Consider the following 144,179-nt stretch of genomic DNA (forward strand, 5'->3'; position numbering starts at 1 on the left):
GACTTCCTTACTGCTCCATGTATCCCCACTGCTACATTTACTTTATTATTTGCACCCTTCTCCCTTGATTGCTTTCAGTTTGTTTTGAGTTTTTTTGACTGTGCTTTTGAGTCATATTAAATACCTATTGTACCCTCTGACAAATTTTACCCACAGACACCACTTTTATCACTTTGAACTGAAGAAGTGGCATTTTAAAGCTACAAAACGTGTTAGTCAGTGAAATAAAGTACTTGAATGTTTTAGTAAAGCAGACGACTTGCGCCGTCCTTTGAATCCCTACTCCGAGCGCCTCTGCCAATTGAACTACCGACAGGCTTTTTTTGCACTGACTCTTCTTACCATCACACTTGATCAAAGGCCAGGGGCGGACTGACAACTCATGGGGCCCCCGGGCAATAGGGGATCATGGGGCCCCTGTGTCCTTGCCCAAACTCAAAAAAGCCTATGAAAAACGTACCAGGGGCATCTCATGGGGCCCCCTACTGACCCCGGGCCCTCGGGCAGTGCCTGAGTTTCCAAATGGTCAGTCCACCCCTGTCAGAGGCGTTTATTGTTGCCAGGTTACTTAGGATGATATTTGATGAGTTGATGTGGGTCACTGAATTTAGTCCACGATTATTGTCGTTTGTTTTGGACTGCGACTATGTGCTATATGACTGACTCTTATAATGAATGGAAGAAGGGCATGCAGCTCCCTAGAGCTGTACACATGATGGGGGCACGATCCTTCACTTTGGTGCCACAGCAAAAAAACTGCATTTAGGTGTATGGAGCCACGCCGCAACCTGCAGCATGGTGGTTTAGCTTCTTGTGTTATAACAGGCGGTGAGGAGGTGACATATCGCCTCCTCACCACCTGTCAAACGCCCTCTGATATCTAATCCACGTGGGTCGCTCTTCATAGGGGCTGCAAGAGCATCCGCACTTGAGAAGGAACCCTAAGCCTGGGTTCACATATATGTGGCGCGGTATATCGCATACGATTCGATCAGGAACCGCACCGCATTCTTGTGCAAATCACATGCGATTTGTGTGCGGTGCGATTGGTGCGCAACGTACCCGCACCAAAAAGGTGCAGTACCCTTTTTTGGGTCCGCACTAGAATCGGATCACATGGGTATTCGTACGTATGAGATCCGATTCTGCACATCACACCGCGTTTTATGGACCGCTTTCGTGGTGTTGTTAACATACACACCCGCAGCGGTTTGCATGAACGGGGTGCGATTCTGATGCAGTGCGGAATTCTTGTGAACCAGGGCTTAAATGTTAAAGGTTATGTGAGATTTTAGTGATTTATTTACAGAAGATTGGGAGGTGACACACTGGGATTAATTTACTAAAACTGGAGAGTGCAACATCTGGTGCAGATCTGCATAGAATCCAATCAGCTTCCAGGTTTTATTGTCAAAGCTTCATTGAAGAAGCTGAAGTTAGAAGCTGATTGGTTTCTAGGCAGAAGTGAGCCTGATTTTGCACTCTCCAGTTTTAGTAAATCTCCCCCAGTGTACAAGTCTTAGTCAATCTCCCCCAGTGTACAAGTCTTCGTCAATCTCCCCCAGTGTACAAGTCTTCGGCAATCTCCCCCCTGTGTACCCATGCTGTCCTCATTTGTTCAGTAGAACAGGTGCAGCATCTTTTATTCTGTTAGCAGCAGATCCCTGTACTAAATGATACATCCCAGGGAAAGTATTCCTAGTGAGTGATGAGCAGCCATGTAGCTGTGATCTCCTCTCTGCCCTCCATGGACTGCGCTCCTTTCACAACTTGTGGATGCAGGCATGCTGTCAGCGCTCTCCTCCAATCACAGCGCTGGTCCTCGCTGCTCGGCCAGCTAGTGGCAGCATCTGTTTTTCTTGTCCTCCGACAATAAGTAGCTCATCACAGCATCGCCTTTAAGGCTGGGCCACTCCTCCCAGATTGGTGCAGAGACAGTGCCTGGACGGGTGTATCGGGTGTGGGAATTCCATCACCTTCCTCCCCTGCCCATCACTGGCCCATCAGAGGGACAGGCAGGATGGTGTCCTGGATCATCTCCAGACTGGTGGTGTGAGTATGGCAGAGGGACATGCTGCTGCTCTGTGCAGGTGATGGACATGTGGCTGTGTGTGTGTCTGGGGCTCCTCCATCCTGGTCTGCATGAAGGAGGAGGATGATGATGATGGAAAGTACATGGAGGATCCCGGATGACCTGTCACTCATCAGATGCTGGACACGGGGCTGTCTAGTGATGTAAACAAATAGATCGGGCCTCAGGAGCGTGGAGGGCCCTTTACTTATGAAATCGTATCACTAAGGCAAGGCTGGGACATCCAGGGACACAACCCGGCTCTGCTCTGCACATGGATGTAGTCGGGGGATATGATGATGAGTGATCATGTCATACCTAATAATAATGAGAATGGAACTACTAATTAATTAGAGGATCCCTGGGGGTTGTCCATGTTTTCATTACTTACTGATCCAGTGAGCCATTTGTCGTATTAAATGACAATGCTGCACCCCTGTCTATGCTGGGATCATGACCAGGAGCCCATCACACTAGATCAGAGTGAGCCATTTGTCATATTCAATTCCAATGCTGCACCCCTGTCTATGCCGGGATCATGACCAGGAGCCCATCACACTAGATAGGAGTGAGCCATTTGGCGTATTAAATGACAATGCTGCACCCCTGTCTATGCTGGGATCATGACCAGGAGCCCATCACACTAGATCAGAGTGAGCCATTTGTCGTATTAAATGACAATACTGCACCCCTGTCTATGCTGGGATCATGACCAGGAGCCCATCACACTAGATCAGAGGTGTTTACTGTTGCCAGGCTACTTAGGATGTCTTTTGATTGGTTGCCATGAGTTACCTATGTATACATGATTTTGCACAGCCCTGCCGCCCTGTAGCAGTATTTCTGCTATAGGGCAGCGGGGAAGCGATTAATAGATATGCATTGCGTTGATGTGCGTTTACACAAAATTGCATGCATTGCATTGTATTAAATTTCATATATGTAGCATTTTAACGCAACACAATACACGTGACACCAGCATTGGAGACAAAGAAAACAATTGTTACCTGTGTCCTTGCAGTGACCTCGCAGGTTACTGCAATATGTGTGAACAGGACTGAACCATTGTGCTGCAATTTACAGCTTGGCCCCATACACTCAAAGCTGGTTCAGTTTTTGCAGCGAAGTAAAGCATTGTGCCCCTCCTAATATGAGCCCCATCACGATCCAGCAATATACACGAGAGCCTCAGCTCTCCCAGGACTCTTTTTCCTCACTGGCTTACACTGCTGTCAATCACAGCCAGTGAGGCAATGAGGAGAGAGTGGGAGCAGGGCCGAGCTACAGCTCTGTGTGTGAATGGACACACAGAACAGTGGGGCTTGGGAGCGAATCTGCTTGGGTGCCCCCATAGCAAGCCGCTTGCTCTGGCGGCAGGAGGGATAGGCCAGGAGCTCCAGTGGGGGACCCAAGAAGAGGAGTATCAGGGCTGCGCTTTGCAAAACCATTGTACAATGCAGGTAAATATGATGTGTTTATTATGTAAAAAGAAAAAATAGATTAGAACCACTTTCAGGCAGCCTTTCTCAACATTTTTACCTCTTTGGCTCCCACTGCTGTAAATCACAGTCAGTGAGGAGGGAGTGGGGAGCCAGACTGAGCCACACTCCCATAGACACACATAGGTGGCACGGGAGCACACGAGTCCAGACGGCAGACAGGCGACAGCCACAGGTAGAGTGATATACCAGTACATCGCTCTGGTTGTACTAATACCCGGGGGGTGTTGCATCTCCCCCCACCCCCCGCGACACAGTGGGACCCGGTGGTCATGTGAATCCATCTGATTCATAACAGCTTTGATTCCCTTCCTAGTGAGCTGTGATTGGGCTACAGGTCTCACATGGTACATGGCCAATCCCAGGTCACTAGTATTTTGAACTGTCATGAACTTAACCCATGACAGTTCGAAACAAGCATTGGATTGCTCCTGCACAGCAAAGTGTAAAAAAAAAATTCCTGATCACCCCCCCAGAGTAGTACAGTGTTACTATGGTAACATTAAACTACTCTGATGAAAGTTTTTTTTTTTAATAATAAAAAAATAATGTTAAACATATTAGCCAATCAGGAGTGAGAGACCCCAGAGAACCAAGCCTCTCGTGAACATCCCTAAATCAGGATGGGGCTCAGGTAAGTGTTGGGGGGCTGCTGTGCACAGAAGGTTTTTTATCTTCATGCATGGAATGTATTAAGGTAAAAAAACAAAAATTTGAGCCTTTAGAACTAGGAGTAGATACCCCCCTTTCTGCTGCTCGTATTGCTGAACACTAATCTGTTTAAGACAGGTAGCCACCTCAGATTTGTGCAGAAATCAACACTCCCAGGATCAGAAGATTTGTAAGGATACAAAAGGCTGCATTTTTCTAATACACTGGAAATATGGGGCATGCTTAACTAAAGTGGTTGTGAAGGCTCATGGTTTTTTACCTTTATGCATTCTATGCATGAGGTTAAAAAACATTTGATGTGCAGCATTGCCACCCCCCCCCCCCCAATACTTACCTGAGCCCGATCTTGTTTCAGTGATGTGCACAACAACGGTTGTTCTCCCGGGTTTCTTCCTCCTCATTGGCTGAGACAGCAACTGCAGCCATTGGGTTGTGATACTGTCAGCCACAGCCAGTGAGCCAATGAGGAGAGTGGGGGGGCGGGCCATACAGAGCAGTGGCTCAGGAGTGAGCCTGTTCAAGTGCCCCCACAGCAGGAGGCTTGCTCTGGGGGCACTCAGCAGGTGGGAGACCCCGAAAAGAAGAGGATCGGGGCTGTTCTGTGTAAAACCAATGCACAGAGCAGGTACGTATTGTGATGAACGTGGTGCCTGACCCCTGCCCGTCTCACCAACTCGTGAAAAAGGACTGAGCAATCTCACACCACGCTGTCACCTAACAATGCCACTCTCAGCTGCACCCTGCACAAAGATTTTCCAGCTTCCACAATCTAAGTGCCAGCAGCCTGAGAGCGATTGTCACTGGGTTAAGTTAATTAAGTGATTAACCCTTTAAATGCCACCACTGCCTTTTTACCGAGAAGGAGGAAACTCACAATCTTAGCAATAACAACTATGATTTTAGAATAAACGTCTGTACACACACTCACCACAGACAGGTATATTCAGAGATTTGTCATATACAGTAGCACTCTTCAAGAGACAGGAATTCTTTAGTTTACATTAAAAGCTTTAGAGACAGTTTTAACACTTCAAAATAGGTTTCTTTACAGTAAGAGCTGTGAAAATGTGGAATAGACTCCCTCAAGAGTTGGTTCTGGCCAGCTCAGTGGATTGCTTCAAAAAAGGCCTGGATTATTTCTTAGATACACAGAATATAACTGGATATTAACATTTATAGGTAAAGCTGATCCAGGGAATATCCGATTGCCTCTCGGGGGATCAGGAAGGAATTTTTTTCCCTTCAGGAGAAAATTGGATCGTGCTTTGCTGGTTTTTTTTGCCTTCCTCTGGATCAACTGAGGGTGTAGGATTATCATTTTTTTTTTTTAATGGCTGAACTGAATGGACTTTTGTATTTTTTCAGCCAGACTAACTATGTAAATAGGGTTTATTAATGAAAAGGTCAAAATGGTGCAAATAAAATATTTACAGAAAAAAAAGGTGCTATAAAGAGATAAAAAGACAATAAATCAACAGATAGATAAAAAAGGAGACGAAAATGAAGAATACTTGCAAATCCTTTGGTTTTAGCAGAGTTCAGTCAATAAGCAAGGTGTTATCGGCTCTCATAACTTGACAGATGTCCCTTTGTTGATGGTACACGAAAGCTGTCAAAACAGAGCCAGATCTAGCCTGTCTGATGTGGGGGCGCAGTAAAAAAATGTCGGGGGCAGAGGATAGGGGGTCAGCTGGGCAGAGAATAGGGTCAGTAGTTTGCAGAGCAGTGTATAAGGGTCAGCAGGGTGGGGGACAGGAGTCAGAAGGGAGGAGGACAAGGGTCAGCAGGGCAGTTTACAGGGGATAAGGGTCAGTAGGGTGAAGGACATGGCTCGACAGAGCTCCTCCCATTCCTGCACACTGCGCAGATTGAGGTTGTGTGTAAAAGAATCCAAGCTCAGCTACTGTATGCATTGTGTGTGAAGGAGGAGCTCTGCTGCCTGTGCCCAGGCTGTGTGCAGTGCAGGGATGGGAGAAGGCACTCGTTGGCGGGGTGCATGGGATTTCACTCGCAAATTATTGCACATATGTGTATGCATGTAGGACCCAGCCTAAGAAAAGCTAGAGGCATTTTTATGCGTGAACAAATGCATTTTTTATGCAGCCTATTACAAGAATTTTGTTGCATTTTCAGAAAGCGCACCAAACTCGTGGGACACAATATAACTCTCGGAAAGCGCAGCTAACTTGCTGTAAACACGCGGGACAAACCGCACCACAGAAGTGTGAAAGGCGCCATACAGATCTGCATGTTTACGCACCCGTGTAAATGTATCCATTGGAAACATTGCGGCTACTTTCAGATCTGTAAATAAAAACTGCTTGTAAATGTGGTTTTTTTTTTTAACCACTTCCCATCCGCCCCATAACAGAAATACTGCTACAGGGCAAAATCACGTATATATACATATGATTTTGCACTTCCGGGTAGGGGGCGCGTGCGAGCCTGGTGGGTGCCCCACCTGCGCCACCATTCGTGGCCGCTGCTGTCAATCATAGGTTCCCGACCAATAACTCGCCGGCGTTTGCTGATTTCTGAAGATCTCAGACAGGGAGGAGAACTGTTTTGTTTACTAACAGTTCTCCTCCCTGTCAGCTCGGGCACATTGCTTTGTATGTCTGTGCACAGCACAGCCATCCAGAGCAGTGTGATTACAGTGAAGCACACCGCCCCCTAGTAAAACGCTCCCTGCACACAGTTAACCCTTTGATCGCCCCTCATGTTAACCCCTTCCTGCCCAGTGCCATAAGTACAGTGCCAGTGCTTTTTTTTAGCACTGATCACTGTATTGGTGTCACTGTGGATGTCAGTGACACCAAGTCAGTTCCCCCCAGTGTCAGAATGTCCGACACAGTCCCGCTATAAGTCGCTGATTGCCGCCATTACAAGTAAAAAAAAAAATCCCAGTATATATATCGCCATTTGTAAACGCTATAACTTTCACGTAACCCAATTAATTTACACGTATTGGGAGTTTTTTTAGCAAAGACATGTCACAGAATACATTTTGGTGCAAATTTATGAGGAAATTTCATTATTTTACTGGACATGATTAATAGCAAAAAGTCAAAATACTGTTTATTTCTCAAAATTGTCGCTCTTTTTTTTTATAGCGCAAAACAATAAAAACCGCACGGGTGATCAAATACCACCAAAAGAAAGCTCTATTTGTGGGAAAAATGGACGTAAATTTAATTTGGGTGCAGTGTTGCATGACCGCGCAATTGTCAGTCAAAGTAACGCAGTGCCGTAATGCAAAAAATGGCCTGGTCAGGAAGGGGGGTAATTCTTAGGAGGGCAAGTGGTTAAGCCATGTGAATAAAGCCTATAAAAGAGCCACCCCAGCACCCTCCTAGACCTGGCCATGTGTCTAAAGGTCCTGACATTCCCTATTTCTGTGGTATCAAAAGGGTATTGACAGAGACCATCTGACCAATCATCTGGTTTAAGGGGTGGTGGCTGGGAGGTCATCACATTGATGACCAAGTCCTAAATATAGTTTCCTATAAGTATTCATAGTTTTAAATATGTAAATTTACGGTCTGCTAGCATAAAGATTATTGTCCAGCATTATATTTTGCATCCAGGGATACCAAACACAGAGTATTTTGGATGGGCCTGTAACTTAGGAGAGATGAGACTGCCATCTCACCCTCTGTATGTGCTAGGTTAGCCATGTATGATCTTCATTTGTATTATATTCCCCATTCAAATATATACTTATTATTAATGTGTCTTGGTCCTGTTTAATCTTATGAATTGTGTGTGGATTTTGTGATTGTTTTGATTTTGGCAGAGGTCTCAGAGAGGTAGCCCCACACCTGTCTGCTTTCTGTGTAGACATTTAATGACACGCTATGTGTTCCTAGTGCTTTAATTGCCCTACACATCATGTGTGGCAGAACTGAAGGATTTTGTCATAGTTTTAGGAAAGGTCAGAGGGGTGTTTTAATATGTAGAGTTTGTTTTTTTTTTATTTATGGTCAGCAGACATCCTGCCAGGACTTAACTAGCTATTTACAGCTCTGTAAAGGCCTGTGTGCTGGTGTCTGCTGTCACTAAGTTGAGATAATAGGCTCTTTTGAAGTTTGTTAAAAGTTAAGGCTATTAATTCCATGAACTGCAGGAGGAGGGAGGGGGTAAGGTCACTTGGGTCATGACAAAAATGGCTGAGACCTGAACAAGCCTGCAGCTTCCATCTGCCTAATATGCACAACCATTATAAGTATGACATGTTTGTTTGTTATTTAAAAAAAAAAAAATTGCCTTTAATATCACTTTAAGATGGCCATACATACATTTTTTCAGTTTCCAGTTACTGATTTCTCCTAAATTAGACCCAAATTACAACATATCACTGCCAGAATACATTCCCAAGCCGTCAGCCTTTGACTATGGCATTCCAAAATTCATGAACAATGCACCGGAATCCAGACATTAACAATATATTGGAAGTTCAAGGATGAAGTTGTGAAAATAATACTGTCTAGTGTCCTTAATCACGTATTGTATCTGTCCTGGATTAATGGTCTGCTTTGTTGGTTAAATAGAATTTGCTGAGTTGAAGGCAGCTGATATTACATCTGTTTTATTTTTCAATACAAGCTGTCAAGAAAAATCAACTGTTTTTCCAAATCCGAAATAAGGACCCAGGCGGGGTTGTCTAGTAAATAACTCTAGACTGACGTATCGAGAATACATTATAGTAGAATATTATATACTGATTTTTCATGAACTGTAGCATTTAGTATAATTGGTTTTATCTTTATGCACTCATTTCTGTAGTTTTTTTCTGCATTAGTAGATGCCGTGTTCATCCTGTTTTACTTCCACTGTATGTATTATACATACAGTATAAAGGAGTTAATCTGACGTGTTAAAAGCGATTGTCTAGTCAGCAGAAATATTTGCCTAATCCGGGAAGCTAATCTATTTATTTTTCACTGACAGAAGAAATGACTAAAGTGTAACTTCACTCTCTCAAACAATGACTATTTGTAATCCTCATGTTGCTAGCATTATTAAATAGATAGGAAAGTATATCCTATTTACTTGTTTTCAACTGTTCTTTTACATTTTTACTTTAGTTACTTCCTAGTTTCTATGCCTAGGCAAATGACAACATACATCCTAGGAGTCTTCAGGATGGAAGGAAGGATTTTCTCAGCTAAGCACACCTTCCTGCCTGCATGCCTAATCTAAGGGCAGATGGATTCCAGGAAGTACATTGTACATGAATCATCTGCTCTTATTTAGGGTAGCCACTGCCAGAAATGCTAGTGGTGTCTTTGAAAGTGATTTCTCAGCAAAATAAAGCAAGGAGACATGGATAGTTGGGTAAGTTTGCTTTGAATATAAAAAATGAATTAAATAGCGTTTTTGATTTGTGGTGCTCAGAGGCAGTGTAGTTCCTCTTTGAGGCTGACACTTCTCGTCTAAAACATACGCTGTTTATTAACCAGTACATGCCCGGCCAATAGCCAAAAGGCGGCCGGCAAAATGTACTGCATTTCTGGGTTGGACGCCAAATGGCGTCCTCCTGCACACACGCAGTTTGCGCTCCTGCAGAGCCGCACAGCGGCGCGATCTGTCACCGGCCGTGTACCTCGGACACGGCCGATGACAGACCTGAGTATCGGCCCCGTTGCCGGTACCATGTGACCTGCTGATCAATCACAGCAGGTCACATGACAGTTGTATACAATGGATGACTTCATTCATGCCATCCATTGTATACTACTGTCTATCTGTGAATGGTCACAGCTAATCACATGCACATGTCACGTGATTAGCTGTGGCCAAATCACAGCTAAGCACAAAAAAAAAACAAACAAAAACCCTGAATGAATCGATGTCATTCAGGTAAATGCTTGCTTATAGCAAAGTAATTCTTTGCTATAAGCAAATTGTGTAAAAAAAAATAAAAAATACTGATCACTTCCCCAAAGTAGTACAATGTTACTATGGTAACATTGTACTACTTTGGTCATAATGAAATATGAAAAAAAAATCTTAAAAAAAAAAGTAATAAAAAATTAAAAAAAAAAAAAATTAAAAAAAAAAAAATATATATTTTTTTTCATACTGTCACTGGTCAGTGTCCCTGATCATCGCCATGCCAGTTATATGAAGACGCTGTACTGCACTGGTGACAGTATGTAAAAAAAAATAGTGAAAATAATTTTTTGCATTTTTTCATTTTCCAAAAAATTTTGACAAAAAAATACAACTTCAAAAAACTCGCCATGCCTCTTATGAAGTACGTCGGACTGTCTACTCTGCAAAAAGGGGTCATCTGGGGGATATCTGTACTATTCTGACATTCTTGGACCTCAAGAAATTAGATTGGCCGCCAGTACTTCAGGATTGATCAATATTCAGATATGTACCATAGTTTGTGAACTCTATAACTTTCCTACAAACTAAAAAATACATCCTAATTTGGGTTATTTTTCACCAGACACGTAGTAGAATACATCTCGGCCTAAATTTATTTGCAAACTTTTATACCAGAAACAAAGAAAAAGGTGTTTTTTTTCAAAATGTTCGGTCTTTTTTTGATAATTTAGCAAAAAATAAAAACCCCAGTGGTGATTAAATACCACCAAAAGAAAGCTCTAGTTGTGTGAAGAAAATTATAAAATTTTAGTTTGGGTACAATGTTGTATGACCGCGCAATTGTCATTCAAAGTGTGAGAGCGCTGAAACCTGAAAAATGGCCTGGGCAGGAAGGGGGTAAAATTGCCCGGTATTCAAATGGTTAAAGTGGACCTGAATTCAAAATGTGAAAATTTGCTATGTTATAGGGAACTTCTAGAAAGGTTAAAAGAGAAATGTAGGAATATAAAATAACAAACACACGTCCTCTGCTAGATGGCTGCAATATTGATTCAATGTCCCCCACCAGCTTTACACTGAAAACTGAGCGATCAAAGTCCAGTGATTGCTCAGTTCTTGGGTCTGCTCTGAGCAAAGGGCAGGGATTGTCAGTTGCTGACTCTCTGCTCTGCCCCTCCAGTGCTCACTGGAGTGCCAGGCTGTGGAGGGTGCAGAATGTCCAGGCTCCCAGAAGTGCACTGAGAGGCTAATCCAGCTACTGATTAGGCATCTGGGCGGATCCTGACATTATTGTCTGGATCCCTGCAGAGTCTAGAGTGGCTCTGTGATGTCAGCTGATGGCAGACTTTTTCCCGCTGTCGGCTGAATCTGGTTCATATGACGTCCTCCCATTCTAACTGCACACGTGCGCAGATTAGTAGTGCACTGTGTTTCTGGGACACAGCGTATCACCAATCACAGTAAAGAGCTGATGACACAGACTTAGTCATGTGATCAGCTATGTCCAATCACACCTGATCGCATGTAAACAGGAAATGCCAGTTATCGGCAGTCCTCACCTCACACTGACAGCGTGTGAGGAAAGGAGAGCTGATAAGCGTCATTCCTCAGAGGGGAGATCTGCACTGATCATTAGGTTACTGATGATCAGTGCCCTGATGATCAATGTAGCCCCACCGGTGTCAGCTATCAATGCCACATACCAGTGCCCATGAGTGCCACATATCAGTGCGTACCAGTGCACATCAGTGCCACATATCAGTGCCCGTCAAAACTGCCTTTCAGTTCTATCAGTGCCAGTCAATGACACCTATCAGTGCCAGTCAATGACTCCTATCAGTGTCACCTATCAGTGCCTGTCAGTGCTGCCTATCAGTGCCATATATGAGTGGTGCCTTTCAGTGCCCATCAGTGATGCCTGTCAGTGCCTGCCAGTGATGCCTGTCAATGCCCATCAGTGCCACCTATCAGTGCCTCCTCATCAGTGACGCCTATCAGTGCCCATCACTGCAGCCTCATTAGCGCACATCAGTGAAGGAGAAAAATTACTTATTTACAAAATTTAACAGAGAAACTAATAAAAAACTTTTATTTTTCAAAATTTTCAGTCTTTTTTTAGTTTGTTTAGCAAAAAATAAAAAACCCAGAGGTGATTAAATGCCACCAAAAGAAAGCTCAATATGTCTCAAAAAAAGGATACAAATTTAGTTAGGGTACAGTGTTGCATGACTGCGCAATTGTCATTCAAAGTGCGACAGTGCTGAAAGCTGAAAATTGGCCTGGGCAGGAAGGGGGTAAAAGTGCCCGGTAGGCAAGGGGTTAAAGAAGCCTATCCTTCTTCTAACTAACAAACTGCATTTTTACTTTCTCCATCAGCTCATCTCCCACAGCAATTATCTTTTGTTTCATTCAACCCTCCCTCTTAGATTGTAAGCTCTAATGAGCAGGGCCCTCTGATTCCTCTTGTACCAAATTGTATTGTAACTGTAATGTCTACCTTCATTTTGTAAAGCGCTGCGCAAACTGTTGGCGCTATATAAATATTGTATAATAATAATAATGCACTGCGCAAACTGGCGCTATATAAATCCTGTATAATAATAAGAATAAAAAAGCACTGCACAAACTGTTGGCGCTATATAAATCCTGTATAATAATAATAATAATAATAAAGCACTGTGCAAACTATTGGCACTGTATAAATCTTGTATAATAATAAAGCACTGCACAAACTGTTGGCACTATATAAATATTGTATAATAATACTAATAATAATAAAGCACTGTGCAAACTGTTGGCACTGTATAAATCCTGTATAATAATAATAATAAAAAAGCACTGTGCAAACTGGCGCTATATAAATACTGTATAATAATAATAAAGCACTGCACAAACTGTTGGCACTATATAAATACTGTATAATAATAATAATAATCCTAATAATAAAAAAGCACTGTGCAAACTGTTGGAGCTATATAAATACTGTATAATAATAATATAATAATAATAATAAAGCACTGCACAAATTGTTGGCACTATATAAATCCTGTATAATAATAATCATAATAATAATAAAAAAAGCACTGTGCAAACTGTTGGCACTATATAAATCCTGTATAATAATACTAATAATAATGAATCCTGTATTATAATAATAATAATAATAAAGCATTGTGCAAACTGTTGGCACTATATAAATCCTGTATTATAATAATAATAAAAAATATAAAGCACTGTGCAAACTGTTGGCAATATATAAAACCTGTATATTTATTTATTTATTTCAGGTACTTATATAGCGCTGTCAATTTCCGCAGCGCTTTACATACATATATTGTACATTCACATCAGTCCCTAACCCTCAAGGGGCATACAATCTAAGATCCCTAACTCCCATTGATACATACACATACTATGGCCAATTTGGACAGAATCCAATTCACCTACCAGCATGCCTTTGGAGTGTGGGAGGAAACCAGAGTACCTGGAGGAAACCCACGCAAGCACAGGGAGAATATGCAAACTCCATGCAGGAGATGCCATGGTCGGGAATCGAACCCATGACCCATTTACTGCAAGGCAGACGTGCTAACCATTAAGCCACTGTGCCACCCAATATAATAATAATAATTATTATTATTTTATAGGTGACGTGATATGTATTTATATCAATTTTTTGTGAGTACAATAGAATAATAAAGTTTTTTTGAGGATCTTATGTTGTGTTGGTGCGCTGTCTTTTTATTTCACTTTGCAATCTAGCAACTTTGTATTGTAACCTACCTTCCATTCACACTGGTTTTGCATGACCCTCTTAGACTTTACAGGTTTGGGACAACTATGGACATCTCCCTCCATCTTGTACATTGCAGGGTTTGTAGCCTGATGCTTCTTCCTAGGTCAAATGCTGTCTCATGGGGTAATAGTAACAGTAAGCTGTGAGCATATAGTGACTTTACGAAAGCATATATGTGGAAAGTATTGGGGGGGGCTACAGTGGAAGATCAGGGGAGTGGGATACAGTGAAGCAAAGACCAGGCACTTCTTGGTCCTTGCTGTACATTGTATGAGTTTGTCAGTGCAGAATACAGGATTTCTTTCTATCGAGGTTTACACACTACATGTGTAGTTGTGTTAGTTCAGCAAGAAAGGCGGATATTCTCTTAGTAAACATTGACTTTTCCAGGTTCTAATTTTTTTGCAGTAAATGCAGTGAAAGGTGATTACATGTTAAGGTGTTATGAATTATATTTGTGAGTATTGTTACTGTTACGCTGTTAAACACTATAAATAAAACCCCCCAGACTCAGACTTCTACCCCACTAATAAAGCCTAAATTATCATGACATGACAGATAAGGCAACCTAAAATCATGCATTGTATTACAAAACCATTAAGCTATACAAGGAATAATAGTAAACTACATATAGATGTCAGATTGTTTCAGCAGATTTACTGTTTAGCCCATTATATTATTTGATAGTGCTATATATGAGGCATTGTGGCACCAGTTTGTTACTATTATTCTTTGGCCAAGGATTTGGAATCTTAATTGTTTTGTAATAAAATATATGATTTTAGGTTGCCTTATATGACGTGTCACGATAATTTAGGCTTTATTAGCGGATAAAGTCTGAGTCTGGGGGGTTTTATTCATAGCATTTAGCTATATGAATGATCACATATCTAAAACTGTGAATAAAACCCCCCAGACTCAGACTTTACCCCGCTAATAAAGCCTAAATTATCGTGACGCGTCCGATAAGGCAACCTAAAAAAAACCAAAGCTATAATATAATTTTGGGGGAGTTATTTGTATGAACAAAGACCTCCCCCCAAATTATATTATAGCTTTGTTTTTTGTTTTGTTGGATTCTATGGATTCTTGCACTAACTTACAATAAGGACTTGGTTTGAGAAAAATCTTTTTTTTTTATTTCATGAACTATTATTACGCTGTGTTTTGATTATCTGATTCATTAGAATTTTTTTTTTTCTTAGGCTGCTGTTCGGTACTTTATATCCAGCGTATTCATCATACAAAGCTGTCAAGACAAAAAATGTGAAAGAATATGTAAGTAGCAAAAAATATTACTCAGTTCCTTTTTTCTTTCTTGGCAAAAATAAATGACAATGACAAGATAACATTATGTGTGTGTATACAGTATATATATTTATTGGGATCTATTTTTTAGAGATGCACTTGGAAATTTATTGACATTCGCCCAAGTGAATTTGAACAGCATTTTCCCTGTGTTCCATGGTCACATATATCCTGTTAATGATAGGATGAATATGTGCCAGGCAATCGCAGCAGTTCGCTGTCAATATCACTCTGTGGTGCTTTACAGTTTCTGCACCAGGAGAGGTAAATTTTAATTTTTTCAAATCATAAACAGAACAGCGTGTTCCCCCAGAACTAACCAGCCCAGCATACCAGGCATTCTGGCCAGTATTCCCATAGAAAGGGAACAGCTATTGTTCAGCAGCCCTAATATTTTAAATGAGTGAGTAAGAAGAGGGATTCCCTTAAAATGCGGTGGCCAGAAGGGCGTGCTGGAAGGTGGGGAAGCTTTCGTACCACCTACTTGCTCACTGTCCATGTGGCTAAGCAGTTAAAGTGAATGTTGCACTTAAAGCAAGTTCTTGTGATTAAATATATACACACTGTATACATTTTTCCACAATGGACCTGATCTGTGCTGAAATCTCTGTTTGCTTGTCCATTTTCACACACCTCAGCTGATCTACAGTGCAAAGAAAACCGTGTCCTGTGTTGTAAAACTAACATCCTCCCCCCAAAAGCCAGAAAACAATAGCAGATTATTTTCTTGTGCAGCTAAACTCAGTTTGAACATTAAGGAAGTTCCCACCACTGTCATAGTTTGAAGTGCCTAGGGAACTCTGGGGAAGGAGTTCCCTATGACCTCATTACCCATATACAGTATCTCACAGAAGTGAGTACACCCCTCACATTTTGTAAATATTTTATCACATCTGTATTATAATCTTCTTATAGCCTAGGCCATCTTTATGTAGAGCAACAATTCTTTTTTTTCAGATCCTCAGAGAGTTCTTTGCCATGAGGTGCCATGTTGAACTTCCAGTGACCACTATGAGAGCGTGAGAGAGATAACACCAAATTTAACACACCTGTTCCCCATTCACACCTGAGACCTTGTAACACTAACGAGTCACGTGACACCAGGGAGGGAAAATGGCTAATTGGGCCCAATTTGCACATTTTCATTTAGGGGTGTACTCACTTTTGTTGCCAGCGGTTTAGACATTAATGGCTGTGTGTTATTTTGAGGGGACAGCAAATTTACACTGTTATACAAGCTGTACACTCACTACTTTACATTGTACGAAGTGTCATTTCTTCAGTGTTGTCACATGAAAAGATAGAATCAAATATTTACAAAATTGTTACCAGTCCATGTGCCTGGTGTAACAGGCTGGTTAGTTCTGGTAGGGGGGTAGCATGTTGTTTTTTCTGTATTATTTTTTTTGTTAACATGATTCACTGTAATTTTATATACAGAAATATGTCTCAAAGCTTTGAAGTATTATACCTACACACCTGTTACAGGCAGGAATTTTAAATGAATGAATCTGAATAAAGCGTTTCACATACATAAAATATTTTTGCATTATATGTAAAGAGTCGTGTTTCAGGCCTCAACACTAAATGGATTACGAAGTCTCCTATGTATTACAGAAAATATGATATAAACCTATAACAATGTAGCATATATTTATGTCATGGTAGTACTTCAGTTGCACCTTTAAAGTGTTACTAAACCCACAACAGTAAAATCAGTCTGTATATGCAGTAAAGCATGCTCGTTATACTCACTGTGGAACCTAAGGGGTTAATCCTCTGTATTGTGTAAAAAGGCTGTTTGATCCTGTCTTGTCTGATCCTCCCCTTCTTCCACGTACCCCATTTCATCTGCTGAAAGAACACAGCCTCGGGGACACTCTGCACATGCTCAGTTTGGTGTGTAGTGCCAGAGAGTTTTTTCATGGGGGAATGCATGTGATCAACACAGGGCCAATCAGCACTGTCCAGACAGAGGGCCAGGGGTTATGCAATCTGATAGGGTAGTGAGAGGGGAATGAAAACTCCTTCTACAAGCTTGAACCAGTGCTCTGTTGGACACCAATAGAAGTCACAAGACTGCTATAACTGCTGATGAAAAAAGGTATTTAGCAGTTTATATTTACTACAATAATTGCATTTCCAAGTTCCGTGTACTGTGGGAGACCATGTACAGTGAATGCAGGGTCCTGGGTTTAGTAACACTTAAAAGCACACCTGTCTGAATAAAAAAAATTTCCAGCCCACCCGGTCTGATGGCTTGCCACTCTGAACCCAGCGTTGCTCCTGCCAGCAGACGCACACAAGGACTGAGACTTGGCAGCTGGCCATTCATTACCCAAGTACTGTATTGAAGGCCAATGCCAAGGGCTGCATTTTGGGGATCTGTGAGAGTTACAACAAAATGGGTAGGAGACCAAGCTACATATATAGTTACATAGTTAGTCTGGCTGAAAAAAAGACAAAAGTCCAGCCAGTTCAACCATTACAAAAAAAAAGTTATAATCTTATACCCACAGTTGATCCAGAGGAAGGTAAAAAAGCCAGCACAGCATGATCCGATTTGCTCCTGCAGGGAAATAAATTCCTTCCTGATCCCCCGAGAGCCAATTGGATATTCCCTGGATCAAATTTACCTATAAATGTTAGTAACCAGTTATATTCTGTGTATCTAAGAAAGAATCCAGGCCTTTTTTAAAGCAATCCACTGAGCTGGCCAGAACCAACTCTTGAGGGAGTCTATTCCACATTGTCACAGCTCTTACTGTGAAGAAACATTTCAGTGTTTGGAGATTAAATCTCTTTTCCTCCAGACGTAAAGAGTGCCCCCTTGTCCTCTGTGATGACCTCAGGGTGAATAGCTCTACACCGAGTTCACTATATGAACCACTGATATATTTATACATGTTGATCATATCCCCCCTTAATCTCCTCTTCTCAAGAGAGAATAAATTCAGTTCCTCTAATCTTTCCTCATAGCTGAGCTCCTCCATGCCTCGTATCAGTTTGGTTGCCCTTCTCTGTACTTTCTCCAGTTCCCCAATGTTCTTTTTGTGAATTGGTGCCCAAAACTGAACTGCATATTCCAGATGAGGTCTTACTAATGATTTGTACTGGGGTAATATGATATCTCTCTCTCTGGAGTCTATACCTCTTTTAATACAGGAGAAGACTTTGCTAACTTTAGAAACTGCAGCTTGGCATTGCATGCCATTATTAAGCTTGTGATCTACCTGAACCCCCAGATCCTTCTCCACCATTGATTCCACATCCACTGCCACCCCTCTGTCCAAGTGTACCACATCCACCGCCACCCTTCTGTCCAAGTATACCACATCCACCGCCACCCCTCTGTCCAAGTATACCACGTCCACCGCCACCCCTCTGTCCAAGTATACCACGTCCACCGCCAACCCCTCTGTCCAAGTATACCACATCCACCGCCACCCCTCTGTCCAAGTATACCACATTCACAGCCACCCCTCTGTCCAAGTATACCACATTCACAGCCACCCCTCTGTCCTAGTATACCACATTCACAGCCACCCCTCTTTCCAAGGTTTTGCTCACCTCCTCATACAAAGAAATCAGATTTGTTTGACAACTTCTGTTTTTCATGAATCCATGCTGTCTGTTGCTTAAAGCTGAAGCCATTTTTTAGCTCACTATATGGAGCTCACTATATGCTGTGGCATTGTGTGGATGGATGCCAATTTGTTGTATTCCTTGATGTGTCTGACTAGCCAGTATTCAACCCGACCAGCACCTTCAAAACTGTGACCAGTCAGCTGGGACAACAGATCGGGGCATTTGAGCGTTTTTTTGGCTACGGACTTATGAGAGTATCTTAACTGTACATGTTTATCATCAAAATGGTAATAAACTCAAAACCAAAAATGTAATATATTGTGACCTACCAACCATTAGATGTAGTGACTGCATTAGTTTTCTTTTTTTAGGCTTTTTCCTCTGTTTTCCCCTGGTGATCTGGCCAGTAACACACCTCCTGTATCTGAGTGTCCCCACTCTGGATGAAGGAGCACAGGGGACTGGCTGCATTGCCAGTCTGGGGAGGGAGGGCAGTATTAGAAGTACTAGCAGATTTAAATACAATACTAAATTGCAGTTGAACTCCAGTCAATATTGTATAATCCGTTACAGCAAAGAGGTTTAATTTTTTAATTTAACCCCTTCACGCCTAGTGGTAAAACAAATCTTAATGCCTAAGCACAATTTTGCAACGTTGACGTGTTAGTACAACCGTACATATCATCACAACTACTTTGTACATCCAGGTGAATTATATCTTGTTTTTTTTAGGACAAATTGGACTTTCATTTGGTGGTAAATGGTAATGGATATCTCCTCTCAGTGATACCGCGGTCTTTGTGCTGGTAGCGTGCCATGCGGCGCGCTTCCAGCAGAAAGACAGGTACGCAAATATGCGGCCCCACGGAAAAAAGCCCAGTTCTGTGAGGCCACATATTTGTGTTACGTCGGCATCAAGGGGTTGATTTTAAGCACCCCTGCCAGGGTTAAATGGTTTGTCTCATCCCTGTAACTGCAAGAGAGCTTATGGATCAACAGTTGAAAATAGAAGAAAGAAAGCCTAAAAAATAAAACTAATGCAGCCATTATGTCCAAGAATTGGTAGGCTTCAATATAATAAATGTTTGCTTTTGGGTTTAATACTGCTTCAAAGATATTTTATTTTTATATGACAGGTTTGCTTCAAAGTGTAAGTGTATGCAGACATGAAAGTCCCCCATCTAATTCAGTTAGGAATGCATTTAAAACAGTGATATGATGTATTTTTCATAGTGCCTCAATCTATCTTTCCATTTACCTTCTGCAGTCCCAGAAACAGTGCACAGCAACATTCAGCATGGGAAAGTGAGGGGAGCCACACTGGCTTTATACATTACACAGTTCTGGGAATGAAATGAAAACAAATATTCATCTGTAGATATGTCACTTAATTATATCTGGAAACTGACAGCAAATGTATGTTTTACAGGTAAAATGGATGATGTATTGGATCGTATTTGCCTTTTTCACAACTGCAGAAACTTTAACTGATATTATCCTTTCTTGGTGAGTACTTGAATACTTTGGAAATATTAATAGATTGTCAGATCGATAAATGCATGTACAAGTATAATGTGTTTAATATTATAGTATTTATGATGGAACATTTCTTGGCACAGAGTCAGTCAGTCTGTCAGGTCAAGTCAACTAACTGGTTTCCATTCAACTTTTCGAGTTATCCATTAGTGTAGTTTATGGGAATTAAGCAAATCAATGAAGTACATTATTTCCACAGACAAATTGGCAATTAGGCAAGTGTGCTGTTTTCTATAGAATGATGGAATATATATATACTGTATGTAAAAAGTTTTCCTTTTCCCTTTTTCCTCTTGAGATTGTCACATGCAGTCCTTAAATAGCTACAGCATTGATGTCAATCCAGCCATGAATCTGTGTTTTACACTAAAAGGTGCTAACTGGTTTTTCACTTGTGCTAGGTGTGACCTGTACTGTGCCGCAGTCAGCCAGAACCAGCACTGTTGTTACAGCATTAATGTGATTTGTAGCACATTGACCGTGCATTCTATAGCATTCATGTTTGTATAATTAGTTTTGTCTTTGACAGGCTTGAAGTATCCATCTTTATGCAGTAAAATAAGTAAGATTCATTGTTTAGAGCATTAAAGGGAATGATCCCAAACATGCAATAGGCTTTTATCACTTAAAGTGTTACCAAACACAGGACCCTGCATTCACTATATCTGGTCTCCCACAGTACACAGAACATGGAAATGCAATCATTTTAGTAAATATAAACTGCTAAATACCTTTTCTCATCAGCAGTTAGAGCAGTCTTGTGACTTCTATCAGTGTCCAGCTGAGCACTGGTTAAGCTTGTAGGAGAAGTTTTCATTCTGCTCTGTCCTATGAGGCTGCATAACCTCTGACCCTCTGTCTGGACAGTGCTGATTGGCCCTGTGCTGATCACATGCACCCTCGCAATGAAAAAAACCTCCCTAGCCATACACATTAAACTGAGAATGTGCAGCGTGACTCCTAGAGCTCTTACATCAGCAAATAGAAGAAGGGGCGGATCAGAAAAGACAGGATCAGACATCCTTTTTACACAATGTGGAGGATTAACCCCTTAGGTTCCACAGTGAGTATAACAAGCATGCTTTACTGCATATACAGACTGTTGTGGGTTTAGTAACACTTTAAAGGAATTGCCAGATTTGACAAATCCTGACATTTAGTCAAACTTAGTCAAAACTTTTTTTTACCTTAATCCATTCTCTGCAGTAAGTTAAAAATGTCCCACTACTTGTTGTGCCTCCCCCACCCCCTCCACCCCTCTAATCATTTACCTGACTCCTCTCACTGATCTAGCACTGCTGTCCCAGTTGCAGCACAGCTCCTCCACTTCCTGGTATTACAGGAGACATTGGGAGCAGCGGGAGCCATAGGATGTTGTCAGTCAAATCCTGTAAAGGAGTGGGAGACATGACTGAGTCACGCTGTTTGTGTCTATGGATGCACACAGCCAGGCTTGAGAGTGTGACTGCATGAGTGGTGCCCCTTAGCACATGGCTTCGTGAAGGGGCACCTGCAGGAAGTAGGAATGGGCAGAGTTAACATGGGACTGCCAAAATGGAAGTAAGGGACACAATATCTATGCACAGAGCAGATAAAGTCCATCTCCAGGCAAAAAAAAAAGTTCTCCCATGCAGTGGGGCTGCGCCTGCAGCGTATTGGTCAAATGCTAATTTGAGAGGTGAAAGGAGATACACATCTCGATTCCCCCAGCATAAGACTGGTCCCTGTGGTTCCTACCCCCCCCCCCCCCCCCATGGTCTAGCAGTCTTTTACGATGGACTGTTCCTGATGTCATCAAGCCCAGAGCAGGCTCCATAGGCGAGGAACAGTCCACCTCTGGACAGTGGGCAAGCACTGTTTTCTGGTGGAACGAAGGATCGGGTGAGTATAAGCTTTCTCCTTACCCTTAGACATAGCGAACTGTTGACCCGTGTAGTGTAGGTACAGCCCAACTGCACGGGAAAACGTCTTTTTATGGAAGTTAAGAAAAATGGTGCTGCACTACCGCAAACAGGGTCTAAAAGGCCTAAATATATATATATATATATATATATATCTCCTACAAACTCCACTGTCTTGGATTTGTAAAGACATCTAATATAGACAATAACATTCAATGCTGTGCAAAAATTACAGGCATATATAAAAACAGAAAAATAAATAAATGTCTGAGACTAACAAAAAAAGCTGCAAAACCACACATACGTCCCTTAACCACTAGCCTACCGGGCACTTATACCCCCTTCCTGCCCAGGCCAATTTCCAGCTTTCAGCGCTGTCACATTTTGAGTGACAATTGCGCGGTCATGCAACACTGTACCCATATGAAATTTTTATAATTTTTTTTGTGACAGATAGAGCTTTCTTTTGGTGGTATTTAATCACCTCTGGGTTTTTAATTTTTTCTTAAACAAACCAAAAACCACAGAAAATTTTGAAAAAAAAACATTTTTTCTTAGTTTTTGTTATAAAATTTTGTAAATAAGTGATTTTTCTCCATCACTGATGTGCGCTAATGAGGCTGCAGTGATGGGCACTGATAAGATGCACTGATGGACACTGATAGGTGGCACTGATGAGGAGGCACTGGTAGGTGACACTGATGGCCATTGACAGGCATCACTGATGGGCACTGATATATGGCACCACTGATATATGGCACTGATAGGCACTGATAGGCGGCACTGACTGGCACTGTTAGGTGGCACTGATAGGCGGCACTGATAGGCGGCACTGACTGGCACTGATAGGCGGCACTGACTGGCACTGATAGGTGGCACTGATTGGCAGCACTGATAGGCATTGATGGGTGACACTGAAAGGCAGCTCAGATGGGCACTGATATGTGGCATTGATGTGCACTGGTAGGCACTGATATGTGGCATTGATGTGGCACTGATGGGCACTGGCAGGTGGCACTGTTCAGCACTGACAGCTGGCACTGATGGACACTGACAGGTGGCACTTCTGGGGCCACGCTGATCATCATTGCACACTGATCATCAGTGCTCTGATGATCAGTGTACATGTCCCCTCCGCGGAATGCCGATTACCAGCTCTCCTCTCCTCTCGAGCTGTCAGCGTGACAGCTCGAGAGGAGAGAAATGCCGATAACTGGCATTTCCCTGTTTACATGTGATCAGCTGTGATTGGACACAGCTGATCACATGACCGAGCCGACACCTTCGGCTCTTTCCGTGGATCGGTGATCCGCTGTGTCTGAGGGACACAGCGCACCGCCGATTGCCGTGCTGCGCACTCCCTGAGCCGCGCATGCGCGGTGAGAATAGAAGGACGTCATATGACATCCTATCAGAACGAGAGAACCACCTTGCACCCGTCATTGGACTATATGGGGGAGGTGGTTAAACAAGGGCATAAGTGACACAGATCACAAAATAAGGACGTGATAGACACATGGCATAAATATTGCCTAAAATCTGTGCAGTTAGAAAAGACTGACAACTGGCATAAATGTTGCCTATAAAGATACACGATGAGAAGATCAGGATAAACCTGATTAAAAACAAACAACAGGACCAGAAAAGTGTCCTTCCACATATAAGTGTCTCAAAGAAGTGATGGTGACCACAGAAAAAATAAACAATAACGTGCTCGGGTCCCTAAATTTGGGACTTAATGTGCTATATAAATAAACCTCAAACTACGACAACAAAGGAATATTAAAAAGTGACACAATGTGCTAAATAAATAAATAAATGTAATACTATGCAAAAATTCCAAAAAAATGTGCCACCAATAGTGACAATATTAAACAAATGTCCACGTGTGAAGTCCACAAACAACTGGATATAGTAAAATTTCCAGCAAGATATAAGTGGTGCAGGTTCAGGGAAGTGAGACCTGTCACCGGCTGGATTGCCCCCTCACTTTCATGTAGCGACCCCAAGGGACCAATATGCCTTCAAATATCAAAAACAGCTATGTGACCAATCAGAGGGTACGGATCCGGATTAGCAATGATGGTGGTATCCCCCTTACGACACTGTAGATATGGCCAATCCTGGCATCTGGGTCTCTTTCGTATACGACAGTAAACAGTAAGCTGCTCCATTATCTTAAGTTATATGTAAATTTTGGGTAGTGCAGGTGGTTCATATACAATCTGTTTGGGTAATTTTTATGGGGCTCCAGCAGAAACTGGGGTGGCAGGCAGAAGTGGTGAGTTCAAGCATCGGAGTGTACTGTTACACAGCAGATGGGGTAGGGAGTGGAGGGATGGGTTTGCTCTTCTTTCATCACAGGTTGACATTATCTTGCTGGTTACAATGGAAGTTGGTGTATAATGGTTCCAATAACAGCAAGCTGTGGTTTTTCTAGAAAAAAATATAGAAGGATGAGATTGTGAACTCAGTATGTCCCATACACTTGTTAGTTCTTTGTTACGTCTAAAATGACCTAGCCTGGCTAGTAATTCCACTGTAGAGTTTACTTTATGAATGCCTTTTGGTGACCTGATGCACAACGCAATGAAGCTGAACCTGGGGATGAGCAAATATTGGCTAAATACAATACATCTTACTTAAATTGGGAGTGCTTCTTCCAGATTTGTGCAAGTAATTCAGTGTGAAACCTTGTGCAAGAGCTTCTTTTATTAAAGTGTTACTAAACCCACAACAGTAAAATCAGTCTGTATATGCAGTAAAGCATACTCACTGTGGAACCTAAGGGGTTAATCCTCTGCATTGTGTAAAAAGGCTGTTTGATCCTGTCTTCTCTGCCCCTCCTCTTGTTCAAGTGTCTATGCTGATAAGACAGACTGAACCCGTAGCCCTTCTGCACATACCTAGTTTATTGTATATTGCTAGAGAGGTTTTTTTTTTCTTGGGAGAATGCATGTGATCAGCACAGGGCCAATCAGCACTGTCTAGACAGAGGTCAGGGGTCCTGCATCCTCCTAGAGCAGAAAGAAAACTCCTCCTACAAGCTTTAACCAGTGCTCAGCTGAAGTCACAAGACTGCTCTAACTGCTGATGAGAAAAGGTATTTAGCATTTTATATTTACTAAAATAATTGCATTTCCATGTTCTGTGTACTGTGGGAGACCAGATATAGTGAATGCAGGGTCCTGGGTTTAGACCAATCATTAACATTCTCTCCTTCTGCAGGATGACTGATCTTGTCTCCACCTCCTCCTGTGGTTTTCGACAAGAAGCCTGAAGTGGGTGGAGCCTACTAGCTCCCTCTTATAGCTCTGATGTCTGCGCAGGCTATGTACAGCACAGTGATGATGTCTCTATTACTTTTATAAAGTAACATCAGGGTTTTCAAAGGCATTTGGTTCACATAAAGTGGAATTATATACTTTGTGGCTGTTGAGAAATAGGTTGAAATGAAAGTGTTTGTGTCTGAAGTTCAGCTTTAACCACTTCGGACACTTTTACCCCTGTCCTGTCCAGGCCAATTTTCAGCTTTCAGCGCTATCACACTTTGAATGACAATTGCGCGGTCATGCAACACTGTACCCATATGAATTTTTTAGCATTTTTTTGAGACAGATAAAACTTTATTTTGGTGGTATTTATTCACCACTGGGATTTTTTTTATTTTTTTTGCTATATAAATGAAAAAGTTCAAAAATGTTGAAAAAAGTGTTTTTCTTATAAAATTTTCTTCATAAATCTTGGACAAAATATATTCAGTTATCTTTTTAGTAAAAAAAATAACCCAAATTAGTTTATAACCAAAAATGATAATTTTTCACTTTTTTTTCTTTACATTTTTCTTTAATTTTTTTATATCATTATTTATGTTTTTTTTAACATACTGTCACCCTAGCAGTACAGTGTCACCATAGTAACACTGTACTTGTGGGGGGTGATAAAGATTTTTTTTCTTTTCTTACACTGATTGTTTTTACGCCCATAAAGGCTGTAAAAGCAATCATTTCTCCTCTCTGGCTGCCATTGAGAAATACTGTGCAAGCTGTGATTGGTCACAGCTTGTCACATGGTATAAGGCTGTTGTGAATAGACTTGTACCATGTGACCTCTGTGATCATTCACAGATTTCACACGTAGTAAGCAATGATGTCAGGAAGTGACATCTTGCTTACTACTATTCATGTGATCACTGATTAGCCAATCAGTGATCACATGATCGGGAACTCACACAGAGGTCCCATACAGCGATTGGTGTTCCACTGTGTCCTCCGGACACAGCGGGCACCGGATCGTGGTGAGCATGCTCCCAGGGAGCACGCACAGGCTGTAAATGCGGGCGCCGTTTATGAACGGCAACCCGCTCCAGCACTGCTCCCGTCCAGCCATTTATGTACATGGACTGGACGGGAAGTGGTTAAACAGCAACTTAGCTCTGGAAGTTTTCCTCAAGAAAAGTCAGGCAGAGGACAAAGGAATAGTCATCAGTATTACCTGCAGTCTCCCTGACTTACCATGCCTTGTTATGGACTGAATCTTTGTGTGGAGGCAGCCATCTTTGTTGGAGGCAGGGCTTTGATTTCCAGTGTCAGAGCCCCCAGCATTAACAGTTCAATATTGACATCACCATGCCTCTCTTTCCAGATCTCCTAAAACGTTCAGTCAGAGACAGCAGTGCCTTAGATCTCACACTGCAGATATTCCTATTATATATGAGGGTGTATGCTCAGAAGTGCCTAGGAAAAAAGTACCATAATTAAGGTTACTATTTAGGTAGAATTAAAGTTTCTAAATATTTCCTAAAACATAGGAAATATTCACTTTTTGAGTGCAGGTCTACTTTAAACAGAACTATTTTTTTATATCTTTTGTTCCTACTTTACATACAATACAAGATTGTTTTAGCCAAGTTCAGTGCACAGTCTTTTTGGAAGGAGTGCATCAGGGATTGTGCTCACTTTCTGTTTCCCCAGTACTGCGTGGGAGGGTATCTTGCTATAGTCACATGTTCGGTTCTAGTGTTGTAATAGGAGAACAGCAATGAGCAATCACATGAGCAGAAGTATCATTTCTGGGGAGTTCTGTGCACCCACAGTGTACAGAATTCTCCCATTCAGGCGGCCATGTTTTCATTTTTTTATGCAAACTTCAGAATCATAGCTGGTTCCAGATTGAACTGGAACTGTATATTTTATGAACTGTAAATGACAAAAAAGGCCTGTTAAGCAACTTTATATGGTATATCAATGTAACACGTGGCTAAACTGAGACAAATGTAATACATTGCTGTGATGGCTGCCTTAGTTTTCTTTCTTCAGCCATTTCCCCCTTTGTTTTCACCTTGTAATGCTGTGTGGCAACACACTTCCTGTGCCTTCAGTTCTACGCTTACTTATCTGTAGAAGCCACACATACTGAACTCTAAACCATTGGTGTACTTAGGTTTTATTCTGCCCTAGGCAACACAAAATCCCCCCCCCACCCCCAAGAGAGCCTGAAATTGACCAACAACACCCCTGGACCCCCACCCACCTGAGAGAGCCTTCCACTACCATCGCCCCCATACACCAGCCACTCCCCTCCCAGTGAGAGAGAAAGACACTCACCTTCACAGCTATGGACATCCCCGGGAACGAGTGTCAAGCAGCCTGCAGCCTCTCTCAGTTCCCACCTGGTCCCCAAGCCGCATGTGTCCTCTCTTCCATCTTCCTTCTGCTGCCCCCCTGAAAAATGCCGCCCTAGGCAAATGCCTTGTTTGCCTTGTGGTAAATACGATTCTGCTTCAAACATGTCTGCCATTGTTCACCTGTATTACATGGTGGGTTGATGAGACTAGTAATTTAAAAATATAGCGAAATAACATTGTTTATTTTGTCACTTAAAGAGAGAAGGACACTGAATGTTTGGCAAGATAAACAGGTATTTTCTGTACTTGCTAAAAATGTCCTTAGCCTAATAAAAGAAAATAAATGCAGCCACCACATCTAAGGACTGGTAAGCAATATGATACCTTTTTTGTTTTTTGGTTTAGATACACGTTAATAAAAGTGCAGTTAACCTTTAGGCCCCTTTCACAAGGGTGATCCGATCAGAATCTAGTGTATTCTTGCGGCTGGGTTCACAGGTAGATGCAAATAGTTGCAGCTGCTTAGCCTGTACAAAGCAATGACAGGTTGACAGCAGCCACAGCTGTCCACGGTTGTTCCCATGTAATCATACATCAAGCAGTTGGCTGTGGTTTGGGACAGGTGATTGTTTCTGGACACCACAGCTTGCACTCCATTTGCGATTACATACTGAAAGCTGCTCCTGCCGTCAGCCTGTCATTCCTTTGCACAAAATGAGCGGCCACAGCTATCTGCATTCACTTGCCACAGAAATACAATGGATTACTTGCTGCAGCTGACACTTATAACACATCAACAAGGACTTATGCAGGCCATACATGGGTTGAATTACGAACAATATTTCATCCGAAAATCACACATGTTGTTCACTCGGTACTCCGATGGTGCCATCAATAATTTAAAAAATTGGCCCGACCAAGTCATAAAGTTCACCTTATATAACAGGCAAAACTTCTGTTCCTTCCAGATCAAGGCTCATGTGCATATTCTTTTTGGAAAAACGATTGTACGATTTGACTATCATTGAGTCGAAAATCGGTCGTTTTTCACAAATTTTTCAACATACCTGATCACTGAAAAGGGGAGGAACCACAAAAATTGGCCAGTACCATTGACCCACTAACAGAGTGAAAATCGGCTGATTATTCTTAGGTTCGATTTTCGGACCAAAAATCGGTTGAATTTCGACCCATGTATGGCCAGTATTAGGTTCACGATAGACTTTTGGAGTAATATAGGAACTACATCAAACACTACTGAGCAGCGAGGGAATCTTATATTGTATATATAGAAGTGGTGTATATACGAGGGCTGTAATGCAAAAGTAATCCATAACTTTTTATTAACTTACATATTGGTAACTCTTCCTCTATAGAAAGGTACTATTCAACATAGTCTCCATTGCAATTTATTTCTATAGCTGAACCCAACTCTTGAATCCTCTTTGAAAAAATTCAGGTGTGCACTGTTGTACCCACTTCTTCAAGTGCCACTTTCATGTCATCTGTGTCATCAAATCATTGTTCCCAAAGACTGTCCTTCATTGGACAAGTAGAAGTGGGAGGGCTGTATGGAGATGGAGGGCTGGGCTGTAAGGTGGATAGGGAACCACTGACCAGCTATATTAGCTTATCGCCGGATTTGTTGACAAAGATGTGTGTGGTTGCACATTGTCATGTTGAATGTGGATCGATTTTAGGTTCACTTCCTCCTAATGGATTCCCTAAGCTTAAGTACCTCAAACTGTTTCCTGGTCACGTTATGGCCATGTTCCAGAAAATCATGGAGAATGTCACCCTTGCCATCCCAAAAAAAAGTCATGATGACTTTCTGTGCGGACTTCTGGCTCCTGAACTTGGGGAAGAGGTGTGACGTTATTCCACCGACTGATTCTTCATTTCCAGATCATAAAGATATGCCCTTGTTTCATCCCCTGTCTCCAGATCAGCAAAAAAACTTGACTTCATTGGCTTCAAACCCTTCCAGGAGAACAGAGCAGACTTCCACCCTTCTTTCTTTCAACTCTGGTGTCAGTTGCCCAGGTATCCACTTTGCACACACTTTCCATTACCCTAAGGCCCTTTTCACTCCATTTTGCTTAGCATGGGATTTGTCCACTGATACCCTGTTGACCTGAGTGGAGCGGCTGGATGAGAGGTCTGTGTCTGCTCCACTTATGCAGAGCGGATACAGACACAGTCTGCTTTGCTCTATGGTCAGCCAGATATAAACGGACTAGCTGTCCGTGTACAACTGACTGCACTCCGATCCGATTTGGCCAGATGGAGGGGAAGGGATCCTCCTTCCATTTGATTTTGCTGGATAAGATCGGATTGGAGGTAGGTGGGCGTAAACGGACACGAGTCCTGTTTACACCTGACTGCCAATGGAGGGTCCAGTCAGGTCCTCCTGAAAAACAGACAGGTGGACCCGATTGGAACGCTCATGTGAAAGGGGTCTAAGTCGTCCACCATCTTCCATATGGCATTGTGACCACAGTCCCTTTGTTTAACTAGTTCACAAATTCTGGTTCATCTATTTGCGCGTTTGTCCACTCGCTGACCATTCGTGTCAGTGGTTGCAGTTGATGGTCTCTCACTGTGTGGTTTGTCTTCAGTGCTTGTTTCTCCATCTTTAAATTTTGTTATCCATCTATGCACATTGCTCTTGTCAGTGGTATCATCTATGTAAACATTCTGAAGCCTTCTGTGGATTTCGGACAGCCTGCACCTCTCCTTGGTCAAGAACTCAATGATGGCATGTTGCTTTTGCTTGGAATCCATTTTTTACCTGCTAGGAAAAAGAAAAGTTACCATAGAGAAAGGGTTAAACTACCAGCATGTGAAAGTTTAACAAATTATGTAAATAATAAAAATGTGATGCCCACTTTTGCATTACTTTCCGTTCAGCCCTTGTATACACAGTGGGGAAAATAATTATTTGATCCCCTGCAGATTTTGTAAGTTTGCTCACTTACAAAGTACTGACGGGTCTAAAATTCTATCATAGGTGTATTGTAAATGAGAGAGACAGAATATCAACCAAATATCCAAAAAAATACAGGATACAGATGTTATAAATTGAGTTTCAGTTCAGTGAGTAAAATAAGTATTTGATCTCCACTTACTACTTGGTGGAGAGACCTTTCTTGGCAAGTACATAGGTAAGACGTTTCTTGTAGTTGGTTACCAGGTTTGCACACATCTCAGGAGGGATTTTGGTCCACTCTTCTTTATAGATCTTCTCTAAAACCTTAAGGTTTCTTGGCTGTCGCTTGGCAACTCAAAGTTTCAGCTCCCTTCATACATTTTCTATAGGATTAAGGTCTGGGTAGGCCACTCCTTTGTTGCCTTGGCGGTATGTATTGAGTCATTGTCATGCTGGAAGACCCATCCACTGCCCATCTTCGGTGTTCTGGCTGAGGGAAGAAGGTTCTCATCCAAGATTTTACAGTACATAGCCCTGTCAATTGGCCCCTCAATGCAGCAAAGTCAGCCTGTACCTTTAGCAGAAAAAAAGCCCCAAAGCATAATGTTTCCACCTCCGTGCTTGACTGTAGGGATGGTGTTCTTAGGGTCATAACAGCATTTTTCTTCCTTCAAACACAGCTAGTCGAGTTAATGTCAAAGAGCTCAATTTTGGTCTGATCTGATGACAGCGCTTTCTCCCAATCCTTCGCTGAATCATTTAGATATTCAATGGCAAACTTCAGATAGGCCTATACATGTGCCCTCTTGAGGAAGGGGACCTTGTGGGCACTGCAGGATTTCAATCCATGGCAGCGTATTGTGTTACCAATGGTTTGTTTGGTGACTATGGTCCCAACTGCCTTGAGATCATTCACAAACACCTCCTGTGTAATTCTGGGCTGATCTCTCACTTTTCTCATGATCATCTTTACTTCATGAGGCGGAATCTTGCACTGAGCTCCAGACCGAGGGAAATTGATGGGTGTTTTGTATTTCTTCCATTTGCGAATTATCGCTCCAACAGTTGTCTCCTTCTCACCAAGCTTCTTGCTGATAGTCTTGTAGCCCATTCCAGCCTTGTGCAGGTCTACAATCTTGTTCCTGATGTCCTTTAACAGCTCTTTGGTCATTTGCCCATGGTAGTGAGGTTTTAATGAAAGAAAGAGATTCTGTGGACAGGTGTCTTTTATACACATAATGAGTTGTCGTTAGGAGCACCTTCTTAAATTGACAGGACTAATTTGTGTACCACATGAGCACATAGCCAGTCAATGGGAGCCAGAATTATTGTTGGTTGGTAGGGGATCAAATACTTATTTTACTCACTGAACTGCAATTCAATTTATTTCGTGTTTTTCTGGATTTCTGGTTGATATTCTGTCTCTATCATTTAAAATTTACCTATGATAAAAATGATAGACCCTTAATTTCTTTGTAAGTGGGCAAACGTATAAAATCTGCAGGGGATCAAATAATTATTTTACCCACTGTATAGAGGTAGTGTAAGGAATTATTTCCCTGTCTGACAAGTTCACACTACAGGTGTCAGGCTGTTTATTTTTTCTACTTGGTTTTACTTTTGTGCCATTGTAAAACATGTTCTTACTGTAGCTAACTTTAAGCTTTCTTTCCTTTTTTGTCTTCCAGGTTTCCTTTTTATTTTGAGTTAAAGATTGCTTTTGTTATTTGGCTTCTATCACCTTATACTAAAGGCTCTAGTGTGCTGTATAGGAAATTTGTCCATCCAACGCTTTCTAGTAAGGAGAAGGTAGGTCACTAAGTTCCCAAAGACACACCATAAAGTCTTGAGGAAAGCCTTCCCAAAAGAGGGAAGGTCATAATAGCCCCATAGGGGAGTGTGTGTGTGTGTTCCATAGTTTTGAAATTAAATGCCCAACAAGTTCATATGGGTGAGATGGCCAGGTGTTTATAAGCCTTAGGTCATGTGGTGAATATAAAGAGGAGTGCTCAGTTATCACACTATTTTGTGTTAAAAAGTTGCACACTTGAAAGTTTAAGTCACTATGGAGGAGATCTACTAAAACAGGAGAGTGCAAAATCTGGTGCAGCTCTGTAAAGAAACCAGTTGGTTTACAGGTTTTATTTTCAAAGCTGAATTGAACAAGCTGACTTTGGAAGCTGAGTGGCTACCATGCACAGCTGCACCAAATTCTGAGTGCTCCAGTTTTAGTAAATCATTCCCATTGTGTTGTCCAGGCAGTTCTGAATATTGCTATTTGAATTTTAATACAGGCGTACCTCGGTTTACGAATTTAATGTGTTCTGTGGGACTTTCCATATTGCTAAAAATTTGTATACCGAAACACGGTTTCCCATAAGAATGCATTGAAAGCCAATTAATCCATTCCAGAGGTCAGAAAAAAGTTAAAAAAAAAGTCTTTTATCTGTTCAAAACTCTTTATAAAGTGCACTTTAGAGGCATAACTACTGTACAGGGACATGATTAAAAATGAATTTGTAAATGCATTGAAAACCAATTAATCCGTTCTGGAGGTCAGAAAAAAGTACAAAAAAAGTCTTATCTGTTCAAAACTCTGTAAAGTTCACTTTAACCTCCCTGCAGGTATTCCCGAGTCAGGGGCGGACTGACCATTTGGAAACTCGGGCACTGCCCGGGGTCAGTAGGGGGCCCCATGAGATGCCCCTGGTACCTTTTTCATAGGCTTTTTTGAGTTTGGGCAAGGACACAGGGGCCCCTATTGTCCGGGGGCTCCATGAGTTGTCAGTCTGCCCCTGTCCCGAGTGTAGTTCGGGGTAAAGTTTCAGCACCACAAGAGGTAACCCCGAGCTACACTTGGGAATACCCTGCAGTGCTGCTCTGGGATCTCTTCTTCACTTACCTTGTCCTGCGCTTCTGCGATGTCCCTCCTGCAGTGTCCCCTGCAATGTCCTCCGGCCGATGCCGGCATCTGTCTTCTGGGTTCCGTTCCCTGTGACGCCAGGACGTACGGGGACGGAACGGTGGGAAATTTAAAAATGTGAAAAAGTGACATTCACTAAATACACTAAAATCACATAGTAAAACATTACTGTATCAAACCATTTCACATACATTTTGTCCCTAGTGCTTTGTCCTGTGCCCTGCCTGCATTTTTACCTTTTTTTCTGCCTGGAAACTGAGAAATGTCCATGGCGTCCAAAAAGCGTCCCTTTTGGTCAAAAGCGGTTTCAGACCAGCTAGAGAACAGCGATAGTAAATTAGAACCACTTGCAGAATTTAGTGATAATGATTCGTGGGGGAAATTCCTCATCAGACACTGAAAACGATTTTGCGACTTTGCTCAGTGATGTGCGAACTTGGCGCTATATTTAAAATTTCATTGTTTTTAGTTTGATTATATTATTGAATTAAATTTATTATTATATTATTATTTTTTATGATTATTTATTAAATTATAATTTATGATTTAGTTTTTCAAATTTTACCATACCCGGGATGTTTACTAGACTCTTGTTTGGACAGATTTCAGTGAATTATTCCTACAAATTACAGGCCTACAATAAATATACATATTTCCATGCAAAACAATGTACTGCTTTGAGCACAGAAATACTGACATAATCAGACCGCTGGGGAGGTTAAAGGCATAAATATTGTACAGGGACATGATTAAAAAAAGGTTTGTAAATGCATTGAAAACCAATTAATCTGTTCCGGAGGTCAGAAAAAAGTAAAACAAAAGTCTTATCTGTTCAAAACTCGTTAAAAAGTGCACTTTAAAGGCATAGTACTGTACAGGGACATGATTTAAAAAAAAAAAAATAGTAAATTCATTGAAAACCAATTAATCCGTTTGTATTGCAAAATAGTTTGCAAACCGAGGAATTATTTTCAATGGATTTTCATTCAGAAACTGAAAATTATGTTAACCGAGGCGTTCGTAAGCCGGGGTACGCCTGTAGTTGCATATTTGGGAAAATGTGCCACGATACACAACCTGCTTGCCTGTCAACTTCCCCCAGCGAGCAGGGAGATTAATGCTGCTGCCAAAGGTGAGGACCCTATTGTTGCTAAGATGAGGCCACATCCTACAATGCATGCCTTGCCCCATGGTAAAGCTAGCCCTGTTTATCAATATTTTATTACTTTTTTAATATCAATGTATTGCTTGTTTGACCTTTGTTGTCTGTTAACAACAACCTTTAAGCCGGCCATAGATGGAGACATTTATTTTCCCTGCAGTTGCAGGAAAGAAGAGTGTTCGATTTCCCCCTATCAGTACAGTCATTGTGTTCTCCTAGCAGGTTGGAGCTGTCCCCGCCGGGAGAACACAGTGATTACAGTCATTGTGTTCGCCTAGAAGGTTGGAGCTGTGCCCGCCGGGAGAACACAGTGATTACAGTCATTGTGTTCTCCTAGCAGGTTGGAGCTGTCCCCGCCGGGAGAACACAGTGATTACGGTCATTGCGTTCTCCTAGCAGGTTGGAGCTGTCCTCGCCGGGAGAACACAGTGATTACGGTCATTGCGTTCTCCTAGCAGGTTGGAGCTGTCCCCGCCGGGAGAACACAGTGATTACGGTCATTGCGTTCTCCTAGCAGGTTGGAGCTGTCCCCGCCGGGAGAACACAGTGATTACGGTCATTGCGTTCTCCTAGCAGGTTGGAGCTGTCCCCGCCGGGAGAACACAGTGATTACTGCTAACGGCTATATTATCTGCTAGCGGTAATTGCATGTAAAATCCCACAGGCTGGTTGTACCTCCAGCCTGACCTTACATGGTTTGAATCTTGGTCAGTTCCTGCTGAACTGACTGAGATTTGAACCATCTGTGGCCGGCTTTAGTCTTGCAGTTGTACAGGATACTCTCCCTTGACTGAAAATGCTTACTCTTATTTCACTTCACACTGTGAGCTTCTCACAGTGTGCATTAGAAGCTGCAGCACGTCAGGTAGAGCCTGCTTTATTTCTAGGCTGGAGGATGTACATTATAATTTCCTCCCCAGCTTTATTGTCCCTGGTCCATCCCTATTATTCATTGGATTTCAGTTATTTTAATAATGGAAGCTTAGCATCACATGTGGACATTGCCTAGGAAGGTCTGCATTCAGATGTAGCCTACATAAGAATGCCCACTCCTTCAAAGTGACACCTACCCATCAAGGCATATTGATATTTGCATAACCCCTCCAGGGAGCCTAACCACAGCTTTCAGCAGGGCTGAGGGCATGTGAGTGAAGTACTGAGGCAAGGTGCTATGATGTTTTTTTTAGAAAGCTGTGTACCGAACCCTGTGGGCCCCTCCCAACCATGATCTGCCTGCACTGCATAGAGAAGCACAAGGGATGAGGGTACTGGGTCTAAAATAAGGTATGTAATGAAAACAGGTTTTATTTAAAAAATGTAATTAGTGTGTTGATTAAGAGACGAGGGAGTTACCAGGCAAAGCAAAATATAAGCAGATAAAACTTCAGCTATAAATACCAAATGTCACATTTTCATGCATATGTCTTCTCTGAAAAAACATAAGAGAACAAGCCACCATACCATCCTCTGATAGCAGTATCAGATTCAGTACTGCAGTTTAGTAAATCAGTACTGGAAAAAGCTGTTAACTGCTGTTCCTGGAAATAAGACCGTATTCATTGCCAGTCTGGTCATTTAATAAATATACAGCAGAGATCATGATATATGTGAAAGTACTAGCATTTATGGTTCCACAAGTCAAACGTTAAATGCCTGCTTTTATGACCTTACAGGAAATTGATGAGTACATTGCTCAGGCGAGGGACAAGAGCTATGAAACGATGATGCGTGTTGGTAAAAGAGGCTTGAACATTGCTGCTAGTGCTGCTGTCACTGCTGCTACCAAGGTAATGATAAGCTCAAGTCCGTGTTACTCTATGCTGAAAGTTAGAATGGAATGTAAACATTTTATTTTACTGTATGTGTTATCCTTCTCTAACCTCGGTATAGCCCCATGATTGCAGTTTTATTTGACACTGCAGGACTGGTTTAAATAGTTTTCCGAACGTCTGCTTTTGCTCCATGTGTGTCCAGTGTCCTCTGACTGTGTTCTCATGGTTAGTAAAATCGTGATCAGTCATGTTGTAAGCAAAATATGTTGTAATAATATTATATTCTACCCTGTATGTAGCTCAGTAGGACACGGATTCTCTGCTGTTCTTGGCGGGCTCACTCTGGTGGGTTCGGACTAGGATCCGAACATGCCTGAGCTCATCTCCATTCTTTCTTAAACCACTTTCTTGCGGTCATACGCATATACACAGTACGCATATATACGACCTCTTGGCAGGTGGGATATAACACCGAGTGGCTGAGTATATGCATCCCTATGTCAACTCTTTACTGTGCTGAGAGCGCGCTCCCTGCAGGTTCACAGCACAGTAACTGGCTTGTACTTCTTGAGATTGGGAGCTTTCCAATCATGTGACAGCTGTGACTGTCAATCACCGCAGTCACATGATCGGAATGCCCGCCTCTGCATCGCGGCATTTAAAACCTGTTAAAGGGCTGGGAGGCGGCACTGGGAAGTGGTCAATAATGAGATCACATACCCAAGTCATTGGTGTAATGTAGACCACTTAACCTTCTTACATTTGTAGTGCTTGGATTGTGGGCATTTATTTTATTTTTGCACACCTTGGGTTAAAAGAAAAGCAGGGTAGTGCGAGAAGGTGGGTGATCTTAAATGGTTCACGTACTGTATATAGTTGAAAACTTACAGCAATTTCTTTAGAGAAAAAAAGGTAATGATTGTGTTTCACTCCTTTTGTGTTGAGATCATATACTTATTTGAAAGGTTAAGTTCACCTGTTGAAAAAATAATCAATAATAAGTAAAAAAACTTGATTTTTCATTTTTTTTTACTTTGCTGCCTGTAGAGCATTGCACCCACGATCATCATATTGCAGGTGCAATGCCAGGATCCTGCAGATTCTGAGTCAGCTGTCTGTCCGTACCTCCCATACGGGTAGACAGTTACTGAATGGCAGGAAGAATAAATTAATTTGTAGAGTGCTCACCAGCGTCCTCACAGTTCATTGAGAACTACAGGCCATCTGACGTGGTGGCAGACAGTACTTTTAGTTAATTTATTTACAAATCTCTACGAATGAATGACAAGGCGGTGTGGGTGGAGCCCCACACATCCACGCCGTTTTCAATTTGTGACAGTGAGTGTAGGGAGAGGATCCGTCGCCCGCTGTCACAATGAGGAATCGGGGGTGTTGGCAGGTGCATGATTGCAGCATGTACCATGTTACACCCTGAATACTGGTTTAATGTAACATCAAGGTGAAATTGTCCTTTACGTTTGTAGGTGACCCCATAGAACAGAGGATCAAAAAAGTTTTATAAAAATTTAATTTTTCAAAATATCATATGCTCATTTAATGTATCTTCTCTCTCAGGGCCAAGGAGTGTTGTCGGAGAAGTTGCGAAGTTTCAGCATGCAGGATTTAACTCTCATACAAGACGACGATGCAGTGCATCTGCAGAGTCCTGAGCCTCGACTACGCAGTGCTTCCAGTGGGCTGGTGGAAAGCATTGTAGATCCAGGTAGAGATATATAAATGTTGCAAACCTGTCATAACTCTTCTATGTCTTTCTATGCATTGTCACATTCCATAGCCTTCCATAGCATTTGTGACTTGATGGAGGCATCATCTGTGAATTACCATTAGGATAGCATGAGGGCAGTGTGCTGGAACTGCAGTTTGCAGAACTTAATTTTTAGAGCAGTTTTGAAATGTGAATGGTGCCAACACAAATGAGGTCTTAAACTAGAATAGCTGCGTTTTAATGCAAGGTCCACTATAAAGGGTAGAGCCATGTTCCGCAGGACTGCCAAAGACCGACATAAGAATGGCTCCCTATGGAAATGAATAAGGGTTACAACATGTACACACAGGAAGAAAGTTGCCAGCAGAAACACTTTCAGAATAGGGACAGAGTTAATTATTGGACCAGAGAGGTGGAGGTATGCCTTAAAGGACAAGTTGTAGCACAGGTACAGTTGTCTCTTAGGATGTCATTTTAGGGGTTAGGTGTTAAGTATTTAGGTAAGGGAGGGTTATGTTGTAGAGGCTGCTTTTGTTGTCTGATAAGGGAAAGGAACACTAGAAGACTCGTGCCACAAACCACCAGCTGAGTTGCTGTATATGCAGGCTGATGCAATATTCTGTTCTTAGGAACCTTACCATAAAAACAATTACTGTAAGTGATCATCTTGTACGGCACTGAACTGCATTCAATGGGAGTTCTTGAAGTAATGTCACTGTATATAGTATTATGTTATACTTGTGTATATGAGTGGTAAATCTTGGGCAAACCACCCTGCATTCCAAGGACTTGCTTTTTTTAGATGTGAAATCCAGGACAGAGAACAATTCCAGATTAGGAAAGCGCGTTTTAAAATAACACACCATATATAGAACATTGCTTCTGGAATGACATTCATTATTGATTGTTAAAACTTTCTGTTGTTCAGTATTCTCTACTTTGATATTAATAATGTGATGTTTTAAACTGTCAGACTCAAATAGCATTATGTGAATGCTTTATTGGCTTCACGTCGGTGTGTATCCAACCTAATTGTCCTGATACTCCTCAGCCCGTGTCTCATAGGGAGCCAGGTTAGCACACAGTTGCAGAAGTGGGGCAAGCAAAGGGCTATACAGTGTATCTATCTGTAATTTACCCCTATGAGCCCGAAGGGTCATTTAAAGGAGAAGTACAGCCAAAGATCTTTTGCAGTACTTCTCATGTGGATCACAGGAGTGCAGTCGCTTTGCACTCCTGTGACCCATTCTCAGCAGACAGTGGACTGAAGTCTGTTGCCAGCTGACGTCACTCAGCCAGTCCAGCCTGGGGAAAGATGCCGACTTCACAGTCGGTATCCACCCCAAAGTCTGGAGTGGCACCCGGCTCTGCCTCTCAGCAAAGCACTGAGAGCCTAAGCCAGCTGTTCCCTCCCCCTTCAAAGCCCAGCTGGGGGGGCTGAGCAGCTAGCAGTGACTGACAGTCACTACTCTCTGCTCAAAGTGGAGAGGAGAACTGAGCGATCAGCGGTCATGTGATCGCTGAGTTCTCAGCCTTAGAGCCGGCAGGGGACAGATGAAGCACTGATGCTTCATCCACTTAGGTAAGTATAATGGGGGGAAAAAAACAACCTCATGCTTCTTTTTTAATATGTTTTAAAAAAAGTATAAATGTAAAAAGTGTCAATTTGCACCTACATTCATGGCCAAAAATATTGGCACCCCTGCATTTCTGTCAGACAAGGCACCACTTCGCCCAGAAAATTGTTGCAATTACAAATGTTTAGGCATTGCCATGTTTATTTCTTTTGTTTGTATTGGTACGACACAAAAAAGTGGAGAAACAAAAAGCCAAATCTGACACTTTCCACATAAAAGCCCAAAAATGGACTGGACAAAATTATTGGTACCTTCTCAAAATTGTAAGAAATAATTGCATTCCAAGTTTGTGATGCTCCTGTAATTTGTAATTAAACTCACCCGTATCAGTTAACAGGTGCTGACAATATAGAAATCACACCGGCAACCAGTTGAAATGGTGAAATATTGACTCACACTTTCTGTTGTGTGTCTCTGTGTGCCACAAGGAGTATGGAGAAGAGAAAGAGCAGCAAAGAATAGTCTGAGGATTTGAGAACAAAAATTGTGGAACAGCATGGACAATCTCCCTATTTAAGGTTTAGTTTACACTTGCAGTTGGGGAAAGTAAAAACAGGAGGTTGAGCCACGTTTTTACCAACACCACCCCCGCCCAAGGCAGCTGGGGTACAGGGGTATACACATGCTTTGCATTGTGCTGTGGCAAAAATGATGCCCCTGTTGTATTTGGTGTGCAGTTCTACCTGCTGAACACAACCAATTCAAGTGACTGGGGCTGTGCCAAAAGCACCCCCCATAAATGTGTGCAATGCACGTGGTTGCGGTGGTGTGGGCTTTTAGGAAGTTTAGGAGTTAGTCTTGTGTAAGGAGCCCTAAAAGTCTGCAGAATTGTGATATGCCTCCCACACTGATCCATGTGTAATGCAGGTGCTCAGAGTGCAATTTAGGCAATGAAAGGACTGCTGTCTTGTTTCTTTACTTATTTTCTAGTTACATAGGTCACTGTTTCTCAACCTTTTTGCATTCAAACCACTCTTTTGAAATTATTATTCTCGAGGCAACCCATTCTAAAATGTAAAAAGCTAAACTAATAGTTTTACATGACACAGCAGCATCCACACACATAGGACACCCAACTGAAAGGAATTGAATCTCGTTCCCTTCTGCACTGACTTCCGCTAGCCCCTGGCATCGACCAAAAATTACCTCGGATCCGGAGTTCACCTGAGACACAAAGGAATGGCAGACAGACACAAAGTAGTATCTCAGAATGAACTGAATTTATTCTTCCGTGTTTAAACTTATATATGAAACTTAAAACAAAGCATAGAAATATAAGAGCCAATCAATTGACAGGTATGCATTTAACCAATTAGAATATTACATACGTCACTCATGCCCAATCAGTTGGCATATATGTTAATTATTAGTATATGCGTCAATGCTTGAACTTTCAGACACCTTCAGAAAGCAGACAGTTCCTTTTTACCGTTGGCCTAAAATTATTAATACACTTTCAACAGGATGTAGCTCACCGCAGACTTTCAGTCTTAGGCTTAGTTAAGGGAAAAAGAGGAAGTTGCACCTGGACAAGGAAAAAAAGAGGAACTTCCTAACTCCTGACAAAATACCGTTTAAAACAAGAAAATCAATTCTTTTAAAATACAGGCTTGAAATGGATGCTGATTCTTAAAATGGACGGGCTTTGGCTAAGAGAAACAAGATGGTGGAACATCAAACTTAGGGGCTAATCCCTTCAAACCCCCTCTTAGGTCACACACGTGACCTTACACCTTAGTCACAGGTTGGTACCTGGGGCCCTTAGTAGGTAATCAGGGTTCCCCATATACCAAACCAGGTTTCAAATAAACTGACCAGTGGATTTTCTACTCCTGAGCTTTCAGCTAATTCTTCAAACAATATTTGGAGGTTGTGAAGGGCTCTAATAATACTTCCATCAGAAACAGTGTTATGGGGAATAAGAGTACAACCGCAGGAGTTAAACATTTTACATACTTTCCCTTTATCAGCTAATAACATATCAAAACAGTATGGTTCTACCAAACTTTTGTTAACCATAGCCAATGTAGTTAACCCAATTTACATTCCCGCTAAACTGTACCCATATAATACAAATTCTGTAACAACATTACTATGTTCAAATCAGGCAAAATTTCCTGATACTGGTTTAGAGACTTAAAAGTAAATTATATAATCTGGTAACAGGGAATTTTCTTAACCAAATCAGTACATTCCTTCTCAGTGATATTATCTTTGTACACTCTAATTAGACAGAACATATTAGTTTCTTTTTCCTGAAAAAAGAAAGGAACCAGTCTCAATGCCCAATCCATCTTTTGATTGCATCATTACTCCTGTATTCTCCTAGCCACCAGGGCGAGCTGCCTACGGCAGGGGCAGGGACTGTTAAAAGGAACTGGTGGCGGTTGTTCTCTGAAAATACTATTCCTAGCGGATTGGAAATGGCTAGTAACAAAACAATAAACAATGGGATCCATACAACTATTAAAACTACTCAAAGTTACTGTGACATGGTACACAATGAGGATGACATCCCGAGACACCTCACTGCGGACACAGAAAACCACTTGACTAACATGAATGGGAGTGAAACAGACTGTGAAGATGACCAGCACCATTATGAGGAGCTGTACCGCCTTCACCCGTCTCTCTCGGCTTTGGTTCATTTGTATTGACTTGGACAAAGTCCACATGATCCGCAGGGTGTAGAAAACAACAATCACCAAGGGAACAAAATACTCAAAACCTGTCAGCATAAGTAGCTGGAAAAAACAACAATGTTTGTGGTTAATCGTTGTGGTCAGTATGATGAAAGTTACAATTACAGCAAATATCCAAATCAAAACACAGATGCATTTGGCATAACTGGGATTTCTCCATCTGCATGAGGCTCTGGCTTGCACAATGGCCAGGTAGCGATCAACACAGATGCAGGTCAGGAAAAGAATACTACAGTACATGTTCACAGAATACGTAAAACTGTGAACATAATAGCAGATATAACAGGTCTCTACATTACGGTAATACATAACAATTCGCGCTGGTAGAGAGAGACCCACTAAGAGGTCTGTCACTACCAAGTTAATGGTGTAAATAACAGAGGGTGTCCTTACTTTGGTCTGAAAACAGAACACATAAAGGGCCAAACTGTTCAGTATTATGCCCATCAAAAAAATAAAAGAGTTAATAATTAGCAACGCCACCCAAAGGCCATAGAACCTTTGATGCAAGGTTTCACCTGGGTTGGCTTGTTGAGGGATTTGGAATTGTTTGTCATTTGCTATAGATTCATTCAGTTCAAGTTCTTTGGATGGGTTGAAGTTTCCAGGGCTGACGAAGCACTCCATGTAGTTCAGATCAATCTCTCAGGACTTCTCTGGCTGCTTCTTCTGTATCTGTGTCTTTGCCTTTGTCTTGCTTCTTAGGGGCTTGGTTCACCCTTTTTACACGGCTGGCATGGATCCAGGCCTTGGAATCCTCAGTCAGAACAGCGGTCCTAGTGACAGCGATCACGGAAACAAGTTGGTTCCTGTGAAAAAAAAGAAAAAAAGTGCCAGCAACATTTCCTTCAACTTTGTCCAAAGTTTCAATAAACGTTCTCACATATTCTTCCTGAATCAATCCTAAATCCCCTCTTTCTACCATGAGTGGCTGTCTGGCCCAGGGAGTGGGAAAAAACCTATCCATTAAAACCTAAAAAGGGGGGTAACCTGTCTTCTTAGAAGGAATCATCCTTATCTTTATACCTGAACTCTGAGGGACATTTCCACCTAGCGGCTAAACATATCCACAATTACCCAAAAATATTCCTGTCCTTTTCCTACTTCTGGCATGTGTGTAAAATCTACCTGTGAGCGGATAAAAAATGTTAATGTCTTGTCTTGTGAGGATTGTTCCTAATATATGTAATGCATCTAGACACATATGATTTTACCATAAAAGGGGGGGCCAGGGATGAAAAAAAAATCCAGCAGTTCACATGTAACCTGCCATCCCCTGTGACCTATCCCATAATACTGTGAGCTGTGACCTACCCCATGATACTGTAAGATGAACAGAGGTGCACTAGCTTCTAGAATACATGGTCTCCCCTCTTGTGACACAAAGTCCAGTTAGTGGAACTTTGGTCACACTAACTACATTCCACTTAATATCTTTAGAAGTAGCAAATGTACTGCAATATTTGATCTAACAGTGACATTTAAAATTGGAGCAGGATCTAAAGTGGGAGGAATATATTTTATTCTCAACTTGGGGTTTAACAACAGTATAACCTCATATTCACTAAGTGGTGGTGTGTAAGGTGGTCTCATGTCCAAGAGTAAATGACATAGCCATTTGAATCACCATCACAAATAATAGCAAACTTCTTGAGACACACAGGCATGCCTTGAACCTGTACCAGAACCATCTTTGAGAAAAAACAAAACAAAAGGGCGGAGTATACCTCCATGCTCCCCAAGCCAGGATTCCCGACATAGTTTTACAATTTTCCCTAGCATACAGATAAAACATTTGATCATATGCGGGCAGACCAAGACCAGGGGCTATTACCATAGCATGTTTCAAATACACAAAAACATTACACATTTCAATTAACCATTTCTCAAGATCTGACATTTCTAAACCTGTGGTTTGTCTCAAAATACTGTCATAGTAGGAACAGTCAGGTATCCATTGGCGGCAGCAACCAATCATATCAAGAAAGGTAAGCATGTCTTTCTTGGTCAATGGGCGGGGCAGACCCACAAGAGCCGCAGCTCTCTTTGTGACTGAATTTCCTATCACCTTTTGTGAGGACAAAACCAAGGTATTCAACAGTTTCTTAACACCATTATAACTTTGCTTAGACACTTTATGATCACATATAAGATACACACTCCACCTGGCTGGCTGTCCGCACTGAAACCAACTAAACCATGGCTAGGAGTTCATGGCCTGGGGACCTGGAGGACTACAGTATAATCCTGGAGAAATTCATTCCAGATAAAACTTTTACCTCTAAAGTTAAAGGCAAAAATTAGCCATGTCTCCTTAACAACAGGAATTTGCTAAAAAAAACAATTTGTCAAATCAATCTCTTGTAAAAAAAACAACTCGGCATCAGGTGGGATGGAGGAAATGAGTATTGGTACGTCAGGTACTATTGGGACAATGAGAAGAACATTTATAGCACTCAGGTCCTGCACAAATCTGTAAGAACCGTCTGGCTTCTCAACTAGATTTATTGGGCTGTTGTATGGTGAAATCATCTTTCCAAGGATTCTTGCCTTGAAACAAATTCTCCACCACGGACACTATTCTTACCTCCTGTATTTTAAACAAAAGGGCCTTATCTATGAAACACAGTGTGGCCTTGTATTGGAATGCAGGAAATGAATCCCACATCCAAGGAACTGTCCGCTCAAACTTTTATATTGTTTTCAGCAGAGAGTGAGGGGTCATATTTCAATAAACACTGTCATAACAGGGACAGTTGGTATCCCGGCAGATTAAGCTACAATACCTCCTTTCCCAGAGTTTTAGATTAACACTAAGCTTTCCCAAGAGAACAAATCAACTGGACAATTGGGTATGATTTTGAATAAATGCTCTAGCAGCAAAACAAAAAAACTGAAAAAGATGGTGCTTTAAAAATGTCGGTGGGTTTCCCACCTGTTCTTATAGAGAGTTTTCCACTTTTTCAGCGAATCCTCTCCACATACTGTTTCAGGTGGTGAACTCGGGATGTCTGTTACATCCAGACTATCACTCTCCCTTAATACCAGGGAACCTGAACCAGAGGATTCTTCAAAAAATAAATCCTCCTCAGTAATTGGAGTGAGAACAATTCTCCCTTCGGCTTCATGTGTGGCAGAAGTCTGAACTACACTCTGAGAATCCTCGGGAGCCTGAACTGTAGAAGGCTGTGTGGCAGGAATTTGGACTGCACTAGGTATTTGGTGTGTCTGTGCAGATATTAATACTGGTGATATAGGGGGTGCAGTGGGGATGGGATTTGGAATTACATAATGGTTGGTTAGGAAATCAACAATTTCCTCTGTAAGGGTGGGATAACCGTATGGTGGAGGGAGTAACATGAGAGGGTGTGTGGATCTGTCTATTTCTGACTCTAATAAATGTATTCTCGCTGCATCATCATTCCTCACCTCCGCCTTCTTTTGCCGCTTATTTTTCCTATAAAACCAAAGCGGAGCAAACGTCACCCAATTCTGTCCACCCCTGGCCATATACCTTGGGTCCCACATGGGGTCTCCTTCGTACCACGGAAATGACTGTTTTTCTCCCAGACAGAGTCCCCTAACCATGTCCATGTGAAAAATACTATTGCTTCCACTATAGGGAAATGGATCCACACTGCCCATTACTTCACTCCATTCTGCTAATCTATCTACCCAGGGGTGAATTAAAGAATAATCTGTCCCACAGATACGGGCTACATAATCTATACATGATTCACCAACTTTTGGGAGAGGGGGCCTATTCCTACTCTGACTTCTCCCCATATCTTACACTTGAATATATCTGTATCACAAATCTGTCCTATAGGCTGTAATGACAATTTATCCTATAAAAATGCCTGGACCTAAGATACTTTCTCTAGTCTTTCTCTAGTGACTGATAAAAGTGAAGATTATAACCTGGGTGTACAATACTTTCTAATAATATTCTGCCAATCTTTTCTAGCTTACAACACAATTTAAACAAAACATTTACATAGGCACCCAACTCGGCGTTACCACGCAATCACCTCACCCAGATCATCAACCAATAAGGCTTATCTGTGTGGGGTGGGGCATGTCACACGGAAATTGACAATACCTTCAGTGACCACTGGCCCATACACTTTACCACCTGGGCACTTGTGTCACACAAACAAATTATCTTATACTTCTATGCGATAGGAAGAAAAGCAAAGGTTTGCAGGTGAATTATTGGTCAACCCCGGGCTTTTCCTGGTTTCTTCTCAGAGAAACTCTTTTCCAATCTCTTCTTATAAGAAATTGTGCAGTTCCCAAAACTGCCTCTAGTCTTTTCCAAAAGACCTTTGTGCTCCCCACAGCACTTTTTTTTTGCGCCTGGCCACTGACGTCTTAAGACGCGAAGCCCAGTGCTTACCTTAGGGCATGAGATTTCAATCAGAGCTTTTCTGGCAAGAGACTATCTGGCAAAATGACAAAAAATCTTACTTACCAAAAAAGATGATTATCTCATCCCGGACACGAGCCCCCAATTGAAAGGAATTGAATCTCGTTCCCTTCTGCACTGACTTCCGTTAGCCCCTGGCATCGACCAAAAATTACCTCGGATCCGGAGTTCACCTGAGACACAAAGGAATGGCAGACAGACACAAAGTAGTATCTCAGAATGAACTGAATTTATTCTTCCGTGTTTAAACTTATATATGAAACTTAAAACAAAGCATAGAAATATAAGAGCCAATCAATTGACAGGTATGCATTTAACCAATTAGAATATTACATACGTCACTCATGCCCAATCAGTTGGCATATATGTTAATTATTAGTATATGCGTCAATGCTTGAACTTTCAGACACCTTCAGAAAGCAGACAGTTCCTTTTTACCGTTGGCCTAAAATTATTAATACACTTTCAACAGGATGTAGCTCACCGCAGACTTTCAGTCTTAGGCTTAGTTAAGGGAAAAAGAGGAAGTTGCACCTGGACAAGGAAAAAAAGAGGAACTTCCTAACTCCTGACAAAATACCGTTTAAAACAAGAAAATCAATTCTTTTAAAATACAGGCTTGAAATGGATGCTGATTCTTAAAATGGACGGGCTTTGGCTAAGAGAAACAAGATGGTGGAACATCAAACTTAGGGGCTAATCCCTTCACCAACGTTAGGGGTGATTTATTCTTATAATGCAAATATATCATTTCATATGGTACTGACTAGTGCTCCAGCTTTTTTCTTCTTCCTCCTTATCTCTCCTTTAGGCAGCTAACATGTCCCTGGTGCTGACAGAAAGGAGCAGAGCTGGGGCAAACAAGGATGCAGTGTTGGTGCCCGACATGCTCCTTAGCAACCAATTACATCATCAGTTGTTAGGATGCCAGCGGCTAGGCTGCACAGTGCCAATTTTTGGACAATTTTGGGTCAGTATTAGGTATTTTGCCACCTCACCTTGGTTGAAAAAGGCTGGTGTAGGAGCGCACATAACCAATGTAATAAATACACAGAAAATTATACATTATTGTGCAGTTAAAGTGGTTCTTCAGACTTCTGAAAACAATTAAAAGTCAGCAGCTACAAATACTGGAGCTGCTGACTTTTAATAATAGGACACTCACCTGTCCATGGGTCAAGCACCGTCCTCACCTGAACCGCTTCCTCACCAGTCAAGCAACGTCCTCACCTGAACCGCTTCCTCACCAGTCTTCAGTCCCCAGTTCCGGCATTTTCATTTTGTGGCTATGATTCTTGTGGCTATGATTCTTTGAGGCTTCACAGCCAGCTGCCCACTGCACATGAGCGAGCCACGCTACACTTTTTTGGATGAACCTGCAGCTTTCTGGGACCTTTGATGTGCCCCAGAAGGTTGCGGCGGGGGGAGGAGAACTTCTGGTGGATCACTGCAGCGATCCGACCAGACGTGGGAGCGGGTACCTGTCAAAACCAGGTACTTGCTCCCCCCCTAAAAAAATGGAGGAAGGCATAAAACGGAACTTCCCCTTTAGGGTGAAGTTCCGCTTCAATAAAGACGGCCTGCATAACCATTGTTTGTGGTAATACAACAGACAATAAATATGTTGAAGTGGAGCATCTCATACCAAGTGGATCATTAAAAAGAAAAAGATAACAAATGACTGATTTCCATTGGTTAATGTGCTCAGACTTACTTTTTGCACCTGCTTAGTAAATTGAAATCTTAAGGCTCAGCAAGCTCTCTCATAGTCGGCAGTAAACCAGAATTAGATGAAATTGTTACAGTGGCAGAATTTAGTAGTATGTTAGACTGTATAATAACACCTTCTGTATTTGTCAACGTCGTTATTTAGTTTTATGCAGTTCTAACAATACTTTTTTTTCTCCTTTTATGCTTTCATGAATTCTGAGTAAGTTCATAATGTGTGTTGTTTTTGTTGAATAATGTTGCCTTTTATCAATTTTGGACTATCAAAAAATATTTTACAGTCACCCTTTAAAGTATTATATAATTATCACGGGTATACTGTATACAGCAATGCCCATTTAAGAACACCAGGAAATATAAAGGTAAAGTGTTGCGGGAAAATACAATGTATAGTTTAGCTGTGTCCTAGAGTGGAGAGAACACCTTTCCTCTGTTTATTGGTTTTCCAATAGTTCTATACAGATTATGCATTATATTTGTCTGAAGCATTGTAATAAACCAACAGTAGTCCAGTAAATGTGAAATAACATCCAAACAGTTAAGAGCTACTGACCTTTATTCTGTATCTGTAGCTAATCAATACCGGCCTGTTTTGGTCATTCATTAAAGCTGGCCATAGATGGATCAAAATTCAGCTGGTTTAGCATGGACCAAACAAATTGAAATCCCTGTGTTGCGCCCCTGCTCGACAGAAGTCAAACGTTGGCTTCTGTCAAACGGGAATGTTGGAAAACTTTTCTCGATTGGCGGCTGCAACCGCTGATCAATGTATTCTGATAACGGAAAGTCCTGCTTGTTTGGATGGAGGGATCTGTTTGTTTTATAGCCAGCTTAAGTGGTGTTTGCACATGAATGTACTGTAAATGTGTTATTTACCGACCCCTCCCTTTCCTGAATGAACACAGTGAGTAATTGTTACTGATCACTTACTGTTCATTCATTACTGAAGCTGTGTTTACTATGCTTCAGTTTGTGAATGAACAGGGAGACTGTGCAGTCTTGTTCATTCATTCTGTGCAACTGAGGCTGCAGAGATGGAGATTAAGGGCTGGACCTCAATCTCTTTTCTCTGTCTTAAAAGTGAGATATCTGGGGTCTGTTTAGATCCCTGATATTTCACCAAAGCCCCCAATAGGGCTGCTAAATAAATTGTAAAAAATAATTTATAAAATTGTAAGCAATAATAAAAAATAAAATCATAAAAATTAAAAACTACTGACACCATCCACTGCCCTACTGACCACCGTTCTCTGCTCTACTAGCAATGTCCATTGCCATACTGACACCGTTCACTGCTCTGCTGACCCCATCATCTGCCCTACTGACACGGTCCAGTACTCTATTGGCTGACACCATCCACTGCGCTACTGACACAACCACTGCTTTACTGACACTGTCCACTGCCCTACTGACACCATCCACTGCCCTATGGTCACTGTCCACGCATCATCCACTACCTTACTGACTGACACTGTCCACTTTAAAGGTAGGCTATGTTTATATTTTTACAGTGACATTTGTTTTATTATATTTTTCTAAGTTTTCCTTACTATTTAGTTAGGCCTTGCAAGTTCATTTCTTTAAAAAAAGGCCACCAACCCCCCGGTTATCTTTGATATCTTTAATGTTGTTCAGGGAGATCTCCACCTCTCAAAGGTTGCCTACCCTGATCTATAGGATGCAACTAATGTAAGTGTATAAATGACACTTTTCTGGCACTATGCTTTTACTTTATACCTCCTGGTGTTCAAAATCCTTGTAAATGTGTTACTACACCTCCAGTAAGAACTAATAGGGGTTAGCTGTAAGAGTTGACAGTAGCATGTAAACATTCCTGTTTGCCCATCCTGCCTGTGTAATGGTGTGATCCCAAACACTTGCTGGACCCACTGGCCCCCATGAGACTGGATGTTTTTTCATTTTACTTCTGTGAATCCACCAAGTAGTAACACTAGATTAACATGGTTTGATTGTGTTCAAGCATGTACTGGAAATGTAGCTATACACAAAACAATGTTAGCATTTGGAAATGTCTGTGCCTGTTGTAGGTGTGTGTCTTTCCCATTCACTTTAGTGAAAAATCTTTAATACTGACAGGTACAATGGTAGGGTTCTATTTAGTGGCTGAATTTTAGTTACAGTGGTTGGACAAAAATATGGAAGCACTACATGATTTGCATATGTGCAAGTGACTAAATGTTTTTTGTTGAAAGCGGAAGTGATGTAACATTCTTTTGCTTCCGCTGTGTGATGAGACACCTAGCTAACAGGTTGGAAGCCTCACTATTGTGCACTGGTAGTAATACGGAGTCATGTCAGAGCTTACTGAGCTTCAAAGAGGGAAAATTATTGGTGTCCGCTTAGCTGGTACCTCTGTGAGTGAAGTTGCCAATTTATTTGCCATGTTGCGAGTTACAGTATCAAAGGTTATGACGGCATATACAGTTTCGAGGAAAACATTGTCGATAAGCAAAAGTGTGGTCAGCATGGTCAGCTGACCAAAAGAGACAAAAGGACATTGCTCAGGATTGTGACCCAGAATAAGAAAAAAACAACTGCTGTGAAAGTGACTGCAGAGCTCAATCTCAGTCGTCCATAGCCGTGCCCTCAAAATCTGTGTGGCGGGAACTCCATAAGCAAAACATTCACAGGTGAGTCTCAATTGCCAAACCACTGGTGACCAATATTAATGCTCAGACGAGGAGAGAGTGGTGCAACACCCATAAATTGTGAGCTATCAATCAATAGAAGACTGCAATATGGTTCGATGAATCTAGCTTCACACTGTTCCCAACATGTGCCAAACACCGTCCCAAGCTCATAGCCAGGACTGTCTTGTACCAACGGCAAAGCATGGTGGTGGCGCAGTCATGGTTTGGGCAGCCATATTTTGGTATTCTGCAGGACCCATCATCACCTTGAAAGCTAATGTCACTGCCAGCCACGATGTACAAATTTTGGCCGACTATGTGCATGCCATGGTGCAGATATTGTTTCCCAAAGACATAGCCATTTACCAAAACGATAATGCTCCGATTCACACAGCTGGTGCTGTAAAATTGTGGTTTGATAAGCATGCAGACAAAGTCGTGCACCTTCCCTGGGCTCTGCACCTCAGTATCATAGAGCTACTAATGTCAGTTTTGGAAAACAAGGTTTGGACTAGTTTTCCACCTTCTGCATCTCTGCGAGAACTGAAATGATTTTTTCATGAAGAGTATATGAATAGAATATCAGATTCTATTATCCACCATCCAAGACTTATATGTGTCAATTCCCAGGAGAATTCAGGCCGCCCTGGATGCCAAAGGTGGCCCAACATCATATTAAGTAATGATTTTGTTCTTTTACCTGGTGTTTCCATAATTTTGTCCAACCCCTGTATATGTTGTAACTATTACATATTATTCTATTTTCAGTCAGGTTGTCGGGTGTGAACTCTAGAATTAATCTGTCACATATACCAGTATAGCCAAAAATAGCAAAATAGCTAGAAAATCTGCGTAAGTGTGGTACGTATTTAAAAATACATGACAGGTAACTAACTGAATTTTTAAAACATTGTATCATTAATAAACCTCCTCTAACCAGTAAACAACCACTGAAATAAAGCTAGAAGTTGGCATTTCTCTCTCTTGATTTGTTTGCAGTGGGGTTTATACAGCTAGACATGTTGATCAATTTGGATAAACATGGCTAGTAGATTTTTGTTGTAGCCTAATCTGGGTAGAAAAAAGCCAGACTGACATCTCGGCCTTACAGTAAGGAAGTGCACATAGCAGCTGTGTCCAAAGCTCAGGATCCTAAACAATCAGAATGATTCCTAGTAATCTGATTTAATAACCTGAAATGTGATTGGTTGATAAGCAATACTGTATGTTGCTTTTTAGTTTTAAATCTTTCTTAATAAATGCATTAACAGGGTAAATGGGCTCTTTTATATCTGCTTAAAGTGTTACTAAACCCACAACAGTAAAAATCAGTCTGTATATGCAGTAATGCATGCTTGTTATACTCACTGTAGAACCTAAGGGGTTAATCCTCTGCATTGTGTAAAAAGGCTGTTTGATCCTGACTTCTCTGCACCTCCTCTCGTTCAAATGTCTACGCTGATAAGGCAGACTGAACCCGTAGCCCTTCTGCACATGCTCAGTTTAGTGTGTATTGCTAGAGAGGGTTTTTTTTTTTCTTGGGAGAGTGCATGTGATCAGCACAGGGCCAATCAGCACTGTCCAGACAGAGGTCAGGGGTTTTGCATCCTCCTAGAGCAGAAAGAAAACTCCTAAAAGGGCTTTACGCAGTGGATCCCTCTCCCAGTCTTTTAAAAAGTATAACGGTACTAGACAGGGATGCCCACTATCGCCATTGCTGTTTGTACTATCACTGGAACCTGTCCTGGCAAGTGTAAGACCGTGTGTAGATATAGTGGGAGTAAAGATAGGGGAGGTGGAGCATAAGGTGGCAGCATATGCAGACAATATGCTATTTTATATAGTAAATCCTAGAATAATGTTGCCTAATCTAATGAGACTATTAAAACAATATGGCGAGCTGTTAAATCTGAACATAAACCCTGCAAGTCAGAGATCTTAAATGTTAACATTCCAAAGCAAGAGAAGTTGAGTCTTCAAAAAGAGTTTCCATTTACATGGAAGGAAAAGGAAATAGGCTGTCTAGGAAAAAATTAACTCCTTCAATAAAAAGCTTATACCAGTTAAATTACATCTCCTTTATAAACTAATTAAAGGGTGAGTTGGGGAGACTTTCAAAGGGAGGAGCTTCTTGGATAGGTGGTATAAACCTGGTAAAGGTGGCAATAGTCCCAAAAATTCTTTATAAGTTTCACATGCTTCCAATAAACCTGCCAGGGTCTTTCTTTGGGGTAATAAATAAGTTGATACTCAGGTTTATATGGGCAAAGAAGAAACCGAGAATCAGTTATGAAGTATTGTGTAGAGTTAAAAGGAATGGGGGATTGGGGTTGCCCAATTTTAGGAAATATTATTTAGCAGTGATATTATCACGAATAGTAGACTGGACATTTAATTCACAAGGGAAAAGATGGGTAAATATGGACAGAACACTAAGTAAGGCACAGTTAAGGAAGACTGTATGGTTACCACATAAATTTCATACACTAGATGAGAATATTAGTCCTTTAACAAAAAAGGTATTAAGTGTGTGGGATAGAATTTATAAGCAGAAAGGATGGAAATATAATTCCGTACTGACTCCTTTGGCAGGTACGGAGTATTTCCCTCCAGGGAAGGATATAATCTCTGGTAAATGGATTAAAGATAAAAATGCACGTTTGAAAGATATTTTGTATAAGAAGAAATTACACACATACCAAGAGTTGAAGGAAAAAATTATTTATTTTTCACATTAGATGAGTGGCAATATGGACAATTGTGATACTTTTGTTTCATCGCTTCCTCACCCACTGAGGATCTCGGAGGATATGTACCCATTTGAAAAACTATTGAATGCCAATACAATTCAAAAACAAGCCACCTCCAGGATATACAGTTGCAAGAAAAAGTATGTGAACCCCTTGGGATTACGTGGAGTTTTGCATGAATTGGGCATAAAATGTGCTCTGAACGTCATCTAAGTCACAACAATAGAAGAACACAGTCTGCTGAACATAATACTACACAAATATTAGATGTTGCCATGGTTTAATTGCACATAACATGTAAACATTCACAGTGCAGGGAGGAAAAAGTATGTGAACCTTTGGACTTAATAACTGTTTGACCCTCCTTTGGCAGCAATAACCTCAACCAAACGTTTCCTGTAGTTGCAGATCAGACCTGCACAACGATCTGGAGTAATTTTGGACCACTCCTCTTCACAAAACTGTTTCAGTGTAGCAATATTCTTGGGATGTCTGGTGTGAATCGCTCTCTTAAGGTCATGCCACAGCATTTCAATCGGGTTAAGGTCAGGACTCTGATTGGGCCACTCCAGAAGGCGTATTCTGTGCTGGTGCAGCCATTGTTTTGTTGAATTATTTGTATGCTTTGGGTCATTGTCCTGTTGCATCACCCATCCTCTGCGGAGCTTCAGTTGGCAGACAGATGGTCGTACGTTTTCCTGCAAAATGTCTTGATAAACTCTGGAATTCATTTTCCCATCAATGACAACAATCCGTCCAGGCCCTGAGGCAGCAAAGCAGCCCCAAACCATGATGCTCCCTCCGCCATGTTTTACAGTGGGGATGAGGTTTTGATGTTGGTGTGCTGTGCCTTTTTTTCTCCACACATAGTGTTGTGTGTTCTTCCCAAACAACTCAATCTTGGTTTCATCTGTCCACAGTATATTTTGCCAGTAGTGCTGTGGAACATCCAGGTGCTCTTTTGCAAACATCAAACGTGCTGCAATATTCTTTTTGGACAGCAATGGCTTCCCCAGTGGTGTCCTCCCATGTACTCCATTCTTGTTTAATGTTTTCCTTATTGTAGATGTGTCAACAAAAATGTTAGCATGTGCCAGAGATTTCTGTAGGTCTTTAGCTGACACTCTGGGATTCTTCTTTACCTCATGCAGCATTCTGCGCTGTGCTCTTGCAGTCATTTTTACAGGACGACCGCGCCTAGGGAGAGTAGCAACAGTGCTAAACTTTCTCCATTTGTAGACAGTCTGTCTTACCGTGGACACATGAACATCAAGGCTTATGGAGATACTTTTGTAACCCTTTCCAGCTTCATGCAAGTCAACAATTCTTCATCGTAGGTCTTCTGAGAGCTCTTTTCTGCGAGGCATGGTTCACATAAGACAGTGCTTCTTGAAACCAGTAAACCCAAAACAGGTGTGTGTTTTTTAAGGGCAGGACAGCTGTCACCAACACATCCAATGTCATCACACTGATTGGAGTCAAGGTTGGCTCACTCTTGGCTCCAATTAGCTCTGGAAGAAGTCATTAAGCTAGGGCCTCACATACTTTTTCCTCCCTGCACTGTGAATGTTTACATGTTATGTGCAATTAAACCATGGCAACATCTAATGTTTGTGTAGTATTATGTTCAGCAGACTGTGTTCTTCTATTGTTGTGCCTTAGATGACGTTCAGAGCACATTTTATGCCCAATTCATGCAAAACTCCACGTAATCCCAAGGGGTTCACATACTTTTTCTTGCAACTGTATAAGATCCTGATAGATATGGAGGGAACTGGTCCTCCTGGGTTCTTGGAAAAATGGGAAAAGGAGCTTGGAACAGAATTGAATGAACAACAAAAGAAGAAAATATTTAAATGAATACATGGAGTGATAAATATGAGCACAGTAGAAATGAATTACAAATGCTTGACGAGATGGTATATTACTCCGAGTGTAGCACATAAACAGCAAGTTGATGTCTCACCTTTATGTTGGAGAGGTTGCTGGAAAAATGGTACAATGGCACACATGGTGGGATTGCCCGAAAATACAGGATTTTTGGAAGGAAATAATTCACTGTATCCAGGAAATTAGTGGGATCACTATACAAAACTCGTGGATGTGTTTATTTTACTCTGAGCCCGTAGGAAAACAGTATAAAAACAGGGTATTCTATAATTTAATCAGTGCGGCTAAGGGCCTGATCCCCCAGTTTTGGCAAGCTCCGGAGCCACCAAGAGTAAATGATTGGTTAAATATTGTGGATAATATTTTTACCATAAGTCAAAAAATGTAGCGCTACAAAAACACAAATATACCAATGAAGACAGATAGGTGATTCACATGAGTAAATGTCTAAATAAATAAATATGACAGTTCATAAAAGGGGTGACTTTTAGTGATTTCTTCTCTGTCCTGCACTGCTGGTGCTCAGGCGTTGTGCAAAATAGTGCTGAGAGAATGCACACTCACCAGAACACCCAGGAAAATGAGCGTTTAGTAATTATATATTCCCCTTTAGAGACATCAGCCGGTCAGGATAGGATAGTGTACTAGCCTCCCTCACGAGCTCCTGGAGGAATCTGTGTGGTCCCTTGATAGGTAGCCTGTGGACTTCTCCCTGAGGACCGCATACGTTCCTTACCCAGTGATGGCTGCAAATGAATACTCCCCAAGGGAGTCAAAACAAGGACGCCTCCATAGTGTAGTAGGTGATAACAGAGGTTTTATTACATCTAGCATCGAAAGTACACAGCGGTGTATACAAAAACGGACTGACCGTCCAGTGGTAAAGATGGCCGCCGGAGCTCCACGATGCTCCGGCGGCGTGACGTCACGGCGTTCCTGGCTCCTCCTACGCGTTTCGTGCACACGCACGTCGTCTGGGGGGATTTGCCAATTTGATTGGCAAATCCCCCCAGACGACGTGCGTGTGCACGAAACGCGTAGGAGGAGCCAGGAACGCCGTGACGTCACGCCGCCGGAGCATCGTGGAGCTCCGGCGGCCATCTTTACCACTGGACGGTCAGTCCGTTTTTGTATACACCGCTGTGTACTTTCGATGCTAGATGTAATAAAACCTCTGTTATCACCTACTACACTATGGAGGCGTCCTTGTTTTGACTCCCTTGGGGAGTATTCATTTGCAGCCATCACTGGGTAAGGAACGTATGCGGTCCTCAGGGAGAAGTCCACAGGCTACCTATCAAGGGACCACACAGATTCCTCCAGGAGCTCGTGAGGGAGGCTAGTACACTATCCTATCCTGACCGGCTGATGTCTCTAAAGGGGAATATATAATTACTAAACGCTCATTTTCCTGGGTGTTCTGGTGAGTGTGCATTCTCTCAGCACTATTTTGCACAACGCCTGAGCACCAGCAGTGCAGGACAGAGAAGAAATCACTAAAAGTCACCCCTTTTATGAACTGTCATATTTATTTATTTAGACATTTACTCATGTGAATCACCTATCTGTCTTCATTGGTATATTTGTGTTTTTGTAGCGCTACATTTTTTGACTTATGGTATTTTCATGGTGTATGGTAACCTGATGTATAGCTGCTGCAATTAGGTGCGCTCGTATACACATTTCCTCTTTATCTGATAATATTTTTAGGATGGAGGAGTTGTGTCATTTGGAGGAGGACAAAATGGAAGAATTTAGGAAAATGTGGAGTAGTTGGTTAGGTTTTAAAACATCTAAAAGATACTCAGCACTGGTCTGGAGCTTAGGGGGGAAAAGCCTGGAAAGAGCCTGACGGAAAACCTGAAAACAAGAGAGTCCTGTGAGAGGGATGGGGACATACATATAGATAGATAAGTATAAGAGGAGTAAGAATCTAGTTCACAAGATCTGGACAGGGGTATTTTGGTGGTGGGGGGGACTGTGGGAGGAAGGGTTGGGTGAGGGATAAGATGTTGTAAAAGAGACTTATGTACTTATGAATGCAATTTATTTTGGGTTGTTATTTTTGTACTGTAAAATTTAAATAAAGATATAATCATTTAAAAAAAAAAAAAAGAAAACTCCTCCTACAAGCTTTAACCAGTGCTTAGTTGTAGTCACAATTCTGCTCTAACTGCTGATGAGAAAAGGTATTTAGCAGTTTTTATTTACTAAAATAATTGTACTTCCATGTTCTGTCTATTGTGGGAGACCAGATATAGTGAATGCAGGGTCCTGGGTTTAGTAACACTTTAATATATTATCTATCATATGCCAATAACATAATAAGGTCATCTATTCTTTCTTCCCATATCCCTTTTATGTCTACATTCCTAATATTTAAAGCACTCTCTATTATATTACAAAGTCACATTTTGGCATTTGCCATTTACAGCTGTCCATATATTCTGCACAGTCATGATCTCACAGATGGTACAATGATGTAAGTCAGATATAAACTTTCTCTGGTTTGTATTTTGTAAATTAGTTTTTGTGTAGTTATGTATCTAATTCACTATTGGCCTTTAAATGAAATTTAGAGGCCGGTGACTTTCATTTGTAATTTCCTTCATTTCCATTTAGTGTTCTCAGATAGTCATTGCAGCTACATATTATGTTGCCCTTTACAATTTTTGGTAATTAACCGATGAGTGTATTATCAATAGTTCCATTGAAAAAAAGCATCAAAGAACAATGATGATGTGCAAAGTGCAGTAACTCAAAATTAGCATTCCAAAATATTTTCACTGATGTGATTACAGCTTGAGGCTGAATACTTGTTTTGGGCTACCGCACTTCTGCATCACACTAAATAATGGAATAAGTAGATACTGCATCTAATTCATTATTGTTCTATTGTGTAGCTTACACTACCTGTCTAGCATCTGAAGACCAAAAGCATAGTGTAAAGCCAGATGGGGAACAATCCGATGTCAAACCTGAACAGTCTGATGAAGATGCCACTGAAAAAGTGCCCAAACGGACAGCAAGTGTCAAGAGTGTTAAAAAGGTTACAAAAGTGGAGGTATGTTTTGTTAGACCTAAAACTTTCCCAACACTTTCTTAGAAATGTAGGTCAAGTCAGTGGCTAACGGCTATAGATGTACATGTAAAACTTGTAGTTACCAAGGTAGGGACAAATCAGGAAGGTGGTCAAGTTGCCGATTGTCGTGATCACTGCTAACCCAGGAAACATCAAAGTTTCTTCTAATCAGAGATCTGAAGAAGGCATCTTGGTTAACATCAGTGAAATACAGTAGAAGCACTAGGAGAAAGGCCGACTACAGGGCTAACAATGTAGTTTTGGCAGAAAAAAATACGGGGATAACTGACCAGTGGTGCATGTTCATTAAAATAAGATTTCCACATGTATTGCAAATACTCCTAGTTATCTGTGGGCTCTTAGTTTTGTCTGTAGTCTGTTATTTAGGATGTCTAATACAATTCAGCCACTGTGCTGTCACTCCTTACATCAGTGTTTCTCAACATTTTTTCAGTCAAGGCACCCTTTCAAATTATGGACAATGTCAAGGCACCCTTTAAATTCATGGACAGTCCCGAGGCACCCTCTAAAATGATGGACAGTCTTGAGGCACCCCATTCTAAAATGTAAAAAACTATTCTAATAGCTTTACATAATGCAGCAACATCCACACATGTAGGACACCCAAAATTAGAGGTGATTTATTCTTCCAAAGCAAATACACTTTTGTACACTGGTACTGACTAGTATTCCAATGTTTTTCTTCTCTGTTTTTTTCCATCACTGAGCTAATGTGACCCCAGCACTGACGAAGAGGGGCAGGGGAGGGGCAAACAAGGATGCTGTGCAGGCAGCTGACATCCTCCTTATCAACTGATGATGTCATTGGTTGTCAGGATGCTGGTGGCTAGAAGGTTGTAATGGTGCACAATGAAAATCTGTGGCTTTGTGTAAGTAAACATCAGGCTTGTTCCACCCGCTAGCTTGTATACAAGTTTTGGGCAATTTTTATATTTTTTGCCAAGGCACCCCTGAAGAAACATAAAACATTTTAAGAAAACACTGGCGGCTAATCATGAGAGTAGTCCAAGGAGGCAGTAGGATCTCTGAAAATGAACTGTTATGAGATCAGTACCTTCTAGAGCTGGGATCATGGTACTGTTGTGGACTGTGCAGAGTAAGATACAGAAATGGTTAGTTAGTGTTAGGAATTATTTTAGGAAATAAAGCAGAGCTCCATCCAAAAGGAGAAGTTCCACTTTAAGCCTTTGTCCCCCGCTCTCCATTAAGGATTGGCACCTTTAGGGAGTGGGGGGGGAGCGGGTACCCGAATTTGACAGGTACACACTTCCACTTCCGATGCGATCGCCTAGTTGATCGGAAGTAGAAGTTGTCCTTCCCCCTCTCTCCCTGTAGTCTTCTGGGACATGTGACAGGTCCCAGAAGACTACGGGGCCATTCACAAAGTGCTGCGTTTCTCACGCATATGCAGTGGGCACCCGGCTGTGATGCCGCAAGCTGTCACAGCCGGGTGCCCACACTGAAGATGCAGGTGCCGGGGAGAGAAGACGTCTGGTGAAACCAGCCATGATGAGGACACCACTGGACCGAAAGACAGGTAAGTGGCTGTATTTAAAAAGTCAGCAGCTACAGTTTTTGTAGCTGCTGACTTTTCTTTTTTTTTTCAGCTGGAACTGCTTTAATTTATGTTAGTGTTAGACTAAGGAGTTGGGAGTAAAGGATAGTTTTTTTTATTTATTTATTTATTGCAGATACATAAATCACGTACATTTTGGTGTCTGAATACAAGGCATCCAGTAAAGTGCAATAATGGGGGGGTTTACTAAAATAGCACACAGTCTGGTGCATTTGTGCATTGTAACCAATCAGCTTCAAGTTCAGCTTGTTCAATTGAGCTTTGAAAAAAAACCTAGAGGCCAATTGTTTACTCTGCACAACTGCACCAGATTCCCTCCCCCTCCTAAACCTACATAACCTAACACTCAATTTCAAAATCCCAGACCTCTCCTTTTTTCCATCCTGTTCTATCCAAAACAACTTCTTATGGTTGTCTACTGTCCTATTTCAAGTAACACAGAAAATAAACACACAGGCGGGCATATTCGAACAATTGATAACCAATAACATTACTTTTGTCTAGATATGGATGTTTATCATATGCCTGTATTGTTGGATATAAACTTTTACATAATGGGGGGATTTACTGAGGCCTCATTCACATCTAACGATTTAGGATCATGGGGTGGAATCACCGTAATTCTGTCCACGATTCCAAATCACCCTGCAGTCCAAAACGCTGCATAAGTGTCTGTGTGGCATTCACTTTTAATGGCACCTAAAGTGATTCTCAAATGGTTAAATGTAAATGGGACATCAGTAAATCCCCCCCGTGTTTTACAAGTTTACATCCAACAATACAGGCATATGATTAACGTTCACATCTAGAAAAAAAAAGTAATGTTATTGGATATCAATAGTTTGATTATGTCACCTTTCTGTCTATTTTCTCTATAAGAATTTGGTTTGGATAGGTCAGGATGGAAAAAAGAAGGGGGTCTGGCATTTTGAAATGGAGTGTTAGGTAAGGTTAAGTAGGTTTAGGGGAAAGGGGGTGAAGGGGAAGGGCAAATACAAAATTGGATAGTGGGTGGGGCGGGCATAACCAGTCATGGCCTCCCTTCCATCTATACTTGGGAAGAGGTTTGTAAACTGTAGGTTTTTAAGAGATAACTTGTCTGTCCCAGGCTATTTCCATTTGGATTCCTACAAAGCTCCATTGGTCTTTTTCATTCTCTAGGGGAGGTCAGGAATAAAATGCTGCGCAAACTGTTGGCTCTATATAAATCCTGTATAATTCTAATAATCTCTTTTTGCATATCAAGGAGCAAGTGAATCCTGTACAGGGAAACCATGTGTTGTGAAATGTTTCCTCTTGGGTGTGGAGGGAGGCAATTAGTTCCTCTTTTTCCCTAATTTTGTTGATTTTGATAAAACATATAAATTTGATCAAGAAGAATTTGTAGCACTTGGTTAATATGTAGTAGGTAACTGATTAGAGGTGTTCCCAGATCCATAAATGTAAGCTGAAGAGTCAGTCTGCGGCCCTCTGTCCAAAATGGATGCAGTGGAGGGAAACTCCAGAAAGTATGTAGTAGTGTTTCTGGCTCGGACAGACATCTCCACAAGTACTTCGAACCTATGGGATCATTTTGTGGAAAAGGGATGGGACATGACAAGGTAGGTTCTTTTTTGAGAGATGGGGAAATTAGAGTGGAACTATAGTCAGAAAATGAAGTCCTGCTAGATCACTTCATGCTGGCCCCTTTTGCAGATAAAGCTATGAAAAACATAAAAAATAAGTATGTATACTGTTTAAAATCTAGTAATACACTGTCTCACCTGCTCTGTCAATTATAAGTGAGTCACTAGAGACCGGTCTGCTGACAACCTAATGCCTTACTGCTGCTGAGGTCGAAGGAAGCAAAGGAATAACACAGACTGTGCTAATGGAGGATAGATTAGGTAGGGAGAAAAGAAAAGCAGGAGAGGTGACAGGACAAACTCTGCTGCCAGACACAAAAGAATTAAACTTCCAAGGATTGTGTCTTATCTTATCTCCCTGATATTCATCCCTTTCTCCCTGGCAGCAACACCACTATGATCCTGAGCACTGTCAGCTACTGTCAGCCTTACCCTCTAGCTGAGACAAGACATACAATCAAGGCTGGAAATGCACACATTTCAGTTACAGACACATATTTTTTGAAACTAAGGAGATGGGGAGAGTTCTTTGTTAGAAAGTGACTGTTCTGAGCTTCAACAAAATGGCGGCGTCAAGCAAGAAAAAAGAGGAGCAATGCTGAAGGCAATTTACAGCACACACTAGCATAGTTATCAATGTGTGTTCCATTTTTTTTATATCATGTTGTTATGGGTAAAGTTCCACTTTAAGTGTTAAATGCTCAGTTTATGTAATAGGTTAAATATTAGGGTTAGGGTTTGTGTGTTAAGTATTAGGGGCAAGAATAAGTGTTGGGGAAAGCGCTACATGTTAAGGGCGTGTTTTAAGGGAAAGTTAGGTGTTAATGGTTCAGGCAGAGGAGGGTTAAGTGTTTGAGGTGCCTCAGCATAGAGCGCACTTTTAACTTTTAGTAAACTTTAGAGAGCAGTGTTATCTTTGTTTCTTCTCTGCTACAACAAAACAAACTACGGGCTCCCAGCACCAGAGGGTAATACAGCAAACAATCGATATTGGCCAAAAAAGACCAATCCACTTTTGCATATCAGGCTGCACTTCTTTAGGGCAAGGTCAGTATACCCTTTTAGGCTAGGTTCACATCTGTGCAGGTGGTGCCGCTGCGGATCCGCACGAAAATCTGCCACCACCCGCACAGAGAAATGCAAACTCACGGGAGGGTGCCATTAGTTCTGATGGCATGCCGCCCGCACTGGAAAACGCAACCGTACTGGGAACCGAGGTACCCGTGCGGGCTGCGTTTTTGGAAGAAGTGCATGGACTTCTTCCCTGCGTGTCACATGAATGGGCTCTCGTGTCTGTGCAAAACGCGGCCCTCATGGCCGCATATATGTGAACTGGGGCTAAAAGGCTAAGTTCACCTTTTAAAAAAATAATAAATACCCTGATACTAAAAAAAAAAACCTGTGCTACAAATATGTGCTACTTGTTTCCTGGAATGTATCCAGCCTTTTGGTACCTTTAACATCTGCTTTGTTTCAGCCACAGAACAAGAATGTCAAGGTTCGCCCCAAGAAGAAAACAACTGGAACCTCTGTGCCTGGAGAATCAGCATGAAGCCTTGTCTTTTTGTTCAGAATATACCGTACACGCTGCTCATCTGAAGCTCCTTGGAGGACTTTGTGTTACAATAGTGACAAGTACCACTAGTCAATGGATCACTCCTCGTCTGGGGGTCAGTACTTGCAGAAAAACGTGTGTAATAAAAATATATAGGCAAATATTCTACTGGGCCGCACTGACGTGTGGAACGTGTTTAAAGTTGTTCACGCACACTGACTTTTAAATAAAACAAAAACTCTATAACAGTAATAAGGGGATTGAAACATGAAGAGAGGCTAACTTCTTTTGTGTCTCTTTTGTGTCTGATATGCCTGAACTGCTGCTGAGTTACTGTTGACCAGCTCTGTGTTAAAGACTGAACATAGGTGCTCAGTCCTCTGCTAATGGTTTTAGTTTACAGTGGCCTCACTAGTGCAAATAATATGTACTTAACTTTTTATTTATATGATGACAACTAACGTTGTTTATTTTCTTAATTTCACTTATCCTGGTTATACCGTAAAGCTTGTAGTGCACTCAAAGATTGTAGTATAGGTGGGATTTGGTGACTGCAATGCACTTTGGCAGCTATTTACACTATATGATAGTACACAGTAATGCTTACTATATAGTTTGACATGAGCTGGCTTATGGATCATTTAATATGCCATGAGTGTATTACATAGGTACAATACATAATAGCACTATGGGCTGTAGTGCCAATATGACAGATGCTTTAGAATAATATAATTAAAAGGGAGATTTGAGTTTGAAGTGGTCCGTAATAAAAGGTAAGTGAAATGAAATCACATGATCACAATGTAATATTGTGGTTAGATTTATGTCTGACTCGCATGAGTACTTGGAATATCTCTACCAGTTAGAGACTTCTCATATTACTACACTACAGACAATTCTTTTTTTCTTGTTGGAAATGAAAATTGTAAAGTGGTACAGTTCACCTATCTCTGACTTTACTAATCTATGGTGAGGACTGGAAAGAGAGGAAGAACCGACTTGTAAGGCACCATTGTTTTTGACTGATGTCTGTCACTGACAGGGGGAATAGGCCTAGATCCGTGTTTAAATACAACTTTCATATATAGCCAAGTTTTGTCATTGAACAGTCCAATTATAAAATGACAGACATTAGCACACTAGGTCTAGGGAGAAATCAGTTACAGCCTTGATTATATCACGGGAGATAGTGAACTGTCACTGCTTGCTACTTACTGTATGCATTATCAGATAAGTGGATTGTGATGTTCCAGAATTGACCTCTTAGATCTGATTTAACCCACTTTTGATGGATTACTTGAAATAATCACATCATAAGTGGGAAAAGGATTTTAAGTCGGTGAGTATGGAAAAAAGGTAGAGTGTGCAGATATCCTGCTTTTTGGTTTATTTTCTGATATAGTATATTTCTCATGCAGATCTGTTAGTAAAGGGAAGTTAATGGCTGGTAGCTAGTCATTATGTGGCAGGGAATGTAGGAAAGCTTGTAACAGAATGAAAGGTACACGCCAAAGAAAAGGAAATGTAAATTCATACTTGTTAGTTCCATTTTTCATCTAGGCATTGCTGTCATACATCAGAATACCTCACTTTCTTTTCTTTGGTATTTAAGTTCTGCTAGTTATGGCAGCAATTAATTTCCAAACACACCCACTGGAAGCTAATTCTTATCTCATACAAGATTAGTAGTGTGAGGTTTCTGCAGGCACAAATAAGATTCAGACCTGTCCTGGAAGACTGAAAGTGATTGAGGTCATATAAACATTGCAAGAGAGAAGGTTATGCAGAGCAGTCTCCGGGAAGTAAACCTCTAGTGCCCCTGTGAGGTGGTCTCTGGATTATAGCTGCAGTGGAATATACAGAGTTCAGCGTAAAGTAAATTAAATAAAGTTTCTAAATTTGGCAGTGTCTCCAGAAGAGTAAATGAAGCCTGGAATTGCTGTTTAGGTTTTAGCACAGTATTCCCAATTTAGCATTTTTCACACTTTAGATACTGCACCTTAAACAGCCTACACGGTTTTTAATTTGTTCTTCTATGACATAACACTGTCATCAAGATTTAAAGTGGTATTAAACCCAAAACATCATTTATTGTAGCTTACCAATCATTAGATGTGGCTGCATCAGTTTTCTTTTCTTTGGCTTTTTTTCTCCCTCTGTTTTCACCAGGTGATCTGGCTAGTAACATGCCTCCGGTATTAGTGAGACACCATTCTGGAGGAATGAGGACAAGCGGCACAGCAGACAACACCATTGTCAGTCTGAGGGGGAGGAGAATGGCAAATGTATTAGCAGATTTAAGAACAGTAACTAATTGAAGCAGTAGTCCAGATAATACTTTATAATCATTTACAGCAAACATTTAACCTTTTGGAATAAAGGTTTTACATGAATAAAAAAAATTTGATCATAAAACCTCTGCCAGTGTTAAATTGTCTGTCTCATCCCGGCAACTGATACATTCTGCTGGAGAGTTTGAGCTTTTATCAAACAATAGATTTGCTGGCCAGATCTCAGATGAAAAAAGAAGAAAGAAAACCTAAAGAAGAAAATGAATACAGCCACCACATCTAAGAATTGGTAAGCTACAATATAATAAATGTTTGCTTTTGGGTTTAATACCACTTAAATTAACACAGGGCAACATTACATCCTTTTCCTGTATAGTTACAATGTCATCAAAATTAATGATTGCAAGATAATCTTTTGCTTGAGTATTCATATATTAATTAAAAAGGAGTTTACAGCGGGTAGAGAGGTTTAACAGGCAACACACGAAACCCACTCTTTGAGTTACTAATGTAGGGGACTTTTTCTCAATAATAAAACCAGCAAGTTATATAGGTCCCTTACAGTTGGTAGGCTTTTCCCCTGGAAGCAGTTCTGTCAGCAGCGCCAGAAAAATACATTATAAGCCTCTTATATTCTTTTAGTAGACTTGCAGGAAGGATTAGTGCAATGCTGTATATAAAAGACAACTTAAACCTACAATCTCAACAACATTTATCACTCTGACAGATTTTAAATGTACCAATGAAGAAGAAATGTATTAGTCCATAACTACAATCATTTTTAAAATCTGTCTTCCTGCTAAAAAGTTTTTTTGTCCCAAAGCTTCATAAAAACATAGATATAATACCGCAATAAAATATTTGCCATATTACATCAAACATCAATTGTACAAGTCCAGGTTCAAATTGCAAATTTATGTATATTTTAACACCTTGATCGATGTATTTTGTGGCATTGTCCTGCTTGTTCAGGATTGGGTTCCACTCCATTTCTTTTTTTTTTAGTTTATAGTATTCAAGTTAAACTTAGTTTATGCTTCAAACGTGGTCTCCATGCACTCCCTGTTCAACAGGCATACAATGATAACCCTCTTTGACATATAAAATAAAAAAGTACAAATCTTTTGGGACACAGTAACCATTTAAATTGTATGTGATATTTGTACTTCTCATACCTTGGTCTAGGTAACAACAGGCTATAAAGAAATTAAACGAGCTAATAAAACTAACTACTTTACACACACGCACATATATATAACTGATAATAATTACTTTGTAAAAGAGACCTCTGTGAAAAGCCTTAATACACTGGAGTGCAATCTACCATCTGTAAACTTACAAGCCACATGCTGATACTAAAATAGTACAAACACCAGTTGATTTCCAATGCAGTTAAAGTAGGAATCCAACCTTTTTTTCCTAGGTTTGGGTAGACCGGAAATTAAGTTGTTTAGTTTTTATTACTTCCTTTTTGGTCACAAAAAGAGGAGTGGCAGCAGATCTTCATAGAAGCAATAAAAGCCTTACAGAGGTTCTAAATTTAAAAAATGGAGTTCTGCTTTTTTTTATTGGATGTTGTAGAACACATAAGGGGCTTATTTAATAACAAAGTGCCAAAAACAGCAGTGTTCAGTAACCCATACCAACCCATCATGCAACAACATCACATCTTAAGGCTGGCCATACACTCTACAAATTTCTGCCCAATTTCCTTTAGATTTACCTTTGACTATGTAGTGCAAGGGCCTGCCTAACTGCATACAATTGAAAGTGTTGTTTAGGTTTGACCTTGTATTATATCGTTTTTGGTAAATTCTCAAGAAAATTGCATAATGTATGGCCAGCCTAAGTGATAAATGTGATGCTGTAGGTTGCGGCATGCCATGGCTTTGCATTATCTTGTTAAGTGATCCCCATGAAAAAGCTGGTCTCTGAGAATACACTGTGAATATCCTCATGCTTACAGAATGCATATATAGATAATCTGCACAAACAATCAAAACTTTACTTTTTCTTAACTGATCAGTTGTCAGTGAAGCTGTGCTTGTTTTTCTGCTTTGTGATTGTTAGCAAAGGGAACAAATTCAACTTTGTTTAGAGAGGGATGTTATAACATAGTTTCGGTTAATATATGAAAAATTATGGGCAATAACAGGTTTGATCACTACTGATATTAGATTTGATTTGCACTTTTGATTATATTAAATTATTTTACTTTGTATTTATTTTAATGTATATTTTGTTAGCAATATTTTCACTGGTCTTTGGGTTGCTAGTACTCTTCTTTTTTTTTTTTTTTTTTTTTAATAACCAGTAGAACCTAACTGCAAATTGTTTTTATTTTCTAAAAGCCATTTACAATATATACAGTAGCTTGTAAACTACATTACATTGCTTTCTTTTCTTTATTGTGAACACTGAAATGTGTGGTGTGAAATAGCATTTGCAGCCAATATATAAAAATCCTGTGTTGCATCGGGTTTAGTGGAGGCTATGCCCAGCATATTGCCACTTAAAACGTGGATGCATAAAAATACTACAGGGAGGCTGGTATTCATGATAGCTGCAAGACATCCCATAAACGTATTTGTGGGGGGATAAATTCATTGGTAGGTCTTTAATGAGCGCAGTGCAGCTCAATATTTATTATTATACATCATTAAGAATATAGTTTAACTGCAAACAGTGTAAGTACTTGAATCTGACATTCGACTGGCCCTTTTGCAATCTCCTCTAAAGCAGAAAGCAGACTGAGCGAGGGTGAAGCAATACAAGGAGCCAATCAGTTGTGTTGCAATGCTCATGTGCTACCAAGGAGTATACTGATAGGATGAGAGAGCAGAGCGACAAAAAAAATTAGCTCATCAGTCCTCTGCTTCTTATTCACTGTTTAATCACAGTCTAGGGGAAAGACAAGACCTGTAAGTGTTACTTAACTGTAGTAGAGTAAATTCAGGTCTCCTGCACTGTCAGACAAGGCTATGCTTTGTGGCAGAGCTGTGTAAATCGTTTACTGAATGGGCAAAAATACAAATGCTTTGACGTGTGAAACAGCATATTTACATATATTCTTCTGTGTATTTAGCTGTTTTAACCTGAGCATTAAAGCTAAACTCCAGGCAGAGTATAACTGTTTGAGGTTGATATCCAGAAGTTCCTAATCATTTCCACTGGAGGTGTTCTTTTTAAGGCCCTTTCACACTAGGAACTGCAGGTGAATCCCACAGGAACGCTGGTGTCCTTTTATGAAACGGAGATCAGCGGCGATCCTGTGGATTGTTGCTGATCTCCGATCATTAGTGGTTTAGGAAATAGAGATGATCAGTGGAGAACATGATCTCCGCTGATCATCTCAGCACACAGATGGCCAATGTATGAAGGAGCGATGTCAGACCTTCACTGGCGATCTGTGTTCTCCCTCCAGATTCTCCAGCCCAGAGCTAGAGAATTGGAGGAACCGCAAACGAAGCAGTGGTAATTTACCGATGTTTAGTAAACAGTGTTTGATCTCTTACTGTAATCTCGCAAGATTATAGTAACAGCCGCCATTTTCCAGCGTTCAAAGTGTTTGTAGATCGCTTCTCCCTTCATTCGGAGAAGTGATCTACACCGCTTCATAAAAAGGCATTCAGAGAACTGTCTCCTCTGAGAATGCCAGGGAACTGAGTAGCGGCCATTTACCAATGCCTGATAAAAGGACACCACTGTGTGGTTCTTGTGTGATTCACAGGCAGTTCTTGCAATGCAACTTCAGCCCCATTGATTTTGCATGAGCTGAAATCGCACCACACCAAAAGTAGTGCATACAATACTTATTAAAATGCACAGCAATCGGATCGCTTGGTACTTTTGTACCATGCAATCCGGTGCAGGCAAACACTGCGTTTGGGGTGTCATTAATTTTTGCACTGACAAGGGCAGTGCAACTGGAATGCGGTGCTGGAAGCCGCATGGGAACGCGGCCTTCATGCACTGCATTCTAGTGTGACAGGTCATCTAATGGAGTAACATATTTTCAAATAAGTCCAAAAAAAGTAATTGCAATACTATTATAAAGACACTGCTTTCTGAAAACATGGGTAGCTATGTGTATTATGCACAGTTGTGGGATTTTTCATTTTAATAGGAAAGTAGCAAAATAGTTTTGGTTTTTTTTTTTGGTTTTTTTTTAGTGAAGTGCAGACATTACCTTATACTTGGTCTGTACTTTATTTATCACTATATCCCAATTTTCCAACCAAATGTGAGATGGGTATTATGAATTTAAAGGACAGCTGTACCTTTGGTACAAGTTTTCACGTAATGCATGCCCCCACTGCCCTAAGCGCATTCAACAAGGAAAAATACCTACCTTCGTCCATGATCCACAAATTTTCACTTTGTGACCCTGCCCAAAGCTTCCCAGCCTTGCTCTAGAAAGTGTATTCACTGGGTCCTCTCCATCCTGGTGCTGCAGCCCTATTCATTCCTATGGATGGAGCTGTATTCTGCAGGACCGATGGGAGGCTACAATAAGTATGCCTCTCCAAAGAACGAATGGGGCTGTCACACACATTCATAGGATGAAGAGGAGCCAGCCAGTGGTGTATTTAGGTTTCGTGCTGCCCTAGGCAACACAAAAATTGGGCGCCCCCCCCCTATGGAGAGAGCCTGACATTGACCAACAACACCCCTGCCCACTGCCCACCTGAGAGAGCTTTCCACTAACACACCCCCCCCAGCGAGAGAGAAAGATACTCCCCTTCACATCTCCGGACATCCCCAGGAAGGAGAGTCGGGTTCTCCATACACAATCAAGCAGCCCGCAACCTCTACCGGATCCCACCTGGTCCCCATGCTGTATTTGTCCCTTCTTCCATCCCTTCTTTTGGGGGGCAATGCTGCCCCCCCCTGAACAATGCTGCCCTAGGCAAATGCCTTGTTTGCCTTGTGGTAAATACGCCCCTGGAGCCAGCGGGACTCTTTCTTAAGCAAGACTGTGCAGGGCCACACAGTGAAGATGAATCAAGAACAAAGGTAGGCATTTTTAGGTGGGCTGCACTCAGGTGGGTGGAGGCATGCCTTAAAGTGCAACTTGCACCAGAGGAACAGTTTTCCTCTAAAGTTAACTTAATGGAAATAAGTGGGCTGCCATTGCCGATCACCCAACAATGCTAGCTTCTAGGATGTTTTAATGACCCTCTGGCTCAATAATTTCTGAGTGATGGACATGGAACAGGTACGCAGATCAGGTATTTCGGAGAAGAATCCAAAATCCCTATCTGAATAAGAGTCAGCATGGTAGGCACACCGCTAGCATCCATGTTTCTCTTATGACAGGTTTCTTGATTGCTGTTGTGTTTTGCACATATTGTCCTCGTGTACAGTGCTATAAGAAGACACATGAGGGTTGATTTATTAAAACTGTAGAGTGCAAAATCTGGGGCAGCTGTGCATGGTAGCCAATCAGCTTAAGCTTGTTCAATTAAGCTTGGACAATAAAACCTGGAAGCTGATTGGTTTCTCTGTAGAGCTGCACCAGATTGTGCAGTCTTCAGTTTTAGTAAATCATTCCCATGGTTTTACAGGTTTAGCAGTGCAGTTGGTCAGATCAGTACTAGTAAACAAGTAATTCATTGATGAAATACTGCTAATTCTGGCTTTTCTTGTTCTCAACCAAAATGCTGGGCAGCACAGTGGCTAAATGGTTAGCACTTCCACCTGGCAGTACTAAGGCTGTTGGTTTGAATCCCAACCACAGCACCACCTGCCTGGAGTTTGCATGTTCTCCATGTGCCTGCATGGGTTTCCCCTAAGTACTCCAGTTTCCTCCCACTTTCCAAAGACATGCTTGTAGGTTAATTGGCTCCTGTCTAAATTGGCCCTAGTGTGTATATGTATGAATGTAAGTTAGGGACTTTAGATTGTACGCCCCCTGAGGGTTAAGGACTGAAGTGAATTTACAATATACATGTAAAGCACTGCGTAAATTGACAGCGCTATACAAGTACCTGTAATAAATACATTTGGAGGGCAACGGGGTTTACATAAACTATAACCATACCCATTGCAATGGTGTTCAGATTGAGACATGCTCACGTTTTGTGAAAAAGAAAATACCAAATGAACTTTTATATGAATCTTATTGTAGAGGACATAAGCCTCGTAGTAGGTGATCATGCATAATAGAATTAAGATAGGTTTACTTGGCACAATGGAGCATGTTTAAAACTCAAGGTATCAGCATGCCTCATTTTCATCACAAACCAAAATAAAATAAATATGGGGGGCTATTTTTCTGGTTAGCATAGCAGGCATACTCATGCAAGTCATTCCTTTTCCCCCCAGGGCCAACCATACATCCAGAAGGGCCGGTTTACAGCACATACTGTATACAGCTGCATATTAGAGAGCTGTTCCAAACCACATGCAGCTGCTTCAGCCTTGTTGGCCATCAGCAGTGCAGTGTATGTAAACCAGGGCTTCTGCATAGTAGGATGTGATGTATTTTCCTAATAAGATCATTAAGAGGGAGAGTTTTACAGGAAAAATATGTACAACATGCTTAACTATACACGAGTTCCATTGTGATTTAATTGCTAATAAAGAACAAAGTGACAAAAAGGCACTTAGGATCCATCTATAAAGCTCCCATGTTGTATGTATGCTGCTAAGACACTTGATGAATCGCTTTCCACCCTCTCAGATGCTCACAAATGTAAATGGAACTACTTTTGGGCGCATAGGTCCATAAAGAACTTGGGCTGCAGAACCATCTGCACATGTATGATGGGACTATATGGTATCACACACTACAACCGTATGTTAGAAGACTTTTTGAGCCCTGCAGGGAATACTTTGTAATAAAATGTACACTTTGAGTAAACATTTGCATTTCACTGGATTTTTTTACTTTTTCTGAATCATTTTGGATGTTTAAAAATAAAATTGCACTGGCAGTCATGCCAATTTTGGATTGTAAATGTTACTTTGTTATTTCAGGGTTGACCCCCCCCCTTCCTATATCACTTAAAGTATTTCCTTTTGTGACTCACAAAAGCACCACAGTGAATGTGTTATCTCCAGCACCAACAAAATGTTTGCAGTATTTCTTTTGGTTATCATTGAATTGACAGTAAAGGTGAACCAGCATGGTGATCCGTAGTTGGGCACATATTGAAGAAGTGGGGGTTATAATTGGTAGAAATATGGCTGCTCTCATAGGATATGAACACAAAGCTCTCAATGCACTGATGTTACTGTGAAAATGATACTTTGTGATTCTAATGATACCTTTGTATAAAATACTCAATGAAAGTGCTCATACTGAATGCATTATGAACCATGATAACTGAAACAAAAATGAGGAATGTAACAATAAAACATGGAAATACGGGACTGCTCAAGTGCCTTTCTTTGCTCGTGTAATGGAGAAATTTATATACATTACATTGTGTACACCTATTAATACAATTTTTAACATTAAACTGATCTTTTTTTCCTAAAATTAAAAAAGGAAAAAGAACAATTATTTACATTTAGCTGGCTTGTATAGATCCCAGATATTATTTACAAGTCATAACTACCTTGTAACCCTTTCCCACCCCTAGTCTCTGTTTATAATCTCCCTTTGAAGGATGATTTCTGATAGCAGTAAATGGCGGACATGGTTAGCTACCTAACTAATGTCAAGAGCAGGGACGGACTGACCATTTGGGAACTCGGGCACTGCCCGAGGGCCCGGGTTCAGTAGGGGGCCCCATGAGATGCCCCTGGTACCTTTTTTCATAGTCTTTTTTGAGTTTGGGCAAGGACACAGGGGCCCCATGATCCCCTATTGCCCGGGGGCCCCATGAGTTGTCAGTCCGCCCCTGGTCAAAAGGATATTGGAGAAGAATTCTGCAAGTGCCAGTCAGGCAGGACATGAATGAAGGATTACCTGACACCACTTTGATATTACAAAACAGGAGCACAGTTAGAACATTATGTAGAATCCCTCTGGTTTCTCACCTTTTTGCGATCTGGTGCTGCTTTACTTTAACTGACAATTGTGCGGTCATGCATTACTGCACCCAAATGAAATTTATGTCCTTTTTTTCCCACAAATTCAGATTTCTTTTGGTGGTATTTGATCGGCTGTGCGTTTTTAATTTTTGCACTATAAACAAAAAAGACTGACAATTTTGAGAAAAAATATGTTTGACTTTTCTAATAAACATGTCCGGTAAAACAATTTTTAAAATCAGATTTCTTCATAAATTTAGGCCAAAATGTATTCTGCTACATATTTTTGCAAAAAAAAAATCCAAATATGTGTAAGTTAATTGGTTTATGTGAAAGTTATAGCGTCTAAAAATGGCGGTATGTATACTGGAATATTTTTTCCTTTTATACTACTAATGGCGGCAATCAGTGACTTATAGCAGGACAGCAGCGGGCATTCTGACACTGGGAGGGGGACTGACTAACTGTCACTGACATCCCTAGTGACAGTAATACAGTGATCAGTGCTAATAAAAAGCACTGACACTGTACTAATAACATCTGGGGTGATCAAAGGGTTAACAGGCGAACAGACAGAAACCAAAAATATGGAGGAATAAAGAGGAGAGGTGGAGATAGTATACAGACCCCTGCAGGACGAGGGGAGAAAACCTCATCCATCCATCCTACATGTAGGCTGAGTGAGTCCAGGAGACCCCAAGTGGGAGAAGGTTAACACTACAGTTTATCCACCACCATCTACATACAGGATCTCAGTATGAAAAGTACTACCTTGTCCAGATAAGGACAAAAAAGCTATTATAGCCTTACTTGATGGTTTGGCTATAAGTGAGGTGAGCGCAGAAATTTTTCAGCACAGCAAGATTACTATCACAGAGTGGACTGATATATTTTTTATTTTTAATTCATAATATTTAATTTTCTAATTAATTTTATATATTTTAGGTATACACTTAATATTAATTTTTCTGCTTTATTTGCACAAATTAATTGCACCTTTTTAATTGTTTGAGTTGCACATTATTTGCACAGTGAATTTTGATTATTAGGCACATTGGTGCATATATATAGAGTGTCACGGATCGCACGGTCGCCGCCACCAACATGCGACAATCGCACGACCGCAACTAACAGTAATTTGTCCCGCCCGCAGCGTCAGACCCCAGACCTTCTCACCAACTCGTGACCGAAGGACCGGCCGATCTAAAACCGCGGTGTGACGCGCGTAACAAGGCCCCACCCAGCTGCACCCTGCACAGCGATTGTCCAGCTAATGGGCTACAATCGGTGCCTGCAGCCTGAATGCGCTTGTTACTGGGTCGGGTTAATTACGCAACTAACCCTTTGAAACTGCCACCACCGTCTTTGGTACAGAGAAGACGGAAACTCTGTCAGAAATACACTATAATGATTGAAATGTCACCTGTCCAATATGGTCAACTACAGGCCAATTGGGCAGGGAGTAAACAAACACAGTAGCGTCTCTTCAAAAGGCAGGAATTTGTGAATTGCAAGTAAGCGCTTAAAAACAGTTTAACACTTTCAGCAAGAAAGATTTATTACTAAAAGAGTCAAACAGGTGCAATACAATATTTACAAAGAGATGTCACGAAAATATATATATATATGTATATAAAGATACAGCAAAGAGATAATAGGAAGAAAGTTACAGGGTTAAGTTACTTGCCCATATGCCTTGGTTTGCAGATCCAAGTTGCAGAGCAGGATGATTCTTTGATCTCCTTTTGTTACTATGTTCAGCTGAGGAGATGTGTTAAAAACTAAACTTTCAGGCTTGCAGCCTGTCCTTTTTAAAAATCCCTCTGAAAGGGGGGTTGCTCTCACTACGCTGTGTTGGGAGGGGTCAGGGGAACTCTGAATTAAACTACCAGCTGCATACTCCATGATATGAAACATACAGTTGACCTGAGGAATGTTCAATTACTGCTGGTCAGTTTTATGATGTGGGGGCTTACACAGTTTTGGGTCAGTGCTTCCCAATTCTCTGAGAAATGCTGGCCTTATCAGAACGTAGGTGAGAAAGGTTACATTTTCCCCAGACTGCTGGCACCAAACCAGGGATGCCTTCACCTGTGTTGACCCCCCACCATCTGTCACTCAGGAGATAACATTTGCCTCTCAGGAAGGGAGGGGGGTAGGGAATGAGGGCTGAGGAATACTTCCACTAAAAGAAAAAGGGGAACTCCGCGTCCAACTCTGATGAGCTAGTTTGCTACATGGAGCTTTTTGTATTGTACGATGTTTAGCAAAATATCACATTTACACCATTTTATATTTATTTATATTACATTAGATTTTTGGAATTTTCAGCATGATTGCATATTGGTATAGGAGGATTACCTTATTATATAATTTTTTTAATTTCATATATTATCATATGGTATTTATTTGATTTAATTTATAGTTAAATAGGTGGTGCACGACACATCTAATTTATTATCGATCAAAGGGTTAACCGTGTGCTGTGTGGTGTTTTACTGTGTGCTGTGTGTGTGTGTGTTTTATGATGTAAACACATTGCTTTGTATTGTTCTGCTATGCAGAGCGATACAAAGCAGTGTGCTGGAGCTGACAGGGGTGAGATCTGTTTTGTTTACATACAGACCTCTCCCCGGTTAGTGATACTTGGCGATCGCCGGGTTCCAGCAAGGAATCAACAGCCGGGACCTGGTGATCGACAGCTGAAGCCGCCAATGGCGGCACAGGTAGGGCACGGTTGCACCCCCTACCTGGAAATGCAAAATCACGTATATATACAGTGAAGGAAATAAGTATTTGATCCCCTGCTGATTTTGAATGCCCACTCACAAAGAAATGATCAGTCTAAAAATCGAATGGTAGGAGTATTGTAACACTGAGAGAAAGAATAGCAACAAAAAATTCAAAAGAAATGCATGTCTAACAAATGATGCACTGATTTGCATGTTCATAAGGGAAATAAGTATTTGATCCCCTATCATTCAGTAGGATTTCTGGCTACCATGTGTCTTTCATGCAGGTAACAAGCTGAGATTAGAAGCAGTCTCTTAAAGGGAGCGCTGCTAATCTCATTTTGTGACCTGTATAAAAGACACCTGTCCACAGGAGCAATCAAACAATCAGATTCCAAACTTTCCACCATGGCAAAGACCAAAGAGCTGTCAAAGGATGTCAGGGACAAGATTGTAGACCTTCACATGGCTGGACTGGGCTACAAAACTATCGCCAAGCAGCTTGGTGAGAAGGTGATAACAGTTGGTGCAATCATTCGCAAATGGAAGAAACACAAAACAACTGTCAGTCTCCCTAGGTCTGGTGCACCATGCAAGATCTCACCTCGTGGAGTGTCGATGATCATGAGAACAGTGAGGAATCATCCCAGAACTACACGTGAGGATCTTGTCAATGATCTCCAGGCAGATGGAACCACAGTCACCAAGAAAACAATTGATAACACGCTACGTCAACAAGGATTGAAATCCTGCAGTGCCCGCAAGGTCCCTTTGCTCAAGAAAGCACATGTCCAGGCCCCTCTGAAGTTTGCCACTGACCATCTGAATGATGCAGAGGAGGACTGGTTGAAAGTGTTGTGGTCAGATGAGACCAAAAGCGGGCTCTTTTGGCATCATCTCAACTTGCCATGTTTGGAGGAGGAGGAATGCTGCCTATGACCCCAAGAACACCATCCCAACTGTCAAAGATGGTGGTGGAAACGTTCTGCTTTGGGGGTGTTTTTCTGCTAAGGGGACAGGACAACTGCACCGCATCAAAGGGACGATGGACGGGGCAATGTACCGTCAAATCTTGGGTGAAGAACCTTCTTCCCTCAGCCAGGGCATTGAAAATGGGTCGTGGATGGGTGTTCCAGCATGACAATGACCCAAAACACACGGCCAAGGCAACAATGCAGTGGCTCGAGAAGAAGCACATTAAGGTCCTGAAGTGGCCTAACCAGTCTCCAGACCTTAATCCGATTGAAAATCTGTAGAGGGTACTGACAGTTCGAGTTGCCAAACGTCAACCACCAAACCTTAAAGACTTGGAGAGGATCTGCCAAGAGGAGTGGACCAAAATCCCTCCTGAGATGTGTGCAAATCTGGTGGCCAACTACAGGAAACGTCTGACCTCTGTGATTGCCAGCAAGGGATTTGCCACCAAGTACTAAGTCATGTTTTGTGAAAGGGATCAAATACTTATTTCCCTCATGAACATGCAAATCAGTGCATCATTTGTTAGACATGGATTTTTTTTTTGTTGCTATTCTGTCTCTCAGTGTTACAATACACCTACCATTCGATTTTTAGACTGATCATTTCTTTGTTAGTGGGCAAACATTCAAAATCAGCAGGGAATCAAATACTTATTTCCTTCACTGTATATATATGTGTGTGATTTTGTGCAGCTGTTAAAAGAAAAAACAGAAACACTTCCATTACATATGCTTTTTTGCACACAGACTATAGAAAGAGAGCTAACGCTTTGTGTGAGCCTACTTTTAAGAATACCTTCAAATAGTCAGGGACTGCTTAGAAATCAGCAGCTAAATACTTTGCAATGTACATATTGTGCTGGAGTCTGTAATATACAGAGTACTGTAGTCAAGGGTCTGTAATGTACAGAGTACCGTGGTCAAGAGTCTGTAATGTACAGAGTACTGTGGTCAAGGGTCTATAATGTACAGAGTACTGTGGTCAAGGGTCTATAATGTGCAGAGTACTGTGGTCAAGAGTCTGTAATGTACAGAGTACTGTGGTCAAGAGTCTGTAATGTACAGAATACTGTGGTCAAGAGTCCGTAATGTACAGAATACTGTGGTCAAGAGTCCGTAATGTACAGAATACTGTGGTCAAGAGTCCGTAATGTACAGAATACTGTGGTCAAGGGTCTGTAATGTACAAAATACTGTGGTCAAGTCTGTAATGTGCAGAGTACTTTGATCAAGAGTCTGTAATGTGCAGAATACTGTGGTCAAGAGTCTGTAATGTACATAGTACTGTGGTCAAGTGTCTGTAATTCATTAACATAAGGACTACTGAGCATCTTTTGTACAATATAGCAAAAAGGATGCAGTGGTCAGGAGTATATCCTAAACAGCCCAACATAGAGAGTGTATTGCTCAGGATTATGTCATATACAGTGTTCAGTGGTCATGAAATCAAGAAAAATGGTTTATCAAATCAAGAAAGATTTGCATTCATGATCTGTTAGAGCTAGTTATGCAGAGTTGAATGTAGCTGAACAAATGTAAATGCAACTAAATGCGGCTAAACCAGTTGTAAACATGTAAATGCAGGAAAAGGTGAATCAGTGAAGCAAAAAAGTTGTTTATGCTTCTCACCTTCTCCTGTGTTTAGAAAAGCTGAACACAGGCATGCCAGTGTGTATGAAGTGTTAAGGCAGGGGTGTCCAAACTTTTTTCAAAGAGGGCCAGATTGGATGAAGTGAACATGGTGGAGGGCCGAACATTTTTCCAAACATTCTTTGAACCATTACAATTAAATGCAAATAAATTATTTTATGCCAAGTTACCGTATTTTTCGCCGTATAAGACGCACCTGACCATAAGACGCACCTAGGTTTTAGAGGCAGAAAACAGGAAAAAAAAAAATTCTGAACTAATGGACTGCAGACACAGTACAGGAGATGACCAGAGACTGCGGACAGCACAGGGATGACCAGAGACTGCGGACAGCACAGGGATGACCAGAGACTGCGGACAGCACAGGGATGACCAGAGACTGCGGACAGCACAGGGATGACCAGAGACTGCGGACAGTACAGATGACTGCTGACCTTTGGGGAGGTGGGGAGCGGTTACCTGAATTTGACAGGTACCCGCTCTTACTTCCGCAGTTGTTCTTTGATCTTACCTGTTCCTCGATCCAGCCGCGCGCTGTCTTCCCGGCTTCTGTAATGGCGCTCGGCATGACAGCCGGGTGCCCAGTGCGCATGAGCGAGAAGCACTTGCGCTTTGTGATTGGTCCGGCGGCTTCTGGGATCTGTCATGTGTCCCAGGTACCGCCTTACCATTCACAAAAAGCACCGCTTCTTGCGCATGCGCACTTGGCACCCGGCTGTCATGCCCAGCGCCCACACTACAGAAGCCGAGAAGACAGCGCGCCGCTGGATAGAGGAACAGGTAAGGTCCCGCTGCAGAGCTGAGCGGCCGGCCCGGTATTCTGACACGGCCGCGGTGGAAATACCAGACCGGCCGCTCCATATTCGCTCCATAAGACACACTGACACACTGACATGGAGGGCCGTATTAAACCGACCCTCGGGCCGTAAATGGCCCGCGGGCCGGACTTTGGACATGCCTGTGTTAAGGGGACGCCTGCAGAATAAAAAGGCAGTTTATTCCTAAATAATGGCCTTATTATGATTAAATAAAAAAACTATCCATCTCCAAAATAAATTATAAAAATACAAAATCAATGAAGCAAAAGCCCATATTTAAGGGAAAACTCACAACAAAAAATAAAGAATTCTGATGTACCTGTATGTTTAAACATATACAGCCCGACCTACAGAGTGCAGTGGATAGTAAAAGTAGCCTATTACAACCATGATATTCATACAATGTACTAGGTATAGAACAATATCAATCTACATAAGATCATAATACAAATACAGGTAACAAAAGTTGTAAGCGCAAACCAAAAGGCAATGCAGAATTCTGGGAGAGTATTTGTTACAATGCCTGCCTCCAGAACACCCTGGAATCACTCTGCAGTACTGTTACCCTTCAGTCAAATAACCAATTATACCTACCTTGTCCAGGAGCTGTGTCTCTTCTTTGTACATCTGATTGGTGAGCTTGCGCAGTATGTTCTCTAGAGCGCCTAGGCTGGGTCTTAAACTTTGAAAAGTTGGCCTTGGAACCAGTTCAAAGGCTGGAGTATTTTGGGGTTGGTCCCAGATACAGTGCAGGCAAAAGTATTCCTGCCTCCGGGAAAGTGCTGTGCCCTGGGAGATCAGATTAAGGATGCGAGGAGAAAAAGGTATCTATCTGTATGCCTCTAGATACCATCTTCCCCAGCAACCTCATCCAAACAGCAGCAACAGATCCACATTAAATAACAAGAAGGCCAACAAGCCTAAAATAACAGTAGAGACTCCTTACCTAGCTTAGCAACCAGTGATATGGGAGAAACATGAAAAAAATGTAGGGAATGTCTCTGCTCAAAGAAGGAGTGCAGACTATATGTGGAAAGACCTGTTCGTCAAGGATAGAAGCTCTGGGAAGGGAAAAAAAAGAGGGCAAAATTACTAACCAGGTGTGTGGGAGCATAGGGAGGAGCTCCAAGTGGGACTTCCCAGTAAGGAATGAAGAGAAAAGAGGAGACATGGTGCATATTCATAGATGTCATACCTGACCCCTATCCCCTAAGGCAGGGGTCCTCAAACTTTTTAAACGGGGCCAGTTCACTGTCCCTCTGACTGTTGGGGGCTGGACTATAGTTTGAAAAAAATATGAATGAATTCCTAGCTTATTTGTAGTGCAAAAAAACTGAAAAAAACAATACAATATTTAAAATGAACAATTTTAATCAACATTGTTGACTGAGATATCACCCTTCCAAGCCAGCAGTGAGTAGTTGGGGAGGGGGCAGTAAAAATGCAGCTTAGTTACACATGCTTACTGCCCCCCCTCCCCAAATGCAACTGTAAAGTAGTATCTCACTGTATTCTCCACTCACTGTGTCCATTGCAGCCACACTGTCCTTCTGCTGCTCCCTCTCAGCCGCTGAGCTGCCTCACATCAGTCACAGCACCTGAGGATGTTACACATGAGCTGAGCAGAGAATCTAGTATCACTCCAGGGAAGGCAGTGGGCAGCGGCAGCTGGTCGACCGGGACTAATTGATTACCAGGGCTACATGCAGGGTGGAAAGGTGTACATGCTCCCCGAAAAAGAAGAAAAAGTCCCTCCACTGCGCTCACCTCCTGGGCCCCATCAGGTGAAAATGTAATTACAACCCCATAAGCAAGTTGGAGCGTGGGTGAAGTTTAGCAAGCCCTATTTTTTTTATTATGCAGTAAAGAACTGTAATGCTGCCGGCCCCCCCTGCAGAGTTGATGAGGCCAGGCCCGGTACAACAGGACCGGTGGTAGTGCCTTATCAGCGGTCCTGCACCCAGATCATATGCCTGCCCCTCCTCTTTTTGGCTCTCAATGACAGGCGGGCCGGGTAAATAACTTTGGGGGCTGTATCTGGCCTGCAGGCCGTAGTTTGAGGACCACTGCCCTAAGTGGATCAAAGGGAGAAATGTTGTGCTGGCTGGTAAGGCATGGCAGGAAGATTTAGGAGGTAAGGAGACCTTTGATTTCCAGGTTATACTGCCCCCAAGTACAAAATGACTCTAAGGAAGGTTACCAAAGCTGATGGAAACAGGAAAAAGAGGATTGGATCTTAAGAGGATCCTCCCAGATGGGAAACTTTCTGTTTAAGAGAACAGGGTTCAGGATGGTCTCAAGGACCTATTGAGTGGTATGTGTCTGTAAACTAGCCCATCTGGAGCCTTTAGTATGAAGAATGATTTTTAGTAGCCCCAGTGGGCTTAGAGAGGAAAGTTTTGTCACAACCAGAAGGACCTGCAGTAGATGATGATTGCGAATGGATGATGGGCGAATGGATGAAAACCATAATGTAGGAGATATATAATGCATGCTTACCCCTAACACTATAACTAGCTTCTGTGTTCTTCACCTATACCAGCCCCTTTTCCCATAAGGCAAGCAGGCCTACCAGTGCTCAGTTGCCCCCAGGACTTATACACAGTGCTATAGTGCCTAACCACCACGCCCGGGGCAGGCATGAACTGCGCAAAGCAAACGGTTACTTGTGGTTGGCAGACAGGTAGAGTGGTTCAATGACAGTTCAGGTACAGGGCAGGCAAGGTTCAGAATAGTCACGGTCAATCCGTAGTCAAAAGGCAGGCAGAATTCAGAGAGTAGTTGATATCTGATCCGAGGTTGTCAACAAGGGAATCCAAACAGCAGAACAGGACAGACAGACAGGGAGCTTGCAGCATGTGTTACAAAAGCAATATCATAAGCATGAGACTGCAGGCATGGCTGGCTTAAATCAGGTTTGGTCTCCACCCAGAGCCTGGCCACATCAATCACCTTGCAGGTGGACAGACAGTGAAAGTGCATCATAGCCAAAACCAGAATGCTTGAATGAGACCAGCAGCTGTGATGGATCATGAACTCTGGTGAGGCTGGATAATTAAGCTTGGACCTTCTCTCATAGGTAGCTGCCTCAAATTTTTTTATTGAGGAACTTGCCAAAGAGAAGTTTGCCCTCAAACAGTCCTCAAAAAGGCCTTTCTCCTGCACCAGATCAGTTCCCCTTGATTTAAACCATAGGATCCTGTGCATATGCATGGAAAGTAAAAACATTTTGAAGGTATGGCATCCATATAAAATATTGGGGCCGAAGTTAAAAGTTGTAACTTTAAATAAAGATTTAGGTTGTCATTCATCATTCATTTCTTTGGCCCAATTAGCATTAGTTTGGGTAATTGCTTAGGTGACAACAGCTGACTGTCAGACAGGGCCTACTAGTGCAAACACCTATCCACTGAATAACCTGAATCTTTAAAGGAGGGGGTACACTCAACAGAGATGGTAGTTTCAGCATTTAGTGTAAGAATGACCAGGTCCACAGTGGGAAAAGACCATTTTTATTGAATTCCGTGTCCATAAAATATAAGGTTTCAAAATTTTAAATTTGGAATGGGAATAACCTTTCCAAGTTGGGGCAATCATTGTATAAGGCCCAACTTGCTTGATCCAGAGTTGAAAGGGCTTTCTACAGAATACCCTCTTTTTAGAGCATTTGCCTCTATTGCCTCAGTCAGTGATTCAATAACAACCTGCATATGACAAGAAGGTAAGGAAGTAATTAGGAAAAAGGAAGTAGAGGAGAGAAATCTCAAGGAGCCTCTTGTAGAAAGTCTTGTGGTTGATAGAGGCTTCTGATTGCAGAAGTGGCAATAGCTTTTGGAACAAATCAGACATAGTGGCTGTACATTCAGCCATAGCCAAAGAGGTGGCATGTAGTGAATCTGTAAGACAGCTAGAATGATGGGGTTGAAGGGGTGTCAATGTTAGATCTTGCTCCAGAATAAGAGAACCCTTGATACCTTGAGAAAAACTTGAAATTTCCTCTGGGCTTGTGGCAGATTCACTGCTGTGTGGCAGATTTTGTCAGGTGGGCTAGACACACGGCTACATATACATTTTTGAAGTTGTGTATATACTATTGATATATGCCTCGCGCTTTACTTCATCAACTGGCATCTACCAGTGAGAATTACTATTTCATCTTGTTTTGGTAGTAATCTTTTGTGTCCTTTGTGCTCACTCCTGGGTGGTGGTGGATCTTAGGAGGTTCTGCTGTATACTGTAGAGACAATGGTTCACACAGATTAATTTTAAGGATTAAGATTGAGATGCTTTTGTTCACATGTGCTCCTGAAGAAGAGAAGTGTTAGAAATGCGATGAGTTATGTGGACCTTTCCAAGACTGATGCATTAGAGATATGTAAATTTTGTGTGTAACATACAGATTTGGCCATATGTATGTTTTTTATCTGTAGAAAAAAAATGGATTTTTAACAGTTAATATTTGTATTACTACATCTTTTATATATGTGCCTTACAAAAGTCCTTTGTTACACATATTTCTTGTTGTATCCATGGAAAATTGGATATGGGTACATATGCATAGAATCTGTCCTCTTTTTGTAGTCTATCACTGCTGTCTGTCTCCTAAACATTCCTCCCTAAATCCTTGGAAGACCTCTTTGCTGAGCATACCTCTGCTGTGACTGCTATTCTGCTATGACCAGATTGGCCTTTCCTTCAGGTGGTGCCCCACTGGGATCCTTGCAGTAACCCCCTCAGAGCTGGAGATGTGAATTTAAAGATCTTATGCTGATTTTGGCTACACTTCCTCTCCTTTGTGGATGTCTATTTTTAAATCAAGTTGCATAGATACACCTACTAATTCATCACTATACCAGTAATTTCCCCTGAAGAAGGAACTCCATTCCAAAACATGTTGGGTATTATGGGAAGATTTTATTATCGCCAAGCAAGACATGTATCTATATTATTGTATTTCTAAATACACTTGGGTATATGCTGGCTCAATTATTTGGTGTATCATATTGTATTTTAAGTTTGTCCCATTGGCCATTTGGCCATTTTCTTGGAATTAATAATAAAGATTTATTACTTGTTTTTTTTAATACATTTCATGTTTCACATCTTCTGCCTTTAAAGTCCCCTGGGGAATCCTTTGACCTTTTGGTCGCCTTTCTTTTTATACCGTACAATAACGCTAAAAAGTTTGCTATGAATGGGCTAGGCAGGTCAAAGTGACCTTTAATCTCAAATCGACCCCAAAATAAAATGAAAGACATAAAGCCCCCAATAATAACAAAACAAAAAAGACAGCAAAGGGGCCCAAAGAGCTAGTAATTAGAGTTAAAGTACAGTTTCCTAACTGACCCTAATCTCTCCCCATGCTAGTTTGTCAGCTTTAAAGCTGCGCAATGTACCTTACAAAATGAAATAATACAATAAAATGTACACACAAAATACCATAAATTGAAAATCATTAGGAAAATAGTCCACTCTTAGCCCAAAATAAAACCCTGAATCCTCCAAACATCAAACAGGGACCAAATTACGCTATTTCCTTCACCTGTGTGTATACACCTCCGCCTACGCTGTGTTTCCATCAATGTCAATTGCACATAAATCCTGTTACTGAATAGTCTGACCCCTACAAGTATGAGGTCCAAACCCGCCAGTCATCTCAGGAGGTGTTCCCCTTTTATTGTCCTTTGGTTATCAGCATTTGAATGAAACTTCAATCATGAGCACTCACAATGTATAGAAATGAGTATCATTTGAATCATGCAGATCATTAAGATTTTATAAGAAGTAAAAACATGAAATTTACCTTCTCAGATTTTCATGTACAGCACACACAGCCTGTGGTAGCATCCAAAGTAACATTCCACAGACATGCCCAAAACATTTTGGCCAATCAGCCATACTCAGGGGCAGACTATTTTCTCATTGAAAACCAAATTAATTTCCATCTTTTCCCCGCATTAATAGAGAGGAGGTTTTTACATACATCTCTGGCTGTGTACTGTCATACACCATCAGACTGTGTGTTTATTCTCCATAATGACCATACGTAAAATAATACATAAATCAAAAGACCACAAATACAACACTAAAACAATTTCCATATATAAGCTCAAACTGTTCAGCTATTGGCTACAAAACAGTTGATGGCCAAATCAATATTTAACTCCTTCAGTGTTAAAGTATCCATTTGTTAGATCTGTCAGGTCTCCAACTTAAAGACCTCCCTCATTTTATTACAACCTCACCAGTTATTCTTTAAACTATCAATGCCCATTCATTTAAAACTGGAGGGATCCTTAATGGCTTGATTTCCAATTCTTTTATAGCCATTACTATGATCATTGTTTTTATTTGTATTATTATTATTATTATATATTCCTCTATTCTTATATCAGTTTGTCAGTATACTTCTCCTGTAATTACTTCCAATTTACTGACACTATGGCTGATCTGTGTATCCCCTTCTATATTGAAAGGGCTGGCTTAACCAAAAGCCCCCTTATTGGCCCTTCTAAACCTGCTGGCCATGCTTCAAAGGCCATACAGTGCATTATAGATTATAAAAATGTACCCGCGTGAATCTGACAAAAATTTGCTGGGACTGTGCAATTCAAACCCACAGGATTCAACTCAAGCCAGTGATAGCAGCGAACCTGAACTTCACCCCTTTTAAAGCAGAGCTAAACATTGCAATACTTTCCTCCCTTCAATGGTCCAACGTCTCTCATGGCACTGGCATTTTCTACATGGCTTCTTCCAAGATTCGGTCTGCAGCCATTCTCATTTGCTGCCACAGGATGACGTCACTTCTGCTCATACGCAAGGATGCACTCAACCCAGCACACAGGTGCTGTGTCATAATGTAAACTGAGCTGCACTTGTGCAGCTGAGTGCATATTCCACAGAAGACTGCCAGCAGGCAGGTAGTTTTCTTTTACTGCAGAAAAACATTGCATGTCTCTTTTGCAATAAAGAGCCTGTCTGTAGTTTTCAAAAGCAGGACTTTATTCTGCTTTTGGAGACATTTTGGAGATATGAATGAGTTCACTGATTGGCTTAACAGCATTGTGTGCAATTCTTCCTTGGTTAACAGAATCTATGCAAGTAGATGTGATTAATTTGCCTCATTTGCTGTTGCAGACTTATTGTTTTTCTCCAGCAGTGTCTAAAAAAATACATATTTTTATGTATGTCTAGTCTTCTTACTAAATTTGGTTTTGACTGAATGTCTCCATTAAAAAAGTCACAGCAGTTTAGCATTTGTTATCTTTCCACGTCCACTGCTTTGTTTGTGGATATAATTATCTAGAAAGAATATTTCCACACAGATCCCATGATGCTATGCAGGGTCCTCTGAATCCTCCTGTATTAATTTGTATATTGTTGGCGCTATATAAATCCTGTATAATAATAATAATAATATTAATAATAACATCTTCCACATCCACCCAGTTGCATGTAAATTTGAGTAATCTGTGAGGTCAATCTCATTTTCATCCACTAGATGGCACAATAAAACCAGCTCATTTGTCATGATATGTCTGTTATCGCTGAACTCTTTTAAATCAGCAGGATTAAAGTCCTCACACTCTGTGAATCTGGTATCAGCAGAGTTAATACATCACAAGACAGTGTTCCAATATTGACTTAAGATATCTCATTAACTAGTATCTGTGTAGTAAGTATAAAACCTCTACACTGGTCCCCCCACTGTTGCTGGAGAGATGTTCCACTTAGAAGTCCAACCAGTCAACTGTTTTAAGCAAAGAAGCTTGCTGACCTGATGGAAATGTACCCCTTGTCTACTGAATGAACCTACATCTTGTCTACTGCTAGGAACTTACCTGTGGTCTACTGATAGAAACTTACCCCTGGTCTACTGACAGGAACTTACCCTTTGTCTGCTGATGGAAATGTACTCCTTTTCTACTGAGAAAAACTCACACCTTGTCTGCTGGTGGAAACTTATACCTTGTCTACTGACAGAAAGTCATCCTTTGACCATTATCAGAAATTAATCTCCTTTCTACACACAGAATCTCATTCATTGTATACTGAAGGAAACTCATTCCTTGTATACTGAAGGCAACTCATTCCTTGTATACTGAAGGAAACTAATTCCTTGTACGCTGAAGGAAACGCATTCCTTGTATACTGAAGAAAACTCATTCCTTGTATACTGAAGGAAACTCATCCTTTGTATACTGATGGAAAATCATCCCTTGTATACTGAAGGAAACTCATCCCTTGTATACTGAAGGAAACTCATTTCTTGTATATTATTATTATATTATTATTATTATACAGTATTTATAAAGCGGCAATAGTTCGCTCAGCGCTGTACATTACAAAGGGGGACAGAACATGTGACAGAACAATACCAATACAATGTGATACACGAGGGGTTCGAGGGCCCTGCTCTTTCGAGCTTACAATCTAGGAGGGAATATTGACCACAACTCATCCCTTGTATACTGAAGGAAACTCATTCCTTGTATACTGAAGGAAACTCATCCCTTGTATACTGATGGAAAATCATCCCTTGTATATTGGCCACAACTTCATCCCTTGTATACTGAAGGAAACTCATCCTTTGTATACTGAAGGAAACTCATCCCTTGTATACTGAAGGAAACTCATCCCTTGTATACTGAAGGAAACTCATCCCTTGTATACTGATGAAAAATCAACCCTTGTATATTGGCCGCAACTCATCCCTTGTATACTGAAGGAAACTCATCCCTTGTATACTGAAGGAAACTCATCCTTTGTATACTGATAGAAAATCATCCCTTGTATACTGAAGGAAACTCATCCCTTGTATACTGAAGGAAACTCATTTCTTGTATATTGGCCACAAGTCATCCCTTGTATACTGAAGGAAACTCATTCCTTGTATACTGAAGGAAACTCATCCCTTGTATACTGATGGAAAATCATCCTTGTATACTGAAGGAAACTCATTCCTTGTATACTGAAGGAAACTCATCCCTTGTATACTGAAGGAAACTCATCCCTTGTATACTGAAGGAAACTCATCCCTTGTATACTGAAGGAAACTCATCCCTTGTATATTGGCCACAACTTCATCCCTTGTATACTGAAGGAAACTCATCCCTTGTATACTGATGGAAAATCATCCCTTGTATATTGGCCACAACTTCATCCCTTGTATACTGAAGGAAACCCATCCTTTGTATACTGAAGGAAACTCATCCCTTGTATACTGATGAAAAATCAACCCTTGTATATTGGCTGCAACTCATCCCTTGTATACTGAAGGAAACTCATCCCTTGTATACTGATGAAAAAATCAACCCTTGTATATTGGCCGCAACTCATCCCTTGTATACTGAAGGAAACTCATCCCTTGTATACTGAAGGAAACTCATCCCTTGTATACTGATGGAAAATCATCCCTTGTATATTGGCTGCAACTCATCCCTTGTATACTGACAAACAACTTGTCAACTGTCAGAGACTCCTGCCCTTGTATACTGAAGAAAACCCATCCCTTGTCTGCTGACATACAACTTGTCAACTGTCAGAGACTCATGCCCTTGTATACTGATGGAAAATCATCCCTTGTATATTGGCCACAACTCATCCCTTGTATACTGAAGGAAACTCATCCCTTGTATACTGAAGGAAACTCATCCCTTGTATACTGAAGGAAACTCATCCCTTGTATATTGGCCGCAACTCATCCCTTGTATACTGGAGGAAACTCATCCCTTGTATACTGATGAAAAATCAACCCTTGTATATTGGCCGCAACTCATCCCTTGTCTACTGAAGGAAACTCATCCCTTGTATACTGATGGAAAATCATCCCTTGTATATTGGCTGCAACTCATCCCTTGTATACTGACATACAACTTGTCAACTGTCAGAGACTCATGCCCTTGTATACTGACGAAAACCCATCCCTTGTCTGCTGACATACAACTTGTCAACTGTCAGAGACTCATGCCCTTGTATACTGATGGAAAATCATCTCTTGTATATTGGCCACAACTCATCCCTTGTATACTGAAGGAAACTCATCCCTTGTATACTTAAGGAAACTCATCCCTTGTATACTGATGAAAAATCAACCCTTGTATATTGGCCGCAACTCATCCCTTGTATACTGAAGGAAACTCATCCCTTGTATACTGATGAAAAATCAACCCTTGTATATTGGCCGCAACTCATCCCTTGTATCCTGAAGGAAACTCATCCCTTGTATACTGATGGAAAATCATCCCTTGTATATTGGCTGCAACTCATCCCTTGTATACTGACATACAACTTGTCAACTGTCAGAGACTCATGCCCTTGTATACTGAAGAAAACCCATCCCTTCTCTACTGACTGAAACTCATCATCTGTCTACTTATGGAAACTCCTCTCTTGTCTACTGGTGGTAACTCATCCCTTCTCTAAGGGTTTCCTATGATTAAAATGCACTTTTGCTCAAATAGAAGTGTGAGAACACAAAATTAAAAGCTGTTTTATTTGCAAAAAATCACAGAAAGAGGCCATGAAACCATTACGTACATAGCCCCTTGGGTAGTGGTATTCATTAATCCAAATTCACTCTCTCTGGTATCACCAGTACCATTGGCACTACTTCCCACTACATTGGCAGCAGTATTCTGACCTATTCAGTTAGAAGCCATTTTGGTCCTTCCATAGAGAAGCTCAAGTATCCATCAGGGAAGCAGTTGGTCCACCTCCATCATCACTAAAAAGCTCTCCCTTGGTGGGTTCTTATGTCCTATTGGACCTCTGTACATAGCCACTCTGCATCCATAATTATCATATACTGTAGTTTGATAAGCACTATATACTATACGGTATGCTACATATCTTTTCCTTCAATCAGTAGCCATTACAAACCTTGTCACATATTCATATAAACCAAGTACCCTTTCTAAGACAGTCTGTGAAAAAAAAACAGCAATTAGTTATTACATATCAGCAATGTATTTGGGGAAGGCAAATTTCATGATTTTTGCTGCATGCAATTCATTCTTCATCACCCATAACCATTCTAACATTCTATACAATAACTGTAATCACTGAGGATAGTTACTAAAAGTGCTTCCTATGTGTGTCAAATACTCCAAATTTTATATATTAGATAAATCTTGACTGTAGTTACCATAGCAACTGTCTAGGTTTGTCTTTCTTTTAGGTTTGATGTGGAAAAACATGGATGTAGCTGTTTCTGCCATGAGTATTGCGATCAGCGTACGTGTTATTTTGCCTAGTGGGCGTATATTGTTTAATGTAATATACTAAAAGTTAATTTCTTTAATACATTGTAGTGAGGAGCAATTTACTACCAATTGCAGCTTCAAATAAAAATGCTAACACATTATATCAATAGATACACTGTTAGAGAAAATGCATATAAATGTTGGCTTATTGACACCTCATATTGAAGGAGAAGCCAGTGACTGAACTACTGCCATTATGTTTTCATATAGAAGCTTGACAGCTAGGTAGGCTAAGAGCATGTTTACAGCTCTGTGCTTTAGGTATTCTTTTAGGTAAATCTGTACTAAGAATGTAGGTACGTTTGATGTCATTTTAGGTAAATCTGTACTAAGAATGTAGGTATGTTTGAGGTCATTTTAGGTAAATCTGTACTAAGAATGTAGGTACATTTTAGGTCATTTTAGGTCATTTTAGGTAAATCTGTGCTAAGAATGTAAGTACATTTTAGGTCATTTTAGGTAAATCTGTACTAAGAATGTAGGTACATTTTAGGTCATTTTAGGTAAATCTGTACTAAGTATGTAAGTACATTTTAGGTAAATCTGTACTAAGAATGTAGGTACATTTTAGGTAATTTTAAGTAAATCTGTACTAAGAATGTAGGTACATTTTAGGTCATTTTAAGTAAATCTGTACTAAGAATGTGGTTACATTTTAGCTCATTTTAGGTAAATCTGTACTAAGAATGTAGGCACATTTTAGGTCATTTTAAGTAAATCTGTACTAAGTATGTAGGTACATTTTAGGTCATTTTAGGTAAATCTGTACTAAGAATGTAGGTAGATTTGAGGTAATTTTAGGTCATTTTAGGTAAATCTGTACTAAGAATGTAGGTACATTTTAGGTCATTTTAAGTAAATCTGTACTAAGTATGTAAGTACATTTTAGGTCATTTTAGGTAAATCTGTACTAAGAATGTAGGTACATTTTATGTCATTTTAGGTAAATCTGTACTAAGTATGTAGGTACATTTTAGGTCATTTTAGGTAAATCTGTACTAAGTATGTAGGTACATTTTAGGTCATTTTAGGTAAATCTGTACTAAGAATGTGATTACATTTTAGGTCATTTTAGGTAAATCTGTACTAAGAATGTAGGTACATTTTAGGTCATTTTAGGTAAATCTGTACTAAGTATGTAGGTACATTTTAGGTAAATCTGTACTAAGTATGTAGGTACATTTTAGGTAAATCTGTACTAAGTATGTAGGTACATTTTAGGTAAATCTGTACTAAGTATGTAGGTACATTTTAGGTCATTTTAAGTAAATCTGTACTAAGTATGTAGGTACATTTTAGGTCATTTTAGGTAAATCTGTACTAAGAATGTAGGTACATTTGAGGTAATTGTAGGTCATTTTAGGTAAATCTGTACTAAGAATGTAGGTACATTTGAGGTCATTTTAGGTAAATCTGTACTAAGAATGTAGGTACATTTGAGGTCATTTTAGGTAAATCTGTACTAAGAATGTAAGTACATTTTAGGTCATTTTAGGTAAATCTGTACTAAGAATGTAGGTACATTTTAGGTCATTTTAGGTAAATCTGTACTAAGAATGTAGGTACATTTTAGGTCATTTTAGGTAAATCTGTACTAAGTATGTAGGTACATTTTAGGTCATTTTAAGTAAATCTGTACTAAGTATGTAGGTACATTTTAGGTCATTTTAGGTAAATCTGTACTAAGAATGTGATTACATTTTAGGTCATTTTAGGTAAATCTGTACTAAGAATGTAGGTACATTTTAGGTCATTTTAGGTAAATCTGTACTAAGTACAGTTGTGGCCAAAATTATTCAACCCCCACTGAAATTGAGTGTTTTGGCCAGTTTGACATTGCTTTTGATCATTCAGTCATCTTGCTTACATTTACATTAAAGAGGCACTTGTAGGTCAGACAAATATAACATAACAGTTATAATGAAATAACCACAAATGTCTTTTCTGTGCTCACAGCATTATCAGTTTTATTCAACCCCCAAGTGACATTCAATCTTAGTACTTAGTACAGCATCCTTTTACAGTTATAACAGCTTTTAAACGTGAAGCATAGCTTGACACAAGTGTCTTGCAGCGATCTACGGGTATCTTCGCCCATTCTTCATGGGCAAAGGCCTCCAGTTCAGTCACATTCTTAGGCTTGCGCACTGCAACTGCTTTCTTTAAGTCCCACCAGAGGTTCTCAATCGGATTTAAGTCTGGTGACTGCGATGGCCACTCCAAAATGTTCCAGCCTTTCCTCTGCAACCATGCTCTAGTGGACTTGGAGGTATGCTTGGGATCATTGTCCTGTTGAAAGGTCCAACGTCTCCCAAGCCTCAGGTGTGTGACGGACTGCATCACGTTTCCATCCAATATCTCCTGGTACTGAAGAGAATTCATGGTACCTTGCACACGCTGAAGCTTCCCTGTACCTGCAGAAGCAAAACAGCCCCAAAGCATGATTGACCCTCCACCATGCTTCACAGTAGGCAAGGTGTTCTTTTCATCATAGGCCTTGTTCTTCCTCCTCCAAACATAGCGTTGATCCATGGGCCCAAACAGTTCTAATTTTGTTTCATCAGTCCACAGAACACTATCCCACAACTTTTGTGGTTTGTCCACATGGCTTTTGGCATACTGCAGTCGACTCTTCTTATTCTTTGGAGACAGCAAGGGGGTACGCCTGGGAGTTCTGGCACGGAGGCCTTCATTACGCAGTGTGCGTCTTATTGTCTGGGCTGAAACTTCTGTACCCACATCTGACAAATCTTTTCTCAGTTCCTCAGCAGTCACACGGGGACTTCTCTCCACTCTACGCTTCAGGTAGCGCACAGCAGTCGAAGTCAGCATCTTCTTTCTGCCACGACCAGGTAGCGTTTCAACAGTGCCCTTTGCCTTGAATTTGCGAATGATGCTTCCTAAGGTGTCTCTTGGTATGTTTAACATCTTTGCAATCTTCTTATAGCCATTGCCCTTCCTGTGAAGAGAAATCACCTCTTCTCTTGTCTTCCTGGACCATTCTCTTGCCTTCACCATGTTTGTAACCACACCAGTAAATGTCTAGAAGGAGCTGAGTATCACAGTCATTTTAAAGCTGCCTAATTGGTGCTTATTATGCTTGATTGCTGCTCGGTGACATCCACAGGTGTTTTCAATACCTGATGGAAAGCACCTGTATGAACCTCTGTTCTTCAGAGTGGTAGTCTTTAAGGGGTTGAATAATTGTGGCAATGAAGAAACCACATAAGAACCATTTACTACTGTATTACATAAACAATTGATGTCATTTTAGTTGCATTTGGGTAGTTACAACGTCCTTGTAGGATTTGATTCTGAATACAATTCCAAATGTACACTATAGTCCCTAAACCCCTTTACAGCATTGGGGGTTGAATAATTTTGGCCACAACTGTATGTAGGTACATTTTAGGTCATTTTAAGTAAATCTGTACTAAGTATGTAGGTACATTTTAGGTCATTTTAGGTAAATCTGTACTAAGAATGTAGGTACATTTGAGGTAATTGTAGGTCATTTTAGGTAAATCTGTACTAAGAATGTAGGTACATTTGAGGTCATTTTAGGTAAATCTGTACTAAGAATGTAGGTACATTTGAGGTCATTTTAGGTAAATCTGTACTAAGAATGTAAGTACATTTTAGGTCATTTTAAGTAAATCTGTACTAAGTTTGTAAGTACATTTTAGGTCATTTTAGGTAAATCTGTACTAAGAATGTAGGCACATTTTAGGTCATTTTAGGTAAATCTGTACTAAGTATGTAAGTACATTTTAGGTCATTTTAGGTAAATCTGTACTAAGAATGTAGGTACATTTTAGGTAATTTTAGGTAAATCTGTACTAAGTATGTAGGTACATTTTAGGTCATTTTAGGTAAATCTGTACTAAGTATGTAGGTACATTTTAGGTCATTTTAGGTAAATCTGTACTAAGTATGTAGGTACATTTTAGGTCATTTTAGGTAAATCTGTACTAAGTATGTAGGTACATTTTAGGTAAATCTGTACTAAGTATGTAGGTACATTTTAGGTAAATCTGTACTAAGTATGTAGGTACATTTTAGGTCATGCCTAAAAGTGGACAGATTAAGAGATAGCCGGACAGATTGGGGTAGGGAATTCTAGAGGGTGGCAGAGGCTCTGAAGAAGTCCTGTAAATGAGCATGGGAGGAGGAGACAATGGAGCTAGAGAGCCCAAAGTCTTGGGAAAAGCAGAGAAGACGGTTTGGGTGATATTTGGAGACAAGTTTGGTGATGTAGCTTGGAGCTGTAAATGGCTTTGTATGTTATTGTAATGTTTTAAATTTTATTCGTTGGGCCATGGGAGGCCAGTGGAGGGATTGACAGGCTTTGATGACAATACTAAAAATACAGAAATCCTTTAAATAATATGCTTGGGGAATACCCTTAAGCTGTATGTGGTGTTACAGACCAGTAAAACTGGCCATAGATGGATCGAATCTTGGCCAGTTCAGCAGGGACCAGCTGAGATTTGATTCATGTATGGCCGGTTTTACTCCAGTGCAACCAACCTGTCAGATTTTTCATGCAATTTCTTCCGGCGGCTATAACTACTAGCAGTGATCATTGTGTGGCTAACACTTACTTGTGTTAATAGGAAAATCAAGCAATTTTCTTTCCTTTCTCCTGAGGTGGAAGAAAAGAAAATTGTATCATCTATGGACTGCTTAACCACTTGCCTACTAGGCACTTATACCCCCTTCTTGCACAGGCCAATTTTCAGCTTTCAGCGCTGTCACGCTTTGAATGACAATTGTGCAGTCATGCAACATTGTACCCATATGACATTTTTATCATTTTTTTCACACAAATAGAGCTTTCGTTTGGTGGTATTTAATCACCGCTGGGTTTCTATTTTTTACACTAAAACCAAAAAAAGAGCAAAAAAATAAAAAAATTTCTGTTTGTTTCTATTATAAAATTTTGCAAACAGGTAATTTTTCTCCTTCACTGATGTGCGTTGATGAGGCTGCACTGATGGGCACTGATAGGCTGCACTGATGAGGTGGCACTGATGATGCTGCACTGATATGCAGCAATGATGGTCACTGATATGCGTCACTGACTGGTGGTACTGCTGGGCACTGCTGGGCAGCACTGCTGGAGGGCACTAATGGACTCTATGGTGTTCAGTATTGTATTTGTTTATTCATTTATTATTTTTCCAACTATAGTCACTGATTTTGTAGGCTGTGTAAGAGGGACAGGCTCAATTGGTATTAGCAGCAGTAATTAATATACAAGATTAGGATTCCCTAACACAAACAGGCAGCACCTGTACCTTTTGTAGTGTTCTGTCAGTCTTCCAGGTAGGATGTAGACCTAGGAAGGGAGGCTATTTCTCACCCACAGCACAATAAAGCCTCTGGGCTCCAGGACCCAAAATGGAAAAAGTTTGTTTTCTCTACATCAGCCATGAACCTTGGAGCCCCTCATGAGTATTTAAGAAACATAGGTGACACATACACCACCCACAATCCTCCTAGCTAGTGCCTCACAACTGCTATTTCCCCCTTGTTGCATATTTTAGATGATCTCCTAGACATAATAATACAGCCAAATAGAAAAGATTAACCAAGAGTCTGCTCCACCTGCCTATTACCAGATATGATTTTTCAATTTGGAAATCTACTGCAATATTTTTTCTTTGCCAATAATTTTTATGGAAAAAAATATTTGACAAGACAGTAAGGTACAAGTGCAGTCAGTTAAATGTCAAATAACAGTGTCACATCATGAGACAACAAGAAAAAAAATAACAACCCCCCCAATCCTCATCATGCAGCAGCCTAATGGTATTAAAGTGGCAAGCCATAGTCAGCTATGCCTTAAAAAGTAGGATAATTATTCACTAATAGCAAAAAGAGGTTCCATATATGTGTTTGTGAGTGGTTTGGGGGTCATAATACCACAGAATGTGTTACAATTTTTCAATGTATATGCTGCACCTAAAAGGCTATGGAACAAGATAAGCAGATTCCATAGAACCGCAGTACCCAATCCGGGAACACAAGGGTTCCACACCTAGGTCAAGCTGGAGAACCCTTCAAACTTGTACCAATATGTTCATAGAAAATTAAAGTGAGAACCAAGTAAAAGATGAATGGAGTAGAATAGGAAAGAGGAAGGAAAAGGAAGAGATATGAGACCGATCACCACGTTACCGTCTACCGACCTCCAGGCTACCCCGCCCACTAGGGAGATTGGAGATATCTAATCCAGGGGTTCCAGATATTTTCAAATCAAAGCTGTTTGTCCCGGAGGATGCTAGCCAGTTTTTCATAAATCATGATCCAGGAAATTTTATGTTTGACTAGAACAAGGTTAATCACGGGAGTTTTCCATGCTTGCAATATAGTAATTTTGGCTGCCAAAAAGATATAGAAGGCAAGAGTTCTGAAATGTTTAGGTAACTCCTTCGACAGGTCAGAAAACAATGCTGTCTTAACATTCTTTTGAGACATTCAGCCCAGTCACAGTGTAAAGCAATTAAATATTATGGTCCAAAACAGTTGGACCTTTGGGCAGGTCCACCAAATGTGGAACAAGTTACCCTCCTGCCCACACCCCCTGAAGCATAAGAGTGAGGCATCAGGGTAGATTTTAGCCAACCGTGTCGGAACAAGATACCAACAGGACAACACTTTGTAGTTTGCCTCCACCAGAGAAGTGTTGAGAATTCCCCTGTGCACCATGGTTGACCATTGGGACCAATGTCCTCCTCTATGGTTTCACCTAAATCTGACTCCCAAGCCAATTGGTAAGGAAGTTTGGGGCCTTGGTTCGTAAACAGAGAGTATAACTCCGAGATGCTTCCATGTGTACCTGAACACCTATTTTCATAAAGGGTCCTGGTAGAGATATCTGCCTTACCCCGACACAATGTCTGTAGATAATGTGATTTGAAAGAGGCGCAAAGTCTCTGAAGGGGACATTTGTAAGGTCTCCAGGAAATAAGAGGGCTTTCTGATTGCCTTGTGGTCTATAAAATGGGCTCTTAATTAGAGGCCCTTAGTAACCCACCATTCAAATTATTGAGAATTTTGTCCTGGGAGAAGACATGGGTTCCCAAAAAGGGGGCCACATGAGCATGTGGTGACTTCAGAGCGTACATTTTTCTTTATCAGATTGGTTACTGGCTTCATGGGCAGAAGTGATAATGTAAAGTCTGAAAACGAGTTCTAAGCATCCCCAAACTGTTATTAGTGCTATGCTTTTGCTGTAACTGTTACAAGCAACATACTGTTCCAGGCCAAGCATACAACTGCCCTGCCAGCCTACAACACTTTCTGCAACGCTCATCCCTTCTGTTACTATAACCTCCTTACTTTAGGTCAAGTTGGTGCATGCCTTGTGAATGGCCCCTATCCCTGGGTGAGATCTCCCTACCAAAGTACCTTGTAAAGTACCCAACTTTGATGGGTACCTTACCACCAAGAGGTGTCCTACTCCTTCCTTGATTTTTTTTAATAATATGACATAAACTGGAAACCTAAAAAGAAGAATGGAACCCCATATAATAAATTTCAGATGTACAGATCTGGGAACTAAAGGCAGAGGTATCAGCTCTAGAGTCCAGGAGAGAAAAAGGAAACCATTTGGTAGGTTAGTTTTACAGCATCTAATAAAAAAAAAGTTTTCAGTTTTGTATGAAAGGATTTTTGAGGTAAATAATAAGTTAATAAGAGAACTGAATTGCACACTGGGAATGTCATTCCTCGTGCTTTGTGTTTCAGGCAGATATTGCTCTCGGGTAATACCAGCCATTGTTTTATTTGTACAAAAGCATGTTAACAGAGTAATAAAGTATTACAAAAAAGTTGTCATTAGAAAAACATGCTGGCTGACATTGATCTACTTCTGAAAATGCTAGATGTCCAGTTGTCATGCTAATTTCTTCCTAGATACAGTTCAATTACTGACTCAGAACGATTATTCAGATAGGGAGTTCTGATGATTAACACTTGAGTGATGAGTCAGCATAACAGCTAGGCAGTTGGCATTTCTGAATTTGACCCTTGCAGTCACTGTACAGTAGAGATCAGACTGGTAGGGGGAGAAACAGCAAAGTAAATCGGTTTTGCTGTAAGGCAAGAAGCATGTTGATAGGAGGAGGGGTCAGAGTGATGAGCTTAACAGTGTGCTGCTTCTCCTTTTACTGTCCAGTCACAGGGTGTGTGGGGAGGTGACCTGCAAGTAATATTTTACTGCAGGATAGAAAAATCAGGTCTTCTTTCTTCTTTGGCAGGTGAAATAGCTCTCTTATATGTGTTTCATCTGCTTATTTAACAGTTCTCCTGTAGTTCAGCTTTAAATATGGTTTGCCTGATGTGAGTTGAATCTTTAACTTAAAGCGGAGTTCTAGTTAAATAAAAAAAAAATTAAAGTCAGGAGCTACAAAAACTGTAGCCGCTGACTTTTAGAATACAGACACTTACCTGTCTCTCGGTCCAGCGGTGTTCTCACCATGGCTGGTTTCACCACCCATCTTCTCTCCTCGGCGCCAGCATCTTCAGCGTAGACACCCGGCTGTGACAGCTTATGGCTTCACAGCCGGGTGACCACTGCAAATGCACGAGTAGCGCTGTGCTTTGTGAATGGCCCTGTAGTCTTCTGGGACCTGTCACTTGTCCCAGAAGACTACAGGGAGGGAGGGGGGAGCACAACTTCCGCTTCCGATCTCCTTAGGTGATCACAGCAGAAGTGGGAGTGGGTACCTGTCAAATTTGGGTACCCGCTCCCCCCTGCTCCCCAAAGATGACAATCTTTAACAGGGAGCGAGGGGGACAAAGGCTTAAAGCAGAACTTCCCCTTCTGGGTGAAGCTCCGCTTTAAAGCGTTTCTAAACCCACAACAGTAATATCAGTCTGTATATGCTGTAAAGCATGCTTGTTATACTCACTGTGGAACCTAAGGGGTTAATACTCTGCATTGTGTAAAAAGGCTGTTTGATCCTGTCTTCTCTGATCCTCCCCTTCTTCTACAGTCTCCAATCCATCTGCTGATAGTATATAGTCCCAGGAGGCACCCTGCACATGCTCAGTTTAGTGTGTATTGATAGAGTTTTTTTTGGGTGGGAAGGTGCATGTGATCAGCACAGGGCCAATCAGCCTGTCCAGACAGAGGGTCAGGGGTCATGCAGCTGCATAGGATAGTCAGAGAAGAATGAAAACTCCTCCTGCAAGCTTTAACCAACGCTCAGCCAGACACTGGTAGAAGTCACAAGACTGCTATATACTTCTGATGAGAAAAGGTATTTAGCAGTTTATAGTCACTAAAATAATAGCATTTCCATGTTGTGTGTACTGTGGGAGACCAGATATAGTGAATGCAGGATCCTGGGTTTAGTAACACTTTAATCAGTATTATTAATCTCATGTCAACACAAACACACACACACACACACCATGCATGCTATCTATGGTTGAATTATCCACTCTGCAACCTACTCAGGAATTTGAATGTGGGCAGTGCATTTTTGAAACAGTGAGACTTGTCACAGGTTTCAGATGTTCAACAAGTCTCTATGTATTCCTACTATAAATATTGGTTTGTACATACCAACCGTCAAAGTGCTAGGTGGGAAACTCATACATGTGGTAGTAAACAGTGGGTCCAAGTTGTCCCTGTATGCATCAGAACTTACTGTCACTGTTTCAGTATGATTGCAGTGCAATATAATGTTCCAAGCCTTACGCAGAAAAGAGCAATAGGTAAAAGATGGTGCTGCTATATGATTTGGAAAGAGGCGCAGCCTTCCTCTGCAGTCACCTGACGATGGTGCCATGGCATGGAAGGATGAGCTCTCCTGGTCTCCTACAGCAGTATTAAGCCTGCATTCACACTTAGTAAGCGAGCACTTATGTAAGCGCTTATACAACCTGTTTTTAATTGTTTTTGAGTGCTATTGCATGCAAATATGAGTGTTTTAAGTGTTTTGCAAGCATCTGTCCATGTGTATACAAGCTTCTCGGTGGGAGGACAGGTGGATGTCAACAGTGGATGTCAACAGTGAAGGCGAAAAATGCTTGTTCAGCATGACTACAGGAGCATCCATTGAACTATATGGGGCCAAAAATATGCGAAATGGTTCCAAAAAAAACTCATTTAGCTTTTTGAGTGTCAAGTGAAATTTGAACAGGCCAGGGGCGGACTGACAACTCATGGGGCCCCCAGGCAATAGGGGATCATGGGGCCCCTGTGTCCTTGCCCAAACTCAAAAAAGCCAATGAAAAAGGTATCAGGGGCATCTCATGGGGCCCCCTACTGACCCCGGGCCCTCTGGCAGTGTCAAGTTTCCAAATGGTCAGTCCGCCTCTGGAACAGGCTGCATTGAAATAAATTAATTTCCTATTGCTGAGTGTTATTCCATGTAATGGAAATTTAGGGAGCTTGTAAATTTCTGTGGACTACAAGTGCATCTCTGAAATCTTAAGCCAATCTTAATCTTGTTGCCAGCCCTGCACAATTCACTTTTGTTCACTACAGAGCAATTACCCCCTATAATACTGAGATGAGGACAAAAGGTGTTTCGAAGTCTACAGTATTTCAGAAGTGTGCAGCCTAAGATGACAATGCTGTTCCTCCATAGATACAGGACAGGAGTGTTGTCACGCTAGAACTGAAAATGTCTTACTGGAAGTATTACCACTTGAAAATAAAGAAAAGAAAATTAGAAAAAAGAATCAAATGTAGCCACCACACCTAATGACTGGAAAGATACAACATATGAGGCTATTGTTCTTGGGTTTTGATGCACCTTAGTGTTTCTCTCCCTCTGTGTATATTCAAATATATTTAGGTTACTAAACATTAGTGTTTTGTATTACCCCTTCCCACCAAATACACTGCTCAAACAAAATAAAGGAACACTTTTTAATCAGAGTATAGCATCAAATCAATTAAACTCCTGGGATATTGATCTGGTCAGTTAAGTAGCGGAGGGGGCTGTTAATCAATTTCAGCTGCTTTGGTGTTAATGAAATTAACAACAGGTGCACAAAATGGGCAACAATGAGAAGACCCCCAAAACAGGAATGGTTTTACAGGTGGTGGCCACTGACATTTTTTTCCCTACTCATCTTTTCTGACTGTTTTTCACTAGTTTTGCATTTGGCTAGGGTCAGTGTCACTACCGGTAGCATGAGATGATACCTGGACCCTACAGAGGTTGCACAGGCAGTCCAACTTCTCCAGGATGGCACGTCAATACATGCCATTGCCAGAAGGTTTGCTTTGTCTTCCAGCACAGTCTCAAGATCATGGAGGAGATTCCAGGAGACAGGCAGTTACTCTAGGAGAGCTGTACAGGGTCATAGAAGGTCCTTAATCCATCAGCAGGACCGGTATCTGCTCCTTTGTGCAAGGAGGAACAGGATGAGCACTGCCAGAGCCCTACACAATGACCTCTAACAGGCCACTGGTGTGAATGTCTCTGACTAACAATCAGAAACAGACTTCATGAGGATGGCCTGAGGGTCCGACATCTTCTAGTGGGCCCTGTGATCACTGCCCGGCACAATAGAGCTCGATTGGCATTTGCCATTGAACAGCAGGAATTGGCAGGTCCGCCCTGTGCTTTTCACAGATGAGAGCAGGTTCACCTTGAGAACGTGTGACAGACGTGAAAGGGTCTGGAGAAGCTGTGGAGAACGTTTTGTTGCCTGCAACATTGTTCAGCATGACCATTTTGGTGGTGAGTCAGTGTTGGTCTGGGGAGGCATTTCCATGGATGGACACACAGACCACTACAGCAGGGGTATTGAATTAAAATTTAAGGAGGTCCAGTCACTAAAAACTTTCTTTTGGCTGAGGTCCAAATAGGGTGTGTCCATCAGTGTGCCCCCTTACATTAGGTGACGCCATCAGAGTGCAACTTTACATCATGTATTCCCATCACATCAGGTGTGCCTTTACATCAGTTGTCCTCATCACAATGCCACCTTACATCAGGTATCCCCATCTCATTGCCAGCTTACATCAGGTATTCCCGTCAGAGTGCCCCCTTACACTCAAAGTACCCCTTTCTATCATATTTCTGCATTAGAGTGCCCCTTTACATCATATTCCCCATCAGAGTGCCCCTTTCCATCACATGTGCCCATCAGAGTGCCCCTTTCCACAGTATGTGCCCATATGTGTCCCTTAACATAAAATGTACCCATCAGAGTGCCCCTAACATAAAATGTGCCCATCAGAGTCCCCCTTAACATAAAATGTGCCCACCAGAGTGCTCTTAACATAAAATAAGGAGCATGCTGATGGGCAAATTTTATGTTAAGGGGCACTCTGATGGATACATTTTATGTTAAGGGGCTCTCTGATGGGCACATTCTATATTGTACCCCTTAACATAAAATGTGCCCATCATAGTGCTCCTTAACATTCAATGTGCTCATCAGAGTGCCCCTGTAAGACTACACCCTACCTTGAGGGCAGACAGGAGCTGTGCCGGGATCCTCGCTGAAGGATGCTTGTGTACAGGCAAGGAGCAGGAGCCGAACAGGGCCGTTTGTAATATTGATTGGACCCTGGGTAGTTGTTTTCTTGGGCCCTCACACATTACAATTTTGCTCTCCACCTGCTCTGAGACATACAATAAATAGCAGCCAGACTCAAAATCAATTTACTGCAGCAGATCAGGCAGAGATTGCGATTGTTTGCCAGAGGTTACATCATATCAATACCACTCACTGATTGGTTTCTAGAGGTTACAGCACACATTATGGCTCACTAGTTGCTAGGGGTTCCAGCATATTTCTGATTGCTGATGGTTGCTAGAGGTTACTGCACATCTTTACCACTCACTGATTGGTTACTATTGGTTACTGTTCATCATTACCACTTACTTATTGGTTGGTGGAGGTTAACGTGGCACTTTCTCTATGGAGGGGCCCCTGGACTGAACGTGGCAGTCTCTCTATGGAGGGGACCCTGGACTGGAGATTGCAGTCTATCTATGAAGAGGACCCTGGGCTGAAGGTTGCAATCTTTCTATGGAGGGGCCCCTGGACTGGAGGTAGCAGTCTCCCTATGGAGGGGCCCTTGACTGGAGGTGGCAGTCTCTCTTATGGAGGGGCCCCTAGACTAAAGGTTTCAATTTCTCAATGGAGGGGCCCCTGGACTGCAGGTAGCAGTCTCCCTATTCAGGGGCCCTAGACTGGAGGTAGTAGTCTCCCTTTTGAGGGGCCCCTGGACTGGAGGTTGCAATCTCCCTATGAAGGGACCCCTGGATTGGAGGTGACAATCTCTCTATGGTGGGGCCACTCTGAGAGACCACTATCTCCAGTCCATAGAGAGACTGATACCTCCAGTTCAGGGGCCCCTCAGTAGGGAGACTGCTACCTCCAGTTCAGGGGCTTGGAGCCCCTCCATAGAGGGACTGCTACCTCCAGTCCAGGGACCACTGTTTTTATAGGGTGATATTAGAATGGAAGTTCTTCATGTGATCTCACCTGAGCTACGTTGAGCGCGATCTGGCTCATCCCTCCTCCACAGCGGGCAGGTGCCAGTCAGACCTGTCAGTGCGGCACAGGGCAGCATGGACACTTTCCGTGTGGTGAAAGGGACCTGTCAGTGTGGCTGGAGGGGAGGTGGCAGCCCCAGACTCCCAGCAGGTGCCAGTCAGACCTGTCAGTTCGGCAAAGGATGCCCACAGAGCTGGAAAGACAGTGAAAGGGGCAGGGCGCACACATGATGTCGTGTTGCCACGATGACTATCTTGCTTAGCGGCGAATCTCTCATGGCAGGCTGGTGGTCCGGGAGGCAGCACTGCTGGGGCCATTCGCAGACCGTGGCAGATCTGCGAATGGCCCCAGCAGTGCTGCCTCCCGGACCACCAGCCCGCCATGAGAGATTCGCCGCTAAGCAAGATGGTCATCGTGGGACCGCTGCTCTACAGGCTAGACAATGGCATCTTGACTGCCATTAGGTATCGGGATGAAATCCATGGACCCATTGTCAGTTCCTACACTGGTGCAGTGGGTCCTGGGTTCCTCCTGGTACATGACAATGCCTGGCCTCATGTGGTGAGAGTATGCAGGCAGTTCCTGGAGGATTATTATTATTATACAGTATTTATATAGCACCAAAATGTTTGCTCAGCGCTGTACATCATAGTGGGAGACAGTACATGAGACAATACAGTAACAATACAATACACGAGGGGTTCGAGGGCCCTGCTCCTTGGAGCTTACAATCTAGGTGGGAGGGGATAGTGGTACAGGAGGAAATGGCTGTGGGGGATGGAATGGTAGGAGGAGTGGAGGAGTTTGGCTGTTAGGTGAGCGCGGGGTAGGCTTCCCTGAAGAGATGGGTTTTCAGGGTGCGCCTAAAGGTGAGGAGGGTAGGTGACAGTCTGATGGATTGGGGTAGTGAGTTCCAGAGGATGGGGGAAGACCTGGAGAAGTCCTGGAGTCGGGCATGGGAGGAGGAGACCAGGGAACTGGAGAGTAGGAGGTCTTGTGAGGAGCGAAGAGTACGTGTTGGGTGGTTTTTGGATATCAGGTCGGTGAGGTAGTTTGGGGCAGTATTTGTCAAGGTCCTACCTTTCCTCAGAGCTTATGCTGCTCCATGTGCTGGCATCCATCTTAGGTTTCTGCAAAGCATGGTGGGAGCCTTTATGTTTTCAGGTCTCTGCGGCTCCTCCTCCAGAGGGGTGTGGTTGATCACATTTAAGCCTGCTGTCTGCAGTTGCTCTTTGCATTCGTGTCCTGTATGATTGTGTTGCAGCAAGCTCTTGTTCTACTCTCGTTTCTTTCCTGGAAACCGACTCCGCTTTGACAAGACTATTCTCTGCCTTATCCCATTACCTGACCTTCCGTTGCTGAACCCAGCCCGTGACCTGAGTATTCTTGCCTACCATCTTGTACCGTCTGTCCCGCTGTTATCGACCCGGCCTGTCCGACCATGCAATCGTTTCCCATCTGGTTCCCACCAGTTTACACCATTGGCAGCGGCCATTGCCGCAGCTGGGGTTACTCGGGGGTCGCGACCTGGTCTCTGGCTGCATCAAGTCCATCCCCACCATCAGGGGCCCTGGTGAAAGGCAGCCTGGGACTTAGACTCCACGCCCTGAGGGACTCCGGTCTGTATGTGGTGGCTGTCCTCAGTCGATGCGTGACCCTACCATTAGGCCTGCTTGTCCATTCCACCGCTCATGCTCTGACAGTATTATGAATAGCTTTGTACATCAATGTTAGTAGTTTGAATTTTATGCGTTGGGCAATCGGAAGCCAGTGGAGGGAATGACAGAGGGGGGTGGTGGATACGGAGCGGTTGGTAAGGTGGATGAGTCTGGCCGCTGAGTTCAGGACAGACTGAAGCGGGGAGAGTCTGTGATGAGGTAAGCCGGTGAGGAGGGAGTTGCAGTAGTCGAGTCGTGAGATAATAAGGGAGTGAATGAGGTGAATGAGTTGTTTAGTAGTGTCTGGGGTTAGGAACGCACGTATTTTGGAGATGTTGCGGAGATGGAGCCTGCATGAATTTGCCAGCGATTGGACATGGGGCTGGAAGGATAGATTGGAGTCTAGAGTGACACCTAGAACTTTGGCTTGCGGGGTGGGACTGATGGTGGCATTATTGGTATTGATGGAGAGGTTGGGGGGGGAGCGCGGGCTGGGGGGAAAACTAGGAGCTCAGTTTTGGCAAGGTTTAATTTGAGGAAGTGGAGTGACATCCAGTCTGATATGTCGTTCAGTAGGCAGGTGATATGGGCGGAGACTGAAGGGGTGAGGCAAGGGGTAGAGGGGTAGATTTGCGTGTCATCGGCATAGAGGTGGTAGTTGAAGCCGTGGGAGTGTATCAGTTGGCCAAGGGAGGAGCTGTAGATGGAGAAGAGAAGGGGCCCGAGGACAGAGCCTTGGGGGACCCCAACAGAGAGGGGGAGGTGGCAGCCTTATAGGTAACACTGAAGGAGCGCTGGGATAGATAGGAGGAGAGCCAGGAGAAAGCGGAGTCTCTGATGCCAAGGGAGTATAGTTTTTTAAGGAGGAGGGGGTGGTCAACTGTGTCGAAGGCCGCAGAGAGGTCGAGGAGTAGGAGGACTGAGTAGTGGCCATTAGCTTTGGCGAAGGATGAAGGTATTGATGCAATTGAATGGCCCCCACACTCGCCTGACCTAAACCCAATAGAACACCTCTAGAATATCATGTTTTGGTCCATGCGACGCTGCCAGGTTGCACCTCAGACTGTCTAGGAGCTCAGTGATGCCCTGGTCCAGATCTGGGAGGAAATACCCCAGGACACCATCTGTTGTCTCATTAGGAGCATGCCCCGATGTTGTCAGGCATGCATACAAGCACTTGGGGGCCACACAAACTACTGAGTACCATTTTGTGTTGCTGCAATAAAATTCAGTACAGATATCCAGCATGAGATTTTTTCCCTTTGAGATCTGATGTGTTTTCAAAGTGTTCCTTTCCTTTTTTGAGCAGTGTATATGCATATATGCAGCCTTATGGAAGTGTATCTTCTTCCACAGGGCCACATATAGAGTATGTGCTACCGTGTTTGTGCTGTCACTGACCATTCCAGGTCTCATACTAATGACCAAGACCTGGGAGGACCAGTTCCCAGCCACATGATTGCTCTGATTGGCTAACACAGTGATCAATCACTATGCAGCCCACCCCAGCGTTTTTTTCCCTCCTGAATGGAGAAAAAGATACAATGTATTATTTTCTCTTTGCAGAGGAGAAGATTGTAAACAAAAGTGTGTGAAAAAATAAAGATAACTAAATCAGGGTTTGATCTAGGTCATGGTTAGGGTCAAAGGTCAGGGTTAGTGCGTTTTAGGTAGGATTAAAAATCGAAACACACGCTATTGAGCTGCATCCCTCTACGGGTACAAACAACAAATGACATACACATATGTGGTATTGCTGCAATCGCCAGGAAAAGGATAATTTATTTTGTGTTGGTCTTTGGAGGTAGGTCATGATAATAGCAAGAAATATACAGCTACATTAACCTCCCTGGCGGTCTAACTAATCAATATATTTGAATGTCAAAGCGGTACATTGTTTTGCATGGAAATTTGTTGTTTTATATTATAGGCCTGTAATTCTTAGGTATAACTCACTTAAATCTGTCCAAACAAGAGTTTAGTAAACATCCTGGGTATGATACAGTTTGAAACACAAAATCATAAATGATAATATAATAAATAATTATAAAAAAAATTATATAATGATAATACATTTAATTCAATAATGTAATCAAACCAAAAACACTGCAATTTGAAATAGAGCACCAAGTTCGCACATCACTGAACTCAGACGCAGAATCTTTTTCAATGTCTGATGACGAATTTCCCCACAAATCATTATCACTCAATTCTGCAAGTAGTTCTAATTCATGATTGCTGTTCTCTAGCTGGTCTAAAACCGCTTTTAACCTAAAGGGACACTTTTTGGATGCCATGGACGTTCTCAAGTTTCCAGGCAGAAAGGACTGTAAAAGTGCAGGCAGGGCACAGGACAAAGCACTAGGGACAAAATGTAGGTGAAATGGTTTGATACAGTAATGTAATACTAACAGATTACGGTGTATTGTGTGTTTGTCATATTTTTACTTTTTGGAATCTTTCACCGGTTCCACCCCCCGTACGTCCCGACGCTCGCAGGGAACGGAACCCAGAAGATGGATGCCGGCATTGGCCGGAGGACACAGCGGGAGGACATCGCGGGATCGCAGGACGAGCTAAAAATCGGGGGGATTGCAGGAGAAGCACTATAGAGTAATCCCGAGTGTGGCTCGGGGTTACCGCTTTTGGTACTGTAAATTAACCCCGAGCCATACTCAGGATTACCGTTAGGAAGGTTAAAAATAAATTATTATTTTTTTACTTGTTTGGGCCAGTTTTCCTTTGATAATATAAAAATGAGGCAACATCTATTACCATTTACTAACAAATGAAAGTCTAATGTGTCCTTTAAAAATAAGATATAATTTACCTGGATACACAAAGTAATTGTGATGATTTGTACAGTTTTACTAATACATGCTGCAAAACTGGGTTTAGTGCCAGTGCACATATATTTGGATTGGATGCGGTTTGAACCATATCCAATCCGCATGACATGTGAAATAACATTGCTGCCTATGGTGCCTGTTGGGCAGATTCAGTGCAGATTGAAAGAGTCCTGTACAATTTCTGAGCAGTGTGGTCCGGTTCAGGTGCAGATTACAGGCTATTGACTTCTATGGGAATACATACATGTATTAATTAATACATATATGTGTGAACAGGATATTCCTGAGAGCTAATCCTGTCCTGAACCTGACATAAACCTGACCTGAACTGCTGAACAACTACTGTGTCAATTAGCTGTGAAACCTGAGCTTCAATCCGCACCGCACATGTGTGAATCAGCTCTAAGGCAATAAGATTGGTTTTACTTTCTGTCTTTAAGGGGTTAAACCCATAACCATCCTTGCAGGTTTCCAGTTCTTAGATGTGGTGGCTGCATTAGTTTTTCTTTTTTCAAACTAAGTACATAAATTACCTGTTGATCTTGCCAGAAATGATGTATACTGGTTGCTTCCTATATAAGAAAGCACAAAGAACCATATATTTATTGAGTAATCAACTAATCCCATCAATCCACCAAGTAACGAAGCCGAATAAAGGCAGACTTGTTTGAAGTCCAGCCTGTGTGACAACCATGGCTACCTCTATAGATAGAGGAGAAACAAGTGTAGACATGAATGGACTGTATTCTTAGCTTTACCAGGTGCAAATAAAGGAAAACAGTCAGAAAAAAGAAAACTAAAGCAGACAATACATCGAAGAAATGGTAAGCTGCAATATATTACGTTTTTGGGTTTAGAATTACTCTAATTCTCTTGGGGCCTGATACTGTGATAATTCTAGATCCAGCTATGAAGTTCTTACATTCTGTTTTACTTCCGTTTCTTGCCATGGCATTGGCAGAACCTGCGATCTGTAGCTCATTATATGCGGTAATAAATAAATATGTTCTGTGCTAAAAGACACTTTATTGGAAATGATCTAAACTACCACTTCAAGTACAGAAACAAACGCCAAACAGGAACAGTGCATGCTGTACATATAGTACAAGTGCACTAAATTTTATTGCCCATTAAAACCGTTGAAGCCTTTGAATACTGGTGTTCAGGTTGTTTCTTTAAAATGTCAAAGCTTTTAGTAAACTGTTTCAGTGATTGTTTGATAAAAGTGGTTTCTTGTTTTTGTCCAATAAATGTAGCATTTCTCTATGTCATAATAAACTTTTCTCTTTACCAAATGAATCAGAAACAGGGTAGCACAAATGCTTTTATATAAGGCAGAACAAAACTGTATCAAATGGATTTGTACCTTTCCGTGGTGCTGCCATGTCTAAAAACTGTTAGACTCTGCAGATACTTACCCAGAGTCTGGCCCATCCGACTTTACTTCTGCTTTACCATCTTTCCCATGACTAGGTGCAAGACTATCCAACCTAAATTGACAGAGTCAGCCAATTAGAACCTCAAGCTAACACAAAACAGGAGTGAAGTTGGGAAATCAGAAGTGAAAAATGTCCTGCTGGTCTGTGGGGCACAACTCTTCAGGAGGACTTGCTGTATATTTATAGGGAATACTGGCGTCAAGGGAAAAATACAAAACTAGTCATTTTTTAGAAATAGCGATGAGCAAAATGCAGCAAGCCACAGCACACCCCTCAGAAATCCTTGTTCATGGTTTTACTAATTTTTCCTGGCTAAAACTGAAAGTATAATGGTTGCTGCTGGTTACTGAACATTATTACTGTTAACAATTAATATTTTATAGTGTCATACAACATTGGTCAATTATTCTCAGTATAGAATAAAATCAAACTGTTCTGTTTCAAATTCTGGTTTATACAAGGACATACCTTCTTAGCTCTCAGTTTGTCTGGACAGTATAAACAAGAAAAATACCTCCTGCTCTCAAGAACAATGCGTTGGCATCATGGAACTGTCGACTGGTCTATGAGTGGGTCAAAGATGGCACCAGCTGTGCTGCTCTCCGACAGGTCAGGGGAAACCAGAGATGCAACTATAAAAACAGAAAAAACAGAAGGCTAGATAGTATGCCTGCTGACTCAGCAGAAACCACAGACAACTTAAAGCAGAGCTCCACCCAAAATGGGAAGTTGTGCTTTAAGCCTTTGTCCCCCGCTCCCCGTTAAGGATTGGCACCTTTTCCCATTTCCGTTGCGATCACATAGGCTTTCGGAAGTGGAAGTGTTCCCCACTCCCCCCCTCCAGGTAGTCCTCTGGGACACGAGACAGGTCCCAGAAGACTACAGGGCCATTCAGAAAGCTCAGCGCTTCTCGCGCATGCGCAGTGGGCACCCGGCTGTGAGGCCGCAAGCTGTCACAGCCGAATGACAGACTGAAGATGCTGGCACCAGGGAGAGAAGACGGCCAGTGAAACCAGCGGTGGTGAGGACACCGCTGGACCAAGGGACAGGTAAGTGTCTGTATTTTAAGAGTCAGCAGCTACAGTTTTTGTAGCTGCTGACTTTTATTTTTTTTTTCAGGTGGAACTCCGCTTTACATTTTTATTAAGACACAGAAGTTGAATCCAATGTAGTTTTACTTTAGACAAGCACATAAAGGATGTTTTCCAGTCTTTTGAAGTGTAAGATGACAGTGACTTTCCTAAGCCCTCTCTCTGCAGTGAAAGTAAACTGACCATAAGGAGCAAGGAGTGTCTAGCTAGAAATTAATTAGAAATAAAAAGGGATGGGAAACAGAGGTACATACAAAAGACACAAGATAAACCAGCTGCTGTGGTAGCACAGTAGATAATACCACTATTCAATATTATAATGCAATATATAGCTACAAAAATATAGCACATAATATATAGGACACAACACCAAGCCCAGATTTCCTGGATGAAAAAGGTGAAAGTAAAACAATGTTTCAGTCTGAACAACTAAACTCCCCCATTCCTGTTGCAAGATGAACTTAAACCATGGACAGATCGTTACTACTAAATATATAGAAATAAGATGGAGATAACTCTATATAAATGAGAAATACAACTTTCTAAATTCAGCACCTGGGAATATTGGACAGCCATAGGTTCTTCCAAAATGCCATGGCCTCTGGTAAGCAAGATGCATGCATGTTTTCAGATAAACATAAAACTACTTTTTAGCTATCAACCTAGAACATAGAAGTAGCTTACCAGTCCTTAGATGGCTGCATTAGTTTTTTATTTTGGGCTTTGTTTCCCTTTATTTTCACCTGGTGATCTGGCCAGTAATTCTATTATTTTTCAACTTCATTTAACAGACCAAGCTGTGCAGCAAAAGTGGCAGTTAGAGTGTTGAGAGAAACCATTTAACACTGACAGGGGAGCTTACAATGATCATCTTTTATTCATGTTTCTATAACTGCTTAAAAAGTGTTAGCTGTCGTTTGACCTTAAAAAAGAAGCATGGGTTAAAAAAAAACATTTATATCAGGGGCGGACTGACCATTTGGAAACTCGGGCACTGTCCGAGGGCCTGGGGTCAGTAGGGGGCCCCATGAGATGCCCCTGATACCTTTTTCATAGGCTTTTTTGAGTTTGGGCAAGGACACAGGGGCCCCATGATCCCCTATTGCCCGGGGGCCCCATGAGTTGTCAGTCTACCCCTGATTTATACTCACCTAAGTGGATGCAGCATCGATCCAATACTGCATCTGTCCCCCGCTGCCTCTAAGACTGCTCAGTTCTCAGTCACCAGTGAGCAGAGAGTGGTGACTGTCAGTCACCAGCTCTCTGCTATTCTCCTCCAGCGCTCACTGGAGCTTTAGTCTGTGAAGGCAGTGGGAACGGCTGACCCAAGCTCTCAGTGACACGCTGTGAGGCTGAGCCAGCAGCTAGTCCAGGCATCTGGATAGATCCTGACCATATGGCTGGGATCTTTTCAGAGCCCGGACCGACTCCTATAACCCCAGGAGAAATATAGCCAAAATAGATTTGGCTATACTTCTCCTTTAACGTGTTAGTCACTTATGTAAAATCCATTTCAGTCTATGAGTCTATCTAGCACTACTCTCTCCACAGGTTGCTAATGCTGCTCTTCATGGATGGCTACATTGATCCTCCATAGAAACTGTGGAGGAGTGAATGTTGCCACTCTAAGACAGGAGGGGTGTTACTGGCCGGATTGCCAGTAATAAAACAGCCTAAAAAAAGGAAAATTAATGCAACCACCATATCTAATGGTAGACTGCAATGTAATACATTTTTCATTTTTGTCTTTGGGTTTTAATATGCTTTTAGCTGAAGTAGCCCTAGACTAAATTTAGTGTTTGCAGCCAGACTATAGCCAGTCTGAGCTTTGTTTATGGGATCTGATATTGTTGAGTATTTATTCTAAACCAGTGGTTCTCAACCTGTGGGTCACGACCCCTTTGGGGGTCGAACGACCCTTTCACAGGGGTCGCCTAAGACCATCCGGAAAACACATATTTCTGATGTGTAAAGAGCAGCTACTGTGTAGAAAGCAGCTACTGTGTTGAAAGCAGCTACTGTGTTAAAAGCAGCTACTGTGTTGAAAGCAGCTACTGTGTTGAAAGCAGCAGTATTGGAGGTAAAACGACACTCATGAATTATAATTACTGGGTAAATAATTTTATGGTTGGGGGTCACCACAACATGAGGAACTGTATTAAAGGGTCGCGGCATTAGGAAGGTTGAGAACCACTGTTCTAAACTAAAGGACATTGTTCATTTCTGCCTGCTGCTGTTGAGCGTCCTGCAGTAGATAGAGTGGTTACATACAATGTGTTGAGCTATGAATATGTATTCAGCTCTGCCCAATCACTGAGGAAATTAAGCCAGTGTTACAGGCTTTGAAAAATGATACATATTTCGAGAGATCTTCTAGAAGGTCTTTCCCTCTTTGGCTGCTGCCTGGAAAGGATCTAGCTCCAGATAGGTCATTCTCTATCAGTCTCTACTTGGAGAGGATGCAGCTGTGAGAGGTCCAGTTCTGTGCTTCCTAGGCCCTTTGCTTAGGAGGCCTACAGAGTCCTAAGCTGGCCTGTGACAGAATCTGAAGAAAACAAAAGGTAGCTGCCCACCTGGGCCTACAGAATCCACTCTGGTCTGTGGCGTAACTCTTAAAATAACCTTTAGATCTCGGGAAACGCCTCTAAACACTTATTATATCTACAGCACATAGTAGATTATCGTGAACAGTAAGTTGTGACATAATATTAAATAAAATAATAAGTCATCATGGCCAACTTAGTGTATTTGACACCTAGGACCAGGGGCGGACTGACAACTCATGGGGCCCCCGGGCAATAGGGGATCATGGGGCCCCTGTGTCCTTGCCCAAACTCAAAAAAGCCTATGAAAAAGGTACCAGGGGCATCTCATGGGGCCCCCTACTGACCCCGGGCCCTCAGGCAGTGCCCGGGTTTCCAAATGGTCAGTCCGCCCCTGCCTAGGACTGCATTATACAACAAAATTCTCACTGAGAATAATAAAATGAAACAAATAATAATGGCAGAAAAGAAAGGCAGACTGTGAATCTATAGTAGTATTTATTATAGTGTCCCCTCACTAATGAACAGTGCCCTACCCTTCTTACATCAGTGGTTAGTGAATTGGGGGTTACCTTAACTCCTTCTCGCCTACGGGTAAAACAAATTTTAATGCCTAAGCACAATTTTGCAACGTTGACATGTGTTAGTAAAACCATACATATCATCACAACTACTTTGTACATCCAGGGGAATTATATCTTGTTTTTTTCAGGACAAATTGGGCTTTCATTTGGTGGTAAATAGTAATGGATATCTCCTGATTTTATTCTATTATCAAAGGAAAACTGTCCCAAAATAGTAAAAAAAAATAATTTTTTTAAATTTAGCTGTGTGTTTCTTATTACTGCCATAACCTACCACCTAAGAGCAACCCAAAATAAATTTTCCAGCTCTTGACAATTGCAGGGATACCATATATGTGTACAGTTGTGTCCAAAATTATTCAACCCCCAATGCTGTAAAGGGGTTTAGGGACTATAGTGTACATTTGGAATTGTATTCAGAATCAAATCCTACAAGGACGTTGTAACTACCCAAATGCAACTAAAATGACATCAATTGTTTATGTAATACAGTAGTAAATGGTTCTTATGTGGTTTCTTCATTGCCACAATTATTCAACCCCTTAAAGACTACCACTCTGAAGAACAGAGGTTCATACAGGTGCTTTCCATCAGGTATTGAAAACACCTGTGGATGTCACCGAGCAGCAATCAAGCATAATAAGCACCAATTAGGCAGCTTTAAAATGACTGTGATACTCAGCTCCTTCTAGACATTTACTGGTGTGGTTACAAACATGGTGAAGGCAAGAGAATGGTCCAGGAAGACAAGAGAAGAGGTGATTTCTCTTCACAGGAAGGGCAATGGCTATAAGAAGATTGCAAAGATGTTAAACATACCAAGAGACACCTTAGGAAGCATCATTCGCAAATTCAAGGCAAAGGGCACTGTTGAAACGCTACCTGGTCGTGGCAGAAAGAAGATGCTGACTTCGACTGCTGTGCGCTACCTGAAGCGTAGAGTGGAGAGAAGTCCCCGTGTGACTGCTGAGGAACTGAGAAAAGATTTGTCAGATGTGGGTACAGAAGTTTCAGCCCAGACAATAAGACGCACACTGCGTAATGAAGGCCTCCGTGCCAGAACTCCCAGGCGTACCCCCTTGCTGTCTCCAAAGAATAAGAAGAGTCGACTGCAGTATGCCAAAAGCCATGTGGACAAACCACAAAAGTTGTGGGATAGTGTTCTGTGGACTGATGAAACAAAATTAGAACTGTTTGGGCCCATGGATCAACGCTATGTTTGGAGGAGGAAGAACAAGGCCTATGATGAAAAGAACACCTTGCCTACTGTGAAGCATGGTGGAGGGTCAATCATGCTTTGGGGCTGTTTTGCTTCTGCAGGTACAGGGAAGCTTCAGCGTGTGCAAGGTACCATGAATTCTCTTCAGTACCAGGAGATATTGGATGGAAACGTGATGCAGTCCGTCACACACCTGAGGCTTGGGAGACGTTGGACCTTTCAACAGGACAATGATCCCAAGCATACCTCCAAGTCCACTAGAGCATGGTTGCAGAGGAAAGGCTGGAACATTTTGGAGTGGCCATCGCAGTCACCAGACTTAAATCCGATTGAGAACCTCTGGTGGGACTTAAAGAAAGCAGTTGCAGTGCGCAAGCCTAAGAATGTGACTGAACTGGAGGCCTTTGCCCATGAAGAATGGGCGAAGATACCCGTAGATCGCTGCAAGACACTTGTGTCAAGCTATGCTTCACGTTTAAAAGCTGTTATAACTGTAAAAGGATGCTGTACTAAGTACTAAGATTGAATGTCACTTGGGGGTTGAATAAAACTGATAATGCTGTGAGCACAGAAAAGACATTTGTGGTTATTTCATTATAACTGTTATGTTATATTTGTCTGACCTACAAGTGCCTCTTTAATGTAAATGTAAGCAAGATGACTGAATGATCAAAAGCAATGTCAAACTGGCCAAAACACTCAATTTCAGTGGGGGTTGAATAATTTTGGACACAACTGTATGTTATTTGTTGCTTGTACCCATAGTACAGCCCAGAATCAATAATGCTCATTTTGTATTTTGGGTTTTTTTTTTTTTTTACCTAAAACTGACAGTAACACTGATACCAATTTAAAAAAAAAAATCCTGACCTTTGACCTTGACCTTTGACCCTGATCTTGACCCAAACACTTACCCTGGCATTGAACTACATCAAACCTTGATCTAGGTATTTTTGCTTTCTTTTTATTATATTTTTTACTATTTACCGTATATAAATATCTTCTTTTTTTTTTTTTTACAAACATTTTTTTTCCCCTCTATGCCAGGAGTTAGAGAGATACAATGTATCTCTCTCCTCCATTCATAGAGAGAAAAAAAAACAAGGGGGCCGTACTGCACAGCGACTGATCACTGTGATAGCCAATCAGAAGCTATCACAGAGATCATGTGACCCGGAATCGGAAGTCCCGGGGCTCTCAGGTACGCAAATATGCGGCCTCGTGGAAAAAAGCTCAGTTCTGTGAGACCGCATATTTGTGTGACGTTGGCTCGAAGGGGTTACACTGCTGGTCAGTGGTGAAGAGACCCCTTGAATTTGATACTTAAGAGAAGCGAGAAGGTCCCCTTACATTGGTGGTTAGTGGAAGAGGGGCCCCATTACACTAGTGGTTAATGGGAAAAATGTTTCTTACATTGGTGGTCAGTGGGAAGAATAACCCCTTACATGTGATATTTCAAAATAATAAATATCCATACTCACCTGGGTGGATGCAGCATTGATCCAATCCTACAGCTGTCCCTTGCCAGCTCTACACCAAGAACTAAGTGATTAAAGACCACTGATTGCTCAGTTCTTGGGTCCACTCTGAACACAACTGTCAGTCACTGCTTTGTGCACTGCCCTTCCTGCTCTCAGTGGTAGATTGAGAGGCTGAGCCCGTTGCCGATCAGGAATCTGGATGGATCCTGACATTATGGATTGACTCTGTGATATCAGCTAACAGTGGGCCTCAGGAGTGCAGAACTAAGTGCATTACTGTGACCCACAGCAGAAGTATAGCTTTGGCCATACTTCTCCTTTAATAGTCCATATGTGACCCCAAGGACATTCTTGCCACATAGCAAAGGAGTACTATCATATCAGGTGCAATAGACAAGCATTGTGTCCACCTCATGTTTCCCTCAATCATCTTCAATCTTTGATATGTCCATCACATTGTCTGCATTATTATTAAAGGACATGCCCATATGACAGAGGTCACTGAACTACATTCTTTCGATAATTTCCTTCAACAATGATGCAGACAGTGTGATGGACATAACAGAGCTTAAAAATACTGAGGCAAACATGAGGTGGATATAAGGCTTTTCTCTGCCACCCGATCCAACAGTATCTGTTTGCTATGTGGCAGGAGCATCCCTGGGACCACATGTGTAATGTTTCATCATCTGTTTTGAAGGGTTAAGAAAAGTGGGTGAGTCACATGTTCATGTTATATATGGAAGTACTATTTTCTTTGGCTCCCAGTAGCTAAAAGGAAAGGTGAATGTATGCTTGGATTTATGCTTCCAAGCATGGTTAAAGCCTGTTTTATTCAAAGCAGAACTCCATACAAAAATAAGATAAAAAATGATTAGCCTATTAAAAATATAACAGAAATCAGCTTTGACTGCAATATATAACTTCAGTCCAGAACGTTTTCCTGCACTACCTTTTTCTGTCACTAGATGTACTCAGTCCGATGGCATTGGAGCCCAAGTTTTGGTAACCCGCCCCAGCCTGTGACTGGACACTGAAAGGAGAAGCAGTACAGTGATGAGCTCACCTCTGTCACTCTAAAAAAAGGGGGGGATATCCTCCTGCGCTTAATATGGGTAGGACCCTATCTACTAGCTGCAATCACTCAAACTCAACCAACAAGTCAAAAATCCCGTGCATTAAAATAGTGAAGCGCTCCCAAATTATCTAAAAAAATTATTCAATAAGTGAAAAATAACATAGACACTTCTCATAAATACCCATATACTATTAACTCTTAATAGATCTGTGATAAAAAATACCAAAATATACAATTCATAATATATGCCCAAATAACAGTGATAAAACCAATTGACATGATACTACTAATTCATAATAATGTGACAAATCGTGATACTTGTGACACAACTGAATATCAAAAAAAGGTATATATAGTGATACTACGATAGGTAAATACATATATCTGTGGTGAATCCTATAACAAATTAGAAAAAATTGCTTCTTAAATCCAAAAATATATAAATAAATAAATAAATAAACTCGGTGTTTCAAAAAAAACTCAGATAATCCATGCAAAAAAATTGTGAAACACTCTGTGATCTTCACTTCTAGTGCTCAAGAAAGGAATCCTCCAACGGCAGAAATGCCTGCTCACCTCCCCTCCTCGACCCACACAGGGCCAAAAGGCAAAAAGGCTCTCCTTAAAGGCAATCTTTTCCTCCAAGCACCTCAGGCAGGAACCTCAGGACTTCCACTCCACCTCCTCTCACCACGTCATATAGGGCACAAACAGAAACTTCCCATAGTATAACACCGTTTTATTGTGAATAATAAAGCATAACAAACTTTCCAACTCACATGGTAACTTTGAATACAGCGCTTTTTCACCTCACATCATGGGTGTACTCTCATGCAGGGAGGGAAACCAATATGGCCGCTGCGTCCGGACAAAAACGTCCCCACGTGACCGGAAGTGACGTAATAACGTACTGGGAACGCCATTCCCAGTACGTTATTACGTCACTTCCGGTCACGTGGGGACGTTTTTGTCCGGACGCAGCGGCCATATTGGTTTCCCTCCCTGCATGAGAGTACACCCATGATGTGAGGTGAAAAAGCGCTGTATTCAAAGTTACCATGTGAGTTGGAAAGTTTGTTATGCTTTATTATTCACAATAAAACGGTGTTATACTATGGGAAGTTTCTGTTTGTGCCCTATATGACGTGGTGAGAGGAGGTGGAGTGGAAGTCCTGAGGTTCCTGCCTGAGGTGCTTGGAGGAAAAGATTGCCTTTAAGGAGAGCCTTTTTGCCTTTTGGCCCTGTGTGGGTCGAGGAGGGGAGGTGAGCAGGCATTTCTGCCGTTGGAGGATTCCTTTCTTGAGCACTAGAAGTGAAGATCACAGAGTGTTTCACAATTTTTTTGCATGGATTATCTGAGTTTTTTTTGAAACACCGAGTTTATTTATTTATTTATTTATATATTTTTGGATTTAAGAAGCAATTTTTTCTAATTTGTTATAGGATTCACCACAGATATATGTATTTACCTATCGTAGTATCACTATATATACCTTTTTTTGATATTCAGTTGTGTCACAAGTATCACGATTTGTCACATTATTATGAATTAGTAGTATCATGTCAATTGGTTTTATCACTGTTATTTGGGCATATATTATGAATTGTATATTTTGGTATTTTTTATCACAGATCTATTAAGAGTTAATAGTATATGGGTATTTATGAGAAGTGTCTATGTTATTTTTCACTTATTGAATAATTTTTTTAGATAATTTGGGAGCGCTTCACTATTTTAATGCACGGGACCTCTGTCACTCTGCTTTCTCCTCTTATCAGCCTGCTTCTGGTCAGCACATGAACCCATTGATTCCTTGTTCTGCTTCTTTTACTCACATTCCAGCCCTGCAAAAGGCTGATATCAGGATAAAGTCAGGTGCTTCTTTTTAAAAATACGTTTAATGATGTATTATTGATTAAGGAGCTGTATTATTTTGAGTCCTATTATAAGTTTTTTGTTTTTTTTGCACATGCATAAATGCACATTTACTGTCAATAGAACTGACATCTAAATCTGCAAGAACCAAGCTAAGTTAGTAAACAATAGAGATCTGTTTAAAGTGCAGTAACACATAACAAGCAATCAGGCATCATCCTTCAATGTCCTACCTGCTGTAAATTGAAGGATGAAACTGCATAACTCATCGTGTCTTTTTTGCACTGTTTACTGCCCGCATGGATCTTCCCTGCCTGCACAATGTGAAGTGCAAAGCTTATGTTTTTCTCATTTTACTTGAGCTCCTGACAGGCAAGTGGAAATTCCTCACACTAATATCCTATCTCTGTGTTTCTCTGTGAAATTCGATTGGACTGGAATCCCATGCCTTTGAAATACAGCCTGTTTTATTTGCAGCGTGGGTTTCCCTTGGGACGTGTTGCGTAGGTGGAAGTCTACCTCTCCCGGCTGCCCAGAGGAGATCTTATTAATGTCAGAGATGTGCCATCCCCGCTCCCACACAAATCTCTAGCTAAAGAGGCGGGATCACCACTGCAGTAGCAAAGCGAGGATCCCCATCAGCGTTGATGATATAGAAGGAGGTGTCCCATCTGTGTGTGTATGTGTGTGGAGGAATGCTGCATCTCTAGCTCATTTCATTTCATTTATTTCAACCTGTTACAATCTGCAGGGGAAAACACAAGTAGATGATGCGCTCTAAGCACACGCAAGGGCTTATTGGGTTAACTGCATAATTAGGACGTACATGTACATATAAGGGTATATTGCATATTATTTTTAGGAGCTGTCTGCATTTTAATTGGGTTTGTGGGAGGAAGAATGAGTCAGTGCAGATAAGGAGGAAGACATTTAAATGAAATATAGAAAAATAGATAAAAATGAGTAATCAGGCATATTCAAAGAAGGTTGCTATGGAAAAGCATAGTCTTGGGAAGCAACATTAGCATGACTTCTACAGAGACAGGTGATAAACGTACAAATGGTGAAATATCAGGGTCACAGGCCAGAACACAGTGACGTGGGGAAAGAGAGAAATCCCTTTTTTCCAAGTCATTGGATTCAGGTGTTCCAATCACCTCCATGGCCACAGGTGTATAAAATCAAGCACCTAGGCATGCAGACTGCTTCTACACACATTGGTGAAAGAATGGGTCACTCTCAGGAGCTCAGTGAATTCAAGCGTGGTACCGTGATAGGTTGCCACCTGTGCAATAAGTCCATCCGGGAAATTTCCTTGTCAACAGTCAACTGTTAGTGGTATTATAACAAAGTGGAAGCAACTGGGAACAACAGCAATTCAGCCACAAAGTGGTAGGCCACAAAAAATGACGGAGCAAGGTGAGCGCATGCTGAAGCTCACAGTGCACAGAGGCCACCAAATGTCTGCAGAGTCAATAGTTAAAGACCTCCAAACTTCATGTGGCCTTCAGATTAGCACAACAACAGTGAGAGGTTCATGGAATGGTGTTCCATGGCTGAGCAGCTGCATCCAAGCCATACACTACCAAGTGCAATGCAAAGCATTGGATGCAGTGGTGTAAACCACACCGCCACTGGACTCTAGATGGACGTGTCTGGGTTTTGCAGTTGTCAGGAGAACGGTACTTGTCTGTCTGACTGCATTGTGCCAAGTGTAAAGTTTGGTGGAGGAGAGATTATGGTGTGGGGTTGCTTTTCAGGGGTTGGGCTTGGCCCCTTAAGTTCCAGTGAAGGGAACTGTTAAGGTATCAGCATACTAAGACATTTTGGACAATTTCATGATCTTTGTCGGAACAGTTTGGGGATGGCCCCTTCCTGTTTCCACATGATGCACACCAGTGTAAAAAGCAAGGTCCATAAATACATGGATGAGTGAGTTTTGGGTGGAGGAACTTGACTGGCCTGCACAGAGTCCTGACCTTAATCCCTTTGGGATGAATTAGAGAGGAGACTACGAGCCAGGCCTTCTCGTCTGACATCAGTGCCTGACCTCACACATGCACTTCTGGAAGAATGCTCAAACATTCCTATAGACACACTTAGGAGTGTGGACAGCCTTTCCAGAAGAGTTGAAGCTACTATAGCTGCAAAGGGTGGGCCAACTCAATATTGAACCCTAAAGACCAAGACTGGGATGCCATTAAAGTTCATGTTTGTGTAAAGGCAATACACAATATAGCGTGTAAATATATATATATATATATATATATATATAGTATATGCTAAAAAAAAATTAAAGGATCACTTTGAAAACACATCAAAGCTCAATTGGGAAAAATATCATGCTGGATATCTATACTGACACGGACTGGGTAATGTTTTAGGAATGTAAGGATGCCTCATCGTTTGATGGAAATGAAAATTATCAACCGAGAGAGGACTGAATTCAAAGACACCCTGAAAATCAAAGTGAAAAAATTATGCATTTTGTTGAAATTTCATTGCAGCAACTCAAAATGGTACTCAGTAGTTTGTATGGCCCCCACATGCTTGTTTTAATGCCTGACAACGTCGGGGCATGCTCCTAGTGAGATGACGGATGGTGTCCTAGAGTATTTCCTCCCAGATCTGGACCAGGGCATCCCTGAGCTCCTGGACAGTCTGAAGTGCAACCTGGCAGCGTCGGATGAACCAAAACATGATATCCCAGAGGTGTTCTATTGGATTTACAGTAGATCAGGTGAGCATGGGTGCCATTCAAGGTATCAATTCCTTCATCCTCCAGGAACTGCCTGCATACTCTCGCCACATGAGGCCGGACCCACTGCACCAGCGTAGGGTCAGATAATTAGTCCAAGAATTTCATCCTGATACATAATAACAGTCAGGGTGTCATTGTCTAGCCTGTAGAGGTCTGTGCATCCCACCATGGATACGCCTCTTCAGACCATCACTCACTAAAACAGTCATGTTGAACGATGTTACAAGCAGCATTACATTCTCTACGGCTTCTGCAGACCCTTTCACATCTGTCACATCTTGTCTTATTGTTGCCCATCTAGTGCACCTGTTGTTAATTTCATTAACATCAAAGCAGCTGAAAATTATTAACAACCCCCTCTGCTAATGAACTGACCAGATCAATATCCCAGGAGTTTAATTGACTTGATGCTATACTCTTATTAAAAAGTGTCCCTTTAATTTTTTTTGAGCAGTGAGAGAGAGAGAGAGAGACAGAGATGAAAAAGGAGAAATATAGAATTGTAAAAAAAAAACAAAGAACATCTATACTTTCTTCCATGGTTCAGCACTGGCCTGATGCTGCAGCTGTCCCCTGCTCTAAGCCCAAGAACTGAGCGATCAGATGACTGCTGATTGCTCAGTTCTTCGTCTGCCTGGAACAGAGAGCGGTGACTATCAGTCACTGCACTTCGCTCTGCCCCTCCAGTGCTCACTAGAGCCCTGGGCTGGGGAAGGGACGGGCGCTGCTGAGAGCCGGAGCCAACTTTCAGTCAGGCAGCTGGGTGGATCCTGACTATATGGTCGGGATCCTTCCAGAGCCTGGATCGGCTCTGTGATGTCAGCTGACAGTGGACCATAGCCGACTTTGGGTCACAGGAGCACAAAAGTAAGTGCACTCCTGTGACCCAGAAGAGAAGTGTCAACAAAAAAGCTTTGGACATACTTCTCTTTTAAAGTGGCACTAAACCCATTGATTTAACTGTGTTCCCAAAACTGTTTCATTAAAAATATGCTGTGCATGATAACTGTCACAGTTGCTTGGGCTTTCAACAGAACTGTCAAACCTTCAAATGGCTGTGTCATAACTGATCACATGTGTAGCACCATGACAACTGCAGATCAAACAGATGCTAAAATGGCATCTTCCTTGGCTGTAAAGGGATAGGAGGGGTTAGTTCTGCTTTAATAATCTAATTCATGTGTATTTATGTTTCAAAAACCTTGTTCCAGGGCATAATTTGCAAGTATATACAGTATGTACAAAGATAGGGCAGACATATTTGTTCATTACATATGAAGGCTCTGCTTCCTGCTTTGTAGTGCTATACAGTGCTTGTGCTTTACTACTCCTTCTCACAATAAAGATTTGTGAGTAAGCTGACTCACTGAAAGCTTTAAGCAAGTCATAGACAAGTCAAAAACCGAACAAAAATTTTTTAGCTTTTTGTATCATTAGTGTGCCAGGTGCAACACGCAGTTCTTTTGTCGCGATCAAAAGTGCCTGATTCAACATGCTGAATTTTATTTTGAAAAACAAAACAAAAGATGGTACAATTATATGCACCATTTTCGTTTTTCGATTGACAGAACGTTCGGTTTTTGGTTCGTCTATGTCCTGCCTTATACTTACTGTCTGGTCGATACTTATCACAGCACTGTTTAAAGACAGAGTAATTGCACTGAGCCACTGAGAGCTCCCTTTGATTGCTTTTCTACACATTTTTACAGTAGTCATAACATGATGAAGCAAATTTCTAAAACTGTAGATGTCTTATCACAATGTATTTTATAATACGGCAAATATGACAATATTAACTCAAAATATATAGTAACTTCAAATACATAAAACATTCTTTATAAATCATTTAGGTAATAAGACGATATTAAAATGACTATACTGCACAAAACAGCCAATCAGATTCCATTGCTCAGTTTCCTAGTGCAGTTTAGGAAACAAAGGTATTTATGACCCATTGCTACTGGCAGCCCCTCCAATGTAATTAACACATATTGCATCCAGCGTGTGGCTAATGCCTTTCAGTGGAAGTGAACGGAGGTGCATATCACTCACATGTGTGCCAGCTCACACATATTATTATTAACACATATTTCAATTACACAGATTATGTGGCTTATTAAATAAAGGTAACCAAATGAGGGAACAAAGACAACAATAAAAATAATTTTATTAGAGTAGGTTTTAGCTTTTATATGCATTTAGCTCAGTTAAGGTGGACCTCACATTATGCTGCTTATAGGATAACGTGTATCTGAAATAAACACAAGTGTTTAAGCCAATTGCTGAAAGCAATGTAGGTCACAGTGACATGGTCACGCTGATATCTATAGTGGAAACTACCCCTGCTCTATTTCTTGTTGTTACCCAAAGGATAAATCTTTAGAAGGAGGCTTTTAACGCTACTCCTGTGATGTAGTAGCTGGTCTAGAACATTAAGGAAATAAAAAAAAAATTCAAATGTTGTATAAAAAAAAGTCCCCTAGAGACCAGATTATTTTAGTAAGAATTAAAAATATCCATGGGCTTGACAATGTCTAAAGAAACTGTTTAGTATTATACTTGTCACAAACCTTTACAAATCAAACTAAGCACATGCGGAAAATAGGCATCAGCAACTGAGGCACTTAATGTAGCTCTGCAGGACACTATTTTATGCAATATCCAATAAAATTAACTTTTTGAGTGGTGTAGCAATCATGCACACAGAGATGGACGTGGTCATCCATTTTGCTCCAAACTCCTCCATTTTGTATCTCTCCCACATCAGTCTCCCTCCTCTGATTTCCCCCCTCCCTCAGGAATGTGGTTGGTGTGTGTTCACAAAGATCACAGGCAGCAAACTCATTGGGAGGACGTCATGGCTATAAACCTCACTAGCTAGGTGCCCCAATGTCTGCCTGACTCTTGCTAGAGAAGGGATCGTCAAGCCATAAACCAAGCCCTCACTGAGCTTCAAAAGACATTCCAGGGAGTCGTAAAAACAGACTTACATTTAAAAACTCACTTTTCCATATAAGTTTATATCTTCAAATAGGAAATAATTACACAAACATGGAACACATATTCTGATGGCTGACTTTAAGACAAGTCTCCTGGTATATTACACCCCCTAGCTGGCATATACAGGAGAGCAGAAAATTATATCTCTGTAACCATTGAAGCAGATATTTCATATCTAACCGTTCAGCAGAAGATTCTGCGTATTAATCTACTCATGGATAGAATGGTATATGTATCCAGGGTAAGTTATGAACCATAGCATAATTTGTGCAGGCTTTGGTCATAGCATGAGGTCTCCACCTACAACTCCCTCCCCAAATGAGGCGATTGGTTTACTGCTCCAGGGAGACACCCTGTGGAGCTGCTAGAAAAAGCTAAGCTGTGAGTAAGAGTTGAAGAATCTGCCTATTTTAACATCGGAACTGACAGTGGGAGATAAATCCTTTTGCTCTGAAACCTGATCTGCTTAACCCAGGATGTGTGGGAAGTATTTTAACCCTCTAAACTCCTTTCTATTATCTATTTTCTGCGCTATTGTTCTCTGTATATTTATATATATATATATATATATATATATATATATATAGGCTACATCTTTTTCTGTAAATATTTTTATTGCACCCTTTTGACATTTTAGTAATAAATCTTACTTTCTGAAAGTGTTAAACTGTTTCTAAAGCTCTTTAATGCAAATTAAGAATTCCGCCGAAGAGCGCTACTGTGTTTGTGTTTAACCCTCTGTATAACCTGCCTGCGGTGACAGTGGTATACAGACAATTATCCAACCATCATAGTGTTATTGCTAATATTGCCGAGTTTCCTCTTTCTCTGTACAAAAAGAAGGTTGTGGCAGTGTGAAGGGTTAATTGCATAATTAACCTGACCCAGAAACAAATCGCTCTCAGGCTGCAAGTACACAGATTGTAGTCCATTAGCTGGAAAATCGTTGTGCAGGGTGCAGCTGGGCGTGGCATTGTTACGTACATGACAGCACGGTTTTAGATTGACTAGTCCTTCGGTCACGAGTTTGGTGAGAAGGGCTGGGGTCTGACGCCGCGATCGTCACAAGTGGGTCTTCAATTTACCATATTTTGGGGGTCACCTAACACCATCTTTTCACTGGATAGAGAAAAAAGAAACAGAGGGTACACCGGCCTAGTGCATTACCTTAAAAGTATGTTTAATGAATGTTAAAAATAGGTACTGTACTCACAAATAGTCAATAAATAAAAGGTACATCATAAAGGAACAGCTCTGTCCAATTCACACTGTGTGTCTGTCTGTAATGAGAACTCTGGATATCCAAAAGGCTGATGCGTTTCGAGGACTACCCTCTTCCTCAGAGTGGCTCTGAGGAAGAGGCTAGTCCTTGAAACGCGTCGAGGACTCCCCCGGTCCTTTGGACTCCCCCGTCCTTTGAGGGCAGCAAGGCGTGCATATCCCAAGAATTTCTTTATGTGTTCTTAATGACATTGAGTCCATCCCCAAGCGCAGGAGTAACTGGGTTTTCCACTTCTACGCCATCTTTTCACTCCCTGCACAAATCCAATTACTATGCAATTACTATAATGGCTATATGGTCAGCTGGAAGCATCAAAACACCACCTAATCTGTCCTTAAATCTTACCTAACTCTACCTATAATCCTATGTAGCGCTACCCCCACAGGAGCCGCTGTAGTACTGCCCAGGTCTTCCCTAAACTGCCCTGCAGCCAAGCACAAGGTAGCTTCACAGCTATGAATACACACTTCCGTTTGTTGTCTCCAATGATCAGTCTAGGGGTTGTTGGTTTTTTTTTTATTATTGGAGAACTTGGGTAGGGATGGGGGATATTAGTAGGATACTCCAGGAATAGAACTAGTTACAGTTGATTACAGTTGAGGACAGAACCTTAAACTGAAGCCTTGAGCAATATCCCAATGCCAGAAAGGGGTTAAACGGACAGTGCTCTTCAGAAAATCAGCAAGGCGTCCCCTTTTATGAACCCACACTGACTATACAGCACCAGAGGGGTAGAAAAGCACACAGATTCCCCAAGATCCCAGTGTATGTACTCACAAGACCTAAGGACAGAATGCTAGCCTCCTTCCAATCTTCCAAGCAAAGCCATTCAGTGCTATCAGACAGATCTTTGGCACTTTGGCTCCCCTTAGTCAGCTTTCTGAAGAACTCTCTTATTTCATGCTCTCAGGTTGCCCACCTGAGGCCGCATGGCAGCAGGTGCCTGCAGAAGTGTGCCGCCTTCCCCCAGGTTGGTACAATCCTCTCCAGGAAAGACCCAGGGCTCTGTATGCCCAAAGAATAAATACCCTCTTCCAGCATCCTTCAGTGCTGAACTCCCTGGGATTGGCTGAAATGGCATTAATATTCATACTGTGTTCTGCATGAGTTCCACCTATACATCCAGAACCTTCCTAAATTACCTGGATCCAGAGGAAGCCAGAAGCAGAACTAGCAGCACTTGAACACACTGAGCAGGCATTACTAAACAATTGCAGCGCTTTGTTAAGTGGAAAACCCAATTAGATTTTCCTAGCAGTTCTCCTGTTAAACAGAGGAACCAACTATAATCTGCTTATCCTAGCACCTATCTAGGAGGGTGCTACAGCTACATTTCCTTGGGTCCTGCCAATTTCAGTCCAGTCATACTCTACACCCTATACAACAGAAAATCCCAAGGAGCTGCTTGATGTGTTGTGTCCTCTGTTCCTGTGCCCACAACTCTGTGAACAGCACCACACACACTGACACTCCTGGCTGAGTGGGGACTGTTTACTGCAGATATCTGTATGTACACCCCATGGCTCAAAGTGCATAGACACCAGGAATGGCCCAGCAAATGGTTAAGAAATAACATATAGTAAATTGCAGCAGGGTAAACAAAAGAAGAAATACAGTATATAGTAATAAATAAGCAGTAAGAGAAATATACTGCAACAATTAGGCAATAGAAGTAATATGCTGCAGAAACAATGATTGGCATAAAGAACAACCCTCCTAAAGTCAACACTAAAGTAAAGGGGGCCAACCTTTCTCTCTGCTCGCCCGTAAAAGCTTACAATACTCCTGCTCCTCAGTGCCTCTGGTAGTTGAAGTTCAAGAACAAAACTGTAGTACAGGCTAAGTCTTTTTGGGAACTACATCTCTCATAGTCTTCCACACGTTTCTTCAGAGTCTCTAGCAGTCTGCACCCTCTAGTGGATGGAGGGTGGCTTAACACTGGTTGTTCTATGTTCTGCAATAGGGGTCTCCTCCTGTGACTGTGCCTGTGTAAACATCTTAACTGTTGTTAGATGCAGAATCCTTCTTCTGTCAGTGTTGCAGCCTGAATTCCATTTACTGTATATGGGGAAATCCAAATATTGACAAATATTAAGCATGCCAAAACTTCCCCACTAGCTCTACTAGACACACTGGAAAATATACAGTTGCAAGAAAAAGTATGTGAACCCCTTGGGATTACTTGGAGTTTTGCATGAATTGGGCATAAAATGTGCTCTGAATGTCATCTAAGTCACAACAATAGAAGAACACAGTCTGCTGAACATAATACTACACAAACATTAGATGTTGCCATGGTTTAATTGCACATAACATGTAAACATTCACAGTGCAGGGAGGAAAAAGTATGTGAGGCCCTAGCTTAATGACTTCTCCCAGAGCTAATTGGAGCCAGGAGTGAGCCAACCTTGACTCCAATCAGTGTGATGATATTGGATGTGTTGCTGACAGCTGTCCTGCCCTTAAAAAACACACACCTGTTTTGGGTTTACTGGTTTCAAGAAGCACTGTGTGATGTGAACCATGCCTCTCAGAAAAGAGCTCTCAGAAGACCTACCATCAAGAATTGTTGACTTGCATGAAGCTGGAAAGGGTTTCAAAAGTATCTCCAAAAGCCTTGATGTTCATGTGTCCACGGTAAGACAGACTGTCTACAAATGGAGAAAGTTTAGCACTGTTGCTACTCTCCCTAGGCGCGGTCGTCCTGTAAAAATGACTGCAAGAGCACAGAGCAGAATGCTGCATGAGGTAAAGAAGAATCCCAGAGTGTCACCTAAAGACCTACAGAAATCTCTGGCACATGCTAACATTTTTGTTGACACACCTACAATAAGGAAAACATTAAACAAGAATGGAGTACATGGGAGGACACCACGGAGGAAGCCATTGCTGTCCAAAAAGAAGATTGCAGCACGTTTGAAGTTTGCAAAAGAGCACCTGGATGTTCCACAGCACTACTGGCAAAATATACTGTGGACAGATGAAACCAAGATTGAGTTGTTTGGGAAGAACACACAACACTATGTGTGGGGAAAAAAAGGCACAGCACACCAACATCAAAACCTCATCCCCACTGTGAAACATGGCGGAGGGAGCATTATGGTTTGGGGCTGCTTTGCTGCCTCAGGGCCTGGACGGATTGTTGTCATTGATGGGAAAATGAATTCCAGAGTTTATCAAGACATTTTGCAGGAAAACGTACGACCATCTGTCCGCCAACTGAAGCTCCGCAGAGGATGGGTGATGCAACAGGACAATGACCCAAAGCATACAAGTAATTCAACAAAACAATGGCTGCAAGAGTACAGAATACGCCTTCTGGAGTGGCCCAGTCAGGGTCCTGACCTCAACCCGATTCAAATGCTGTGGCATGACCTTAAGAGAGCGATTCACACCAGACATCCCAAGAATATTGCTACACTGAAACAGTTTTGTGAAGAGGAGTGGTCCAAAATTACTCCAGATCGTTGGGGAGGTCTGATCTGCAATTACAGGAAATGTTTGGTTGAGGTTATTGCTGCCAAAGGAGGGTCAACCAGTTATTAAGTCCAAAGGTTCACATACTTTTTCCTCCCTGCACTGTGAATGTTTACATGTTATGTGCAATTAAACCATGGCAACATCTAATGTTTGTGTAGTATTATGTTCAGCAGACTGTGTTCTTCTATTGTTGTGACTTAGATGACGTTCGGAGCACATTTTATGCCCAATTCATGCAAAACTCCACGTAATCCCAAGGGGTTCACATACTTTTTCTTGCAACTGTACCTCAGTGGGTCCTCTTTGATGTGGTAGACAGCCACGCAACTCAAGTAGCAGCTTTACTCTGGCATCCTCAAACTTTGAAACCTCTCACCCTAACTTCTCTGCTTCTACATTCCTTTAAATGGTGGGACTTTGATGGATACTCTAGCAATCTAATGTCTCCACACTTACCCCTCATAGGCTTGATTAGATGCTCACTCCTGCCTGTGGAACACAACTATTCCCAAATCTGCAAATAGAGGGACACCAGTAGATTTAACATGCGATTTGAGGTCTATTGTGACTCTGGTGAAATCCTTTTAATCCCTCTAAGAAACAAATAACATCCCAACAGGTGAGATATCCAACTCAAAAATTATGTATCTTCTATAGAATATGGGCAGCCTTATCTCACTAATATTTTTTTTTAACCACCACTACATATTCCAGCTAATTACCTTATATGTTGAAACAAGAGAAAGAAAGGGAAATCTTCACTGTCTGAAGACTGTGCAGTGTGCCAAGTCTTGTTCCAATGGTACTTTATGCCTTCAAGAATTGAACATACAGTTGTGTTCAAAATAATAGCAGTCAGACATCACACATGGCAAATAATTTACTAGCAGGTGTAGTAGAGTAATAGAAATCCAACAGACCCAACAGTCATGACATGCATGCTGCTGATTCTGTGTAATTGAATCACTAATTGAAAGGGGCATGTTCAAAATAATAGCAGTGTGGAGTTCTATTAGTGAGGTCATTCATTCTTTGAAAAACAGGTGGCAATTATTGCCCTTATTTAAGGAAGGAAGGCAGCAAATGTTGTACATGCTGGTTACAGTGCATTTCTCTCTGAAATTCTGAGGAAAATGGGATGTTCCAGACATTGTTAAGAAGAACAGCATACCTTGATTAAAAAGTTGATTGGAGAGGGGAAAACGTATAAAGAAGTGCAGAAAATGATAGGCTGCTCAGCTAAAATGATTGCAAATGCTTTAAAATGGCAACCAAAACCTGAAAGACGTGGAAGAAAGTGAAAAACTACCATTCGAATGAATAGAAGAATAGCCAAAATGGCAAGGACTCAGCCAACAATCAGCTCCAGGAAGATCAAAGAAGGTCTAAAGTTACCTGTGAGTACTGTTACAATTAGAAGACGCCTATGTGAAGCCAAGCTATCTGCAAGAAGACCCCGCAAAGTCCCACTGTTAAAAAAAACACAAGTGCTGAAGAGGTTACAATTTGCCAAAGAGCACAGTGACTGGCCTAAAGAGATATGGCGCAACATTTTGTGGACTGATGAAAGTAAGTTTGTTCTTTTTGGGTCTAGTGGCCGGAGACAGTTTGTCAGACGACCCCCAAACACTGAATTCAAGCCACAGTACACTGTGAAGACAGTGAAGCATGGTTGCGCAAGCATCATGATATGGGGATGTTTCTCATACTACGGTGTTGGGCCTATTTATCGCATACCAGGGATCATGGATCAGTTTGAATACATCAGAATACTTGAAGAGGTCATGCTGCCTTATGCTGAAGAGGAAATGCCCTTGAAATGGGTGTTCCAACAAGGCAACGACCCCAAACACACCAGTAAACGTGCAACATTTTGGTTCCAGACCAACAAGATTGACGTTATGGAGTGGCCAGCCCAATCCCCGGATCTTAATCCAATAGAAAACTTGTGAGGTGACATCAAAAATGCAGTTTCTGAGGCAAAACCAAGAAATAGAGAACTGTGGAATGTAGTCCAATCATCCTGGGCTGGAATACCTGTTCACAGGTGCCAGAAGTCGGTTGACTCCATGCAACACAGATGTACAGCAGTTCTCAGAAACAGTGCTTATACAACTAAATATTCATTAAGTGATTCAAAGGAAAGCAAAATCTTCAAACATTTTTCAGTTTATATAGTGAATGTTTGAGTTAGTAAAGAAGAATACAAACACTGCTATTTTTTTGAACAGTCTAATATTCACTTTTCTTCAATTTTTTAGAGGAACAACACAAATTTGATATATTTTTCTTCATGTTTTGATTTGGAATAGAATGTGTAGTGTTCCCAATGCATTTGTGTGTATGGAAATAAAAGCTATTAGAAGGATTTTGAGCTTTATTCACTTTTTTCAACACACTGCTATTATTTTGAACACAACTGCACATACAGCCCTAATTACTTTAGCGGTTGCACAAAGGTGGCATGATGATCCACATATGTATCTTTTGACCCAAAGTTTGATCCTTATTTACATAGTTACACAGTTACATAGTTAGTCTGGCTGAAAAAAGACAAAAGTCCATCCAGTTCAACCAAAAAAAAAAAGTTATAATCCTACACCCACAGTTTATCACCTAATCAGAAAAATTTGTAACCAGAAGGAATCCCTGGTGTCACTCCTACCCTTAACACAGGTGGTCAGACACTATAGCTAGCTTCTGTGTTCTTCACCTATAGCAGCCCCCTTTCCCAGCAGGACTACCAGCACTCAGTTGTCCCCAAGACATATACACAATGCTATAGTACCTGGCCACCATGCCGGGGCTGGCGTGAACTGAGCAAAGCAAACAAGTACTTGCAGTTGGCAAAGTGGTTCAGTGGCAGTCCAAATACAAGCTAAGCAAGGTTCAGATTAGCCAGGGTCAATCTGTAGTCAAAAGGCAGGCAGAGTTTAGAGAATTGTCCAATATCTGATCCAAGGTCGTCAACAAGGGAATCCAAACAGCAGGTCAGGCAAACAGGCAGCTTGATGACGTGTAACCAGAGCTATCACAAGCATGAGAATGCAGGCATTGCTTGCTTAAATCAGGCTTAGTCTTCACCCATAGACTGGCCACATCAGTCACCTTGAAGGTGGACAGACAGACAGGGATACATCCTAGCCAAAACCATGATGCTGGAATAAGACCAGCAGCTGTGATGGATCAGGAGCGCTAAATGCTCCTGACATCTGGAAAGTCTTATTTCTTAACCACTCCTGGACCGGCTATCGTATATGCACATCACGGTCCTGAAGCAGTTATACCGGGCTGATTCCTGCAGCTGCGGGCATCAACCCAGTATTGTTTTTTCAACAGACGATGGGCTTTCTTGTAAAAGCAATCCAAGGGGCTAATTAACCACTTGATTGCTTTTACAGGTGGTGGAAGGAAGTCCCCCTTCCACCCTCTGCCCTCTGGTGCCTCTCTGCTGGCTTACCATAGAGTTGATCGGGGAATGGATCTTCCCTGATCATCTTTATGGTATTAGAAAACAGAAACGATCAGTATTTTGTCACGTCCGGTTTCGCCAGCATGTAAACGAGTCACTTTTGACTTGTAAAAAGCATCTGATCACACCGATCTTGGTGCGATCAGATGCTTTTAAGGGCAGAGGAGAGATCTGGAGTCTAAAAGACACCAGATCTCTCCATAAAGAAGACCTGTCACTGGTTATTGTTATCTCAAGAGATTTACACTTGTAGTGATAGCAATAAAAGTGATAAAAAAAATTAAAGATACTATGTAACAATAAAAAATTTGAATAAAATAAATAAAAAGCGCCCCTATCCCACCACGCTCACGCACAAAAGCGAATGCACACATCAGTCCCGTGTCAGTACGTAACTGGCGATCATACCATACATGTGAGATATCACTGCAAACATCAGAGCGAGAGCAATACTTTTAGCACCAGACCTCCTGTGTAACTCTAAACTGATAACCTGTAATTGCTTTTAAAGCGTTGCTTATGGAGGTTTTTAAGTACCGTAGTTTGGCACCATTCCACGAGCATGCTCAATTTTAAAGCATGGCATGTTAGGTATCTATTTACTTGGTGTAGCATCATCTTTTATATTTTACCAAACAATTTAGTATTATATTGAGTTTTGGTGCAGTAAAGTGTTACTAAATTGACAACAATAAAATCAATCTGTATATTCAGTAAAGCATGCTTGTTATACTCACTGCGGAACCTAAGGGGTTAATACTCTGCATTGTGTAAAAAGGCTGTTTGATCCTGACTTCACTGATCCTCCCCAAACTGGAGCTGGGGTTTCACATGCTCAGTTTGGTGTGTATTGGTTTTTTTTTCTTGGGAGAATGCATGTGATCATCACAGGGCCAATGAGCACTGTCCAGACATTGGGTCAGGGATTTTGCATCCTCCTAGAGCAGAAAGAAAACTCCTCTTACAAGCTTTAACCAGTGCTCTGCTGAACACTAATAGACGTCACAAGACTGCTCTAACTGCTGATGGGAAAAGGTATTAAGCAGTTTATATTTACTGAAATAATTGCATTTCCATGTAGTGTGCACCGTGGGAGATCATATAAAGTGAATGCAGGGCCCTGGGTTTAGTAACACTTTAAAATTTATTAATGTGTATTTTGTCTAAAAAATTGTGTTTGAAAACCCACTGTGCAAATACTGCGTGAAAATTGCAAGAACCACCTTTTTATTCTCTAGGGCCTCTGATAAAAAAAACAAAACATAATGTTTGGGGGATCTAAATAATTTTCTAGCAAAAAAAACAACAACTGATTTTTACATGTAAACAAAAAGTGTCAGACTATTATTTATATATTTATTTCAGGTACTTATATAGCGCCGTAATTTACGCAGCGCTTTTACATATATATATATATATATACATATATATATATTATACATCCATATCAGTCCCTAACCCTCAAGGGGCGAAGGGGCATAACTCACATTCACACATACACATACTAGGGCCAATTTAGACAGGAGCCAATTAACATACAGCATGTCTTTGGATTGTGGAAGGATACTGGAGTACCCAGAGGAAACTCACGCAGGCACAGGGAGAACATGCAAACTCCAGGCAGGTGGTGCCGTGGCTGGGATTCGACCCTAGTACTGCCAGCTGGAGACTAGGCCTAGTTTTAAACTGGCACTCAATAGTCTTACTAAATCTGAACAAAAACATGTTACTTTCACTTTTGTGTACCTAATTTACCAAATGATAACAGGTACTATGGTTTTATGGAAAAAAAACATTTCTCTCTTACGTGACTCCCATAAGAAATTGCCCCAATCTTAGTGCCCTCCAGACATTTCTCCTTTCTGCAGTGCCCTTCAGTCCTACCCTTCTTTTTTTTTTTCTTCTTCACCTTCCATCTACCCCACGCCATAAACCTAATCACAGTGCTCCCTTGTCTGCAGCATCACTGCAGGCATGTCCTGCAAACAGTTAACACTAATGATCTCACACAGGGCTGCTGTTATAAACCACAGGGTCCCTTACAGACAACCTGACAGGGCCCCCCCAAAAAATGTACAACTAGTTTACTATGCTTCAGTAATGAATGAACACAGTGAGTGATCGGTGCTGATTACTCATTGTGTTCATTCAGGGAAGGAAGAGGCTGGTAAATGTTACATATTTTCTGGAACCTTCCCACACTCCCCATCCTGAAGAATTCTATTGTGTGCTTGCAGCTGCCCGTGGGAAGGAGAGTACAGAAGCTGGTAGCACTGAGGAGGTGGGGGCACACAGGGGGGCCTGGGCAGCAGGGGGAAACATATGGTGCACAGGGAGGGTGATGGGTGTGGTGGGGGGGCAATTACTGGAACCAATCCCTTGTATCACTCTTCTCTCTGCAGCAGCTGAAAGCCAATGGGAGGAAGAGGAAAAGAAGCCAGCTGCTGCAAACAGAGCCATGCAGGGGATCGGTTTCAGTAATTGCCCCTTCCACTGTGCTGATTGCCCTTCCTGCCCACATCTGACTCACCCAGCTGGGCCCCCCTGCTGGTTTGGGCTCTGTACGGGAGGACTGATGGTACCCCCTTATCCATGGCCCTGATCTCACATCACGGGACTTAATTGACAGGAAAGCTACACCTGAACTCAAGATGGTTAAGGGACATGCCTTTTGAAAGGGGTTTCAAGTTTTCAGACACAAGTGATTGATAAGAACTGCAGTTATTTTATTAAAAAATGATGCTATGGTATTTTTCTTCTTATTGCTGCAGAATGGTCAAATGTAATTATGAAAAATGTAAAGACCTCAGTTAAAAGACAATGAATTTATCAGATGAGACAAGGGAAGAAAATCGTATGTGACACTTAGGGCAAACGTCTTATTAAAAATGGTCTAATTGCACAACAGTGTGGGAAAATATGATATGCCTTTTTGGCTCTAACGTAACCTACATGTGCCAATAGCATCACATAATATTTTTCACTTAGGAAGAAAATATTATGTTTCTCCGTATTTATTGTAGGTTTGTATATTCAGTTAAAATAAACACATGCAACAAAAAGCACAGACAAAATAAGTATGTGTGGCCTGAAGCAGAACAGCATGGATGTGCACTAAATTAGTACTGTCCTCATCAAGCCAAATTTACTAACAATAACCTGACAAACTCTGCTATAGGCTAAGGAAATACACATCAGAAGAAGCAGAGCTTCAACCACAAAGATATTCAACCATGCACAAAAGAGTATAAAAATGGTTAAAGGGGGACTATTTCACATCACAAGTAAGTTAAAGAAAGATCATCCACTCAGTTCTATTGTTTCAGCTTAAATGTCTCTTTGATGGAATTTAAAATTCCAGCCTTTGGTTTAGATATGTTTCTTTTTGACTTTATATCTCGCAGTGTAAAGGAGTCTTGTGCATGCTGGGGAGAAGACCACACTAGCAGCAGACAAGCATTGTCCAGCTAGTAATTTAACAAAGCAGAATGTGGAAAAGTAAACCATCAAAGTAACTTATTTAACATTAAGGCTATATTTGTTGCTGGCGCTTCCCTGGTATTTAGCCATTCATCTTTGGTTTCCTTGATTGGAGAAACAGGAAGATGGTCTAGATTAAAGTATTGCACGTAATGAGCTGGGATGCTGCTTTCTTCCTTTTGCATACTGTAGATTGCCCCTGCCACTTTATAAGCAAAAGTATTTTAAAGGCAAAACTTTTATTTCACTTTGAATAGAGTGAGGGGAGAGTTATAACCCATCAGGTTTTTTGCCATCTGTGTCCCTTTTGGCATACCTCCCAACTTTCTGAGATGGGAACAAGGCACACTAATTAACCACTTCAAGTCCAGACATTTTTACCCCCTTCCTGTCCAGGCCAATTTTCAGCTTTCAACGCTATCACACTTTGAATGACAATTGCGCAGTCATGCAACACTGTACCCATATGAATTGTTTTGCATTTTTTTGAGACAGATAAAACTTTATTTTGGTGGTATTTATTCACCACTGGGATTATTTTTTTTTTTTTGCTATATAAATGAAAAAGTAAAAAAAATTTTGAAAAAAAGTGTTTTTCTTATAAAATTTTGCAAATAAATAATCTTTCTTCATAAATCTTGGCCAGAATGTATTCAGTTATCTTTTTAGTAAAAAAAAAGAACCCAAATTAGTTTATAACCAAAAATTATAATTTTTCAAAATTTTTTTTACATCTTTTTTTAATATTATTATTTATGTTTTTTTACATACTGTCACCCTAGCAGTACAGTGTCACCATAGTGACACTGTACTACATGTGGGGGGTGATGAAGATTTTTTTTTTTTTACACTGATTACTTTTACACCCATAAAGGCTTTTACAGCAATCATTTATTCTTCTCTCTGGCTGCATTCTTGCAGCCATCGAGAAATACTGTGTGAGCTGTGATTGGTCACAGCTTGTCACATGGTACAAGGCTGTTGTGAATAGCCTTGTACCATGTGACCTCTGTGATCATTCACAGATTTCACACGTAGTAAGCAATGATGTCAGAAGTGACATCATTGCTTACTACTCTTCATGTGATCACTGATTGGCCAATCAGTGATCACATAATTGGGACCTCACACAGAGGTCCTGTACAACTATTGGTGTTCCACTATGTCTGGAGGACATAGCAGGCACCGGATCGCTCCCAGGGAGCGCACACAAACAGGGAGCTGGGACGCCATTTATAAACGGCCACCCGCCCCTGCACTGCTCCAGTCCAGCTGTTTATATACATGGGCCGGACAGGAAGTGGTTAACAATAGTACATAGGCATAGGACACACCCTTTGCCACGTCCCCCTTAACAGAGATCTATACCAAAAAATGATTGGTGAAACCCACAAGTGCTTTTTTTTTAACCACTACTATTCCTTTATATTGGCTTTTGAAATTTACAAATGCAGCTATTTAGAAGCTGGATGAAAAGTTTAACACTTTTTGATAGGTATGGTGCATTTTATAAACAACTACCCTCAAAGTTTGAGACAGTTGGGAGCTATGCCTTTGGGGAGATTTCCCTTCACTTCCTGTCCCATAGCCAAAAGTGTGAGGAAAGCCTTGCAAATTGAGGGAATCCTCAATTGTCACAAGAACTAGCGTGCTCATTGGAAGATGTCCCCATTATTTCTGTTACGGTGACAACCCAAAATTTGGAATTTACTTTCATTCTTGGTGATAACAGAAAACAGGACAAATAGAGAGGGTGAATCCCCCGAACTGGCGCACAGACAACATTAAGACCTGACAGGTGATCTAGTCCCTCTCCACTTTATCCAAACTTTTAAAAAAAGGGTATGGGTTTAAGTTATATTTTAAAGGCCCACTGGCTTCAGTGCTTTCGACACTAAACTTGAACACCTATGCTGACCACGAATGTCAGAAGTTGTATTTTGCATATCTGTTCTGGGTAAGTAACTTAACCACTTCCCGTCTGGACCATGTACATAAACGGCCAGACGGGAGCAGTGCAGGAGCGGGTGGCCGTTCCTTCCCTGCCTGTACGCGCTCCGATCACTGTATGGGACCTCTGTGTGAGGTCCCGATCATGTGATCACTGATTGGCCAATCAGTGATCACATGAATAGTAGTAAGCAATATGTCACTTCTGACATCATTGCTTACTACTAGTGAAATCTGTGAATGATCACAGAGGTCACATGGTACAAGGCTATTCACAACAGTCTTGAACCATGTGACAAGCTGTGACCAATCACAGCTCACACAGTATTTTTCAATGACTGCAAGAATGCAGACAGAGAGAAGGAGAAATGATTGTTTTTACAGCCTTTTGTGGGTGTAAAAGCAATCAGTGTGTAAAAAAAAAATAAAAATCTTCATCACCCCCCACAAGTAGTACAGTGTTGCTATGGTGACACTGTACTGCTAGGGTGACAGTATGTTAAAAAAACATAAATAATAATATAAAAGATAAAATAAAAATGTAAAAAATGTTTTTGAAAAATTATAATTTTTGGTTATAAACTAATTTGGGTTATTTTTTAAAGATAGCTGAATAAATTTTGGCCAAGATTTATGAAGAAAGATTATTTATTTGCAAAATGTTATAAGAAAAACACTTTTTTTCAAAATGTTTGGACTTTTTCATTTATATAGCAAAAAATACAAATCCCAGTGGTGAGTAAATACCACCAAAATAAAGTTTTATCTGTCTCAAAAAATGCTAAAAAAATTCATATGGGTACAGTGTTGCATGACCACGCAATTGTCATTCAAAGTGTGATAGTGCTGGAAAGCTGAAAATTGGCCAGGACAGGAAGGAGGTGAAAGTTTCCAGACTTGAAGTGGTTAAAGTATTGAAGCTAGACAACCAGCATGATAGCTAGACAACTAGCAGTATGAGTGGTCAGCAAGGACAGCCTCCATGGTTTCCCTGGGAAAGGTTTTCTTTAAGGTCAGTTTTAATGTTAGGAGTAAAAACGTTGATTACGGGACTGGCCATTAAAAGCATAGTGGGGCTGCAGTTTTCATGGATCATGGTTAAGCCCCTGGTCACATTGGGTGCGACTTGGCATGCGAATTGCATGCCATGCGTCTTGAAAATCGTATGCTAAGTCGCACCCTATTGTCCGCTATTAGAGTGATCATATCAGTGTGGTTCTGATTTGTTTGGAGCCGTACTGATTTCTAAAGTAGTTCATGCACTACTTTTGTTACAATTTGCATAGACATCTGTGTCAGATATCTTGTAAATCGCAATGAAATCCACTGGTCACCTGATTTTGAAATTGTCCGAGTTCACTGTAAGTCGTACAATTTCAAAATCGGCTTTGATGTGACCGGGGTGTAACAGTTCCCTGGTGGCCTAGTTTGGTAAAGGTGGTAAAAAGCTGCTAGCAGGGTCAGGACAAAGGCACAAGAAGTGCTTTCCTTTGGAGCTGCAGTTTGCAGGCTGCATTCATGGATATATTGCAACAGAGTTCTTAGAATGCATTTAGATTACTGACCAAATAAATGAGGCCTGCAGCCAGGGGCGGATTGACCATTTGGAAACTCGGACACTGCCCGAGGGCCCGGGGTCAATAAGGGGCCCCATGAGATGCCCCTGGTACCTTTTTCATAGGTTTTTTTGAGTTTGGGTAAGGAAACAGGGGCCCCATGATCCCCTATTGCCCTGGGGCCCCATGAGTTGTCAGTCCACCCCTGCCTGGTACCTTTTTATAGGCTTTTTTGGGTGTGCTTTGAGTGTCGGCAAAGACACAGGGGCCCCATGATCCCCTATTGCCCGGGGGCCCCATGAGTTATCAGTCCACCCCTGCCTGCAGCAAGTGTCTGCAAGCTGCATTCGTAAATACACTGTAACAATCTTTCATCGACATTTTAAGGCAGCCTTTCTCAACCTTTTCCACACAGAGGAACCCTTGAAATAACCGTCCTGTCTCAGGGAACCCCTGCTAAAAATTATTATATCCAGAACTCATGATACATTAGTGCGATGGTCAGTGAGCTGAATGCTCTTTACACTTGTGGTCATTGGGAAAAATTAGCCCATTTTAGATAGCTAAAAAGACCAATGGGGGTTTATTTACTAAAGCTGGAGAGTCCAAAATCAGACTCCCTTCTGCATAGAAACCAATCAGCTTCTAACCTCAGCTTGTTCAATGAAGCTTTGGCAATGAAACCTGGAAGCTGATTGGTTTCTATGCAGAAGGGAGTCTGATATTGGACTCTGCAGCTTTAGTAAATAAACCCCATGGTGTCAGTGGGAACTTTTATGAGAGGCAGAAATTGCTTATTGCTCAAGGAACCCCTGGTAACCTCTGGAGGAACCCTTGGGGTTCCAAGGAACTCAAGTTGAGAAACCCTATGTTAAGGTTTCAGGTTGCAGTAATACAACTTGCAAAGTGTATTGGATAGTGCTTACATGCAAATCAAAGACTTCTTCTTTAATTTTCGTTTAAAGTGTTCCATCACTTGACACTGGTCTTCTCAAGGTCCCCATGCATGTTCTCGGTTTGCAGTGACAGCAGTTTCGTGCTTTTTCTTTAAAATGAGCAGTATCAAAACCTGCTGCTGAAAATGTGCAATAGACAATGTTGATTAGAGCTCAAGCTCCTATTGGGAATTGAATCAATGTCTGAGGAGTTCTCAAATGTTACTCTTAAATGGTTTCAGTCTATGGAGAGAATGCTTTCTGCGAATAGCTATACCCAAAGTAGGATTGTGAACATCCTATGGGAGATAAGACATGTTCCATCTTTTTTTTTTGCTTTCAAAGTTTAATACTGGGAAAAGGGAGAGTTCCATTATAAGTGGTACTAAATCTGTTCCATACATTCATTCGCTTTAAAGATGGCCCTTTGATAACGTGTTCGTAAGCACGAAACGCATCAGAGACGAGCCTAGCCGGTGACGTCATGCCGTCCGAGCCACGTGGAGGCCGGTGGCCATCTTTGTTTCTGATATATCCCCTTACATGTGAGTGTATATCTGCTATACCAAAACCAATAAAGAATCTAAATTGCTACACTATCACAGTTTCTATTTGGGCTCGCTGTACCACGAGCCCCTCCCTTCAAGGTGGATTCCTATTTTGACGCTCTATACCTTATCTGGTGGGCTTACTGGATATCTGTGGATTCATTACACATGGATAAGGACCCCCTGCTGGATGGATGAGTTACCACAGTTAGGGTAGATGTTTTGCTGATCACCTGCCGGGCTGATGGTTTGCCAGATGATCTTCAGAATTTTTCCCTTCCAGTTCCAGAGAACCAGGAGTGGTCTGACAACTCAAATGCACAGATTTGTGCGCTATCCGGTTAGTGCATAATATATACATCTATGAGCACAAGAATTCACAGATTTTTCACCTCGAATTGGGATGCTATACCATCATATCGTGGGATGTGATAACTTACAGATTTAGTCACTATATGCACTTTATAGTGTCACTGTTATAGACTCTATTAATTATTTATTATTGTCGTTTGTTAACGCCGGATACATCATATATTTATGTTTTTTTATTATTAACATCTTATATCTTATACTTAGCGCTGCATTTTTATATCATCTTACTGTGAAGGTTTTGAGGCTGTACCTTTATGCTAGCTGCTCATATACTCGTCCAAGCGCTCATAATAACCTCCCTCTTATCATACAAATGGCAACTTTCTAGC

The 144,179-nt window shown here is 41.5% G+C and overlaps 2 protein-coding genes across 3 annotated transcripts; one reads left to right on the top strand and one right to left on the bottom strand.

Moving 5' to 3' along the window:
* Positions 1-1,869: 1,869 nt before the first annotated feature.
* REEP2 (receptor accessory protein 2) lies at positions 1,870-73,658 on the top strand. Of its 2 annotated transcripts, none has more exons than XM_089694071.1 (8): positions 1,870-2,052; positions 15,082-15,154; positions 20,202-20,278; positions 32,453-32,573; positions 36,523-36,636; positions 38,197-38,344; positions 59,038-59,198; positions 63,916-73,658. In XM_089694071.1, the coding sequence occupies exons 1-8, from the start codon at positions 2,021-2,023 to the stop codon at positions 63,988-63,990; spliced, it is 801 nt and encodes a 266-aa protein (XP_089550197.1). In that variant the 5' UTR covers positions 1,870-2,020; the 3' UTR covers positions 63,991-73,658. The 2 variants fall into 2 exon arrangements, with proteins under 2 accessions (XP_089550197.1, XP_089550206.1); XM_089694080.1 differs by having other exon boundaries at positions 1,878-2,052; positions 59,056-59,198.
* On the bottom strand, positions 41,186-43,482 carry LOC149471200 (G protein-coupled receptor 20-like). The gene has a single exon (XM_089652733.1). The coding sequence runs from the start codon at positions 43,311-43,313 to the stop codon at positions 42,294-42,296; it is 1,020 nt and encodes a 339-aa protein (XP_089508859.1). The 5' UTR covers positions 43,314-43,482; the 3' UTR covers positions 41,186-42,293.
* Positions 73,659-144,179: the final 70,521 nt, after the last annotated feature.

This window comes from Staurois parvus, unplaced genomic scaffold, assembly GCF_062004578.1.
Source record: "Staurois parvus isolate SC_StPar_1 unplaced genomic scaffold, SC_StPar_1.0 ptg000025l, whole genome shotgun sequence".
Classification (NCBI taxonomy): domain Eukaryota; kingdom Metazoa; phylum Chordata; class Amphibia; order Anura; family Ranidae; genus Staurois; species Staurois parvus.

Bases quoted from the DNA above. Each gene is read 5' to 3' on its own strand.
- LOC149471200 (XM_089652733.1), bottom strand. From the start codon at position 43,313: ATGGAGTGCTTCGTCAGCCCTGGAAACTTCAACCCATCCAAAGAACTT.
- REEP2 (XM_089694071.1), top strand. From the start codon at position 2,021: ATGGTGTCCTGGATCATCTCCAGACTGGTGGT. The intron at 32,574-36,522 runs GTAGGTCACTAA...ATGACCTTACAG, and splicing joins CGCTTTCTAGTAAGGAGAAG to GAAATTGATGAGTACATTGC. The intron at 59,199-63,915 runs GTATGTTTTGTT...GCTTTGTTTCAG, and splicing joins AAAAGGTTACAAAAGTGGAG to CCACAGAACAAGAATGTCAA.